This window comes from Ctenopharyngodon idella, chromosome 11 (genome assembly GCF_019924925.1).
Source record: "Ctenopharyngodon idella isolate HZGC_01 chromosome 11, HZGC01, whole genome shotgun sequence".
NCBI classification, from domain to species: Eukaryota; Metazoa; Chordata; class Actinopteri; order Cypriniformes; family Xenocyprididae; genus Ctenopharyngodon; species Ctenopharyngodon idella.
Window position 1 is genome coordinate 17,915,051 of NC_067230.1, and position 131,344 is coordinate 18,046,394.

Genomic DNA, 131,344 nt, shown 5'->3' on the forward strand with positions numbered 1-131,344 from the left:
AGCAGTGTTTTTAATTGCAGGATGTTTCGTCAGAGCAGATTCATTCATTTACTTGATTTATGACTGACTTTTACTATTACTTTTTGTAAGGATTTAAATAATACAGTTTGTTTCAGTTTGATCTGATGCCTAAATTTTAAAGGCTGACTTTTAAGAACATCCCAAAAGATAAAACACCATTAAGGTTTTTCTAAAATCATCATTACAAACATATTTAAATGATCAGTATGTTTTGCTTTTAAATGCAATGGGTCTGAATTGGTGAATTTGATGTTAAATGTAATAAATTATCAATATCCTGGGATGTTTTGCTTTTGCATTTTTCAGAATTTGATCTTAAATGTGTTTTTATGTCACAGTGCCTAAACTCTGGTTTTGAAACAACCAATTTCTTTATGCAGAATATAATTGATTTTTACCTGAGAATGTTCTTGAAAGGCTTTTGAGACTCAACCAATTTTTGCTTTTTAGTTAAATCTTGAAACTTGACGAAACAGACGAACCAAGACATTCCCGAACTGCTCTGAATGTCTTTCTCAGATTCTCTCTGTCCGGCTGAAGGTCACGAGTGTCAGTAATGAGATGCTCTTTCATCTGTCACTCTGATGTCTGAAGACTCGCTGGACTTTCACTCCAGAACTTCACAAGTTTCAGTCTTTGTAGTCGTTACCTGTCCTTTGGTTAACCTGCTGCTTCTTTTCTATCTTGCTATGTACTTTTAATGGAGTTCCTGTTCTATAAGTGGGGATATGAAATCAATAATTGACTTCTGGTACAATTTATGACTGGAGAATTATTCATTCTGGAGGTAATTCCATTTCTGTATCCCACCAGCAGGTGGCGATAAAACAAAGCTGAGGAATCAGATTCTGTAATAGAAGACCTGCATACTACGCAGTACATACTCAAGATTCAAGACTTCATTTGGATTTACTATGAAAAAAATATTTTTCATTTAGAAACTGCTACTAAATTTGACAAAAAATTACAAAGAAATGGCAAGTGAAACTTTCAAGTAGAAACACTGAAATGGTGTTTTCTTGTAAAACATATTCTAGTTATGTTTTGGATAAACATGGAAAAATCATCATTATTATTTTTAAACTTTAAAATTCCTTTATATTTCATGTTTTACATGAACGTGGAACCTTGTAAACTGCATACTATTTGTTAAGTATGTGAAACAGCATGTAGAATATGCCATTTTTAATATTTCAAGCAGTAGTTGGATCATGCTACGTTTTCACATGACGTCATCATTACGTCACACTAATTCACCACGTGGCTTGTTAAAAATAAGTTTGTAATCTAATTTTGTGAGAAATGTAACTTTTTGCTCGTGTCCTCTTGCTGATATCAGTCACAGACTCGCATATATAAAAGTCATTTGGTCAAACCGTCCATTCGTCCTCTGAGATCATGAGGAAATGACTGAATCATGAATGACACGATCATAATTATTGATGTCTGGAGAGGTACATGTGTCCTGACACGCCATCACTGTCCAGAAGAAGACCGTCATCATCTGTGATGGAGGACAGAGATGAGACGCAGCGAAGCTGAAAATGGCGTCTGATGATGATGATTGTATTAGTCCGTGATGTCAGCCGTATTCTCCGGCATCTGCGCTGACAGATCCGTTAACATGGAGAAATTGATTTACTCAGTGTGATTAATCATTAGGGGAATATCACAAGGACTCATTCATGGATCCCACAGTTTCTGTTTTTCTGATTGGTGACGCTAAAAAGTGCTTCAAGAATTCAGAATTTACTTTTAATCCTGGTCTTATTGTGAACGATTTATCCAACTATTTTACGAGGTGGCGATTTCGTATTAATTCGTTTAAGATCCACTCTAAATGTCAGAAGCAGATCAACCCGCCATACCATAAAATAGTTTTGATTTGCCATGAGATTGTTGATTTAACTTTTTTATTGCAAGAAAAAGGATAATAGAAGAAACGTAGGCCTATATCAAACATGTTCATCGCTTCACGTACTTCAGACAAAGAATTGCATCTGAGATGACGTTTCTTTCAGTTGACGTCATCAATGCCGTTTCTTTTTCAGCCACCTTCATATTTAGACGCCATCTCAGTTTCTTTTAAAAATACATCTGATTATGGAGGTCAAGTGGGTTGAGAAGTGTTGATTTGCTAATCGTATACAATTGATTCAAGTTAAAATTGTCCTTTTACTGGTGGGACCACTTATCTAGTCGAATGAACTTCTGGTTATTATATGTGACTTTTTCTCTCTCTGGCCTTGTACAGGTTACCGTCTTTCCAGCGTGATCATGACAGGAACCAAAGTCAGTGATGCCAAACATATTAGGCAGAATCTGGGATATGAAGTGACATATGCACAATTTTCCAAGTCCCAAAGTTACTCGAAGCTCTCAAACTTCATGCACACTTGAATTCGGTCATTTAAATGTATCTTTAGATGAACTGCACCGGCTTTGACGTCAATGCATTGTTTTGAGATCTACAGTATATATGGGGGTCAATATCATATTATTTTAGAAGACCTTAAAGTGATAGTTCACCCAAAAATGAAAATTATCACATGATTTACTCACCCTCAAGCCATCCTAGGTGTATATCTTCTTTCAGATGAACACAATCGGAGTTATATTAAAAAATATCCTGGTTCTTCCAAGCTTTATAATGGTAGTGAATGGGGGGTGAGATTTTGAAGACCAAAAAAGTGCATCCATCCATCATAAAAGTAATCCATACGACTCCAGGGGGATAATAAAGGCCTTCTGAAGTGAAGCGATGGGTTTTTGTAAGAATTGTATCTATATTTATAACTTTATAAACTAAAATAACTAGCTTCCGGCAGAAGCTAGCTTTACGCATACTGTGCAAGTCGACTTGCGCCACAAGAGTAACCCGTGACGCGATGTATGACGCAGGATGTAGGAGTATCATATACTTAGACACTTCCGCTTCAAACAAATAGGGCTGGGCAACAAACTCAAGCTCCTCTTCTCTTATTGAAATCAAACATTTCTCTTAAAAAACTCTTATTTTAGACTTCTAATTTGTGTGATATAAAGTCAGAATTGTGTGATATAAAGTCAGAATTATGTTATAAAGTCAGAATTGTGAGTTATAAAGTCAGAATTGTGAGATATAAAGTCAGAATTGCGAGTTATAAAGTCAGAATTGTGAGATATAAAGTCAGAATTATGTTATAAAGTCAGAATTGTGAATTATAAAGTCAGAACTGCGAGTTATAAAGCCCAAATTGTGTTTTAAAGTCAGAATTGTGAGATATAAAGTCAGAATTGTGTTATATAAAATCAGAATTGCAAGTTATAAAGTCAGAATTGCGAGATATAAAGTCAGAATTGCGAGCTATAAAGTCAGAACTGCGAGTTATAAAGCCCAAATTGTGTTTTAAAGTCAGAATTGTGAATTATAAAGTCAGAATTATGTTATAAAGTCAGAACTGCGAGTTATAAAGTCAGAATTGTGAGTTATAAAGTCAGAACTGCGAGTTATAAAGCCCAAATTGTGTTTTAAAGTCAGAATTGTGAATTATAAAGTCAGAATTGCAAGATATAAAATCACAATTCTGAGAAAAAAAGTATTTTTTCCTCAGATTTGGACTTTATAACTCACCATTGCGAGTTTATATCTCAATTGCAAGGAAAAGAATTGTGAAGAAAAGAAGTCGCAATTACCTTTTTTATTTTTTATTTAATGGCTTCCATACTTTAAATATAGTGTGCAAGTATTGTACTTTTTTTCAGATGAAAAGCAGCATGAAAATCCTGCACAACAAGTCCTACAGGAGGTTTAAACAACATGAGGAGGGAGAGTAAATGATTCCTTTAATGCTCATATGAGATTTAAAAATTTCCCGTTTGTGTCCTAAATCGGTGGATGAGATTCCCCGTACACCTGTAATTGTTTATTTGAAGACGAAAGTCCCGCGGCAGGTATAAATCCGAGCGCCGCGCGCTCATTAGCGGCCGATTCTCTCCGCGGTGGCCTCGTCTCATCTCCGCTGCGCCACCGCGCGCTTTTTCCTCATCAACATTCACCCAGCCGGAGAAAATTAATTCTATTAAAGGGCTCAATTCCCTCCGCCAGACCTCACTGTTTAAACATCTTTTTAGTGTATGATTAGAGCATATTTCCCAAACCTGGCTGGGAGTGGCGGCTGGGTCGGGGAGGTCGAGCGAATGAAAGAGGACGACTTCATTGTGCGATGACTGGACCATAAATCATCGGCCGTTTTCTATAAATCACGGCAGATGGCAGGGAGCGAGCGCGGGCTCGTGGGAGTCCGCCGGCCCCGGTGCATGCAGGGAAGAGCGGACTGCAGCAGACGCGGGTCACGCGCACACGCGCGCGGAAGGAAGGTACGGCAGGCCGCGGTGATGAGATGCAGACCTGGAGGTCCGCGAGACCCACCTCTCCATACTGGCCCGCGTTTAACACGTCTAATCGGCCTGATTAATATGTATGTGCGCCTCGGCTCCCTCGGCCCATGTGAGGCCTGTCAGACTGACATTAGATGTCTCGTGTTCAGGGATTCCGAGGCCGTTCTGTCATCCATTCTGATTATGAAGATGTAATTGAGTCGACTATGAAATTTAATGCAGCAGTGCTGGACTCCGATCAGCCCAATGTCATTATCTCAACACGACCGAACCGACAACCAGACTTTCGCAGATGTGCCTTTGACAAATAATGAGGCGGTATGAAGCGCACGTTTGAACAACTGTTAAAATAAATGCATTCGTCCAAAGCGACTTGCATTGCATTCAATGTATGCATTTGATCATTCCCTGGGAATCGAACCCACGACCTTGGCGTTGCTGGCACTTTTTGAGCTAGAAAGATTCAATTATTCTCTTTCACCCTCAACAATAAACTATTAATCTGCACTAGATCTGCATGTGTAGATTTAAGAATTATGCCTGTAAATTTGTAAGAAGTCTACAACGTCAGAGGTCAAAGGTCATGCATGGAAGAATCTTAATTTGGAATAGCATATATGGCAGAAATAGTACGAGTAGTATGCTATTTTGAGCTGACCATTAGAGTTAAATCTAGTGAAGATACAAACAGTAAATGGGGATTTGTTGATTCAAATAATATGGGATGTGTCCCAATACTAGTGTACAGTTTTAATATACGCTCTAAAGTATGTACTTTATTACCTTCATCAGCAAAGTACATACTTTTAGTACAGAAGAATGGAGTCTGTTTACTTTCTTAATTCATGTTTCTGGACTTATTGTGAATTAGTGCGAGTTATTCTGAAAAAATAACTTTTTCTTTATTGATTTATGTTGAAATATAAATCAAAATTGAGTTTTTAAAATGATATCCTGAAACTTTTGCTTTCAAAAAGATATATACACTAAAAAAGGCTGGGTTAAAAACAACCCAAGTTGGGTTGAAAATGGACAAACCCAGCGATTGGGTTAAATGTTTGCCCAACCTGCTGGGTAGATTTATTTAACTCAACTATTGGTTAAAAATGACTATATGTCTGGCTTAAAATGAACCCAAACTCTGGGTTAAAACTTTCAAACCGCTGGGTTAAAACAGCCCAATCGCTAGGTTAAAACAACCCAATTGCTGGGTTAAAAAAAAAAAAAAAACTCTAGGTTAAAACAACCCAATCGCTGGGTTAAAACTTTCAAACCGCTGGGTTAAAACAACCCAATCGCTGGGTTAAAACTTTCAAACCGCTGGGTTAAAACAACCCAATCGCTGGGTTAAAACTTTCAAACCGCTGGGTTAAAACAACCCATTCGCTGGGTTAAAACAGCCCAATCGCTGGGTTTGTCCATTTTCAACCCAACTTGGGTTGTTTTTAACCCAGCATTTTTTAGAGTGTAACTTGAATTTCAGACATGGGATTTTCCTGTTTGTTTTCCTCTTTTCTCCACTTCCTGTCTCTCTCGTGTTCTTTCTTAAACGTGACCCTCGTGTTTTTGCTTCTGAAGTGTAACCTGCGTCTTGACCTTGATTTTACTCAGTAAACAGTCGTCTCTCACACTCACGCAGACACATTTATGGTTCAGCTGTTTACTGCACGTCTGGATTATTTAAATAGCTCCTGAATTACACCTGAGGCCTGCGTTTATACATCTGTTTATGACACTGCAATGCACAGAACGTTTTTAACTGACATTAAATGTCAGTTACTGATAAAAGAATTCATGCATGATGCATTTTTACCTCCAAGTGCAGAGGAAAACACTTTACAGTGTGTGTGAGAGTCATCAATCATTGCTAAAGTTAATTCAAGTAAATAAATAAATACATCTGAAATATTTACTTCAGCATTTATATATGTAGCAAAGATTAAATTGCACACTAGGTTTCATCCTCCACTAGGGGGCGTGTTGTGCTGAGAATTCACCCTGTGTTTATGACTCTGACAGACTTGTTGCATTCCTCTATATTGTCCCAGTGTAAGTAGGCCTACCATAGTAAACTGGGTCACTGCAGCTTATTACAGACTCCCTTGGGGATAAAAAAGACTTTTTTTTTTATATCATCTTTAAAAGCTGCATTTACACTACCGTTCAAAAGTATGGAGCTAATAAGATTTTTAATTTTTTGGGGGAAAAAAAGTCTAATGCTCAGCAAGGCTTCATTTATTTGATCAAAAATACAGTAAAAATAGTGAAATATTTTTACAATTTAAATAGCTGTTTTCTATGTGAATATATAGTAAAATATAATTTATTCCAGTGATCAAAGCTGAATTTTCAGCATCATTACTCCAGTCTTCAGTGTCACATGATCCTTCAGAAATCATAATAATATGATGATTTGCTGCTCAAGAAACATTTCTGATTATTATCAATGTTGAAAACAGTTAATATTTTTGTGGAAACCGTGATGCATTTGTTTTTTCAGGATTCCTTGATGAATAGAAAGTTCAAAAGAACAGCGTTTATTTGAAATAACAGTAGTGTATATCTCAAGTTAATTAAAACATAATAAATAGCAGAGCTGAATCGCTTTAAACTGAATCGATCTGAATGCATTTACAACAGATCAACCTCATGCAAACATAATTTAGAGATCTTTTGTTTTTAAAAAAGTTATAATTAATGTTTATATGTAGTAACATCTAAATCTAATGCAGAAGATTGAATATAGTTGCATCTGGTCTGTGTGGTGAAAGAGTGATTGTTGTGCTTTAACAGCGGGGTAAAGGATGGCTTCCTCTGAGCCGCTGGATTTATGACGGTGTCCGGGCTCCAGGCCCTCGGCCCCTCTGATCTGCTTTAGCTCAGATGACCTTTGACCCCTGGGGCCATCAGGGACACACGCTCCGCCCTGATTGGCCGAGAGCATTCGCCGTCAGTCGGTCTCTGCATTTAACGCCGACTGGGCCGCGGCCAGAACTCACATCTGTTTGAAATTGCCACCTCTGCTAATTACGTGCGATTTCTTTTGTTTGTTATTGTTTGTTTTGTGATCCATAAACACGGTTTAATGGTCAAAGCCTGTACGGTATCACCGGGGGGCGCGTTGTGCTCCCTTTTATATCTCACAGTAAATTATCTGTTTTTTTGTAATATGAAAACACAGAAATGCTCAGATTAGCATGCATTCACTCATTCAGTGCAGTCGTGTTATTGCTCAATCGATCAGCTTTCAGGAAAGTGAATGACTTTAATCCATGAGTGTGTTTGGATGGTTTTTATCACTACTGATATAGTTTGTAATCTTACTATGAATGTAGTATGTGACCCTGGAGCACAAAAACCGGCATATGGGTATATTTGTAGCAATAGCCAACAATACATTATATGGGTCAAAATTATCGATTTTTCTTTTATGCCAAAAATCATTAGGATATTAAGTAAACATGACATTCCATGAACATATTTTGTAAATTTCCTACCGCAAATATATAAAAAATGTATTTTTGTGAGTGGATATGCATTGCTAAGGATTTCATTTGGACAACTTTAAAGGTGATTTTCTTAATATTTTGATTTTTTTTTTGCACCCTCAGATTCCAGATTTTCAAATAGTTGTATCTCAGCCAAATATTGTCCTAACAAACCATACATCAATGGAAAGATTATTTATTCAGCATGATGTATAAATTTTAAAAAATTTACCCTTATGAATGGTTTTGTGGTCCAGGGTCACATATTAGTATGTTTCTGTTGTGCTTTTAATTGTAAAATGAATGCATTTAAGTTATTATGTATATGTCTTAGTGTGTATATACACACGATATATATATATATATAATATACACACATATTACGTAGTTATTATATTATGTACATATTATGTAGTTGTTTTAAAAACATTTGTTCTTGGTTATATGAACGTTGACTAAACGTTCCATTTTATAATTTTGCAAACATGGGAATGTTACTTAGGAATATTCTCTGAAACAAGTAGTAACATTTAAAAAATGTTAAAAGAATGTCCATTTAAAATGTTTTAGAAAAGAACAAACAACATATAAATGTTTTTGTGCTAACATTTTGAGAACATTTTTAAAGACCAGATAACTTTAAATGAACGTTCTATTAATGTTACTGTAACGTTTGTTCATAACTTTGAGAGAATGCTTCCCTGTCAGCTGGGAATCTGTTAAATAAGGCATGAAGATATTAAGGTATTGCAAACATTTTCAGTAAAACTGCTTTGAAATGATGTATATTGTGAAAAGTTCCATATAAATAAATTTGACTTTGCTTTATTGCATATTTCATTCTCTTAATAGACTATAAAACCGTCCGAATCCCTCTCAAGATAAAGAGTTTCTTGGCAAAGGTTTCCATGGTTTTCAGAGATCTCAGCGCTGCACATTCATGAATTCCTCTGGTAGATCACACTTTAAAGAGGAGCAGCCCCATTAGCCTCTTCTCTCTCTTTTTTCCCTTCCCTCTTTTTTCTCGACCCGTTCCTCGTTCTTGTCCAGCTGGCGGCTCACCAGGGCTTCTCTTTCCCCAGCGAGACCCTTCAAACACTTCGTTAAAAAAGGACAACTGAGGCAAATGTTTCAGCGTGAGTCCTTGGCTGAATAGTAAACTCAGTTCTGCTCGCGGCCAGAAGAAACGAGGCGCTCGTGAGACTCGATCCGTTAGAACTGGATCTGAACTGATGTGATCGTGTCGGATTATCTGAAACAGCGGTTCCTGCTCCTGCAGATGTGGGCTGCATCCCAATCCAGATGCTGTCCATACTACACAGGCTACTGTACATTACTAGTCTAAAGTTTGGGCATGTCTACATCTGCACACAATCTTAAGCAAACAAACAAAAAATCGGATATTTGTGCTGTAAATGTTAGAATAACTGATATTGTTAGTAATATTTCAACTGGACTGAAGCAGGTTTACTTGATTATCCAGACATCATTTATTATAAAAATCATTATGCCAGGCTTTACAGGGCTAAATGATCTTTCCAAGGTTATATTTTAATCATAAAGGAACTGATTAGACATGATCAGGAACATGAATGAAGAGCGAGCGATGTTGATTTCATGTGGACCGTAAGCAGGTTTGTTTGAGCACTAGAGCGCAGATCTCTGAACATCACTGATCTGGAATGTCTCTAAAATCCTCCGTGTGTTCTGTGTTTTCTCACCGGCCGTCTCTTTCATCTCGCTCTGAGGAGTCAACGCTGCTCCTGTCATTGCTTTTCTCTTGTTTATATTTCTGTTTCCGCTCTTTTTGCATGAAGCCTCAACATGAGCAGTTCTGGGTGGATTATTTACAAACTGTAGTTCATTACTGATTACAAATTAATCTATTACATTACACATTATAATCTGATTACTTCTGACCTACCTCATTTAACACATTGATTTGAATAGGACAAGCATATTGATTGAAAGATGCAAAAAGAAACAACATGAAGTGCATTAAACATCACATAACTGAAAAGATTGTTCAAAAATCTCTTAAAGCATTTATGTCTTAAATATACAGTGTATACAATCACTAAAACATTTACTAAAAATATGTAATATTTTGTTTATGCAGTGTGGCCTTTCGATTTTCCATGCAATTATAGCCGGCAGTTTGTGAGCAAATCCACAAAACAGGAAGACTTTCCAAACATATATTTAGCAATAGACTTTTTTAGGAAGGAAAATTTAAAAGATAAGAATTAGGAAGAATCAGCGAATTATTAATAATTTACTGCCATTTTGTGAATATTAAGTAATCATGTAATCAATAAAAAGTAAGTGTAGTCGTCTTATGAATATTTTAAAATGTAATATAACTTAAGTATTTAATTTTTGTAATCTGATTACGTAATCTAGATTACATGTAATCAGTTACTACACGGCAGACAGGAAACGTTCTCACAACATTGAGAAAAAATTCAAAAGTAACGTTCCCTTAATGTTTGCATAACCAAGAAAAAACATTTAAAAAAAATTGGATGTTCATAGCGTTTTCAGAACTTAATGGTAGGGAGCCCCGCACATGACATGCAAGAAAAAAAAAGTAAATTGTGCTCATGATTTACTATTTCGTTCCCTTGATTTGCTAAATTGTGCGATTTACTATTTCGTTCTCTCAATTTGCTAAATCATGTGCACGATTTACTAATTTGTTCCCTCGATTTGCTTAATCGTGTGCACAATTTACCATTTCATTCCCTCGATTTGTTCAATCGCGCGATTTACTATTTCGTTCCCTCGATTTGCTAAATCATGCGCATGATTTACTATTGCGTTCCCTCGATTTGTTCAATCGTGCGCATGATTTACCATTTCATTCCCTCGATTTGCTCAATCGTGCGCACGATTTACTAATTTGTTCCCTCAATTTGCTCAATCGTGCACACGATTTACCATTTCATTCCCTCGATTTGTTCAATTGTGCGATTTACTATTTCGTTCCCTCGATTTGTTCAATCGTGCGCATGATTTACCATTTCATTCCCTCGATTTGCTCAATCGTGCGCACGATTTACTAATTTGTTCCCTCAATTTGCTCAATCGTGCAGACAATTTACCATTTTATTCCCTCGATTTGTTCAATCGTGCGCACAATTTACTAATTTGTTCCCTCGATTTGCTCAATCGTGCACATGATTTACCATTTCATTCCCTCGATTTGTTCAATTGTGCGATTTACTATTTCGTTCCCTCGATTTGTTCAATCGTGCGCATGATTTACCATTTCATTCCCTCGATTTGTTCAATTGTGCGATTTACTATTTCGTTCCCTCGATTTGTTCAATCGTGCGCATGATTTACCATTTCATTCCCTCGATTTGTTCAATTGTGCGATTTACTATTTCGTTCCCTCGATTTGTTCAATCGTGCGCATGATTTACCATTTCATTCCCTCGATTTGCTCAATCGTGCGCACGATTTACTAATTTGTTCCCTCAATTTGCTCAATCGTGCAGACAATTTACCATTTTATTCCCTCGATTTGTTCAATCGTGCGCACAATTTACTAATTTGTTCCCTCAATTTGCTCAATCGTGCACACGATTTACCATTTCATTCCCTCGATTTGTTCAATTGTGCGATTTACTATTTCGTTCCCTCGATTTGTTCAATCGTGCGCATGATTTACCATTTCATTCCCTCGATTTGCTCAATCGTGTGCACGATTTACTAATTTGTTCCCTCAATTTGCTCAATCGTGCAGACAATTTACCATTTCATTCCCTCGATTTGTTCAGTCGTGCACACAATTTACTATTTCGTTCCCTCAATTTGCTAAATCGTGCGCACGATTTAGCCTACTCATTTTTTCCTGCATGTCATGTGCGGAGCTCCATATAATGGAAAGTTAGCACTAATTTTTGTTAGCTGGGTTACCCAGCACTGGACATGACGTATCGTTTCTGGCACCATGCGCAAGATGCATTTTGAGGCGATTGTGCACGTGGATTTGCCAGATACAGCCACTTCAGTTATCTGTCTGGGATCCGTGAGAGGAAAATGAGGAAGAGGAAGGCGTTAGAGGTCAAGGGCAGCAGCTGTGAAGGTGGAACAGTTTCTCCTGCATCCAGCCAGCATCGCAGCCTCCGTGCAATCGCCTGTCAGGAAGCCCCCAAAACACAGACATTAATGCAAATTATAGTTTGATAATTTAATAACTCGGCCGGCTTGATCTGTCCGTTTTATTGTAATTATCATCAGCCAGGGGGTTGCGTTCCATCATGCTAAAATAAACATCATCTATCATCCTTGCTGATGATTAGCCCGTGACAGGCCGGGGAAGCTGGTTTGCATAAATCAGGCCTGATGCCGTCTGCCCGAGTCCGGCTCTATTTTTCACAGGCCCAGATTAGATGGCGTCCGCTGGGCTCGATATAAGGTCATTGCCGTGGCAATAATCAGAGCTGGATCATCAGTGTGTTACATACATCCAACTAGTTATTTAATGGAGTCTAAAGTCACAATGTGTGCTGGTTGACTGCAGGCTGGATGCAAACTTAGTTATATCTCATAAAACAATCAGCAATAAAATGTGCTGCGAATCTCATTCCTACTTACTGTGTATATTCACTTTGCAATTTGTCCTAAACATGCATCTTTTATTTTCCAAGAAAATCATTCAGACTGAAACAAGTGATGACAGAAATAAGGGTTACATATGCACTAAAAATTGCATACATTTCCAGCACAGAAATCTGAAGATCGGATAAAGCCGGGTTCAACGACATATTAGAGGTTTTAAGGTCTTTTTTTTTCTCACCCCATAAATCCGAAAATACGTCCAACAGCCAGAAAACAACTACATTTTCACCATGTTATTAGGAATAAAATGTATAAATCAGGCAATTGATATATGAGCAAATCTTCATACAGCTGTAAAGTCATGTAAAGCTGCTTACGTGAAGATTTCTCACTCAAGCATTTAAACGGGCTATATGCAAGAATTTTCATGTATTAATCGCTTTTTTATTGCCAATGTGTGAACAGCGTGTAATGAAACTTAAAAAACAAGACCTTCACCAACTTCATAGGTTGTCTATGAAAGCCTGTAGGCTGATTTTTATGTGAAGGAGTCGGGACGTTTTTGCCGGGAAAATCAAAAGTTTACGCGCCTCTTCTGTTCTATAACACATAAAATGAACGCTTACAATGTTCAGGATAATGCCAAAATAGCTATTCTGTACCGTAATGTCAATGTGTCATACAAAAAAAGGGATTAATTCAAACTATAGTCTCACATAGCTGGATCTAGTCTCAAATATACTTTATAATCAAACTATCATAACAGTGTAGGCTAATTTTCGTTACCTCATCTGTCGACATGATGCCGGTGAATCTCAGAGCTGGTTCAAACATATCCACATCGCTATGATCAGATGATTTCTCACCGCTGTCATTTATCTTATGTTTATTTTGTTAATGAGAGGAAAGCGCGCGGCACATATTTACATATTCATCTAACTGTCGCTCTCAGTAGTGTGGACGGCGTCGGGATGTCCGCTATATCACTGTAAAGGTATTTCCAACTTATTTTTACTTCTAAGCAAAGAACGAAAAAGAACTTCAGTGTGAGTAAATCGCGGCCTTCAATCACGTTCAGCGAGTGTACGTGTGCACGTGCATGCAGGAGCAGTAAGTTGCTGCTGCAGTTCACTTAACGGCCACCGGTGTCGCTAATAACAAGAGTTTCTGAATTCTACATAAGATATGTATTGTAATTGAAATTTACAGAGACGCACATAGATAAAGTGTAACAAAATAAACATTTAAATGCTTATTTTGGATGTTTTCTTTCCACTACTCTCTCTCTCAAAAAAAAAAAAAAAAGAAAAATAGACCAAAATCTCAAAATTGACCAGTGCATGGAAAAAACATTGCTTGTAGTGTCTTGCATTTATTTAACACAAAAATAAAATCTCGGAAGTCACTCTCATTAACTTTGCGGAAACCATTACAGTACCTTTTATATATGTGTTAGTTTTAGCCCAAAATTTATCTTGATGTATAGTTAGTAGAAAGCAAAAGTATTCCATGCAGTCAAACATGCTCGTTGAATGAAAGAGACAGCATTCATATTTGTTCTGGGGCCTTTAGTGTTTGAACTCTTACATGAGGGAAGAGCTCTGAACCTAAAGCCGCTCTCTCTCTCCCTCTTTCTCTGTTACCACAACAGAAGACGCTCCAAACGGGCAGTCTTTGTGAAGATGTAAGCTGCATTATTTATGTTCAAACCGCCGTTACGTTGTTGACCCGTGTGGCATTGAGATGAAAGCGAGGTGGCCGCTGTGTTTTGGGTTTTGGACTCTGGAGGCCTCCGGCTGTTTGTCTTGTCAGGGTGAGAGGGTTTGTGCAGGGAAGGCTGTTTTTTCCTTTAGTTTAACTCACTCTACATACAGCTTTTTTAGTTCAGAACGATTATTATTTCTAATATATATATATATTCTTGTTTTTTTAATGGAATATTGCAGTATTTATTCAAAATACTTTATCCGTCGCCGTGCACATCATTATTTTTTGTGCCTCGTAATCTTGAATCAGAATAACTTCCTCTTGCAGCATCTCTTCTCTGATGACGAGGGTGGGGCAACCTGTCACTCACATGAGATCCACTAATAGCAAACCACAACCATCCAATCAATTTCCCACGAAGAAAATCAAGCCCCGCCCTACATTTGTTCTTGTTTGAGAAGCCACTGTGGTGAGAAATCGAGTCCCCCCAGGAATCGGGTCTCCTTTACGACCCTTTCACGATCCCATTGGTTCAACAGACTTTAAATGGGTAATATTTTTAGCGCCTGATTATAATTCCGTTGTGATTTATTTTGTTTAAAATGCGTTATTATAACCATTACATGGATTATTTAACCGCTTCCAATATAGTTCCCAATTGCATGTTTCAAATGAATGATGTTTGTGTGTACTTTGCATTTATTTATAATAGTAATATTATATACTATACCACATTGTTATTATTGCGTAAAATTAATACTAAATTACTTTTACAGAACATAGTTTGTTGCAACAATCCTTATCCTTAATTTTTAATCATGGTTGTGTTTCCAGTTTGTTTTATTATGCAATTTCAAGCATGTTGTTTGTGCACTTAATGTAATAAACTTCATACAATAGTGAAATAGGTTATAATCATCACGATAACAACTTTCGATCAGGCATTACCGCCTGGGTCCTAAAGGAGACCCAATTCCTAGGGGGGACTTGATTTCTCATGACACCGCTTCACTTGTATAAACGGCTCTACAGACTAGCGCAACTTCCTTTTCATGACGATTTTAACGATAATACCCCTAGTAGTGTGCACTATGCAGTAAGTGTGTAAGCAGCTCTGCAGGTTCATTAGAGCGTCTGCGAGCGCAACAGCGCCGCTCAGGGTGTCCAACTCAAGGTCTTGACTTGATCTCTGACCTCCTCGTGTCTTTTTCTCTGCGTTTACTCTGACCTGCATGCCAAGGGGATGCTGGGAATGTTTTCCCACCTATAATGTGTGTGTTCAACACCTCGGGTGCTAAAAGCCGCCGGCGTTTCGTGAAGTGAAAATCTGCGCTAAATTTAACTGGAGGACACGCTCTCATTTCCCTCCTTCATAGACGGATGGAGGGAGAAATGAAGAGACGGATGGATGATAAATGAGAGCTTGTCTGTGTACATGAAGAAATAGTCCAGATCAATACACCTGATCAAAGCTTTACAATAAGGTCTCATTTATTAGTGCATTAACTAACATGAAACCTTATTAAAAAGTTATTTGTTTGGCTGTGCTTAAATAGGAAAAGCATCAGACAGTAAATATCTCCACTTGTCTGATGAGCTTTTCATGGAGCGATTAGGATCATCTATTACTGAAACATGGCTCGACATCCAAAAGCGTAACGAAAACATCCGTCTCCTCAGATCAAAATGGATACTGCATATCACAAGAGCTCTTTATCACAATTGTCCCTAAAAGTCCCAAAAACAGATGGTATGTTATTTCAAAACAGATGCTATTTTGCATAGAAACATGGCATGAATATTTATGTGTAATTACTCCATGACACTGACAGACCTGGAGTCCAGAATTCCTCTGGCGGGCCGCTGCAAAAAATCACTGAGAGAATAAGAAGTATAGTTTCAGGGACGCAAAAACTGTCCCACTTACAGATGATGATAACTTACTCCTTTGTAATTGAATTTACAGATAGAAACAAATCACCACATAAGAATTGGTTCATTTTCATTGCGAGCGTGTTCATGTTCATGCAGGATCTATAAACTACTTTCTTTCCACCTTTAGTGTGATTTATCTCTGTCCCGCACCACCACGTGAAACAAACACCTTCTCGTCTTTCTTTCTGCTTCCTGTTCTCATGCTAGCGCCGCTGAACTGACCTCAGACCAGATTCTCAGCGCTGTAGACCAGCGTTTGGTGCAAGAGTCCGTGTCGGCGGTGTATGTTACTCCTGCAGGTACGGGACGGCTGCATGAGGGCTGTCAGCGCCCGCGGGGTTGTGAGGGGGTTACAGCTGCGATTGCTTGCGTCCAGATGGAGCTTGTTTCTGGTAAATCTAAACCACCCTATAACACTTAAGTTAGCATTCCTGGTAAAGCTGTACCATATGCAGAGGAGATGAGTGTGTGCGCACAAACAAATACACACAATTACAATCATGAGGTGGACCTTCCATAAGTCTCTTGTCCTGGAATACAATAGTAGTGTACTGCAAACTTAAAGGCCTTAATAATAATAAAAAAACAAAGATATGACATCCAAACTGTGTAAGGTAGTACAACTAGATCTCTTTCATTGAATCCAAAAGGTTTTAATTATATTTTGCTACATATAAAGGTATTTTAAAGATTTTGTCAAAAGGTCATTCGGTTTAACTGTCCAAAGGCCAATACAGCCATTTCATTTGTGATTAAAATATCTTAAAATGTAATAAATGTATATATTTTTTATTCTGGCATGATTTTATAACATCATATATCAACATAGTGCAAAATGGTGTTGAAATTATGTGTAGAAGTCGCTGCTTTGTTATGGGAAAGAATGTCTGGAAAAATTAATTTAAATGATGTCATTCGGAGTAACCAATATAAGGGGACAATTTTGGATGAAGTCATGTGGTCAATATCATGTGACAGGATGTGACATCATTCAGACACCTGCAAAGGACCACATGGTCATGAAGTAAAGTAACTAACTCTCTTTTAACTATTTAAAAAATTCATGTTTTCGCTTGATCATACACATGTCCCGAAACATCAGGTAATTCGGTACAACCGCTATAAAACATGGAAAATGTTGTAATATTTTATCAACTTGTACTAAATATAAAATGTTTGATTGTCCTTTTGCTAGCTAGCTAGATATCAGCCTGTTAGCATTGTTTGAAAATATCGTCATTCGGTGTAACCAAAAGTGTCATTCGGTAAAACCGAAATTTAAACCGAATTACTTTTTTGGTGACCAATTTTGTCCATCTTGTAAAAAAACGACAAAACCAGCGTTAATTGATTATAAAAACCACATAATCTCGTTGTTAACACTTAATAAAACTTCAAAATTAATTAGATCTTCATTATATTTTTTTGACACTTTTAAAAACCTTATTCGTCAATGACCCATATATATATATATATATATATATATATATATATATATATTTTAAAGGTTACAATTAACAACAGAGCCCAAACTATTAAATTCAGTTGCTATTTATTTTTAGATATAATAATCAACACTCAAAAAACAAAACATGTAAATTGCACATAAGGCAGGTTTTGCATTAACTTCTAAATCTAATTCCAATTAATTTATTACACCAATTCATTTTTTAAAATATAATCATTTACACAGTTACAGTCATAACTTGTTTTCATGACAAATTTATTTAAACATATATTAAATAATTAAGACATTACTAACAGGTAAAGTAAATATAATGAATATATAAGCTAATATAGTGCATATATTTAGTGAAATGCTTCATTTCTCTAGTGAACTAAAATGCTGTGGACACTAAATGACTTGCCTGAGGTAAATGTAATGCTGTGTGAGATATTATTCTCAAACTGTTTTACTGATGTCTTTCTGCGGTTGAAACAATGGTTCTGGGATGGTTCGGGATGAATACATGTACCATTACACCCCTAATATGTGACCCTGGACCACAAAACCAGTCATAAGTAGCACAGGTATATTTGTAGCAATCACCAACAATACATTGTATAGGTCAAAATTATCGATTTTTCTTTTATGCCAAAAATCATTAGTATATTAAGTAAAGATCATGTTCCATGAAGATATTTTGTAAATTTCCTGTCGTAAATATATTAAAAAATTATTTTTCAGAATGGATATGCATTGCTAAGGACTTCATTTGGACAACTTTAAAGGCGATTTCTCAATAATTTGATTTTTTTGCACCCTCAGATTCCAGATTTTCAAATAGCTGTATCTCAGCCAAATATTGTCCTATCCTAACAAACCATACATCAATGGAAAGATTATTTATTCAGCTTTCAGATGATGTATTTGACCCTTATGATGAAAAATTGACCCTTATGACTGGTTTTGTGGTCCAGGGTCACACACACATACTAAGAAATAATATGCATCAGGCGACAAAAAACAAACTTTAGCATGATTCATTTTGGTCACATGACCTCAGTATGTTGCATGTTGCAAGCATTCAAACAGTTAAGCATTGCACTAGCAATGCCAAATTTGTGACTCAAAATCATTGGATTTTGGTGAAAAATTTTTTGCTAAGCTAATGAATAATAATTGCAGCAAAAAATGTACAATTCACTCAGTATTATGTGTGCTATTTGTTTTAATGAATAGATTGAAGAATTTTTTTTTTAGTATTGCATTTTCAAGGCACTCAAAGATGTTTTACAGGAGATAAAAATAACAAAAGCAGTATAAAAACATAATAAGAGCAATATAACAGAACAGTAACATTTGTGTTAATATATACTTGTCAGTGAATATTTTTACTGATCTTTGTGCAATGCATTCTGGGATTTTTGGTGAAGGATACATGTGATGAATGAATAAAAGAAGGTACTTTAGAAGGAAACTTCTGCAGACTTTATGTTAGGAGATTATATGACGGCATATGCTGTCTAGGTAGGGAGCTCACTAGGGTTTAGAACAGAACATTATAAAAGCACACACCAGATGTAGGATACATGTGATGCTTGACTAAAAGAAGGTACTTTAGGAGAATCTAACCTTAAAAAGCTGTCTAGGTAGGGAGCGCACTAGAACATAAAAAAACGCATGTGGTTCGTTCTCGTCTCTGAAGTGGGTTAGACAGTCCTGCCGCAGGGTCCTTCCCCCCGTCGCTGACCTCTGGGCACTATAGAATTATGCAGTTAGAAATATTAATATTCACCAGACCCACCCTCCTGACCCCCAGCATTCACTCCGGTATCAACCGCACACACTGATTGGCTGGGTGGTGGCGTATTATAATGAGGAGGGCAGAAGTCAGTGGGACAGAGCCATGAGATATTAATAAGTCTTAAAAATCGGCCCCTGAGGACCGCCGCTCCTCCGTGATACCACCTTTAAATTTGCAGGATCTTCGTCATTCTCGTGAGCCTTTGCGCTTTCTCTCTCTTTTGCCTCTGGCTTGTGTTTCAGAGTCACTCGACCGACTCGACGGAGGTTCAGACCCACAGGAAAGAGAAATCACAAATGATCTCTTTAATATCTCTATTGTGTCTCCTAGAAATGAAGAGCGAATCTCCTATATTTCTCATACACTACAGAAAATCTCAACTCTTTATATTTTGTTGACTTTTATTTACTTCCCAAGAGTAGAGAGAACTTTTTTTTATTTTTATTTTGTCAATTCAAATACACTGAAGAAATCAATTGGATACAGCAAATTAAGTTTAGTTTTCTAAAATCAAAAATGATTTTTTAAAAAAAATCATGGAATAAACATAATAAAAAGGTAATTACGACTTTTTAATCTCACAATTCTAACTTTATAACTTGCAATTGCGTTCACTATAAAAATAATATGATCAATAAATCACGGCAACATGTTTTCACATTAGCTCATCAAAATAATTTAGCCAATTTCGACTTTTTTAGAAGTTTTAAAGTCAGTTTAACATAATTTAAGTTGAAATGACTGATTTAAGGCAGCAGCTGAACTTAAGATTTTAAGTTGAATTACTGTCTTTATATTTCACAAATAAAGTTAAATTTATGAGATATTTTTTATTCCGTGGCAAAAACAAGCTTTCATACATATGTGTCTCGACAGTTGAAGAAATCAAGTCAGATTTTAATATTATCTCAAATACTGCTATTCACATTCATTTTATAGCTCTGAGATATAAAAGACAAACCTCTTATGAGATACAGTCTGTGTAAAAGTTTCAGGACAAGGTTAGACATGATTCTTGGAGATGTCTTGTTATGTCCGCCCGTCTGTCCTTGTGTTTTGGTGTCTGGTGTTTGACGTGTCTTTACTGGTCTCGTCAGGGTTTGAGTTTCATGTTTCGGCTCATGACAGGAAGGAAGACATCTGAAGACTGTTCAAGAGAGACAGAATCAAAAACATGAAAGGGCAGGTAAAATTTGCCATCAACAAGCATTGTAGAATTTACATATGCAGATTCCGATAATATATATATATATATATATATATATATATATATATATATAGGAATATCAAAAATCACATTTTGTTTTAAATAGTGAATAAGTGTAGCTACCCACTGTATTTCAGAAAAATGCTGCATTTGATCAAAAATACAGTAAAAATAGTGAAACATTTTTACAATGTAAAACAGCTGTTTTCTATGTGAATATATAGTAAAATGTAATTTATATCCAGTGATCAAAGCTGAATTTTCAGCATCATTACTCCAGTCTTCAGTGTCACATGATCCTTCAGAAATCATTCTAATATGATGATTTGCTGCTCAAGAAACATTTATGATTATTATCAATGTTGAAAACAGTTGTGCTGCTTCATAGTTTTTGTGGAAAAAGTAAAAGTATTATTTATATAAAAAAGAAAACCTCACTCACCCCAAACGTTTGAACTGATTTCTATGAACCAATGTTAAAGTGTCAATATATCAGAAAAGTTTTGAAAGAACACCAGCGAAGTTGATTTCATTAACTAAAATTCTTAAATAAAGTTTAAAATCACCATTATGGTGATCAGTGTTCTCTTCGGTTAGGCACCTACACCTTTTTTTTTAACACCAATATAAGCCTAATGGCATTATAAACAATAAAATAAAAAGCATTATGAATGGACTGATTTTTAAAAGTGATTTGGCTTTAATTTTCCAGGTGGACCATTTAAAGAACACGAGACAAACGTCTCCCAGAAATCCTGGTGAATTCAACCGATCACATGATGAAAGTTTCCCATTTTATGCGCCTTCAGTGTTGCTAAGTCTGTGGTTTTAAGTTGTTGCTGCCGGTAAAAATGTTTTCCATCCCTGTACGTGCGATTTCAGCGTTCCAAAACCCCCAAAACACCCCCCAGACATACAAATTCAGTGCTAATTCGGTCTCCCGATGGAGAAAATTGGGTTATTTTTGGGCTACTTTTGTTGCACAGACCTATAAAATAACGCTTTCTAAATTTACTCTCCAAATGCAGACGCTTGCAAAGAATTATGCTGGGAACTACAGATCCACTGCCCAGTTAGTTATGTCAACAAAAATGATTAACGTAGTAAAAAGGATTATGTTAACTTTACAAATTTAAGTGGACTGAACATAATGAGATTAATTTGACAGAATGTTGCATCAGCCCATTTTAACAAAGTAATTTGAACATATTTTTTTGAGTGAATATCACAATAGTTTAATGCGCCACATACAGTTCTTCAGGTGAGAGACGTCAGCGGTCCCCTGAACACCCAGAATGTCTGTACGACACGACTGAGGAGGGCCTCGTCACGCAGGTCTTCGTTTATAGATTAAAGGCTCGGCGCTAATAAAACACGAGGCTCGTGGTCTGGATTCTGAGCTCACGGCGAATGATCAACCTGAGTTTGATGAGGAACCTCTGAGGCTCTCGGCTGCTTTCAAGGCGTCTTTCCCTTTCATCAATAGTCTTTCAGTCAACACGTCATCGTTAATACAGATCAGTAGCGGAGGGTCTCCCTGGGGTTTGCCCGCAGGCGGCTCTCTGAGACCGGCGAGAGAGATCTGAGGGCTTCCTCTCTCCGGCAGGCCACCAACTCATCTTCAGTGTTAAAAGCTGGAGAGTGCTTGAGGAGGCTGATTCTCATTCTCACCTTATTAATTAGCTCCCTCTCGTCAGGGTACGAGTGCTGTCAGAGGTCCACTCGTGATTAGAGCCGTCTGTCTCTCAAGAGAGGGGTGTGCGAGAGCATTCTCAAACCCAAAGAGATCTGCACTGGCAAATGAGGCGTTTAAATGCATTTGTATGTGGATTACAAGGAAACATTAATCAGCTGTACATGACCATGATTTCAGTTTGCAGCTGGATGGATCTCACAAAACAAGAACACATGCAGCTCATAATTCACCCCAAAATTAAAAGGAAAAAAGAGTCTGTTTTAGGACTATTACGATTTTTGCATTGTGATTAATGCAACAAAAAAAAGGCACATCCCTCCTCAATTCTAATGACTGTAATGCAAAAATACATAGTGTAATAATACACTCTAAAAAATGTTGGGTTAAATGTTTGCCCAACCTACTGGGTAGTTTTATTTAACTCAACTATTGTTTAAAAATGACTGTATTTCTTGCTTAAAATGAACCCAAAATAGGTTGGAAATTAAAAATCAGACACATAATTACTAGAGGCAACAATAATAATCAAAAGGTAAACATTTATTAATAAACAATTTAATAAATGTTATTATTATTCATTAACCTTATTAATAAATGTTCATTTATTAAACATATTAATTAATGTTAATTTCCAACATATTTTCATTTTAAGCAAGAAATACAGTAATTTTTAAACAATAGTTGAGTTAAATAAAACTGCCCAGCAGGGTTAAAACAACCCAATCACTGGGTTAAAACAACCCATTCGCTGGGTTAAAACAACCCAATCGCTGGATTAAAACAACCCAATCGCTGGGTTAAAACAACCCATTCGCTGGGTTAAAACAACCCAATCGCTGGATTAAAACAACCCAATCGCTGGGTTAAAACAACCCAATCGCTGGGATAAAACAACTCAATCGCTGGGTTAAAACAACCCATTCGCTGGATTAAAACAACCCAATCGCTGGATTAAAACAACCCAATCGCTGGGTTAAAACAACCCAATCGCTGGGATAAAACAACCCAATCGCTGGGTTAAAACAACCCAATCGCTGGGTTAAAACAACCCATTCGCTGGATTAAAACAACTCAATCGCTGGGTTAAAACAACCCATTCGCTGGATTAAAACAACCCAATCGCTGGATTAAAACAACCCAATCGCTGGGTTAAAACAACCCAATCGCTGGGATAAAACAACTCAATCGCTGGGTTAAAACAACCCATTCGCTGGATTAAAACAACCCAATCGCTGGGTTAAAACAACCCATTCGCTGGGTTAAAACAACCCAATCGCTGGATTAAAACAACACAATCGCTGGGTTAAAACAACTCAATTTCTGGGTTAAAACAACCCATTCGCTGGGTTTGTAAATTTTCAACCCAACTTGGGTTGTTTTTAACCCAGCATTTTTTAGAGTGTAATATTGTATTAAATTATTTACATGTATTCATTTAGCAGAATTACAATAAATCGATTCATCAGAGTACAGGCATGACATTGCAGGGAATATTCATAAGAAATACTGGAAACAGATAAAAAGTGCTTTTTAAGAAAGATGATATAAAAGATTCAACCCAAGCTCATAATTTTGCTCTAAAATGTGTCAGACTGCAATTCATAACACAAGTGCAGTGCATTAAGCATTTGCATACTTGCGTATATTATGTTTCTGGACTTATAATGACTGAATTTTCCCAAACCCAAGCTAGAGTCTGGAGGGGAAATTTACATGTTATTATTGTAGTGAAATGAATGACCTATCAGGGATTCCAGCACATGCTCCATCAAAGAAGATCTGTGGCTGTGGGAGAATAGTCATGTTATAATTATAATAATAATAATGACGTAGAGCAGTGGAACAGAAGATCCAGAAACTGAATGAAGTGAAACCTCTGATTCAGATTGATTAATTAATGATCTGATTTCGAATGTTTAGATTGACAATTTAACTCACATTATAATATAATTTCTGTCATATTTGCACAGATAACAGCACGCAGATTATTCTGGTTTACTTTATGATGATCAACCTCAATGTGTTAAATGCACACACCTCTACAAGAGGGTGAGACCAAAATTACACAATCCCATCATGCTTAGCAGCTTGAACAGCCAATCAGAACTATTTACAGTCTTACGCTGGGAGAATATTTCATTTCATAGATTTAAACATGTTTTGTCAACATAACTGAAATGATCCAAATTGCAAATAAGGCTCTGAAAAGTTTGTTGTGAACATGAAAGTACGATTCCCATCCAACAGCAACTTTAAGTTGTTGTTAGGATGTAATAAGGTAAAAAATAAAGTAAATAAATTAATAAAATAAATAATTATATCCATGTTATGGCTGATAACCCATAAATGGTTGATTATACCATTACAATTTTGAACATTGTGACCATTTTTCACGATGTCACTGGTTAGTGACATCGTGAACCCTAAAATTTACATAAACCCCACCCCCGAGAACATGCAACAAAGGGGGCGTGGCCATGTTGGGCTGCTTTAGAGAAAAGGAAGAGTTGTTTTTTATAAGAATTTAGGCACCACAACTTTACAATGTGCAGCATATTATTTTTGAAATATGAAATGAAAAATAAAACACTTCGCCATATTTTGTTGCTATCCCTTTAAGAAACATGACGAGGCGATAATGACACATCCAATATAACAAATAATGATAAATAAGATATTTATATTATTATATTTTATACATAATATAGATTTATTAACTGTTGTTTATGAAAGAAATTTCAAATATGAAGGGAAAAAATTATTTCTAGAGTTTTGTCATACGACATCAGCGGTAACATGGATATGTCGTCAGATGAAAGGTCTTTGATGTGTTCTGAGTTTCCGGACACTGACAGAAGCCTGAAGTCTCTCGTCAGCTCGTCTGATTCCTCTGGTCAGTGTTTGTGTGTGAGTGTGAGTAAAACGGGTCGGTTACCGGAGGTCAGGAGAAGAAGTCGTCGTGTTGTTTGATTACGCGCGCGCCCGCGGAAGGGCCAGTTCACTGACTAGCGCGGCCCCGCGCGTGTGAAAGTCTCGCCCTGCAGTGTGTTAATTAGCGTCTCTGCCCGCCTTCCTGCCGGGGCTGCCCGCGTCTTTAATTGATTGATCGGTCGGTGTGTGTGTGGAGTTCTCCGGTCTGCTCTCTCTGCTCACCCAATCCGTCACGCCGCTGCTCACGCGGACAGCAGCACTACATTACAGCATCGTTAGCTCAGCGATCTCCTGAGCCCCGCTCTCAACACACACCATTACCAAATCCCACAAGCCCCCTCGAGTCGCTCTTTCTCCTATTATATCTGTCTGTCTTTCTCTGCGTCCCTCGCTGGACTCCGAGGGGAAGTTAATGGATGCTCTTTTCTGTCCCATATAAAGTTTCAAGTGACACTGTTTGGGATACTTTCAAGAGAGACAGTCAATATTTGCGTTCATGTCACTTTGTTAGAGGAATATTTCCTTTGCAGGTTAATGCAGGTTTTTTTTTTTTTTTTTAAGTATGTTTATGCTAATGCATATTGCTCTTACAATTAATGTCTATAGGGCAAGACATTGGATTAATATTAAAAGGGGTGGTTGATTATGATTTCACTTTTTTTTAACTTTAGTTAGCCTAGTGTGTTCTTAGAGCATAAACAACATCTTTCTTCCCGGGTTAGTGACATCGTGAACCCTAAAATTTACATAAACCCCGCCCCCGAGAACATGCAACAAAGGGGGCGGGGCCATGTTGGGCTGCTTTAGAGAAGAGGAAGAGCTGTTGTAGTAGAGTGTTGTTGTCATGCTGTCATTTCACGCCGGACTGCTTCACAAACGAGGGTCAATTCAATGAAAAAAGATTAACATGACGGCACATGCTAGTTGACTACATAAATTTATTCACTAACCATTCAGAAACGTCTAAAAGTTGTAACTTCTTCCTGAGTCTCTCCATCAGTGTCGACTCCGGTTTGAACAATGTAAGGCTGAACACCGTCGTGATTTTGGCTGCGTGAGATTCTCCAGCTTTGTTGTTGTTGTTGAGCGACCGAAGCGCGAGCTGTTAAAGCTCCGCCCTCTTCTGGAAAGGGGGCCGGGAGCAGCAGCTCATTTGCATTTAAAGGGACACGCACAAAAACGGCGTGTTTTTTCTCACACCCAAATAGGGGCAAATTTGACAAGCTATAATAAATGATCTGTGGGGTATTTTGAGCTGAAACTTCACACACACATTCTGGAGACACCTTTCTGAGTCTGTTATCCAGTCTTTTATCCAAATCAAAAACAATACAACAAAGCAATTCTTCCTGAGAGCTTGTTAAAAAGTTATCAGAAAAGTACAAGCTAGTAAAGCTGTAGTTATATAAAAGTTCACCCACACAGAAAAACAGTTTCACTACAAATAACAAATTTAGGCTTTTACTGTACATCCTCTGGTACACTTGCCCATATAAACTGTAAAAGCATTAGTGTAAAGTTTTTACCAACTGAGGGACAAGTCAAAATTATTGTCTCTGGCAATCAACAGCATCAATGGAAATCACAAACCATGCGAATATATGATTGAGATTTTGACTGGCCTTGCATGTGAAATTCAGATCCAGATAGCATGCACATTTTAATTATCTTACATCATTTAGGGCACATGCGGTTCCCTCAGAAGGTCACTAGGGTCGCGCCTTTACACTGACTTTCAAATCAAACCTCTGCACGTGCTCTGGCAATTTCTCTTTTGTCCGCTCTCAGACTTCAACTCCTTTTTCCCCGACGTTTTCTTTTTCATTTTCATCCTCAGGCTATTCCTCCTAAGGCTATTTTCCCTTCTCTTTTATTTCTCAGAGAGAATACGAAATTCCAGCTATCAGAAACAGGAGATCAAACAAGGCCTCGGCTGAATTCACTGTCAGAATAAAACCATTTGTTCCTGAGGCTTTTACTCCGAAGACCTCGTCCCTGGACCGTTCCCTTCTTTATGTGTGTGTTTTATGTGGTTTAGGCAGTCGCTCCTCTGGGTCAGTCTGCCACTGTTCATTTGAGAAAACATGGCGGTTTACTCCAGAACCTGCTCAGTATGCACAAGACGTGCGTTCGCTTCTCTTAGAGTCTCAAATGAAATGAAGAGAAAAACTATTTCTAAACTCATGTGACTGTTGCCTGACTTGTTTTCAAGTGGCCGACACGTGGCACAAGAGAGAGAAATGCATTATTAGCACAGGATAAGAGCAGATTGCATTTATGTTCTTACATCCATCAACACTCAAAACTAGGAAAGTCTAGAACTAGTCAACATGGCTTGTCGCCCCATTTCAACATTACCTTCATGACTGCTGTCAAGCAATGTTCCCATCTTTATTCAAAATCTATTTGTGAGAGGACTATGATAGTTTTGTGCAAAAAAGTGTATAGACAGTCTATTTATTTGTTCAATATTGACAAGTCTGAACTCAAGAACACATTCTGAGTGAACGGATTAAAGGATTAGTTGACTTCAGAATTCAAATTTCCTGATAATTTACTCACCCCCATGTCATCCAAGATGTTCATGTCTTTCTTTCTTCAGTTGAAAAGAAATGAAGATTTTTGAGAAAAACATTGCAGGATTTTTCTCCATATAGTGGACTTCACTGGGGTTCAACGGGTTGAAGGTCCAAATGTCAGTTTCAGTGCAGCTTCAAAGAGCTCTACACGATCCCAGACGAGGAATAAGAGTCTTATCTAGAGAAATGATTGGTCATTCTCTAAAAAAAATAAAAATTATATACTTTTTAACCACAAATGCTCATCTTGCACTGCTGCTACCTTTCTGGGGATTGAAAGTGGTAGTTGTGTAGCTGTTAATGGAGGGACAGAAATCTCAGATTTCATCAAAAAGATCTTCATTTGTGTTCTGAAGATGAACGAAGATCTTACGGGTGTGGAACGACATGAGGGTGAGTAACTAATGACAGAATTTTCATTTTTGGGTGAACTAACCCTTTAAACTTATAGTAGAGTTCTTCACAAATGCCCTCTATGTAGAATGAAGAACCAAACGACACTGTAGTAGAAAAACAACAATATTGTATTTCATTAAAAATGTACAAAAGTTATCTACATGATCCAGCCTTGTAAAAGGAATCTGTGCACAACAGGACAGTTTAAACGTATTTCTGTATATCAAGTTCAAATGTCCAAGATAATCAGTTGTGCGGTTCGCTCTGAGAGACTTGAGGGTCACAATCTCTTTAGAGCGCCGTTACGTTCCTGTGATTCCATTCTGGTCTTCAATCATTCAAAACAAAGCAAGAGGTATTTCTGATTCTGAACCACACTTTCAACTGTCAAGTTTTACATTTCATAATATTTTATCTGCATATTCATTTGAATCCTTTCTTCTGTCTAGTACAAACAAGGATAGGAAGCATAATATTACATTTAATTTACAGAATATACAAAACCTCTTCATATCCATTGAAGAGGACCGAAAAGATACAGTCCCGTTCTGCTAGAGTAATATAATTCCTGCATACGCTTGTGCACAGCGAGGCACTTGTTTCTTGCGTTCGTGTCGTCAATTCAGAAGTCGTATAAAAATACAGGACTGTCGCATATCAAATTCTCTGTCTGTTCATATGTGCTGTACATACACTGGTCTAAGGCAAAGTATGGCTTCTTGAACAAAACAAAAAGATGTTACCAAAGTCTCAACTAATACTATACAGAATAATACACTTTTAAAAAGGATTTAAAAAATGTTTATGTCATATTATGTCACACGGGTCTCTTTTAGTCTTGTGCTTCCTGTTTTTCCTATGACATCATATTGAGGAACTTGCTTTCCTCTGCGAGCGCAGTCAGCATGGAGCTCATGTCTCCGATGGCCATGTTGCCAATTCCCGCAGGCACCGGGGGCAGTGTCACTGAGTTTCTGGGCGTGGTGAGACGGGAGGAATTCTGGGATAGGCTGCGGAGGAGGGTGGGGCTTAAAGTTCCTGACATGAGGCTGGAGTGATCACCGTCATCCAGCATGGCGTCAAAGTCGATCTGCGGGTGCTCTGCTCCATTCGAATCCACTGTGCTGGAGACCTGATTTGTTTCTGGGGAGCCGACAGTGGCCATGGCTGCGCTTTGCACTGCATCCGCCATTCCCAGACTGCTGGACTCGAACATGTGAATCCGTCCCATGTAGAACATGCCGTTGGTATCTGCTTTTTTAGGACTGGCCTCAGAGGTGTCATATGCAGGGCTAAAGTTGGATTGTGGGTAACCAAGTTGCTGCGCTGCAGTTGTCGTTGGCCCTGAGAGCTGCCGGCTGTAGGGTTTGGCTTCTGTGGGCGGCCTTGGCTGTAGCAGTCCATGGTTTCCGTTCAGCGTGGGATTCTGGGCCAGAATGCCATAGCCTTGCTGGTTGATGTTCATCTGGGAATAATTTCCATGATTATTTTGAAAAGTGGCATGGCTTTGACTAGCTCGTACCCTGTTATTCTGGACGCTGCCAGACTGTGCCGTCAGCACTTTACCAGACGGGCTCAGCAAACCTACACTGATGTCATTTGAAGCAGAACCCTCATGCAGAAAGATAGCCTGCTCTGCGTTTGCCTGTCGTAGTGGTTGCCTCTGGTCAAACCTCTGCGAGTTAAACTCGCTATTCCGTTGCACGTGACTCTGTTGGGCAGTGTGAGCGAGGTTCTGACTCATTAGCCCAACTTGTTGGTTGGAGTTGACGTTCTGAAAATTGCTGAGGTTTTGTTTTTGTTGGAGTGTGGTGAGGTTTCCCCGCCCTGATCCCTGCTTGGCTTGGCTGCGAGATGAATCCACTGTCCCTGAACTGACCTCGTTCCACTGCACCGGCATCTGGCTCTTAGTGGCATTGGGGGAACCTGGGAATGTCTGCTGAGAGCTTGGAGCTGCCGTTTGTTGTGTTACGGCATTCATGTTGCCTTCCACCAAGGCCAGGCGTCTCTGGTAATGACACTGCTGCAGGGAACCAAAACCGTGGAGGCCCTGTCCAGGATAGTGGCGGTACACTATCCCCGCATGTTGCGTGGAATCTCCATTCTGAGATGTAAGGTACTGAACGACGTCATCAGGTAACATCATTGCATCATCAAGTCCATTGTTCTGATTGTCCATGTCACTCACCATGGTTTCCATTGCCACATTCTCAGAAATGCTAGGAGGTCGGGGTGGATATTGGTGGCGTTGGTTTACGTTACCCTCGGACAGGCTGTTGATCTGCGAAAAATGTCGGATGGATCCAGGAGGGTGCAACGACGGATATTGGTTGACATTGGTCATGCTATTGTAACGCTGCTGGAGGGAATGCTGCTCAGCACCTACTCTTCTAACTGGGTCGCTTGCTCTGCGAGTGATGTTTCCCATCACCTCATGGGGCAAGATGCTACGGTTGGCGTAGCTGGTGTCACTACACCTTCTGGGAACTGAAGGGGGATGGATGGGGAGTGTGGACATTTCATGGGAATCCCCAAACAGGGCCATCCGAGTCTTCAGGCTCATACAGTCCATATTAGGTAGAGGGGTGGGCGGCGCGCCGCCTGTGGCAGCAGCATATTTGGCTTTGAGTCTGTAGTGTTGGGCAGGAGTCAAACTGAGTACACTGGGGATTCCTCCACAATGGCTGGCCTCACTGGACCTTCTAGACAAATCGGTGGAAATGGGGTCGTAGGAGCCAGCAGAGCTGATGTTAAGGCGCCCACCAGTTTGTGAGGTTTGGCTGGACCGACGGCTTGAATAGCAGGGCGAGATTCCGGAAGAACGACGGCTAAGTGTGTAAGCCGAGCTCACGGTGCTGGCCAGACTGTCCCGACGCTCCACCAGTTGACTTAGAACCGTAGTCTCACCAGGACAAAGATCGCCCAGGCGTGGGCTGGAGATGGAAAGCCCTGGATCGCACAGACCGCCAGAACTTTCCAATAAAGATCCTGCAACAGAAAAGAGCAGAATTTAGATTGGATTTTGGGAGTGCATCAGTGGTCAGAAATGTGATCAAATAAACATTTCCTTTTGGTTTGTTTACTCACTGGTATTGATGGGTGGAAGCTTGGTGCTGGGGGCAGGAGGAGTTGGGTTTGCCCAGGAGCACGAGTCCCTCACCGACTTCAGCTTTTCTTGCTTTAGATGCGTGAGTCTGTGGGCAGGGCTGGCGTTCTTGCGAAGATGGAGGCCCAACATTCCTGTGGAGACGGTGGAATCCACAAGGGGCGCGTCATCCAGGGCGCTCAGATCTCCTATGCTGCCCCCGCTGAGTCCTGTCGGCTCTACTCCACCGTCATGGTGGGCGGCACTGCCAAGTGGTGACGGCTCGCTGCTACATGATGACTGACCACCAGGGCTGGACTGATACATCTGAGAGAGACAGGACAGATGGGAAGTTTGATTACCCAAGAAGCTAAATGGAGAGAATGACCCAGAATGCACACACAGCAACATGCAAACACACACAACCCTTACAATCACTTTCCCAAGTGTAAATTGCAAATAATGAGCATACTGAGTCGAGGTTTGGGAAAACACCCTTCCTCGAGACACATCCCACATCTTTTTTCCACCCCCTCGCGATCTTCTCAGAAAGCTAGGTTAAGTGCCTGACAAATCGTTATTTCCTATGGCAACCTCTTTGTGCATTATGCATGTGGCCTGGCGTGAATACACAAAGGGGAAGGCTCTGAACATAAATAAGGTAAGCCATGTCTTTGTATTCACATCATATGACTGCACATCACTTGAATGAAGCAAATGTATTCTGTCCTCACGTGAACTGTTCTTGATCACTGGCACTATTTGTTCAGGACACAAAAACAGTCCCACTGATATAATATTAATCCACTAATGGCTTTTATCCTTGAGTGGCAGGCGGCAGCGTTAGATCTCGGGATTGTGGGGGGATTGGGCAGGATTGGTAGGGTGAAAGCCCATGGGAAATTAGGAACCCTCTGCGTGTCAACAGATCTCAGAATGTAGGGGGTCCAAATTTTTTGGCGCAGTGGTGAATTTAACACCCAAACGCGTTAGATTGAAAGAAGTGTACTATCATACTGTATCCTGAATTTGATTGTATGTGTGTGAGCTTTTCATGAAATAACCTTTCAGAAAAAAGAAAAGAATGTGTAAAAAAAAAAAAAAAGATTAAGACATTTACCATGCATGCTGTAAAAGGGCAGTTGACATGACATGTAATTCGATTGTCCTTAAATAAAAACCTTTGTTTTACTTTATATTTGGGTCATTGACGAATAAGGTTTTTAAAAGTGTAAAAAAACATAAAGGAGATATAATTAATTTTTATAAAGTGTAAAGTGAAGTTTTATTAAGTGAGATTATGTGGTTTTTATAACCAATTAACACTGCTTTTATTCAGTTTTTACAAGATGGACAAAATTTGTCACCAAAAAAGTCATTAGGTTTAACCAAAATTTCGGTTTTACCGAATGACACTTTTGGTTACACCGAATGACGATATTTTCAAACAATGCTAACAGGCTGATATCTAGCTAACTAGCAAAAGGAAAATCAAACATTTTATATTTAGTACAAGTTTTTAAAATATTACAACATTTTCCATGTTTTATAGCGGTTGTACCGAATGACCTGATGTTTCGGGACATGCGTATGAGCAAGCGAAAACATGAATTTTTCAAATAGTTAAGAGAGAGTTAGTTACTTTGCTTTATGACCATGTGGCCCTTTGCAGGTGTCTGAATGATCCTGTCACATGATATTGACCACATGACTTTATCTAAAATGGTCCCTTTATATTGGTTACTCTGAATGACATCAATGAAATTCACTTTTTCCGGACATTCTTTCTCATAACAAAGCAACGACTTCTACACATAATTTTAATACCATTTTGCACTATGTTGATATATGATGTTATAAAATCATGCCAGAATAAAAAATATATACATTTATTACATTTTAAGATATTTTAATCACTAATGAAATGGCTGTATTGGCCTTTGGACGGTTAAACCGAATGACCTTTTGACCTTTAAAATCCCTTTATATGTAGCAAAATATAATTAAAACCTTTTGGATTCAATAAAAGAGATCTAGTTGTACTACCTTACACACTTTGGATGTCATATCTTTGTTTTTTATTATTATTAAGGCCTTTGGACAAACAAAATGACCCGTCATTGACACATTTTCATAATTTGTCTGGATAGCTGAAAGCACAGATTTTGTCCATGAAACTGGTCATCTTTTATATGTATAAAAAAAAAAAATCAAGTAAAGTAAAAATCCTTAAAAATATTGCTAATTAGGACACCAACAGGAAGTAAATAATTTTCAAAAGTGCAAGTTTGAAAACAGGAAGATAAATTTGTCATGTTTATGTGCAACTGTTTCCATATTCATTTCCTTTACACCAAAATCCATTGGTGTTGGAAAAAAAGGTCAAAATTCATGTCACTTGTCAACTGCCCAATGAAAACAACCGACTGATATTAAGACATTAGAACAGGATCCACGCTCACCTCAGTAACGTCTGTCCTTACGGAAAGTGTATTGGAGAGAAACAGGAAAGAGATAGCAGGAAGCACATGTAGAGAGAGCGGTTAAAGATGGACAGATACAGCAGCGTGCTTTGTTAGTATGTTTGGATTAGCATAACCTCTGACGGACATTTTAATGTATATTTAATCAGCAATGAATAATATATTTGAGAGTTCAGATTATAGCCATGCAACGACTCTTGTAATTTTGTTATGCATTCATAAAGATCATCACATACTTTAAGCAAGTGTGCAAACCTCAACACAACGGTTTCGAGCCTCATTCACACTAGATCTTACCATAGAGTTCTCGGTCTTTATAGACTTGACCTGCAGATAGTCCTCCACTCCTCTAGTTGTGCTGTTGGCTTCGAGTTTCTCCTCCGCCGTTCGACCCGCCAGCTTGGTTCCCGCCTCGTTCTCTCCATTTTCCTTGGGCGGATGGGGTCGCGAAGGCAGGTCGCCGCGTTGTTTCTTGGTGACGTGAGCTTCGGGGCCGTGGACGGTTTTGACGTGTTTCCGGAGCGAGCTGGGATCGGTGTAGCGCTTCGTGCAGCCCGGGATCTTACACACGTAGGGTTTCTGCGGAGATAAATATCTCTCGGTTTCTCATGACCCTTTAACAGTCAAATGTACGACTCTGAATTAGAGTTTTATCTCTTCCTGTTAAGTCAGATTATCTTCAAATGGAGCGGTGGATGAATACACAATTAGAGGAATAAATTACGGCGCGTGCGCTGACATACTGATTGTGCGAATGCTAAGCGTTCGTGATGCATGGCTGTTTACTAATAAAGTTGAGATGAAATGATCTTTCTCCCTCCTTTAGCTCGTGATGGATCAGCCGAGAACGGAAACGGAGCCAGGTTTCATTTTCTATGCGCGGTCTGCAGGTGGTCTGTTTCTCCGTTGGGGACGTGCTTGATTCTCACTAATGTATTGTGGGTTGCCGTACTCATTAGCTTCACTGCTCATTATTCACACACACACATTGTGCACACTTGCTGGTTAATGGGACAGCGTTGGGCGTCCAGGAGCAATCACTACACATGATGAGGGAATGCGTGAACAAATCTAATTTTGGCCTAAATTTGTTAGTGTATGCCGAAAATGGCACATTTACATAGCATTAGGCAGTTAGCAGATCCTTAATGCCACAGTGAAGTAGATTATCTGATCCTCCCTCTGAAGAACAACTACCGGGGCGGCACATGTCTGAAACTCCCGCGTGGATGACGTTAACTGATCTAATGCAGTCGGCCCACGTTTGTAGGAATAGTTCACCCAGAGATGCAAATTTGGTCATAAGATGCTCACCGTCTCGTCGCTAGTTTTTTAATAGCTCTGTGTGAGGAACAAACTGAAATTTAAGTTGTTTTTTGAGGTGAAGCTCGTGTTCATCATCCACTTTCATTGTATGTAGCTTGAATAAAGATGAAGTCCAGTTCACTCCAATATTTAAAAAATAAATTAAAATGTAATGGAAAAATATTAACATTTATATTAAATATATATTTTTCAATTAACAATTTATGTTTATTTAAATAAAAAAAAGATATTACAATATTTTGATTGGCTGTAATACAGTAAATCAAAACCACAATGCAAGAAATTATCAATGCAAAATATTAAAATATTATTTTAATTTATTATTTTTTATTATTATTTATTTGATATATTTTTTAAAGTGTTAAAATGTAAGTTTTCTTAGCTGTAGTTTGGGGACATAAGCAGTTTTTTAATTTATTATTTCCTAATTTTTTTTAATACTTTTTGTAAAGTATAAAAATGCAAGTTTTCTTAGCTGTAGTTTATGAACATTTGCATTATTTGTATTTGTATTATTTAGTACTTGTATATATGTATATGTATATATATATATATATATATATATATATATTAGGGATGCACTGATATGAAAATTTTGGCTGATACTGATAACCGATAATTCTTTATATTTGAAAGCCGATAATAATATATATTTAATATATCGACCAAATTTTTTTATCAGGCCGATAATGATAACATTAAAAATGAACATATATCGGCTGATACCGATATGGTGGCCGATATATTGTGCATCCCTTATATATATATATATATATATATATAAATATAAATGTAAACATATATAGTTTTGATTTGAAATGAGACCTGGATACCCTAATATACATGTTCGAATGACAAGTAAGTAGGTAAATTGTGTGAAAGTTTATCACAGTGTGTATTTGTGTATACATACATGGACGAATGAAGGTGTGTGTCTTTACCTCGTTGGAGTGTGTGCGGTTCTGGTGTTTGGCTCGGTCCGAGGCGTTGGAGAAAGCCTTGTTGCAGCCTTCATGCTCACACACGTATGGTTTCTCTCCGGTGTGTGAGCGCAGGTGAGTTTTCAGATTTTCCAGACGAGAGTACGCCTTAGAGCAGCCCTCGAACTGAAACACACACACACACACTCATAAAGCTCAAATAAAAACACTCCTAGAGTCCATTACTAGAGTTGTGCCAATTCAAATAATCTCCAGTGTTATTCATTTTCCTCTTTGCTGGCGGAAAGAAAAACTCATTGCAGCACGATCAAATCACAGTCACGTATCGTCTCTGCACAAACGCTGTCACTGATTCTGTGCTGATCATCACATTTACATGAATGCATTTGACAGATGCTTTTTTCCAAAGTGACTTGCATTCAAGGTATTTTTATGCACTGCATTCCCTTGGAAACTAACCCTTGACCTTGGCGTTGCTAGAGTCACTGTTTGGAATTATGCTTGATATGAAAACTTTAACATGTTTAATGCATTTGTGTGCTCATTTTATTTACTTCTTAAATATTTTTACAAATATTTTTTAAAGTATAAAAATGCAAGTTCTCTTAGATTTGTATCTGTAGTTGGGGACATTTGCAGTATTTATTTATTTTACCTATTTAAAGTGTAAAAATGCAAGTTTTCTAAGTTGTAGTTTGGGGACTTATATATATATATATATATATATATATATTAAATGTATATTTATAAATATATATTCATAAAGTATAAAAATCCAAGTTCTCTTATTTTTTTATTTGTTGTTGGAGACATTTGCAATTTATTTATTTATGCATTTTTTTAAGTATACAAAAAGCTTTATTTAGCTCTAGTTTGGGGACTTTTTTTAATTGTTAAAATGTTTTAAATATTTTTTTTAAGTATAAAAATCAAAATTCTCTTACATTTCTATCTGTAGTGGGGATATTTGCATTTTTTTAAATGTATTTAATTTTTTAAAATACTTTTTTAAAGTGTTAAAATGTAAGTTTTCTTAGCTGTAGTTTGGGGATATATATATATATATATAGTTGGGGAAAATTTTATTTACTCATTTTATTTATTTATACTTTTTTTAAAGTATACAAAAAGTTTTGTGATATTTTTATTTGAAAAATATTTTTAATATTTTTTTTAAGTATAAAAATCTAAATTTTCTCAGCTGTAATTTGTGAACATTTGGATTTTTGATTTATTATTTCCTAATTTTTTTAATACTTTCTGTAAAGCATAAAAATGCAAGTTTTCTTAGCTGTAGTTTGTGAACATTTGCATTTTTTTGGACTTTATTAAAGTATAAAAATGCAAGTTTTATTTAGGGTTTGGGTTAATCGGCACCAATCATTATAATTTATTTCACATAAGCAACAGAAGGTGTATGGTATGTCCTGATATGAATATCTATAGGCGTGTGTGTGCAGTTGTTCATCATGTGACTCACAGTGCACTTGTGCGGTTTCTCCCCGGTGTGTCTGCGCATATGAACCACCAGCATGTACTGCGCTTTAAAGGGCTTCTGTTCGCGCGAGCACTCCTCCCAGCGGCACACAAACTCCTTCTTCTCCCCGTGGATGTGTTCGTTATTGATGTGCTGTGAACACACAAACACAACAGTTCAGTTTCATTCTGCGTGTCTCGCTCTCACCTCCCTTTGTAATGTCAGCGTCGTGGTTAAGGCCTAATTGGCCTTGCCGTGCACAAAAAACACGGCACAATTGGCGTCATTTGGCCGCGAGGCTGCATCTATCAAGTGCTTGAGAAAATAAAGCAATTTGAACTTCTGAGGAGAACATTTGCCTATTCGCCAATTGAAGAGCAAAGCTATCCATCACGAGCGTCTGCGTTCTCTACGTCTGTCAGACGGGAATAAGAAAATGTGATGGTGTGTGATTGTGAGAGAGTGTGTTTTTAAAAGTGTCTCTGGTGATGGACAAGAACCCTCAGATCTGAGTCAACCACAAATTCGCAATTACGAACAAACTCTCTGTGTGCTCAAATGGCTTTTAAGGGATTCTTGGAAATGTACACTTTGGATTTGTGATTCATTAGATCAAGTGCCTGTATCTGTGCGTCTCGAACGCTGCAGGATCATTTCGCTTCACTAACGCTCACGTTTATATTCATTTTTGAAGCCTCAGTGTCAACTAGTCAAAACACTGAATCAACTGGTGTTCTGGTGAACGTTCCGGTCTGAATGAATCACTCAGAAAAGTGATTCCAGTTTGGCATTTTACGAACACATGTTTACTGCTGACAGTTAGACTCCAAAATAAAGTTCTTAAGTAGTCTGCAAATGCTTTTTGAATCAGTGCAACTGAATCACTAAATAGAATCGGTTCAATAAGAGTTGATTTGAATCAGTCAGGAACTGGAAACAATCCACACACACACATGTGACTCCTCCACAATGAGAGTCATTATGGCCACATCTGTAGACTTTCCATCGTGAACTGCTCCAGATCACTGATAACACACACACACACACACACACACACACACAGACGCTCTCTGTTCCTCTTTAAGCCCATAATGAGCTGTTATCAGAGTGTGTATCGCTTGTGTAAACAGACGATCAAGACTGTCATTCAGTGACTGAACGGACAGTGAGAGTGAATCAGTGTGTGTGTGTGTGTGTGTGTTTCAGTGTGACGGACAGGCTCTTTCTCTATGCTTCACTGGTTCACTGGAATGCCACAGAAAGTTGTGTCACCCCACACAGGACAAAGTGCATGCTGGGATAGATCAACCCGTCTCGGAAAGCACATCAAACCATCACAAAGAAACCAGTCAGTCGTGAAAACACACCATCCAAATTCCTTTGACCCATTTTACTCTCTGAAGAAGTGTGTAACATGTGTTTGTGTATATAATTAAATATATATATATATATATATACACAAACACACAGTATATTATTATATAATTATATATATATATATAACAAAAAATACAATATAATAGTAAATATTATATATAATATAAAAAATTAATATAATTATGTCTAAATTTTTTTAACAATTATATATATATTACAAAAAATACAATATAATAGTAAATATTATATATAATATAAAAAATTAATATAATTATATGTCTAACATTTTTTAACAATTATATATATATTACAGAAAATGCAATATAATAGTAAATCTATATATATAAAATTAATATATATAATATACAATTAATATAATTATATTATATATATATATATATTACAAAAATATAATATAATAGTAAATATTATGTCATATAATAATATATAATGAATATTATGTAGATAATATTAGTTGCATTAAATAAGATAATTCTATAAATGCTACAGATGCAGATACTTGATCTAATACAACATTAGTGTGTCTGTGAGTATATATATATATATGCTTTTAGAAGTGCAGATATCTATAATTGAAATGATTTTAGTTATTATAAATGTACTGAGGACTGATTAATATGATAATGTAAGTCTGTATTTCATGTATTTTGTTAACCTGTGGTATTCTAAAGCTGCTCAGTTCCACATGGACAATTCAGATCATCTGCTGAGACAGATTTATGCTGTGCCCTTTGGGTCACAGGTCAAGAGGTCAAAGGCCAATGACACCTCGTGCCACTCAGCTGCCCAGGCCGAAACTGAGTCAGTAAATTTAGGTAAAGAAGCCTTCGATAACAGTGTACACAAAAACAGTAAGAGCTTTCTCATAACAGTATGCTCAAATCTGATTGGCCGGTTGGCGTGTCTGTTTCCTGTCTAAGTGGGCGGTTCTTGGAAAGAATACAGTTGTAATGTGTGTTTTGAACCCAATAAATTCTTGCTTGTCTTCTTCCTGTTGATTCTGCATCTCTCCTTCACTGCTGGTATTTAGTGACCCTGTTCCAAACCAGCACAGCTCTGAAACGGTCACCTGTGTCCACCCCAGCCGTCTGTCAGACTATCCCATAACCTCACACACACACACACACACACACACTTACATGCACCAGCTGTTCCTGCGTGTCGTACTCTTTGCTGCAGCCCTCCCAGTGGCAGTTGGTCTCGTACACCACCTCCGCCTCCTGCTTGCAGTCGTCCAAGTCTTCCTTCAGGTCCAATGCGCCGCCCAGATGGTCCTGAGGGGGAACAGCAACGTTACAGCATAAACGCTCTTTAGTGGACCGGCTTGTTAGCAAGAGAAAGAAAATGGGTCTCGTTCACTATTAATTGTGTGGATTACTCGTATTTATCAGCCTAATTCACAACACGTGCATATGCACATTAATTTGTTCTTAATATCGTTCTAATCTTAATGAATGTGGAGTATTCTAATGAGCGATCGCATGCCTGATGTTAGTAATTTGCATAAAACACACCCAAACCATCTCCATATAAGGGCTTTCCTGTACAGCCTTTCGTCACTCTCAGAAAACATATGATGCTCTCTTTTTTTACTGTGATTTTTGCATAAGTGTTATTTGGAGTCGATTTTAGAAGGAAAATGACTGATGAATCATGATTTGTTTGTGAAAATGTTTGTATGCAGATTCCATAATCCAATGTTTGACAGGTACATTTGATTTTTACTCAAACATCCTGACTCTGGTCGCATCTATTTATGCAATATGTAAGCAAAATTAAAGCTATTTTAAGCAATATCACACCAGCAAAAGTGCCGCTGCACATTTGCTAGTCATCTTCTCAAACACTTTCTTGTACTATTCAGAACAACAACAGCACGAATGTGAGTGAGACTAAATAAGATGTAAATATAGAGTAACCAACATTTCAGACAAAAGCCAAGCCAGCCATATAGTAATTTTTAACCAATAGTTGGGTTAAATAAAACTACCCAGCGTGTTGGGCAAACATTTAACCCAACTGCTTAAGACACCCAATCACTGGGTTTGTCCATTTTTAACCCAGCATTTTTAGAGTGTATCTTGTTTTATAGTTTTTTTGTAGTAGTATTTTTCTTCAAAAATAGTTCCAAAAGGAGCCAAAGCATCAAGCTTCACATATTGCCAAACAACGTACAAAACTAAAACGCAATGAACACACCCAGCTGACACCGGATGTCGATTTAACGTCAGAAAGACGTCAACCTCCAACATCGAACAGACGTCGAATTTTGTTTGGGAATTAAAATCAAGTTGACATTAAAACCAAGCGTTGGTTTGACATCAACTTCCAATATTGGAAAGACGCTGAATTTTGTCTGGAAATGAAAATTGTGTTGACGTCAAAATTCAGTGTTCGCTTGACATCAACTTCAAACATTGGACAGATTGAATTTTGTTTGGAAATTAAAATCAACCAAGCGTTGACTTGATGTCAACTTTCAACATTGAAAAGACATTGATATTTGGTTACTTAATACCACGACTTAAACCCAACAAAATATTAATATCATTATCAATTTACTGTCAGAAAGACATCAACCTCCAACACTGGACAGATGTCATTTTGGTTGGAAATGAAAATCGTGTTGACGTCAAAATTCAGTGTTCGTTTGACCTCCAACATTGAAAAGACATTGATATTTGGCTAGAAATGAAAATTGAGTTGACGTTAAAATTCAGTGTTTGCTTGATGTCAACCTCCAACATTAGATGGATGTTGAGTTTTGTTTGGAAATGAAAATCGAGTTGACATCAAAACCAAGCGTTGGTTTGACGCCAACCTCCAACATTGAAAAGACGTTGATATTTGGTTACTTAATACCATGACTTAAACCCAACAAAATATTAATATCATTATCAATTTAATGTCAGAAAGACGTCAACCTCCAACATTGGACAGACGCTGAATTTTGGCTGGAAATGAAAATCGAGTTGATGTCAAAATTCAGTGTTCGCTTGATGTCAACCTCCAACATTGAACAGAGATTGAATTTTGTTTGGAAATTAAAATCAAGCTGACATCAAAACCAAGCGTTGGCTTGACGCCAACCTCCAACACTGAAAAGATGTTGATATTTGGCTGGAAATGAAAATTGAGTTGACGTTAAAATTCAGTGTTCGCTTGACATCAACCTCCAACATTGGACAGATGTTGAGTTTTGTTTGGAAATGAAAATCAAGCTGACATCAAAACCAAGCGTTGGTTTGACGCCAACCTCCAACATTGAAAAAACATTGATATTTGGTTACTTAATACCATGACTTAAACCCAACAAAATATTAATATCATTATCAATTTAATGTCAGAAAGACGTCAACCTCCAACATTGGACAGACGCTGAATTTTGGCTGGAAATGAAAATCGGGTTGATGTCAAAATTCAGTGTTCGCTTGATGTCAACCTTCAACATTGAACAGATGTTGAGTTTTGTTTGGAAATGAAAATCAAGCTGACATCAAAACCAAGCGTTGGCTTGACGCCAACCTCCAACATTGAAAAGACGTTGATATTTGGTTACTTAATACCATGACTTAAACCCAACAAAATATTAATATCATTATCATTTTAATGTCAGAAAGACATCAATCTCCAACATTGGACAGATGTTAAGTTTTGTTTGGAAATGAAAATCAAGCTGACATCAAAACCAATCGTTGGCTTGGTTATATGGTTACTTAATACCACGACTTAAACCCAACAAAATATTAACGTCAGCTCTCGTCACTAAATTGACGTTGGCATTAGACATATATTCAACCAAATATCAACGTCTTATGAAGTTGGTGGCCCACCGGACAGACAAATGCTGTGTGAAACGTGCTGTTGTGCTCTATATCACGCTGATATATTATTTACTCGGACAGAATCGTAGTATGAAGACGAAACATTAATTGTGCGCTTGTAGGGACACGTGTGTGGTGTTAAGAGCGATCGGACCGCTGCACTGCTGTGGGTAGCGTTAGACGCTCTCCGATGCAACACACACTCGCGCAGCATGCTGACTGCAGCATGTTTATCTCTGCCCTGTGAGCTATCTTCATCAATTCTGTTGGCCCCAAGACGACGGCAGCCGCCTTATTCCCCATGCATCAAGCACCAACCTGCCTCACCGCCAAGAGCAGCCGCAGATTTGTCAAAAGATGAGCAGCGCGAGAGAGAGAGAGAAAGAGAGAGGGAAAAAACTCTCAGGTGACAATAACGGCCGGCCAATATTTCATTAAAATGAAGTGCTCTGGCACAGTTTACACGGCCGCGAGAGGAACGCGGCGAGTGAGCGAGCCAACGCGTGTAAAGCTCTTATCAGCTGGAGTTTTTCTCGCGCGGTGCGTGTGAAGAAGGGGGTCAGGGGACCGCGGTGGCTCCCGAGGGCCTCCTGGCCTGTCATTGATCAGTACGGAGCGTTTCAGAGAGAAAAATCCACAGTTTTTTCTGAATAACTAACAGGACGAACGGCCGTTCACCGTCTTGTTTCTTTACGTTTTCCGTCAAGTTCTGTTCCATAACCTAGTGAGCTGCATCATAGATGATCTCAAGACAGAGAAAGCAATCCAAGAATGCATTGCTTCGACCTTAGGAAAAAATCTAATATGGCGTCAAGATGCTGATTTTAAATATATTTTATTTAATAATAACAAAAAAAACTGTGATGGAAAAAAATAGTTAGCTTTAATAGTTTAATTTAATTAAAATGTATAATAATATAATTTATTTTAACAACACTTTTTTTTTTACTAAAATACACTGTAAACACAAACATTGGGTGAAATCAATTTTAATATTAATATAAAATATATTTAATTATTTTAATTTTATATATTAATATAAAAAAGTATGTTTTATATTAATATTCACTTATATTATAAATATGTTGTATTACATTAATTTATTAATTTTAGTATTATATCAATCAATTATAGAACGGTTTATTATAGTAATATAATAATATTAATATTAATAAATTACTGTAACACAATATATTATTATATTGATTTTTTATATTAATATTAACACACTAATATAATAAATTCTATTTTATATGAATAATATAATATATTAAAGTTGCAGTGATTATTAAAAATATATTATTATATATTAATATAATAAAATATATATATATTTATATTTATGTTAAAATAATTAATTTTTATGTATAAAAGGTGCCATATAAATATAATAATTAATAATATTAATAATATTAATTAATGTACTACAATATACAATATTGATATAAAATAATGTATTATTATTATTATCATTATTATTATTTGTATAGCACCTTTTATACATAAAAATAAATTGTATAAAAGGTGCCATACAAATATAATAATAATAATAATAATAATAAATTAATGTAATACAATATATTTATTATATTGATTTATTTATATTTATATGAACACACTAATAAAATAAATTCTATTTAATATTAGTATTACAGTATAATATAATAATAAAGTTGCAGTGATTATTTAAAATATAGTTTATTATATTTATATCATATATTAATATAATAAAATCTATTTTATATTAATATTAAAACAAATTTTACCCAATATTTGTGTAGTATGTGTGTGTCTTGTGGAGTTGCTGCCTATGTAGAGAGCTTCAGATCGGTTACATTTAATTTAAGATGTTGACTTCGAAGGAAGCTGTCTTTGTAGACAAGTCAGCCACAGCGTTCCCTTACCGGAGAGCACGGCGACACAGGTCGCGGCCCGTCCAACTCTGTCTTGACCTTTGACCTCTTGTTGTTCAGTGGGTTTACCGTGCTGCTGACTGCAGAGTCGCCATTTGTGTTCTAAAGAAAGAGGGAAGGAGAGAAAGAAATGAAGTTAGCATCGAGACACAAGCATCTGCAGTAGGCGACAGTGAGTGCATGTGACATGTGAACGCAGCGTTTAGCCAACCCCCCTCCTGCAACGCTCGCCTCGACCCACAGTGCTGACAGAGTCGATGTGTGGTTTGGAACTGCTGTGGTCTTCTGCTCGCCTGAACGTGACAGCAGCGCAACCACAGAGAAACCTGCTTCTGATCAACAGAGCTTCTGTCTACATGTGGACTCATGAGGGCTCATGATGTGTGTGGAGCTTCAACTGTCTGCTCTAATAATAATAATCATCGCTGTGTTACCTTTGTGTCCATGTCACTGGCGGTGGGCGTGGGCAGGGCGGAGAGGCTCAGTGGGTGTCTGCTGGAGAACGTGGGTGACGGCTGTATGAGCGGCGGCGTGTGACCGAACGCGCTGAGGCCTCGCTGCTGGGATAACAGCTGCTGATACGCCACTGGATTAATGGAGTGTGGGAACGGGAACGAAGGGCTGGAACAGAAGAGGAAGAGATGAGCATGTGCTGTATGTGCAAATGACACAATCGTATCTAACAGTTTAAATCCAGTTTGTACCTGATGCCTCCGACAGACAGGTGTCCATAGGAGCTGCTGGCGGCCGAACTGGAGCGGGAATTGTTGATGTAGGCCACCAGAGAGTTGGGTGACGTCCGGATCATGGTCTGCAGGTCGATGCTGGCGTCTGAGAGCGGAGAGATGGACAGCGCTCGCTTTCGACTCAACCTGGGCGTCAGACGAGGGCTGGGAAACCGTGACACTGTGGAACATGCAAACACATAACATGTTAAAGCATGTAAAAGCATTCAGTAAATTTGGCAAACATGTACACCAGGACAATTTGAGCACACATGCCAAACTTCAGCAATTTCCACTAATAGATGGCGCTATAAGTTTACTTACTGGATGTGACAATGTCCAAACTTCACAAAATTTATCACACATGTACAACAGGACAATCTGAGATCACGCACCAAATTTCAGCAATTTCCAACAACAGGTGGCGCTATAACTTAAACATTTGTCTCCGTTACACCTTCACCTCAGTGTAAATGAATTTATTAAGGTGATCTCACCACCCCTCAGAGGACAGATCTGCTTTCAGACACACAGCACACATGTCTGAGCATGTACTAAGTCATAAAATTATGTTTCGATGCCATGCACCATATCATTGTGTTTGCATATAGCTAAATTCATATGAACAAATGCGGCTTATTGGATGTCACAATGTCCGAACTTCACAAAATTTGGCACACGTGTACACCAGGACAATCTGAGATCACGCACCAAATTTCACCAATTTCCAACAATAGGTGGCGCTATAACTTAAAAAAACTCAAAACGTTTGCCTCAAAACAACTCTATACGCAACATTCATATGACTTTATGCTGAATGTTGTCAATTATGGTAATGTTCTCTACTTTTCCAATCTGTTTGGAGCTAATGATTGCTGCTAATTGCAATATTTTTGACTGTTACAGTAACTCTGTCTGCTCCATTGTTTATACAGTTACTGTACCCTTGGGTACTTTGGGTTTATCGTGACTAAACGGCATATAACCAATGAAAATAGTGTGTATGTTGATACTGAGATCTGAGAGCGGAGAGATGGACAGTGTAAAATTAAGTAATTTTTAGTAAAATTAATATTACATTCTTATTAAATGTTTATTGCACAATTCATCACTGCAGATTATTACAACTATATATTTTTTGGAAATGCAATCAACAATTCTTTCAATTTATAATGGAATAGCATAGAAATTCCAGTCATTTCAGCAGGTAGTTCCAGCATGCTCTGTAAAACACCAGTTTAGTTCATGTGATCAATACTTCAGTTTGATTCTCTTTCTCTCGCTCAGGAGAATCTCAGTGTGTCATTTCCAGTTTTGTTCACTGCTGAGCTATTTTAGGACCCTTACAAGTGTGTGTGTGTGTGTGTGTGTGTGTGTGTGTGTGTGTGTGTGGAGCACGACTGCATGATCGATGCTCTCACACACCCTCTACGACACACAGCTCCGCAGGATAGAGCCGGACCCCATCAATAAGTGTTCAGGATTGATTTCTGGCCATGGAAAACAGAATATACTGTACTTGGATAACGTGACTTCACTGGGAAACTGGCGTCACTCCAGTTTTACAAAGATAGCGAAGATCTCACAACAACGTTAATGTGAAAAAACAAACTGGCATCAATCTTGGGATAATATATGCTTCCTTCTGTATCTTTGCAAATCACTATTTTGAGCACAGTGATCATTTTTTCATGATTGGCTAGTTAACAGTAAAAAAGAAGGTACCAATAAAATTAAATAATATTTAAAATAGTATTAAAAATTATTTTAATAATATTATTTAAAAATAGTATATTTAAAATATTATATAACATTATATTTATATATTATTATTAAAATAAAATACTTTATTTTTGTTTAATATTTAAAACATACAAACATAATTAAAATATTACTTTAAAAAATATTATTTTGAATGAAATATTTGACTTTCAAAATATTTAAAAATAATAAAAAATACTTAAAATATTACTTAATTATTTTATAATATTATTTAAAAATAAACATTTTATTTTAAATAAAATATTTTATTTTAAAATAGTGTTTCTACAGTTATATTTTTTGGTAATATAGTGTGTAAAAAAAAAAGAAAAATCAAGTCAAAGTATTCTGAAATTCTGAAGTGGGATTAGTGAAAAAATAAACCGGTTAGGTAAACTGTCTTAATCGTCTCCATCTCAAACTCAGCGTGACCTCATTTTGATTTGATTTGGGATAATTAATCCTTCCCAATAAATTACCGTAATTACCCAGATAACAATCAAACGATTGCAGACTTGACTTTGTTTAATGTGGGTAATTTACAGACCCGATTCTGGCTCAAAAAAGAAATGTGTGTGAATAATAAGTGTGTGTTTGTGTGTCTATGGCTCACGATTGACTTGGTAACATCAACTGGGATTCAAAACACTTTCAGAGCAGTACAATTATCATTAAATATGTCTGCACCGTTAAACCGGATGTGTTATCATTAAGGTAGTTAATAACTTGTGTAGAGTATGTTTCAGACTAAAGACGCTCTGAGCGGTTTGCTGTTTCAGTGGAGTTACTGAGACAACTGCAGCTAACTCAACAGGTGCTAAGCATTAGACCCTGTGTGTGTGTGTGTGTGTGTGTGTGTGTGTGATTAGAGGTCGTATCCAGAGACTCTGGCAACCGGACGTCCATAATGATTTCATCACGAGCAGTGCCAACACAAGCAGGATTACACAAATCATTTCTTTGTGTGTGTGTGGACTTGTTCCCTACAGACCACAGCGCTAATAAATAATCCCTCAGCTTTGTTGCCGTGAGGGTCATTACTCTTAGCATGAGCTAATGGTTTGCTGTCATGTTCAGGCGTTTGTCGGAGCTCCTAACACATCTTTAGTGCTAAGAGCCGCCTTAGGACCCAAATCCAGAGAGAACTGACGCTAAAAACACAAAAGACAAAGAAAAACAAACATAAAACTCACAACGTCAATGTCTTACGGTAATCTTTTGGAGCTACTGATCTATGACCGAAAGCAGACGCTGGGCCTGTGTAGTTCTGTGGTGGAATTTGCGTGGTCTTAATGGCAGAACGTGTGAGGAGCGCTCAGAAATGGCAGCGACATTCGTCTCTGTTACACCTTCACCTCAGCGGAAATGAATTTATTAATGTGATCTCGCCACCCCTCAGAGGACAGATCTGCTTTCAGATACATAGCACACACGTTTAAGGATGTACTAAGCCATAAAATTGTATTTTGATGCCATGCACCATATCATGCACTGTTTGTGTTTGCATATAGCAAAATTCATTTGAACAAATGTGGCTTACTGGAGGTGACAATGTCCAAACTTCACAAAATTTGGCACACGTGTACACCAGGACAATCTGAGATCACGCACCAAATTTCAGCAATTATCATCAATAGGTGGCGCTATAACTTAAACATATCTCCGTTACACCTTCATCTCAGTGAAAATGAATTTATTAAGGTGATCTCGCCACCCCTCAGAGGACAGATCTGCTTTCAGACACACAGCACACATTTGAGTATGTACTAAGTCATAAAATTATGTTTTGATGCCATGCACCATATCATGGACAGTTTGTGTTTGCATATAGCCAAATTCATATGATCAAATATGACTTATTGGATGTGACAATATCTGAACTTCACAAAATTTGGCACACATGTACAACAGGACAATCTGAGATCATGCACCAAATTTCAGCAATTTCCAACAATAGGTGGCGCTATAACTTAAAAAAAACTCAAAACTGTAACTGTGATCATGTTTGCCCCAAAATTTACCCAAAAACAACTCTTATGCTGAATGTTGTCAATTATGGTAATGTTCTCTACTTTTCCAATCTGTTTGGAGCTAATGATTGCTGTTAATTGCAATATTTTTGATTGTTACAGTAACCCTGTCTGCTCCATTGTTCATACAGTTACTGTACCTCTGGGTACTTTGGGTTTATTGTGACTAAACGGCATATAACCAAGGAAACTGTGGTGTTTTTAAACTCTGAAGTTGCCTTTACAACTTTATAACTGGCTTTGCTTGACTTGTCATATCTCTCATTCTGTTTCTATCTGTCTTTGTAACTGACTCACGCTGTTTCCCGTCAAAGCGCGGGACACGCTCCACCGTCAGCATCCAAACACATCTGCGTAAAAGCTGTCGGGAGGCATCGACGGCTCCGGACGGGACACAGATCAAAGCCAGATGGAGTTAGCTCAGCTAAATGAGCTATTCATTCATGTTGCTTCAGCAAAGCCCGAGATCTGTGCACACACACGCCTGAACGCCATGCTAAAGAGCGACAGCAGAGTGTTTGTTTTTCAACTCTGATTGTTTGAAGGAGACACAAGAGCAAATGTTTGTTCTATAGAGAGTATACCGTATATCACCATGTGTTTGTTTGAAATAACACCTCTGGAGGATTACTTACATTAGTCTCGTCATGGAATTCTTACACTGACTGATTCGCAGAAATGTGTTAAATACAGTTAAATAAACACGACATAATCCATCTGTTAATAATGTGATGCTTCAGTTACTCTGATTCAGATTCACAGAAATTCCAAAAGCAATAAGTCAATAATTATGATAGCTTGACAAATGTTCTTTTCAAAACCCCAAACTAACAAGGCGAAAAGTGATGAGTAATCGGTCCGCCCACACTGAACATCAAACTGCTGCATGACACGGCATAATATTATCCATTCAGAGCATATCTGTTGTTTAACGTATAGTTAATGAGAAGCCAGATTTTCGACCAATGATTCACAGTGGGCGGAGCTAGCCAGTGCAATCAACTAAATGCCCTGTTGCTTAACACTTGGTTGGTCAAGGCAAAAAACTCAAGTTTATCTTAACGAACTTTCATTAGCTTCCCCATCATGGACTTGACAGATAATTTTACTAAACGAGCAGTTATGGATAATTTGGATCGCTCCATGGAAGCGCTGGATGACAGAACACTTCCCTCGAGCGGAGAAAGAACATAAACATTCCCCAGTGTGAAGCTTCCCGCCAGTGTTTAGAGAGTGTCGGCTGCGTGCGGATGCTGAACATGAGGGACTTTATTTATTTTACTGTCTGCCGGTGTGAGAATCTAAGAGAATTGGGTGTTTGTAAAGTCCTTTAAAGCCGCACACAAGTATTATCCAGTATTATTCAGACGAACATGTGACTGTCTCTCTCTGTAACTCACCGTCCACCGGTGTGAAGTAGTCGGGCAGGTGAGCGGCAGCCGCGGCCGCTCCGGCTCCCTGCATCAGCAGCTCTCCGTACGGGTTCCTGTGGCCCGTCATCAGGTGGTAATAGTCCGCCGGGGTGGCGCCGGGAGGTGGAGGGGGCAGACCGAACAACCCTCGCTCCTTCAGGTGCTCGTGAGCCACTGCCAGAGACAAGACAGAGTTATAGAGAAATCTTCACGATAATCACAACTATGATACTCATTAGCATATGCCCCGCCCACTTTACATTACATCATGATGAAAAACAGTGAATTATACTGGTAGGCACTATTATAGTATTTAATTAGCTTTGATTTTAATTTTTGTTTTTTAAACATTTCTGTTTTGCTTTGATTTTTTATTTTAAATTTAGTAATTTTGTTACCTCAATTTAAACATTATATTTCAGTTAGTTGCTAAGGCAAATTTTTTTTACATTTTCTAATTTACGTTTACATGCATTTTTCATCTAATATTTATATTTTCAGCTTTATTTCAATTAACAAAAATGGTTTTTAATAGCTTTAGTTAACAATAGAGCGCAACAGTGCCCGCCCCCTTTTCAGCGGAAAGTTCCGGAAGTATTTTTTCCCATAGGGATTTAAAAAAACGTCTTTGTTAAAGAGTTATAAGCCATGAACTGAGCCAATCAGCTACGAGGAGAATCACGACACTACAAACTTTGATTTGAAGCAAAAAAAAATTGAAAATTGGACAAAAAGACTTTAGTGAGGGAAAGAACTACAATCCCATGAAGCATTGCGAACAGCATAATCGAATTCAAAATGAAGAAATATAAAACTACTCATTTAAAATGTTGATTATATATAAAAACAATATATTTTAAGTTTATTGCAAAATATGCATATATATACAAACGTTTAAGTATTTTTAGAACGTAGAGAGATCAACTTGATTACTTCATTCACAGTGCTTCATGGGAGTGGGCGGAGCTAAAGAGCTCTTTTGGTGCGTTTTGCTCATTTGTTGATTGGTGGAATTTTTGCACAGCATCATGGGTAATGTAGTTTTTCACCAGGAATTCCACTGTTAAATAAAATATTGAAATAATGTGAACTGACGGCTTCAATAGAAACAAACACCATCGATTTACAATCTCGTAGCTCACAGTAGAGCTGTCTTTAAAGGTTTCGTACAAAATCTTTAAAGTTATCGTACAAAATCAATTACCCTATGGAGAAACTGAATGGAGTTTTTACTTTCGGAACCCGACTATAACAACACTGACGTAGTGGTTATCCAATCAGAACAGATGTCATTTGCATATAATCCTAGTAAATATATGGTGGAAAATTAAGATGCAAGAAACCTTAACCAACATTATAGGTGAAGCTTTTCTAGCGTTACAGACGGGAGGTCAAGGGATCTACAGTAAGAACAGAGTTGACATCTGCACCTAGTAAACTTCTTTTAAAAGTGTCAGCAGCAATCAGAGATAGAGTTTAACATGTTTAATGCTGAAGTCGTTTGCTTCAAGAACAGATTACAAGCCCTTAGGACAGAAATATGGTCCATGCAAGTATGAAAACGAAGATGTGAATGCTGGTCAATGCATTGCAAGCGTGCCATAGTGCTTGAATTGTACTGACATTGTACTGACAAAAATCCAAAAATATATTTATTTGTCTCTCCTTTAACCCTCTGGTGCTGTTGGATAATTTTTAAGTTTTTTTTTTTTTAAGAATTTTTTACTTCATCAGAATGGTACGAAACTTGGTAAAGGTTTTGGCACTTGCAATGTGAACACAAAAAATGGTCTTGAAAAAAAATAGTCACACTTGTATCGTTCGGGCACATTGGAAATGAATGAGAGATGAAATCCATCTAGTGGAAGCGTTTGGTACTGCGCACAAACAAATCCTTACTGAAAGCTAATTTTTTGAGATATCAATCGCACATTTGGAATACAACTTGTTTAGATTTATGGCTTTGATTTGGTCACAGTTTTAAAGTAAAATGTGTTTTGGACAATATAAATTTCATATAAAAATTGGTATTTTTTGTGCATTTTTTCATAACAATAAATATGAACATTTTTCAAGTTCACTTTGTTAAAAAATTTTCACTTCAGCAATAATCTGCCAAGTGTCTTCTTTAAAAAAGAGACAAAACTTCAGTCTGTGCTCCAAAACATCCAAGATTTATGACAGTTTAAGTTGGAAATTTCATTTTCAGGTCTATTCTCAAAAAGTGAATAAATGGATTATAACTACTGCATAAATATAATTTAGTAACATAAAATCCACTAAAAATACAAAATATTAAATAACTTAGTATAATGTAGTACAATAATTTCATTGAAATGATAAAATCAGAAATTTTTGACCGACACAAGAACAGCACCAGAGGGTTAATATAGGAATAAATCAGTCTTCCTCTCCGCCAATGAACACAGTCAAATCAAAAAGTGTCTTGGATTCTATTCCAAAGCCTTTAATGTCCATATATTCCAACTTAAAAAATAAATACGATCTTAAAGTGCGAGCCAACACTAACTCCAGGCCTGAGTTTGGAGAGCTGAGGTCTGTGTGTCGGGCTGAAAGCGGGTCAGATGTGTCTGGAAACCATTCAAGGCCACATCTACCCATCCACACTCGCTTCGGCTCAAATAGCCCCATTTCTCTTTCTCCGCGCTCTTTTATGCCTTTATCGCTGTTGGGATCTCCTGCGTGCTGCTTATTTAAGTTTAAAGGTGCAAACACATTACTGCTGACAGACTGTGAACCGTGATTTATATGTCACTCGATCGGCTCCCGCGACCTGTAATTGTAATTCAGCTCTGAAGAGAGAGGCCTGCCGTCGGGTTCGGCCCAACATTGGGGAATTCTGCCTTGTCGTTAATTTCCAGAACGTCCCCCGAAGGGCAAATCGCAGGACGGGGAAGTTTCACATGTTTGACAATTTGCATGAGCCCAAACTCAAATATACACACATCCTCAGACATGATTGTGAGCAGCATTCAAAACAGAAATAATTAAAACTGAAGTTTTGAAATGCTGAATTTGGAAAACCCTCAAGTAACGCTTCTGCTCAGCAAGGCTGCATTTATTTGATCAAAAATACAGTAAAAATTGTGAAATATTATTCCAATGTAGAATAGCTGTTTTCTATGCGAATATATTGTAAAATGTAATTTATATCCAGTGATCAAAGCTGAATTTTCAGCATCATTACTCCAGTCTTCAGTCACATGTTCCTTCAGAAATCATTCTAATATGATGATTTTTGGCGATTTTTCAGGATTATTTGATGAATAGAAAGTTCAAAAGAACAGCATTTATCAGAAATGGAAATCTTGTGTAACAGTAAAGTGAAAAGTTAAAGCTTCAGTGGACGCGGGTCCGAGTTCTCCTCACCGTCAGCCGGACTCAGTCCTCGGGCCGCTGAGATCATGGACAGGGTCGGGCTGCTGTGTGCCGAGCGCAGGTAATGCTCCATGTGCGGCGAGACGTAGGAGTGAGGAGGGAGGAAGGACTCGCCGGCGCCCCCCGGAGACAGTCGGATCAGAGAGATGTCGGAAATCACCGGGCTTCCCGCTAACCCTGGAGGCCTGGAGAGAAAAACACTGACCATTAACAGCACATTTACAAGATCATTACAGTTTCTCTGCACTTTTCATCAAATGATGAGTCAAAAGAACCGTCATAAACTCCTCTTCTGGAGTGCAAAGTGGTTGTGGGCAATAGAGAAAAAAATTAATTGCGATTTTTCTGATAAAAAATTGTGATTATGATTTGAAATGCGATTTAAAAAATTTTTTTTAGGTTTGCTGTCCTTGTTTGTAGGGCTGTACAATTTGGCCAAAATTTTGTGATTATATATTAATATTATAAAATAATAATAATAATAATAATAATAATAATAATAAATACTATTATTATTATTACGATAATAGCTTAAAATGTATAGTATGAGTATGTAAATGTATAGTATAATTATAGTATAAATGTATAATATAATGTATAAACAGTATGTTTCATAGTAAAAAAAATGTATATTTAAGAAAAATAATATAACATAAAATATAATAATATAAAGTGTTTTACATTATAACTAAAATTACAATATTAATATTTATGTTATTGTTATTATTATTACTAAATAAACAAAATTAACTAAAAATAATAACTATAAATATTTCACAGTAAAAAAAATAGTATTTAAGAAAAATAATAGAATAACAAATTTTGTTTTACATTAAAACTGTAAAATTACAATACAAATTATTATGATTATTATTATTAATAAATAAAAATATAAATTACTAAATAAAAACAAAATATTTCACTGTAAAATAAAAAAACTTCTACAGTACAACAGTAAAATTAAAATATTTGTGTTATTGTTATTACTATTTCTTAATAAACAAAAATGACTAAAAACAAAATAAGAAATATAATTATAAATATTTCACAGTAAAATAAAAAAAGAGTATTTAAGATAAATAATAAAATAATAATTTTTGTTTTCCATTACAACTGTAAAATTACAGTACTAATTATTATGATTACTATTACTAAATAAAATTACTAAAAAAACAAAATTGGTAATTTCATTGTGAAATAAAATAAAAATGGTTTTATATTACAACTGTAAAATTACAATATTAATATTTGTTATTGTTATTGTTATTACTAAATAAACAAAAATTACAAAAAACAAAATAAGAAATATAACTAGAAATATTACACAGTCAAATAAAAAAAAAATAATTAATAATTATTTTGTTTTACATTACAATAAAATGCTGTTTCATTTTCTTCATTTTGAAATGTCAAACCATACATTTTTATTTATTTATTTATTTATGTTTTGATGGAAAATTACAGGGAGTCCTTCTTCTGTTGATACACACTTCTCATTACACGTTTGGGAAGATGGTTTTCCAAACACACGTATTGTTTCCAATAGCCATATCATGATTGCGGTTTTATCCCGATTATCCGTCCATCATCTGGAGATCCATGAACCCTCAGGATCATTTTTGCTGAATCCTCTACTGTTTTCACTCAGCAGCTCTTTAAAACGGGTCTGTCTGTCCCTGTCAAGAACCTGACAACAGAAAACATTCTAGACACACTGATCAGATGATTCAGTGTTTGACACGAGTCCCTCGTTCATGGCTTTCATAGTTATGAGAGTTTGCCATAACTAATATCGGTGTGGTTTGGCGCTGGACTCGGAGAGGCATCAGAGCGTGAGCTCGACTGAGGTGTGATGGGAAAAACGCCAAACGCTCTAACACAAACCAGACCCGCCGCCCTTTCATTTCCCCTCTTTTCCATCCCTCCATCAAACGCTGCAGTTAAGGATCATTTTATTCGTCAGCCACATTTCACTCGAGACTTTCTGATCATTCCCAGACGGGACATTCGTGTTGTTGAAAAGTCCCAATCCATTTCATTTCAGGATTAACTTTGTCTCACATTTTTCTCCTAAAATTCCTTACAATTATACTGATGCATTTGTGTTTCTCTCTCTCTCTCTCACACACACACACACACACACACACACACACACACACACACACACACACACACACACACACACACACACACACACACACCCACCCCTGTACTACAACTAATAAATAATATATAATATTTTTTAAAAAATTCATATTTTTATTTAAAAAAGTGTAAATGTATATAAAATTCCATTTCTGATAAAATGTCTAAATTTCAGTATATAAAACATTTAAATAATATTTAAATAAAATAATAATATTTAATTAATAACGACACACATAAAACATTTAAATATAATAATATTTAATAAAAAATAAAATTAAACACACACCCCATATACAACTAATAAATAATATATAATATTTTAAAACATTTCTTATTTTTATGAAAAAAACGACAACACACATAAAACATTTAAATAATATTATAATATTTAAATGAAATAGTAATATTTAATAAAAAATAAAAATAAACACACACACCATATACTACCACTAAAATAATTTCATATTTTTATGAAATAATATATTCTAAAATATTTTATTTATTTATTCATTATAATATGGTGTCTAAATTTCAGTATATGTTTGTTAAACACATACATAAAACATTTAAATAATATAATAATATTTAATAAAAAATAAAAATAAACACACACCATATACTACTACTAAAAATAAAATATACTATTTTAAAACATTTCATATTTTTATGACATAAAATATTTTATTTTATTTATTTTATTATATTTCTGAAAAATATATATATTTTATTAAGACACAAATTAGTCAATACTTGAGTATAAAGTTAATGAATTTCAGATCATTTTATTAGAAATGTTTGATTACAGACTTTGAAAAATGTGTCTAAGGAGAAACAAATGAGCTATTTTTCTTTCTTTTCCCCCATTTAAGATCATTAAACCTTATTAAATTGCTCCATCTGATCAAATTCCTGATGTTTTCCATGTTTTAAAGCTAAACATGAGAAATGATGGTTTCTCCATGAAGCGTTTCGACGACAGTAAGATCATCTCATTTAAATATCGTCGTTCTTCTCAAAATAAGGCTGAAAAACTCAAAACAACGAGCATGTATGTATTTCAGACACATGCATAGTTAATAGCAGCGTCTCTTTGGAGATCAGATGGACTGTATGTAAAACACTCTCAGATTCAAACAAACCTCCACCATGAAAGAGGAGCGCACACAGCCGGGCGGCACTTAAATAAGTAATGTAATATTCAAATTTAAAATGCTTCGCCTGTGGAGTGATTCTCATTTTCATAGCAAGAACAACACTGAAGCATCGCCTATTCCGCACCAGGGGATTGTGGGACCTTGCAAGCTGCCTCTTTCACACCTATACCCTCCTGAAGAGACGGAGACGGGGCTTAAGGCTCCCAGAATGCATCGGGGTAACAGCGGTGATGGACGACGGGGCCAGAATCCAGTGAATCTCAGCGGCCTGAGGCTCCAGACGCAGCGGGACCGACGGGCCACTCAGAGTCCCTGGCTGAACCCGAAATCAGTCATTCGTTCCTCATTCACTCGTTCACCTCCAGCAGACGATCAGGAGGGAGTTTGATCGCTGATGTAAACACTGTGACCGGAGAAATGGAGTAGACGTCTTTTTTACATAGAGTATTATATAAAGTATTTTATATACGTTTGGTATATATTTTTTAAATAAAAGCTTAAACAAATATGAAGAATATTGTTTCATTTTTTGTTTTTATAAATTATTTTTTATTAATAAATTTTATCAGAAATGTATATATTTTATATAGTTTTTTAATGATATATATATATATATATATATATATAAACACATTTATAATATATATATACACACACACACAAATTAATTCGTTCAATTGTATTAAAATAAGAGAATAAAAAGGTTAATTGTAATTAAAACTGCATATTGAAGCATATTGTTTATTATTTTAACAAACTATTATATTTTATGAATACATTTTATCAGAATTTAATATTTAATATATATTATATAGTTTTTTAATGACAGCTTTTTATATATATATTTATACATATACACAAACAAATATGAAGAATATTATTTTTTAAAATATACTTTTTATTAATAATAATAATTAATAAACTGCAATAAAAATTAATGTTAATATATGATATAATTTATTATACTGTAAGTTTTATTTTTTATAAAAGTATAAATAATTTATTTATAATAATTTATTATAAACTTTAACATGTACACACACACACACACACACACACACACATATATATATATATATAAATACATTTATAAGAGAATAAAAAAGTTAATTATAATAAAAACATTGTACAAAAACAAATATGAAGAATATTGTTTTATTTTTGTTTTTAAACTATTATTTTTTATTAATACATTTTATCAGAAATGTATATATTTTATATAAAGTTTTTTAAAGCTACATGTATGTGTGTGTATATATATATATTATATATATATATATAAAATACAAATTTATTTGTTTTAAATCTATTAAAATAAGAGATTAAATGCAGATTTTTTTAAAAACTATTATATTTTATTAATATGTTTTATCAGATTTTAATATTTAATACATTTTTTAATGACAGCTTTATTTATATATATATATACACACACACACTTGTTCATAACAATTAAAATAATAGGATAATAAAAAAAGGATTATATGATTATCCTTTATATAGGATTATAAATCTAAACTTTCAACAAAAACAAACAAATATGAAGAATATTATTTTTAAAATATACTTTTTATTAATAAAAATAATAATAATAATGAATAAATTGCAATAAAAATGAATGTTACACATTTTAAAAAATACTTATTTTCTATTTTATTTTAGTTTAAATACTTGAAAAATATAATTCGGAGAACACTACGGTAAATAAACTAAATAAAAGTGCACTAAATAAGCAGTCGGGAGTGGTTTTGGACTGTCATCATAATACCGACGGTCCGTTCAGTGTGTGACGTGATTTGATTAGCACCTCTGGATAAAACTGTTAGCAAATGTCTGTTATCTTCCCATCACAACAGTGAGAAAGCGTAATCACAGCACATAAATACACATTCATTTCCTCTATTAATCTGCCATAATATTGTCCTGAGTAATAAAAACACCCCTGGAGTCCAGCGGATCTGCCCGCTTCATTGGTCCGCTGTGGATCGCTGACCGCTGCCTATTGTTCAGGAGGCGAGAGCAGTTTTAGACTCCCGTGACGAGGGCATTGTTTCTGCTGCCCAGCAGATGGTCAGAGCACCTGTTTTCAGCGCGCGCCAGGCCGTCAGGTGCCCACGTGTTGGCATTATCTGGGCACTTTAGGTGATGGAGACGTGTGTGCGTTCGCTGTAAACCCCATTCACATGCGCCGCAGGAGTCCAGAGAAATCACACACACTCACACATGAACCTCTAACATCTCAAACGCTCCTCAGGACTGAATGACAAATGCTGAATGTTCTGCAAAAAAGAGCCTAAAATCTTTCAGAACAATAATGTCTCAAAGCTGCTCTGATACCAGAAGAAGCTGATCAATGTCTTCAGGATTACTAAAGCTTCTTCTGCAGGACAGCAGCTCTCCAGGACCGACGGGGCCTATCCCTGTACTAGAGGCTGTATCTGTGTGTGTGTGTGTGTGTGTGTGTGTGTGTGTGTGCGGTGCTGGTGATGAATTGCTCTATGACAGGAACTCGTCTCTACCTGGGGGCTGATACTCTGATTTAGATAAATCACATTTCTGCCTGAGAGCCATAGAGCACACACTGTAGTAAACACACACACACACACACACACACACGGACAGTCCCCAAACTCTTACAGAACAAACAATACTTTCATACTTCCTCACACAAGCAGAGGACACCGACCTACATACTAATACTGCTCTATATGAGTGATGTTTCACGTCATCCTCAGTGGTGAAAACACCTGATTTAATTCTCCTCAATAGTTTCACTCGTCAGACTCCTGACTATCAGGAAGAGACCTCCCGACTGACATCCAAACAGATCAACCACCGTTTGTGACGTTCAGAGACGGGACAATCTGAAATCAGGCATAGAGCCGAGTCTCCGGTACAGGTGTGCTCAAGGACGTATCTCCTCAGTTTCTGAATCTCTTTTAAAGCTTCAGTAACACTAACATTATCAAAGCCAGCAGCTATTTCTCCTCAGAAGTGCTCTTCGTACCAGTCTGTGAATTTGTAAACAACTTTCTTTCTTGGCGGCCTGTGAAAACTGACTCCTTACAGTACAGAAGCTTCATGTCTACAAGCTTTCAGTCGACTACCACAGAAAATATCTTCAACTCGGCCTTCAGTTAGGAACAAAAAGGGGGTATAAAGTGAGAAATGTCAGCGTTTAAACAGCATTTAAAACTATTTTTGCAGTGCTGGCCTTATGAAATCCATTTTTTCCCAAATTCAGTGTTTTCCCTATTAAAAAAGACAGTCTAATTAATTGAATTCATGAAACGTTAAAATTACTAGATGCAAAAATAATAATCAAAAGGTGAACATTTATTAACAAGCAATTTACTAAATGTTTATTGTTTAATTATTATTCATTGAACTTATTAATAAATGTTCATTTCCAACATATTTTGGGTTAATTTTAAGTAAGAAATAGTCATTTTTAAACAATAGTTGAGTTAAATAAAACTACCCAGCAGGTTGAGCAAACATTTAACCCAATCGCTGGGTTAAAACAATTCAATCGCTGGGTTAAAACAACTCAGTCGCTGGGTTATATTATTTAATTGTTCTTTTATTAATGACTGTTTACTTGTGTTTAATAATCTTTGAAATTTATATCAGTAAAAAACAACAAAAACAAGAACTATTTTATTAATTTATTACTTTTTTTGTGGTGGGGTCAGTGAAAATTGAATCATTGAATCAAACTGAAAATCAAGAATCGAATCAAGATCTTGTGAATCATTACCGTATTGAATCGGGACATCTGTATCGATACCCAGCCCTAAGTGCATTACTGTAAACAGGTTTCCTGATCGCTTTTTTATTAAGTACAAGCAGACATTATTTTCTGTGTTAATCTGCACTAAACAACAGGCGTGAAAAATTCCCTCAAAGCAAAAACTCTTTTTCTCTGCAGCACCGGAGCAGTGGAAGTGTCTTTCTCCAGCCCTGTCGTCTCTCTGGAAGCTTTCTGACACTCGGCCGGACGGAAAAGCGACGCTGACAAGTGGGAGGTTCGTTCGGAAGTCACCAGCGCTCTCTTCCCTCCGCCTGGGAGAATTCCCACGGCGCTCCTGTCCGCTACACAGATGAATCGCACCGTCCGTTGTCATTTCAGCCAGCCCTGGAAAAAAAGGTAGCTTTTCTCCCCCTCGCTTTGTCAAACAGAGGGAAAAAAATGAAGAACGAAAGCAAGATATCCATAGGGGAAGCTTCCTACGGCCGCTCCGCTGACAGCTCTGACAAAATAACCAGCGCCCTCATTATTTTATATGCAAACAATGATAAAACGAACTGTATGGAGATGTCATGTTAGACAATCAGCTCGGAGACCCCTGACATGCCGCCCGGCGACTGTAACAAAGTGTCTCGGCTTGCCACGGGCGACACCGCGCTTAATTTGCTGCACAATGTCCCTGTAATTAGATGAATTTGGCTCAGGCAGAGGAAAAGACAGCCAGATCAAGGTCTTGATGAATTAGGGGTCCACTGTCAAGATCAAATCACATTAATCAAGGCGAGCGAGTGTTGAGACAGCTAGTCTCCCCCCAACGCGGCTCTATGTGTGATGAATAGGCTAGCTGCTAGCGGGCCGACCGAATGTATCACCATCAAAATCTGTGAATTTAAATGTAACAACGCTACTTCGAGAATTCTATCGATTTATTCTGCTCTTTTAAGATAAACCTTCCTTCGAGCCTCCAGACCCCGTTTCAAAAAAGACGAGGAGGGGAAAAAAAAAAACTCCAAGGTGTTGTATTTAAGGAAAAACAACAAAGTGTAACTTCAAAAACTAGCGCGGCCCACTTTATGTTCTGTTTCTATAATACCGCCGCCACCGATCCGCTGGAAAATCCATGTGGGACGCATGAAGCTCTGAAGGTCTAGAGGTTAACCTACATTACTGCAGCGGCTCGACACACCTGAACCGAGCATGCTGGGAAAACCAAGACCTCTGGGCTGGATGGCTCTGTTTGGGAAGCCTAAACTAAACCCATAGGAAAGAAAAATCACAGATCCCTGGAATATCTCAACTGTTTCTCCAAAGAGACCAAGTCTCCTTTCGGGAGAGATCTCAACAATGTGCTCAGATTTTCCAAAGTCTGCAATCAAAAGTCAATAAATTCTCATCAAATTCTCCCAAGATGACCTGAGGTGCTACCCACATGCTTATTTTATAGGTTTGTGCACATAATTTATGTGAACAGTTGTCCCTTTAAAGAATTTAAGGAGAAACATCTGAGCCAAAATTGATGCTTAAACGAAACAAAACCGAAATGAAGTGTTCCGATTTTCACGTTTTCCTCCAGTAATCTCATGTGTATCTCTTCTAGAGTTTAAGAAAAGACCTTAACAATGGAGTCTTTTGCACCAAAGTCTGTTTAAAAGTCAGATATCTCAATATGAGCTCAAACATTTCTCATTAAATTCTTCCAAGATCAAATGATCTGATCTGATCTGAAACAAAACTAAAAGCTTGTCCTGATTCTCACGTTTCTACCCAGTAATCTCACCCACATCTCCTAAGACACCAAAGACTGCATTCAGAAGTCAGATATCTTATATGAACTCAATTTCTAATCAAATTCTTGCAAGATCAAATGATCTGAGGCAACAAAATAGATACTTAGAAATGAAGTTGCATATGCCATAAAGCGACAGGAAGCTCACAAGAAGGAAACTTTACAAAGTGCTCGACTCTTGCATCGTCAATACAAGATCTTGAGCAAAAATTGATGCACTTCTTGATGGAAATAAATGTTGTGATGTTATTTCCATCAAGAGGTGCATCCGTTTTTAGTCAAGACAATGCAAGAGGTAAGTCTCCTCAAGCACATCCCAAAGACTTTCAATGAGTTTAAGGTCTGGACTCAGAGGTGCCAATTCATGTGTGAACGTGATTCTTCATGCTCCCTTTCAACCGTTCTTTCATAATTTGAGCCTGATGAATCTTGGCTTTGTCATTCTGGAATATGGCCATGATGTGTCTTCCTACATGGCTGTTTAACCCTTGTGCATCAAAGTTACACATAGGTCCATAGAGGACAAAAATGTCCATGTCCATGTTGAAGAAGACCCTTGGCAGATTATTGTAAACAAAGTTTAAAAAGTGAAACAAGAAAAAAGTTATAGAGGTTTAAGTTTATGAAAATGATTTATGAACATTAATTTATATTTTATGAAACATGTTGAACTCTAAAACTGCTATAAAATCAAAGCCATACATCTAAATAAGTTGTGTTCCAAATTTAAGGTTGATATCTCAAAAAATGAGCTTTCAGTAAGATTTTGTTTGGGCGCAGTACCAAATTTCTCCCATTAGATGCCAGTGGTTTTATTTGTGATTTGCAGTACAGTAGAGTTTTTCTCTCTGAAATACACACATATAAACCACATTCTGACACCCACACAATTATAGCTGCATAATTTATCCAATTGGCTCTAAAATATGAAGAAGCAGAAAATAGGAATAAAGCGAGTATTTGCTTTATAGGCCAAACCTGAGAAAATGGCACCATCTGATTTTTTTATTTTGAAGCCTTGCCAACAGAATGAAAGTGTATTAACAAAGATTGCATCATTTTATAGTTAAATGGCCCTGGGATTAAAAATCACAGTTTTAATGGGTTTCAATGGGGATCTTTTTGGCCTTCAGGTCCTGAGTGGAACTATTTTGTGTTACTAGTGTAAATTAGATTTATTAAAAGAAATGAGGGTGAAATATTAAAATTCTAATAAAAATACACACTTGTGCCAATATTTATGCCGTTGGCATTAACACAGGCAAAATTATCAAAAAAACAAAACCGAAAAAGACAAAAATGGACACACAACGGTTAAGAAATGGAAAGCTACACACTACATCAATTGTTTTGTTAAAGAATTTGAAGAAAAATCTGCTTTTGTTTCTTTTCAGATATATATTGAATTACACACCAAAACATTTAACATGACAGTCCATACAAAAACATACGCACTAAGTAAGTTGCTCTGGAAAGAGCGTCTGTTCAAGTCTTAAAGGTAAAACATTAAAAGAAAGAAATAAATGGGACGAAGATGAGAGAGGAAAAGTTTATAGTCTCTTTTCCAGATGTTTGATCCCATGAATTGTACTAATCTGTTTCTTGGATTTGAGATTTACCCGGCCTTGAGTTTTCTTGTCTGGCACGGAAACAAGGCGAAGGTTTAAATGTTTTCTAAACGGTTAAATCAAGAATTGAATGACGTAGCTCGAACCTCAAAATAACGTGTCCTTCCGAATGTCAATAAACACACATGCTTTTTATGAATGTTTCCAGCATCAAACACATGCGCCGGTTGGTTTGGGATCACCTGTGATTACACCGCATTTGAATGTTGCATGTCTGTGTGCATTCTGACCGCAGGGATAAACAAAGCAGATGCTTTATTTGCGAGTGCAGAGATTATTTATATTCACTGAGAACCAGAGCCAGAAACGGACAGGGCCGGAGGCTTACCCGTGCAGAGCGTGGAGCGCGTGGGGTTCGTAGTGGTATCTCCCCTCATGGTGACGCACGTCGATGGGGATCGGAGAATGGAAAGTTGGGAAGATGTGATGAGGGCCTGAAAAAGAGAAAGAGAGAGGGAGCTGAAAAAACGAGAAAAGCCAGAGTTTCAAAAAAGAAATTTCAAAGGCACCAGCGCTACAGTAAAGTAACATGAATTTCAGAGCGCGCTGAGCAGTTTCGTGTAAAATATTGGCACTATCACACAAGAGTGGAGGAATAAATAAATAATCAAAGTATCCTAAGAAATCCTACATCCCCAACATAAAAGATATCCAACTGGGCTTTTGACAAAGACCTGCAGCTAGACGCTCTTTGAACTCGCACAGATGATGGACGTTATGAAGGAAAAAACCATCCGGGACGCAAACTGGGGCTGACAGCACAGGGAGAACATTCCTCGGCCTCGGCATCGCTGGGCCGTGCCAACCGGAGCGTCTCCCTACTGAACCGACACCGAGCCGACCGCATCCCCTTCGCTTTACTGGCCCCGAAACGAGCTCAAAACGAAGGTGCCAGGGTGACGTGAAATCAGAGGAGGTTAGGCTTTTGAAATCAAACACTTGGACTAATGAGAGAATAAAAGCTGTTGCTCGTTGCCTCAGCGTTTTACAGTCTGGCTGGCGTTTCTTTTCATCATAACTCCTTTGGCTGGATCGTTTTATTTGAGCCCAAAGAGAATCAGAATCAGCACTTTCCTGTAATAAAGCCTTGGTTGGCTCGGGACATCCCGTTAAAGGTCAACAGCGCTTCATTAGCAGTTATGATAACGGGAAACCACAGTTGATCTTTGGGTGCAGCCACGCTGGCTTTATAGTGCCATATGCCAAGAGCTGTTTGCAATGGTAAAGTCTTAACTAGCTTTTCTTTCTAATTAGTCTTTATTGAGCTCATTGTTTCTGCCTAAATGAATACATGATGTTAGCTACAGTAACTACATGATTTGCATCATCTTGTATCTGGACATTACTTGAACACAATTCACCTCTGAATTGTACACTCTAAAAAAATGCTGGGTTAAAAACAACCCAAGTTGGGTTGAAAATGGACAAACCCAACAATTGGGTTGTTTTAACCCAGCGAATGGGTTGTTTTAACCCAACAATTGGGTTGTTTTAGCCCAACGAATGGGTTGTTTTAACCCAACGAATGAGTTGTTTTAACCCAAGAACTGGGTTGTTTTAGCCCAGCGATTGACTTGTTTTAACCCAACAATTGGGCTGTTTTAACCCAGCGATTGGGCTGTTTTAACCAAACAATTGGGTTGGTTTAACCCAGCGATTGGGTTGTTTTAACCCAACAATTGGGTTGTTTTAACCCAGCGATTGGGCTGTTTTAACCCAAGAACTGGGTTGTTTTATCCCAGCGAATGGGTTGTTTTAACCCAACAATTGGGTTGTTTTAACCCAGCGAATGGGTTGTTTTAACCCAACAATTGGGTTGTTTTAACACAGTGATTGGGCTGTTTTAACCCAAGAACTGGGTTGTTTTAGCCCAGCGATTGACTTGTTTTAACCCAACAATTTGTTTTTTATCCCAGCGATTGGGTTGTTTTAACCCAACAACTGGGTTGTTTTAACCCAGCGATTGGGCTGTTTTAACCCAAGAACTGGGTTGTTTTATCCCAGCGAATGGGTTGTTTTAACCCAACAATTGGGTTGTTTTAACCCAGCGATTGGGCTGTTTTAACCCAAGAACTGGGTTGTTTTAGCCCAGCGAATGGGTTGTTTTAACCCAAGAACTGGGTTGTTTTAGCCCAGCGATTGGGCTGTTTTAACCCAACAATTGGGTTGTTTTAGCCCAGTGAATGGGTTGTTTTAACCCAAGAACTGGGTTGTTTTAGCCCAGCGATTGGGCTGTTTTAACCCAACAATCGGTTTGTTTTAGCCCAGCGAATGGGTTGTTTTAACCTTTAAACCAGTGGTTGGGTTAAATGTTTGCCATATAGTAATTTTTTAACCCAGCATTTTTTAGAGTGTATAATGTAGAAACATGCATTTTCTGTAAAGCTGCTTTGAAACAACATGTATTGTGAAAAGCGTTATATACAAATAAATGTGAATGAATGAAGAGTCTTTCACTCCTGGAGCTCCTTCAATCTTTCATGCCCTGTGGAGAAAAAAAAAACTGATAGAAAAACAAACGAGTTAGATATAAAAACTAGAAGGCTGCAAAAGTGTCCTGACTGTTTGCATCATTAACACTAACTATGAGCACTGGCAGGAATGAGAGGAGGGTGAGTGAATCAGCTGATCTCTGGACTGTATTAACATTCTTTAGGGCGGTAGCAGTGGGAGGGTGAGGGGTGACCCAGGGAGGTCAGGGGTCACGGGTCATTATCTACACCTGGGGTTCTCAGCAGCTCCTCCAGAGGATTCACACACTCAACAGAAGCAGTGTGAGTCAGCAGTCTCGCTCTCTCTGCTTCTCGGTCACTTTGTTCCCCTTCAGAATGGCAGACAAGACCGTCCCAAAGGACAGGAAATGACCCGCTGCTTTTCCTGTCTCCCTCTCTCCCTTCATATTTACATAATGTAAAACTTAAAGGTATAGTACGCCCCAAAATGAAATCACCTTCATGTGTTCCAAACCTTTATGACTTTCTGTTTAGCAGTAAATTTGTTTGTTAAATTTGAGTGAACTCAGCCTGTTTTGCTCTGTTGATCTTAAAGTTTTTCTGCAGAGTCACAAATTTACCATAGGAGACACTGAAACGCTGAGTGACGTGACTTTAAGTGATCTTCACTAATGTCTACAGCACTTGGCCTGTTTTCTTTAAAACAATTTAGCATAATCAAAGCAGCGATGCGTGACAAGCTGAAGTCATGTGCTCTCTTTATAGTAGCTATTTGTCATGGAAAATGCCTCAGGTTGCCTTTAATTGATGAAAAACACCATAAAAACACACCTGACATGTGTAACCGTAATGCCACACAGCTGTTGAAAACACAACTGGAGCATCTAAACACGAGGTCTGACATGCAACGCGCCTCCATTCTGACCTTTAACTAGTAGAAAAAGAAAACTCGACCGAGAACTTGCCGGCGAAAGGCCTGTAAACGGTGTAATTGTGCTGGGTGTGATAAGCACGCTAGCGGCCACATTCATCGCCCGGCCGCAGTTAATGCCCCATTACTAATGCAGCGGGTGAATTATTGTATGGGAAGAGAGGTCGAGGACAAAGAAAAAGAGTGAAGTGGGTCAGCGGAACATGACAGAGCCGCTGCTGGAATTCTCCCGCGCTGAAGTCACGGACCACCGCATGAATCCTAATCACGCGGGTCCGGTTAAGGCGACTTTAATCACGATGTTGCCTGATGCAAAAATAAAACAGAGGAAAGACACAAACTAGGGTAATTGGAAGCATGAAAAATACACAACTTAAACCCAAATACTGCAGAACGTTTGCGGTGGTGTAAACACTCCTGACCGAAATAAGACGGCAGCGAACGTGAACCCGCCCCGGTCCCTGTCATTAAACCGACACGTTACCCCGCAGCCTCATTCATCTGTGCCCGCCCTCAATTATCCACATTACCACTGTTATTTCCAGCCGTCGCATTTTTCATGTCAGCACAAACACCCACCCCGTTTGCGACCCGTTCTCCCCCCTCCGAAGAGGCCGCTGACGTCCAGGCCCCCGTCACCGGAGGAGCGGGCAGGATTATTCGATCATGCCGACAGCTCCATTGTTCCTCCACAACGGGAAGAACAAAAGAGGATCGCTCTGGAGAGTTCAAGAGGCACGTTTACCAGCTTCACTGAGCTCTATCCCCCAGGGCTGTGGCGCGGCTGTGGAGTTTCCGCGAAGCCCCTCGCATCTATTAGTCTTTAGGTGATAACATTTGTTTTCACATCTGGGGGAACGGCGCAGCGGGGTGCCGCACTTTTTCAGTGTCGGGCTGCGTGCTGCTCCGACTTTCTCAGGCACTTCTTAACCTGGACGCTTCTCAATCGTTCAAACACGGAGCATTTCTATACTCGTGAAAATAAAAGTTCCAAAAAGGGGGTTCTAAAGAACCGTTTTCCACTATCTGTGCAATGAAAAGGTTCCATGGATGTTAAAAGTTCTTTATGGAACTAATAAAGAACCTTTATTCAAGAAGATAGTTCACTCAAAAATGAAAATTATCCCATGATTTACTCACCCTCAAGCCGTATATCTTCTTTCAGACGAACACAATCTGAGATATATTTAAAAATATCCTGGCTCTTCCAAGCTTTATAATGGTAGTGAATGGGGGGCGAGATTTTGAAGCCCGAAAAAGTGCATCCATCCATCATAAAAGTAATCCATACGGCTCCAGGGGGTTAATAAAGGCCTTCTGAAGTGAATCGATGGGTTTTTGTGAGAAAAATATCCATATTATAAATTTTTAGACTACTAGCTTCTGGTAACGTCCGTCCACGTGCTTACAAGAGAGTCGAGTTGTCGAGGCGTATGACGTAGGATGTGAGAGTATCGTAAGCTTAGACGCCTCTCGTGGTTCTCAAGCTCAAGCTCCTCCAACATTTCTCTTTAAAAATTATCGATTTAGACTTAATTCGTGACCGGTGTTTTGCTTTATCCTCTGCGCTACCGCGTTCGTCAATACTTCATGCATCGGGTCAGAGGTTACGCTTTCACCCGGAACAAGACTCGCATACGTCTGTTACCGGAAGAAAGTGACTATAGTTTATAAAGTTTTAAATATGGATATTTTTCTTACAAAAACCCATCGCTTCGCTTCAGAAGGCCTTTATTAACCCCCTGGATTACTTTTATGATGGATGGATGCACTTTTTTGGGCTTCAAAATCTCGACCCCCATTCACTCCCATTATAAAGCTTGGAAGAGCCAGGACATTTATTAATATAACTAAGATTGTGTTCGTCTGAAAGAAGATAGTCATATACACCTAGGATGACTTGAGGGTTAGTAAATCATGGGATAATTTTCATATTTGGGTGAACTCTCTCTTTAAGTTTATGTGTACCGCCAAAGAGTCTTGATCAGATAAAAGTCATCCCTCTTAAAGGGTTAGTTCACCCAAAAATGAAAGTTCTGTCATTAATTACTCACCCTCATGCCGTTCCACACCCGTAAGACCTTCGTTAATCTTCAGAACACAAATTAAGATATTTTTGTTGAAATCTGATGGCTCAGTGAGGCCTCCATAGCCAGCAATGACATTTCCTCTCTCAAGATCCATTAATGTACTAAAAACATATTTAAATCAGTTCATGTGAGTACAGTGGTTCAATATTAATATTATAAAGCGGCGAGAATATTTTTGGTGCGGCAAAAAAAACAAAATAACAACTTATATAGTGATGGCTGATTTCAAAACACTGCCTCATGAAGCTTTGGAGCGTTATGAATCTTTTGCGTTGAATCAGCGGTTCGGAGCGCCAAAGTCACGTGATTTCAGCAGTTTGGCGGTTTGACACGCGATCCGAATCATGATTAGATACGCTGATTCATAACGCTCCGAATCTTCATGAAGCAGTGTTTTGAAATCGGCCATCACTAAATAAGTCGTTATTTTGTTTTTTTGGCGCACTAAAAATATTCTCGTCGCTTTATAATATTAATATTGAACCACTGTACTCACATGAACTGATTTAAATATGTTTTTAGTACATTAATGGATCTTGAGAGAGGAAATGTCATTGCTGGCTATGCAGGCCTCACGGAGCCATCGGATTTCATCAAATCTATCTTAATTTGTGTTCCGAAGATTAACGAAGGTCTTACAGGTGTGGAACGGCATGAGCGTGAGTAATAAATGACATTATTTTCATTTTTGGGTGAACTAACCCTTTAACTCTTCCTAAAGTCAATCAGCTGTGAATATTCTCAATTGAATTCTGGCCGGCACACCACTCTGATATCCTACAGTTTTAGAAACATTTGGTTCCATGCAATTAGTTAAATATATATAAAAATAAAACACAGGAGGGTCTTGATCAGATAAATGCTGTCCTTCTTAACTCTAAACGTCATTCATCTTTGAATATTCGGGCCAAACAAACACAACCCCTCTCGTCTTTTGTTGTACCCTAATCCCAGGATCTAAAAGGGGTAAATGGTTTCGTTTTACAGGAAGTACTCAGCAACAATAATGGCCCTTTGAGCGGCCGGGGTCTTAGCAGCGCAATTAAAAAGCTTTGGGCATTACTCACAGAATCAGGAGGGGAAATTAGACAGGAAATTCCTGTAGAATAAGCTGGCCTCAGGCCTAACCAAACATCGCCATGCCATCCACTACACACCAGTGCATTCTGGGATTTGAAGAATAAGGTTCCTTTTAAGTCATGAGTGTGAGTTTGAATCCATCCATCCATCTGGCCTATAAACCTTCATACTTGCTTTCTAAACTTGTTTTTTTTGGTTAAACTTTAGTTTAGGGTCCAATTCTCACTATTAACTGCAACTTTTGCCTCAATAAACTCCTAATTACTGCTTATTAATGGTTAGTAAGGTAGTTTTTAAGCTTAGGTATTGGTATGATTAAGGGATGTAGAATATGATCAAGCAGAATAAGGCATTAATATGTGCTTTATAAGTACTAATAAACAGCCAATATCATAGTAATATGCATGATAATAGATAATTGGACCCTAAACTAAAGTGTTACTGCCTTTTCTTTCTTCAAATTTTCAAAGAAGGATTTGTCAATCCAACATGCAATTTTGGTCTTGACAAACTTCACTTGTCTAGTTAAAAAATAACTGTTGAATTACAATTAATTTTAATTCTACTTCCTGCTTGCATCCTGTTTGTTACCTCAGCTCAAATTCAGGAACTGAATTTGAACGTAATAAGCATTTTTAATTGTAAATGGTGCACAACCCTGACGTCTTACAGTTTTAGGAGCATTATATTGTGTGCAATTAGTTATTTATGAAAATAAAACATAAGCGGAGAGTCTGAAAAAACAGCTTAAACCAGCCTAAGATGGTTTCAACTGGTCAGGCTGGTCTGTTTTGATGGTTTAACCAGCTTCTTAGGCTGATTTAAGCAATTTTTTTTTTCAACAGGCCAAGGAAATGCATCACTTCCAAATCTTGGTTACTTTAGTTTCTAGTAAGCCCAGCATGCTGGAGGTAAAACAGAAGGACAAAGAGACTGAGACATGTGTTGTTAGCATGCTGTTTGTGTAATCTAGGTACTTAAGACCGCAAGAGTCTCTAAGACTGATTACTGCACGTCGTGATCGGCCCGCCACCTCAAGCCCCTGATTTATCACCTCTGCTCGTAATAGTGCTGCTTAACACACAGGTTTGTCCAGATTAAGTAATTACCTTAAAGCTGAAGTTTATTATCTTTAAGACTAGTGCTATGATAAAAAGAGCCCTGTCGGAGAGACAGAGAGAGCAGAGGCGCTGATGGCGAATGAATAAGGGCGATAATTAAAATGCGATGCATTAAAGTGGCGTTTCTGCGGGCGCCGTCAGCATGCTCGGTTTCTTACATTCATATTAGCCCTGCAGAACCCCTCCAAGGGGGCGACGCGGCTAACAGCTGGCCCAGAGCTGCAGCTGAAGGCAGGAATTACTCCTGGTGAACATCTGTAAATTAAACAAGGACGTGGCTCATTTAGAAAAAGAGCACAATCGCACCTGAATCCATCCATTGTGTTTTGTAGGGTCAAGGGTAACTAGACTCTCAACTAGTGCGCAATTTAAGCTGCTTAAAGTCGATATGAAATGGCATTTGAAACACCTTTTACTTCCGTAATTAGTGGTCAACCAATATACTGCCAAGGCAGATATATCGACTGATATTTGGCATTTTTAAAATTATCGTATCGGCCGATAAGTTTTTCTGACTTTTATTTTGACAGCACCTGGACTTTTATTTTGACAGCGCTGAGAAGGCAGATGCACAGGCGCATTTTCCATCTTCATTAGTCTTTGTTTTGTCTAAAAATAGACAAAATTAGATAAAACTTTTCTAGAAAGAAAGCAAATGGTGTACGAATAAAGTATTATAGCGTTTGCCTTTGTATTATTAGCAATAGAAAGGCAAACGCTACAATACATTCTCATACACCGTCACCATTCACACAGCAAAATCCCCAGAGTTAAATCAACTCTGCTCAAATTACATATGGTCCCTCTCTATATAATGTTAAAGTAACACTGAAGCAGAGTTAAAGTTAATGAGATAATTAAGTGATTAATTAAATTATGATTGAGCATTAGTGATGAACACCTGCTGTTAACAAGAATCACTGAAGAGAAACACAATAACTACAAATGACTTCCAGCCACAGCCTTAAATGAAATCAACTGAAGATAAAAGACATTAAATCTCTCAAGATCTGAATAAACAACTCCACAAAAAGTATATTATCTCATTAACTTTAACTCTGCTTCAGTTTTATTTTAACTCTATGTAGAGAGGGACCATATGTTCTCTGAGCAGAGTTTATTTAACTCTGGGGATTTTGCTGTGCAGTAAATACGCATCTATATTATTTAAAGTCAATATGAAACGGCATGCAAAACACCTTTTACTTCCATAATTAGTGGTCAACCAATTTACTGCCAAAGACGATTTATCGGCTAATATTTGGCATTTTTGAATTATCGGCATCAGGCAATACGTTTTTCTGTTTGGACTTTTATTATGACAGCACCTGGACTTTTATTTTGACAGCGATGAGAAGGCAGATGCACAGGCGCATTCTCAGTCTTCTTTAGTCTTTGTTTAACAGTTTTGTCTAAAAAAATGGACACAATTAGATAAAACTCTTATAGAAAGAAAGCACAGAAGTATGAATAAGTGTTTTTTAATTATCAGTATCGGCCGATATGTTTTTCTGTTTGGCCTTTTATTTTGACAGCACTGAGAAGGCAGATGCACAGGCGCTTCTATCCTCCATCTTCATTAGTTTACTGTCTCTGTTTAAGTTTTGTCTAAAAAAAATAGACAAAATTAGATAAAATTCTTATAGAAAGAAAGCAAACGGTGTATTAAAAAATATTATAGCGTTTTCCTTTCTATTATTAGCAATAGAAATGCAAACGCTATAATTCATTCTAATACACTGTCGCCATTCATCAAATACGCATCTATATTATTTAAACAAGTCTTTGAATATCTAATAAACATTTAATTCTACGAACCTTGCAAACTTTCAGCTTTTAGATCTCATATTGTATAATATAAACAATATAATCAAGCAGTTTCCCTCTCTCCCTCTCTAAGATATCGGCATCAGCCATTAAAAAATCCATAATGAAAGTTTTATTTCATGTTGATTTGAAGCAGGATGTCTGGTGTCGTATAACAGCGAGAGGTCAAGACAAGCATCCTTGAGACTCTGATGGATGACTTTACAAGCACAAAATAGCTACCGTCACGTCCTGCTTCACGCTCTCTGACGCTCGTCTCTGGCTCTTGAGGATCACAATTGCGAGAAGAACTAAAATAGAGCATCTGGACGATCAGCACTCGAAAGCGCCGGAGCGGACAGGACACCACGGGACAGGACGCTGGCCAGACGCGGGCCGGTTATCTGCTATCACTGGACAATGTGTTAAGACACGGGAGGACAGGACTGTATGATTGACAGCTGGTGTTCGGTTATGCCTGTTGGAGATCCATCTTAAGATGCTCGTTGTGTTTTGGAACATGTTAGCGTGTCCAACTTAAACTGGTTTGAGTGGCTTGTAACTTGTTTGTTGTAATATTTCACTGTAAAACAAAAAATGTGTATTTAATATAATAATAATAATAATAATAATAATAACAATAACTATAAAATTACAATACTAATATTTTTGGCTGTCTCTAAAACATACAGTGCATATATTAAATTAAATCGCAGCCATATCAAAATTTTGTTTGCATTTTTGATCAATCGTGCAGCACTAATATGCTTCATGTCAACATTCAAATAAGCATTATCAGAATAAACACAATTATTGTCATTTGCTAATTGTTATTTTAACACTGTAAGTAAATGAAATAGCTTAATTTGCAGCTTAATTACAGTGTCCCAACATTTTTAGTAGTAATATTTCTAAAAGTGAGAATGGTGCACAAAACAATCATACGTTTGATGTTTAACACTGCATTGACGAGCAGGATTTTGGACCAATGAGAGATCGCTGTGGGTGGAGCTACTGAATACAAAGAAATAGAAATATACAAAGCACCCGACCTTTTTCTACAAGATGCATTCAATTCAAAACATCTGTACTGAATTGTGCAGACAAATCTGAATCCCTTTCAGAACTTGGGTTTATTTTATAAACCGACTCTTCTCCATTCCGTCTCATGTCTCTCCCATAATCTCACAGCAGAAGCTTTCTCTCTGGCATGTGAGAAGCTGAATGAGAAACATCTGTCGGGCGCAGTCAGTCTCGCTCATGTCGGGCTCTTAGCAGGGGATCGTGGGTAATCAGCACACTTTGCAGGAGGGCCCCACATTTACTGTGAGTTCTGAGTCTTCAGAAAGAGACTCTCCTATCCCTCAGAAAGTGAGGTTTGACTTCCTTTCTTTACTTTATATTGGTTTAATATTTGCGGAGCCATTTTGTGACGTGTTTAGATCTGGCTGAGGGCTGTAAAATCAATGTTTGGATGGTGGACAAGGGTTAAATACTTGAGTATATACTTGTCAAATTCAGCTTCACACGTGTTTCTTGAGCTCTAATCCCTCTAAGCGAAGTGTAAAGTTGATCTAAGTATGCTCATGAACATCTCAAACATCTGCTAACGTGGTTTAGACGCTCTAAACTAAACGGTCTTTTGACCTTTATGACTTCTTACTCAAATTCAACATCTTTGTGCGGTTGTTCGTGCAATACAAATGAGCGTATTAATGAATTGAGCAAACATGAACACCAGAAAAACAATGTTAAACTTATTTATTTCCATCCCAAAATGTACGTAAAAGTAAAAATGATTTAGTCTGCATATATTTTGTGCACTGTTGATTAAAAGTATTGATAACGGTTGCCTGAAAACACGCCGACAGAACTTGTAATGATAAAAAAACCTCACAAAATGTGCTTTCTGATAAACTGCTATATGAATATGCTAAAAAAAGAAAGCAAGAAATGTTAAATTTCCAGACCAAAATCAATTAAACTCACACTGACCCGCTGAACCTCTAGTTTGATCTTCAGGTGAGCGGATCAATTTTATTTTTTTAGATAATTAGATTAAAATTTCTCCCCAGAGAACCAGAGACAGAAAAATAAAAGGTATTAAAGATCACTTTCTCAGTGTCTGTCTCGAGCATCGTGAACGATACAGACGAGCCGTTAATTGAAGCTGTTTAATTGAATAATTAACTCCAGCGCTGACGGTTAACATTGCTTAAGGCAGAACGTGTCGATTAATGAGAGACGAGCCTGTTGACCCTGTTTCTTCGTGGCCTGGTTTGGGACACGCTGTAATTAGCTTTTACGCTCTGGTGTGTCGGGCTGAAGACGAAGCGTGCAGCCGCTGTAATAAACCTCAGAGTGTGTTCAAACTAAACTAACTAGACTTTAGCCGCGCACTTACTGGCTTTATTGTGCTATTTTAAAGCTAGTAATGGTTGGACCTTTTGTTGGCGTGACCAGGTCCAAAATCAGCAAAGACAAATGTAGAATCTTTAAAATGACAAAACTCTTAGTTTTGACTGTCTATAAAACACACTTTATTAAAAAAATATTTAAAAAAATATTTATGCAATTTTGTTTGTAAGGCACAAGTTGGCCAAAACGGTCAATATATTTTAAAATAATTATTACTATTAGTAAATATGTAATATTTCACTATAAAATAAAAAATAGTATTTAAGGAAAGTTATAATATAATAATAATAATTGTATTTTATTTTACAGTTCAGTTACAATAGTAATATTTTGTCTGTTTCTGAAACACACGGTACTTGCATTTATTAAATCATTCGATTTCAGCCATCAGGTTTTATTCTGATTAGTCGTGCAGCCCTAATTGCGAATTTCTTGCATAAAAACACTGCAAATATATAGGAAGCTCTGAATATTAATTTCCAGATTACACAGTGACCCAACAAGACACTAATGAGCTAATTGACAGCTATTTAAAAGCTAATGGTTGGATTTTTTTTAGTTGAAATGACCTGGTCTGAGGCCACATCCACATAAAGCCGGAGCTTTCCCTATTCAATCTTTTTTTTTTCCTCGTTCAACCATAAACACGCCGTCGTCTCAAGAAAAACCTGCGTACACACGAAACCACTGAAACCGACTTAAAAAGATGTAGTGTACATGCCAGACCAGTATGCGGCGCTGTAATTCTGCCACAGAGATACACTAAAAACAGAGAAGAAGACTTGAAGCATGTGCATAAACCTTGCTTTGACATCACTGTTTCACAAAATATACGGATTGGCTGTACGCACGAAAACACAAGGGTGTCGTTTTCAGATTTATCCACTCTGGGTTTCAAAAAATAGCAGTTTTGGGTTCCCAAAATGCTGGATCCGGCTGGACGAAATGCCGATACGATACAAAATTTTTACATGTACAACTAAACTCGTCTCCATGTGGATGGACTGTAAAACAGCATATTAAAACTAGAAGCTAAAGTTCGTAAACAAACTTTTATGTTGGCTTGAGAAAGCCTGAATGTGCAGCCTGAGTCAAAAAAGCCGACGCACACGTCTGTTCGGTGTTCTGGAGCTGGACCCGCCACAAAAAATTAAGACAAATCTTGAATCTACGCTGCGTTTGTCATGCACACATGCAGCAAGTTGCGATCTTTGAGTGGCTTTAATGTGAAGCTGAGAGAGTAAAAATAACTGCTTTATAAATCCATCAAAATAAAAAAGCGTGTTTTCCATCTTGTGTTCCTGTAATTCTAGCTGCTCTCTGGAATTGTACTGATGAAGGGTCCCGCGCTCGCAGGGGTTTGGAGGCGTTACGAGGGTCTGATTATGAAACGAGAGCACAACAACAGGATCCATGAGGTGACCCCCCACATCTCATCCCGACAGGAGCGGCGCGGGACGGGGCCTCATTGGATTTACCTCTGGTTTCCCTCTATGCAGGCGGAGGGTTTGTAATGGATCCACACTAATAACAGAGCAGGAGACTGTCAGGGGTGACGTGACCGCACTCATTACTAACACTGTAATTACACTGGGTAAGACGGACGGTCTCATGTCTGGCATCTCATTTACAACAAATGAGTGAACAGTTTTTGGAAAATTTCTAGGGAGATTGTTTGGTTGTATATATAACAATGTAGAGATGAAAACCTGGCCTAGGCATTATTCTATATCAGAAGATTCAAGAATCATTCATTATTCACGATTCTTTTAATCATACCATAGAAGGATAGAACAGACAGAAAGCTAAAACGATAGACAGAATGCATAGAGAGATAGAATGCAAGAAAATGGATAGAAGGAATGGATAGATAAACAGAACAACAGGACTGATAAGCAGACAGAATGATAGATAGATAGATAGATAGAACACAGAGCCAGAGAGATTCACAAAAAAACATCAATCACAGAACGCTGAGTGACATCACCCCATTGAGCTCCTCGATGGGCTCGTGCCACGGGACATCCTGGCACTTCACTGGAGAGCGGAGCAGCCACTCGAAGCGGCCGGGGTTTGAGGAACCTCACGTCTGAGCACAAAGAGCTTCATTCAAGAGCAGATCTTTTGTCAGCCAAGAGGGTAAAGATTTACTGAAAGCAATCTGAGCTCCCCCTCCGCGCCAGCGTTTGTCAGAGCTGCTGACGTCCGAGAGGAACTCGCTGAGTCTTTATGAGGCCCAGCGGAGCTCTGGATGATTTCAGCTCCTCCGCTTTGAACGCAGATCTGTAACAGTGATGATTTGCATAACGGATCAACACCACACTGACCCAGAGCCCGTTCGTATCAATCTCAGCTTCCTTCCATCACACTTGCTCTAGTTTCTGGGGCTGGATTCAGTCGTAGTTTTAAAAGTAGTTTTAAGAAGTTTGTAAGTGCAATTCTTGAAAAATTCTTAAGACGTTCTCAAATATTGTAATATAATATGTATTATAAAAAACTAAAAAAAAAATGCTGGGTTAAAAACAACCCAAGTTGGGTTGAAAATGAACAAACTCAGAGATTGGGACATTTTAACCCAGTGTTTGGGTTGTTTTAACCCAGCGAATGGGTCGTTTTAGTCCAGCAATTGGGTTGTTTTAACCCAGCAATTGGGTCGTTTTAACCCAACGAATGGGTTGTTTTAGTCCAGCAATTGGGTTGTTTTAACCCAGCAATTGGGTTGTTTTAACCCAGCGATTGGGTTGTTTAAACTTAGCGTCTGGGACATTTTAACCCAGCAGTTGGGTTGTTTTAACCCAGCGAATGGGTCGTTTTAGTCCAGCAATTGGGTTGTTTTAACCCAGCAAATGGGATGCTTTAACCCAGCAGTTGGGTTGTTTTAACCCAGCGATTGGGTTGTTTAAACCCAGCAAATTGGTCGTTTCAACCCAGCGGTTGGATTGTTTTAACGCAGCGATTGGGTTGTTTTAATCCAGAGAATGGGATGTTTTAACCCAGCAGTTGGGTTGTTTTAACCCAGCGATTGGGTTGTTTTAACCCAGCGAATGGGTCGTTTTAGTCCAGCAATTGGGTTGTTTTAACCCAGCAGTTGGGTTGTTTTAACCCAGCAATTGGGTTGTTTTAACCCAGCAAATTGGTCGTTTCAACCCAGCGGTTGGATTGTTTTAACGCAGCGATTGGGTTGTTTTAATCCAGAGAATGGGATGTTTTAACCCAGCAGTTGGGTTGTTTTAACCCAGCGATTGGGTTGTTTTAACCCAGCGAATGGGTCATTTTAGTCCAGCAATTGGGTTGTTTTAACCCAGCAAATGGGATGCTTTAACCCAGCAGTTGGGTTGTTTTAACCCAGCGATTGGGATGTTTTAACCCAGCAATTGGGTTGTTTTAACCCAGCAAATTGGTCGTTTCAACCCAGCGGTTGGATTGTTTTAACGCAGCGATTGGGTTGTTTTAATCCAGAGAATGGGATGTTTTAACCCAGCAGTTGGGTTGTTTTAACCCAGCGATTGGGTTGTTTTAACCCAGCGAATGGGTCGTTTTAGTCCAGCAATTGGGTTGTTTTAACCCAGCAGTTGGGTTGTTTTAACCCAGCAATTGGGTTGTTTTAACCCAGCGATTGGGTTGTTTAAACTTAGCGTCTGGGATATTTTAACCCAGCGATTGGGTTGTTTTAACCCAGCGATTGGGTTGTTTAAACTTAGCGTCTGGGATGTTTTAACCCAGCGATTGGGTTGTTTTAACCCAGCAAACTGGTCGTTTTAACCCAGCGGTTGGATTGTTTTAATGCAGCAATTGGGTTGTTTTAACCCAGCGATTGGGTTGTTTAAACTTAGCGTCTGGGATATTTTAACCCAGCGATTGGGTTGTTTTAACCCAGCGATTGGGTTGTTTAAATTTAGCGTCTGGGATATTTTAACCCAGCGAATTGGTCGTTTCAACCCAGCGATTGGGTTAAATGTTTGCCCAACCTGCTGGGTAGTTTTATTTAACTCAAATATTGTTTAAAAATTACTGTATTTCTTGCTTAAAATGAACCTAAAATATGTTGGAAATTCACATTTATTAATGAACATTTATTAAATTGCTTGTTAATAAATGTTCACCTTTTGATTATTATTGTTGCCTCTAGTAATTATGTGTCTGATTTTTAATTTCCAACATATTTTGGGTTCATTTTAAGCCAGACATACAGTCATTTTAAACAACCCAACCCATACACTTAACCTAATTGCTGTGTTTGTCTATTTTCAACCCAACTTGGGTTGTTCGTAACCCAGCACTTTTTAGAGTGTATTTGAACCCTCTGGTGCTGCTCGCGTGGCAGTCAAAAATTACCAAATTTTTTTCAATGAAATTAATTTTTAGGGAATTTTATGGTACTAAATTATATTTATGGAATAGTTATGATCCATTTATTACTTTTTGAGCATAGACTGTCAGATTATTGCTAAAGTGAAAAAAGTGAAACTAAAAAAAAAAGTTGTACAAGTTAAAGTTTATTATTATGAAAAATGCTACTTTTTAAATTTTAAATGAAATAAATATTTTCCAAAACATGTTTTCTGTGAGAAAATCAAAGCCATAAATCTAAACAAGTTGTGTTCCAAATTTGAGGTTGATATCTCAATAAATGAGCTTTCAGTCAGATTTTGTTTGGGCGCAGTACCAAACGTTTCCACTAGATGAAATTCGCTTCCCATTCGTTTCATAAAGTACAAGTGTGACTACTTTTTCAGGACCATTTAACCTTTTTGAATAATAATCCTAAACGTTCTCTTTAGGAAATCTAATTCTTTAAGTTTTGTCTTTAGAACAATATTAAGAAATAAATATAATAACATTCTTAGGATGTTTCTGGGAATACAAAGTATTCTTAAGTTAGAAAATAAGAAGTTGTTCAGCCCCTGGTCCACAAACCCTCACAAAGTTTCTTTCACACTGAGTTCTCTGAACTCCAAGTTAACACTAATGAGTGCCTATTAGTTAACCCAACACTTTGGTTGGTGTTTCAGTGTTTACAAGGGGAAAAAAGCCACAATAAGTTTCATGTTGAATCAAAAACTCTAAAGCAGCAGCTGCCTCTGTTTAACAGTTTCTGTACGGCTGGTTCGGGTCAGTAAAGATGAGTGCGCGGGTCGCTGTATTAAAAGAGCTCGTAATTTACCACAGCATCTCAAATCTCTCATTAATGGGTTAGGCGTTAGTCAGAGATCACATGACAAACTTTACGATATTAAGAAGCAAAAGTTTGATTAAAGATAATGAACCTCATAGGAACAGTTTTAAAAATGATACAAAACAGATTTTTATGTTTTCTGAACATTATATTGGTGCATGTCAGACGCACAAAATGATTTTCTTACTCATTTTTCATCCTTTTCCAGCACAAATATCTACATTCTTAAATCAAGATACATTTACTTGACATGCAAAATGACAAAAAGGGAAAACAAGTTCGTTTTTCTGACCCCACTGGAAGATATTTCTCTTCTTCTAAACAAAAACACTTAATTTTGGTAGATTTTTCAGTAAACAAGACTTAAAATCTAAACTCATTTTGGTTCTCCAGTAAATGTATCTTGATTTAAGAATGTTTAGATATTTGTTAGTAATATCATTTCATCACAGGATTAGGAAAAGTCCTATGGATTCATCTGGTCTTGGAAATACAGAACGTCCTTGCTGTTCGGGCCGAAGGTGGGACCTAATTTAACAAAATATCAAATATCCACATAATAACCCATTTTACCCACTTCTGCGTGAACGTATGGAGATAAATTACAGCCTTGCGCTCACAGAGAGGAACGTGAAGGGCATCGAGTTGGTCTACAAAATCAGAGGAATGATAAAATCCCAGAGACTTGCATTCGAGACGCATAATGGGTCCTTTTGACTAAAACTTTTCCTGCACTGGTCTTTTGAATATCACTTCATTTTCCCAGCACAGACTCGTTCAGCTTCATTTCTGAGCATAAAAACAAGGATCAAGAAGTAAAGATTTCACAGGCACAGTTTCAACACTAAAACTACAGCTATACACAAATCTAATCCAGTAGGACAGAAATTAAACGGGTCTGTCAGAGTCGTCAGCGTAACCAGGCTAATTGGAACGTTCAAAACAAATAACGAGTACTTTGTCGGTTTACCCAGAGCGTCTGGTTTATTTTTCCTCCACATCTGGCTGACTTGTGGGTAATGTGCGGTCGATGCGGCGCTCATGCCACCCTTAATGTCGCAGTATTTCACAGGCTATACCTAAATCCACTTTAACATCTAGTTTCTGAGCTCAAGTTCTTCATTTTGCAAATTGAGCAACTAAAGTTGAAACTAGAGTAAACATGAAATCAAAATGGATTTTGCTGTCTTAAAGGGACAGTTCATGTTCCAAACATGTATGGCTTTCTTTCTCCTGAGAAGATATTTTCAAGAGTTCAAACTAATTTGGACCCCATTGACTTTCATTGTATGGACCAAAACCCCCCCCCCCCCCCCCCCCCAAAAAAAATATTATCTTTTGTGTTCCACAGATAAAAAAAAGTCAAAATTTTTATTGTGAAAACTTTTTGCAAAACTCTTCTAAAATATAGCTCTTAAGAATATAACGTAAAAACTTAAAACTGCACAGCAAGTTAGGCAAACATTTAACCCAACCGCTGGTTTAAAACAAACCAATCGCTGAGTTAAAACGACCCATTCGCTGGGTTAAAACGACCCAAACAACCCAATCGCTGGGTTAAAACTACCCAATCGCTGGGTTAAAACGACCCAATCGCTGGGTTAAAACGACCCGATCGCTGGGTTAAAACGACCCGATCGCTGGGTTAAAACGACCCGATCGCTGGGTTAAAACGACCCAATCGCTGGGTTAAAACGACCCGATCGCTGGGTTAAAACGACCCATTCACTGGGTTAAAACGACCCAATCGCTGGGTTAAAACAACCCAAACAACCCAATTGCTGGGTTAAAACGACCCATTTACTTGGTTAAAACGACCCATTTACTGGGTTAAAACGACCCGATCGCTGGGTTAAACTGACCCGATCGCTGGGTTAAACTGACCCGATCGCTGGTTTAAAACAACCCAATCGCTGGGTTAAAACAACCCAAACAACCCAATCGCTGGGTTAAAACAACCCAATCGCTGGGTTAAAACGACCCAATCGCTGGGTTAAAACGACCCGATCGCTGGGTTAAACTGACCCGATCGCTGGTTTAAAACAACCCAATCGCTGGGTTAAAACAACCCAAACAACCCAATCGCTGGGTTAAAACAACCCAAACAACCCAATCGCTGGGTTAAAACAACCCAATCGCTGGGTTAAAACGACCCATTCACTGGGTTAAAACGACCCGATCGCTGGGTTAAAACAACCCAAACAACCCATTTGCTGGGTTTGTCCATTTTCAACCCAACTTGGGTTGTTTTTAACCCAGCGTTTTTTTAGAGTGTAATATATAATCTTTAACTTTACACAAAAACATTTTAAAAAATATTCATCAGCATGATTCATCTGTGCACGTCAAATCTTTTTCATGCAATCCTGATTTGAATGCACCATTTCTGATTCATAATTATTTTATTCACCTTCGATTTATGCTACTTACTCTAAACACATGAACAAACTAGCATGAAAACATAGTGTACGATCCACTCGTGTCTGCTGCTTGTAGAGCCACGTTCAGCAGACGTTTGTTTCTTTATGTAATATCTGAAGATGTCATTTTGTTAATTATCTTCACTCATTAACTCTCAGAAAGACACCGTCCCGACATGCAGCAACCGCAAAACCCATCCACCCACCCCACGTCACGCAGGAGGAATGCTCATCTTGGATTGCTCAGCTCCGTTCGCGTTTCCTTAAGGACAGATTATATAGTGTTGAATCCTGGCAGCGCTTCTAAAGCCACCCGAGGCCACACAGAAGAGCGTTCGCACGGGGCCGCGGGCGGGAACGTTAACCCGAACTAACACCAGGCGAGCGAGACGTGAGACATCAATCAGACGCGACCGAGCCGAAGATGACAGGCTAATAACCCGACTGCAGCGGGCAGGTAAATCAGAGCAACACGCCAAAAAACTGCAGGGGGTTTATGGAGACATAACAGATATGATAGAGCCGCGAGCAGAGCTCAGACGACGCTCACGAGATTTAAAGATCTTACTGAAGCACCAGACCTTTCTCAGATGTTTCTCCTAAAACCCCCGAGGAGAAATAAGACACAAACGAGTCAATCGTCTTCATTCAATAAAGATATAGAGGGATAAAATGAATGTGGAGAGCAGTTCAGATCATTTGGTGAGAAATGTTTGAGATCATATTGAGACTTTTGATTGCAGACTCTGGATTTTGGCAAATCTGAGCATTGTTTGATATATATATATATATATATATATATATATATAGATATATAGATAGATAGATAGATATAGATATATACAAAATATAATAAATATATATTAAAACAGTAAATTATAAAATGTAAAACTTTATAAAACATTTAAAATATATTTAAATGTTTCTATCATATATAAAAAATTATAATATAAAATAAAAATATAATATAATATAATATATAAAAAATTCACTAAACTTTACATAAATTTATATTTAAAACTTTATAAAACATGTAAAATATATGTAAATGTTTCTGTCATAATAAACAAATTATATAATATAATAAATAAATAATATAAGAAATAAAATACATATTATTACAATTTAATGTAAAAATGTAAATCATTTTAATTATATATATATATATATAGAGAGAGAGAGAGAGAGAGAAAATATATATAATATAATATTTAAAATGATAAAACATTTTTTCATTAAATTGTAATACTTAAAATTTTATAAAAACATATAAAAATTGATCATTTTAAATTTATATATATTAAATTATCAAATTTAAAACTTTATAAAACATTTAAAAAATGTATGTAAATGTTTCTGTCATTTATAAACAAACTATAATATAATAATAAAAATATATCAAAGCGTTCTAAATTATAAAAAATTATCTGTGAATATCTAATTTATAATGTAAAACTTTATCTAACACACGCACGCATGCACGCACACACACCCACACACACACACGCACGCACGCACTCACACACGCCCACGCGCACATGCACGCACGCACGTGCACGCACTCACACACACACACACACACACACACACACACACACGCTGCTCCTCCACAGATGTTTATTATGGATCTCTGGCTCTGGTGCCGGACAGAAGTTTGGCGGAGAACAAACTCTCCTACAGGAAGTACATGACTCACTTCAGCAGTCATGAAACACAAGAAATGCAAGAAATCCAACAAATCTGGTGCATGTTAAAGGCTCTTTCCTTTCCTCACAGGAGTCCTTGCAAAAATGTACCATGATAACCAATAGTTTCCACCATATTTACAATAGAAATGTCAAAGCAAATGAAAATGAAAGTCTATTCCAGTGTTATTTTAGCATCACTGAGATACTAGTATAATTTTTTGTAGATTTTTGTACATTAGTTTTTATTTTTGAATATTTGTTTTTTTATTTTAATTGTAAAGTTTTAGTAATTTTTCACTTTTATTAGTGATTATTTTTTTAAAAACATGTCTATATAGTTTTAATATTTGTTGTTTTAGTAAATCAAGTTGAACTGAATGAAAATGAGAAATGTTGCTTTAGCAACTAGCTGAAAGAAAAAAGGTTTTATATTGTATTTTAGTTAATGTTTATTATATTTCAAATTACAATTTTTTAAAATGGTTTTAGTTTTAGTTAACGCAAGGACCGCCTCACTCATTTACATAATGCACATTGGAAAATAAACATAAATACATGCATAAATAAATAAAAATAAATTAAAAAATAAGAGAATAAATAAAAGTTAAAATAATAAAAATAAATATAAAAATAAATACAGAAAATAATAAATGAAGGAAAAATGTAATACATTAAATAAATAAAATTCAGGATTAAATTGTATTTTTTATCAAGTCATTTATTTCTTTATTTTTCCTATAATTACATTCATTTATTTATTTAGTTATAATTTCTGAAGGTCCTCTATATGGTCTAATCAACACATTTTTTACCATGTTAAGCCAAGTTAAGTCATGTGACACTGAAGACTGCTGAAAATTCAGCTTTGATCACAGGAATAAATTACACTTTACTATATATTCACATAGAAAACAGCTATTTAAAATTGTAAAAATATTTCACTATTTTTACTGCATTTTTGATCAAATAAATGCAGTCTTGGAGAGCAGAAGAGACTTTTATCTTCTTCTTACCGAACCTAAACTTTTGAACACTAGAGTAAATGGGAGTCGAGTGCAAAATATTTCAATATCTAAAACAAGAAAATCAGCTGGATGCTGTTCTTTAGAAAGACAAAAACAGGCGTTTGGGTTAGAAGTTGCAATATTTCGCCTGTAAACAATGTCATGGCCAAATTCCCACAGAGCAGCTTCTGTTGGGAATACAGGAGGATGAAGGATTGGAGATCTGCTACAGGCTTGTGCCTTTAGGGATGGAAGTCTGTGCTCCGTAAACCCCGTCAAATCCCAGAGGTCGAGGCGTCTCTGAGGAGAGCAGCGCATTTACAGTTGGGAAAACAAGGGATAAACAGATCCATGCTGCGAACACGCTGTTGGAGGAGTTGAAATCCCCTCAAGCGTTCATATATCTCTCCAACACTTGTAAATGGGCAGGAATGGGGCGTGTTGTTTTTGGGCAACTCTTGTCTGGGTGAGACTCCAGACGTCTCCCAAAAGCTCACAATCACTCCGACCGAAGCCTTTGATGCTTGAACCAACCGTTCCAACGCAACAAATAATATCAGATACACTTAATTGCAGTGTTTCATTGAGCACAGCTGGTTTTCGCTCGCATCTTTCTTTATTCTTGGCTGTATCGCATTATTATAATGCAGCCAAACCCTGTGAGGTCATAATAACATCACGCCATGCCTAAACAACATGTGTTAGTGTGTTAGACGGAAAGTGTGTGAAAACTCTTCAATCTCTCTGGCGTTTTAATTATTTCAGTGTATAAAAATGTGGCACGCTCTCTCTTCAGAAACGCCTGATATATAATGTATAAAACCCTCGTGGTTTAAGTGCAGTGTTTGATATAAGGCTTGACTTTTTCCTCTTTTTCTTTCTTGTGATTTCTGGGCTCGACCGAGTCTCTTTTAATGACTGAAACAACCTCTTTCTTTCTCGCTAAAGAAAAAGACGGGAAAAAAGAGAAGCCCTTGTGTATCTGAAGTTGATTTTTATCCGGCAATCAGCACGGCCCTCTATAAATAGACCCAGAAATGTGCGGGCGAGCGGCTTGGAGTGAGTATATCTAATCTTTCTCTCTTTCTGGGCCCCAAATGAAATCTTAGATTAAAGAGACGCGAATCGCACAAAGCCATCAAGCTAAATGTTTACAAAATGTATGTAACCTGCAGAGCCATTACTGCCGTGAACAAAACTGCTTCCATGTGGGCAAAAAATGGAAATAATTGGCATCTTTGTTACAGCGGCGGCGCTCTCATTACGTGCATATGGTGCTGTTCATGAGTCGAGGAAAAACAGCGCTTTATTCTAGATTATCTCTAATGGACACTAATGTACACTTCCAAAAAATATGGTAATACTGTGGTATTTCCATGGTACTTTTTGTAGGGAAAATGTGCACAGCAAATCCAAGTTGGGGACAAGTGCAGGACACAATGAAACAAACAAAAACTTGAATCATCGCATGAGTGACAATGATCTGTGCAATTAATTACAATTAATCCGCTGTAATTAATTAGAAAACTATGTTTAAGTAGAAAAGAAAAGTTTGTCAACACAATCTTTAGAACGATAGAATGATAGATGGATAGATACGATAGATAGAATGACAGATGGAGCGATAGGATAGAACGACAGAACAATAGATGGAGCGATAGATGGAACGGTAGATGGAACGGTAGATAGATAGAATGACAGAATGATAGATAGAATGACAGATAGATAGAACGATAGATGGAGCGATACATAGAACGATAGATGGAGCGATATATGGAACGATGGAACAATAGCATGACAGAACGATAGATAGAACGATAGATGGAGCGATACATAGAACGATAGATGGAGCGATGCATAGAACGATAAAACAATAGATAGATAGATAGATAGATAGATAGAATGACAGAACGATAGATGGAGCGATAGATGGAACGGTAGATAGATAGAATGACAGAATGATAGATAGAACGACAGATAGATAGAATGACAGAACGATAGATAGATAGAACGATAGATGGAGCGATACATAGAACGATAGATGGAGCGATAGATGGAACGATGGAACAATAGCATGACAGAACGATAGATAGAACAATAGATGGAGCGATACATAGAACGATAGATGGAGCGATGCATAGAACGATAGATGGAGCGATGCATAGAACGATAAAACAATAGATAGATAGATAGAATGACAGAGCGATAGATAGAATGACAGAACGATAGAGCGATAGGTAGATAGAACGACAGATAGATAGAATGATAGAAAGAACAACAGAACGATAGATAGAATGATAGATGGAGTGATAGGATAGAATGACACAACAATAGATAGAACGATAGAATGATAGAACGATAAATAGATAGAACGACAGATGGAGCGATAGGATAGAACGACAAAACAATAATAGATAGAACGATAGAAGGAGCGATAGATAGAACGATAGATGGAGCGATAGATGGAGCGATAGATGGAACGATAGAGATAGAATAACAGAATGATAGATAGAATGACAGACAGATAGAACGACAGATAGATAGATAGAATGACAGAACGCCAGATGGAGCGATACATAGAACCTGATGGAGTGATAGACGGAACGATAGATAGCATGACAGAACGATAGAACGATAGAACGATAGATAGATAGATAGATAGATAGATGGAACGGTATATGGAACGATAGATGGATGGATGGATGGATGGATGGACAGAACGATAGATGGAGCAATGGATGGAACGATAGATAGATAGATAGATAGATAGATAGATAGATAGACAGATAGACAGATAGATAGATAGATAGAACGACAGATAGATAGATAGATAGATAGATAGATAGATAGATAGAATGACAGAGCAATAGATAGAACGATAGATGGAATGATAGATAGAATGACAGATTGATAGATAGAGCGATAGATAGAACAACAGATAGATAGAATGATAGATGGATAGAATGATAGAAAGAACAACAGAACGATAGACAGAATGATAGATGGAGTGATAGGATAGAACGACAGAACAATAGATAGAGCGATAGAACGATAGAATGATAGAACGATAGATAGATAGAACGACATAATGTGGATGAAGATGGATGGATGGATGTTTTACCAATGTTGGAAATACACTTAATTTCCCAGAATGCACTGGCTGAGTAACATTTCTTTGAATTGTAATTTGAAACTAGAAGTTAAAGTTCATAAACAAACTTTGATGTTGTCTTGAGAAAGCCTGAATGGGCCAACGGACGTCTGGAGCTGGACCGCCACAAATAAATGTAAAAAATATCTATCTATCCATCTATCTATTCATGTAATTCTAAAAAAATCTTTCCTGTCAATTAATACTCCAATTCAACTTCCTGTGAGTCAGTTCAGACTCGCTCACCACAGCTGGTGTGAACACATGACTCTTCACTTCACACTTCAGCAGAAAACAGAATTAAACCTGCTTTAAAAGCTGCTCTGGGTTTCTGCTGTTCAGTTCTGCATATAAACACAGTAAATCTACACAGTCTGGAAGAGAGAGAGAGAAAAAGAAAAGGAGGGAGAGAGAGAGAGAGAGAGAGAGAGAGAGAGAGAGAGAGAGAGAGAGAGCCTCTGTAGGCCTGTAAAGCCGTCCTGTGAGAGACTCATTTAGAATGAACGAGAGAAGAAAGGAAAAGAAAGAAAGAAAATTCCCTTCTCAGGAAGATTAGTGGACGTTCTTTTGCAGTCGGAGGTGGACGCAGAGCCGTTTCGGACACATTTTTCTCTGCCAGCGCACTGACCCCTGGGGTCTCCTGCGAGCCGCGAGGAGTTACCGTGAGGCCCGCCGCCCGCCGTCGTCAATTATTCACTGTCGCCGCAGCCACTTCATCCAGTTGATAAAGGAAACTGTCCTTATCGGTAACCGGCCTCTCTTAAAAAACTATTTACACGACTCGGCCCGCAACCATCCATCCAGCCCCTCGTTCTCTTATGGTTTTGAATAACGCAGCTGCTCCTCAACATAAAACGCGATGTGGGATGCGTGAAGAGCGTGATTTCAGATAAGGCGTGTTTTTAAATGGTTATATTAATCAAAAAGATGTCATTTTAAGAAGATGAACTACACTGAAATAAAAAACTGGTGTAGAAACCATTTTCACTGGATTACAAAGAGCTGCACATTGAATTAAACATGAAATTTTGAAGTAGAAAAAACTGAATCTTTGTTTTATTTACAATTTATTTACAGTGTATACAAAACCGCTTCCTTCTGCGATCATATCTCAATCACACGCTCAAGTCGCCATAAATCAATCGAGTGATGTTTGCATGCACAAAAATATGTGTTTAAGCTTACTGTATTTGCGTTTGACCCCGTATTGTTTGTGTGCGCGTGTGTGTGGCGCGGCTGTAAAGATGTTAACCATTCTGCCTGCCGGTTCCCTCAGGACTGACCCGACTCAGCAGAAAACACGGCAGCGGCGCTTAGCGTGACCATCAATCACATCGCAACACGACAAACTCACTTTCACCATGATGTATGTCGTGAGTCACCGATTCCAGTTAATCAAGTCATTACCCACAGGCCTCTGAGCCAACCTCAGCTGCTCCGCTCTACAACCAGAGCTCTACGTAGAAACACATTGATTTTTTTCTTCTATATATAGCATAATATTTTGCACCAAACTTTGCAATCTCATGTTTGCAAAAAGAATAATTGCACTATTAAATAAATGAATAATGCCACTGAGAAATCTGCAATTCAGATGAATACAAAACACTAGAAAAGCTGCTCCTTATTGCCATTTTTCAAGATGCATGCATGCATACTTCATTTGAATGCATTAACAAAAGGCAACATGCTGCGGTATGCAAACCGCATTCGGACTCCAACGTTTGCCAAGGTCGCCATGCACGTGTTTTAATGCCGTAACACTTATAAAAATAAGATGTATATATATATATAATTATATAATTACAGAATTGGTTAAAAAAATGTTTTTTCCACAAATTTTGTATGTATGCAAATTGTATAATATCCAAGGTACACATTTCTAGTAATTGTGCAGTTAATTCTCATATTGTATTTTCAGAACGTTTTGGAATATTTTTCCTCTCCCCAAATTTGTCACTACCGAAATACAATAATATATAATTTAATAAGGAGGGTTGACCTGTTAACATTTTGTTTACATCTACCTTGTAAATATATATATTTTAAAGTTTTCACAGGTAAATCAATAACAATTACAATTTTAACAATATTTCAAGTGTAATTTATGAGATTTGTATTTTGAATCCAATCTTTATTTGTAAAATTACAGTTTACTTTGATTTCAAAGTGAAGGATTCATTAGTTTGAATATACACTGAACCAAACACTATAATAACATCTTAGTTGATCATTCAATATACTGTATGTTTTGACAAAACATCCCATGTTTCGGTCGTGACTGCACAGTTTCGGTAGTGACAGTAATGTGTTGGTAGTGACCACATCACATGACAGGATTTTAACTCACATACTAAAACATATTAAAATATAAATGATTTGCATAACTGTACTAAAATTTTGTTTTTTTCCCCAAAATAAATGATTACGTGTTCCCTTTTGTCACTACCAAAACAATGATGACATGTTTCGGTCGTGACTGTTTCGGCAGTGACAATTTTAGATACTTTTGAGTCTAGCTCAAAGATGCTACTCACACATGGTTAGCTAGCACAGTTCTGAAAAGTTGTACACAGAAAAAAAAAAAAATTTATTGAATAACACTCAAAAAACGATGTCACAACCAAAACTTCACCATGTTTTGGTTGTGACTGTTTCGGTAGTGACAATTTTAGTTACTTCTGAGCCTAGCTCAAAGATGCTAATCAGTGCATAGTTAGCTAACAGAGTTCTGAACAGTTGTACACACATAAAAACTACATTTTATCGAATAACACTCTAAAAACCATGATGTCACTACCAAAACTTCACCACGTTTTGGTTGTAACTGTTTTGGTAGTGACAATTTTAGATACTTTTGAGTCTAGCTCAAAGATGCTAATCAGCACATGGTTAGCTAGCACAGTCCTGAACAGTTGTACACAGAAAAAAACTAAATTTTATCGAATAACACTCAAAAAACCATGATGTCACTACCAAAACTTCATGTTTCGGTCGTAACTGTTTCGGTAGTGACAATTTTAGATAATTCTAAGCCTAGCTCAAAGGTGCTAATCAGTACATGGTTAGCTAGCACAGTCCTGAACAGTTGTACACAGAAAAAAACTAAATTTTATCGAATAATACTTAAACAATGATGTCACAACCGAAACTTCACCACGTTTCAGTCGTTACTGTTTCGGTAGTGACAATTCTAGTTACTTCTGAGCCTAGCTCAAAGATGCTAATCAGTGCATAGTTAGCTAACAGAGTTCTGAACAGTTGTACACACATAAAAACTACATTTTATTGAATAACACTCAAAAAACCATGATGTCACTACCAAAACTTCACCACGTTTTGGTTGTGACTGTTTCGGTTAGGGTTAGCTCAAAGATGCTAATCAGCACATGGTTAGCTAGCACAGTTCTGAACAGTTGTACACACATAAAAACTCAATTTTATGGAATAACACTCAAAAAAACGATGTCACAACCGAAACTTCACCACATGTTTCGGTCGTGACCGTTTCGGTAGTGACAATTTTAGATACTTTTGAGCATAGCTCAACAGGATTCAATAGATAATAGAAGGATCTTAGTAAACATCTAAAATTTGAATGCTTAAATGCTTTTTAAATGTGTTTTCTGGCTGTGGGACAGCAGTTTGCACCAGTTCTGTAGAATGGCCCTATATACACACACATACATACATTTACATATACATATTTCAATGCATCTGTTAACATTAGTTAATGCACTGTGCACAAACCCTAGCAATGCATACATTGCTATAAAAAAAAAAAAACATTGCTTATTGTTAGTTCATGTTAACAAATGCATTAACTAATGAGACCTTATTGTAAAGCTTTCCCTCAAATCCTGACTGTATTTGTAACTCCCACACAACAACCGTCCAATAAAACGCAGCGCAGAGGTGCGAGGACACCTGGTCGCATTTTAATTGAATACATGCATTGTTTTCCCTTTTAAATCAGGTGACTCGCGCTCGGGTTCATAATATGCGGTCACATTTCCATAGAGGTCTGTGAGAGCGGGCCCCAGGCCCCTAACATAAAACAAATGACCGGCGCTCGTGATAAATGGTTCTATTAGCAATCCAGATTGTTAAACTCAGATATAACAGAGCCGAGGGGAGCGGCGGCCCATTTATTTTCCCCTCCTCACACAAATAGCTTGTTTTTTTTATGTGTAAATAACATATTAAAAGTCTGCATTAGCCATGTTCTCTGATAGAGAGGAAACTGTTGGGGATAAATAACAGCGGACAGGGGTATAAAACAGAGAGGGGTTTAATAGCGGCGTCTTCGCGGTGGGCATGACTTAGGTGACAACAGCACCGCAGCCGTTGTAAACTCCACATTGACCGTAAAGCCGCCAAACGGGCCCGTATATTAAAAGCGGCCGACACCGGGCTCGAGGGAATGTGATCCCGGGTTCAAGGACCTCGTCTCGCGCTGCATATTCACTTATCAGAGTCTGCGGGCCGGGATAATAAACCGGATTAAAGCGATAAGTAATTGCTCTGTCGCGGAGCGCTAGCAAACAGCTGAGGCTCTTTCCTGAACACAAGCGACTGTACGGCCATTAAACTGGTGTGTGTTTATTTAAAGTTCGGAGAGTAATTCTAAACCAGCCTTGCTGTAAATAAAGACCAGTCTACACATGCAAACCTGCTGGTTTATGGTGGTTTGGTCCAGATCTACCAATCAAAACACTTTGATTTCTGGTCTTTCTGGTGAATCTGGTTGAGGAAGTCATTACTGGCCCTTTAAATGTGGTTTTGAAGTCCTCAGACATTGTTGTTTGCAGTGGTTGTCTGCTAAAAAAAATTAAGTTTTAAGCTCAAATCAAAACTACCTGTTAGCCGTGCTCAATATTTATTGATGTCCCAATTTCATGCCATTCTTTGATTCACAATTAATGACCACTTTAAATAATGGCAGGCCACCAAAGTCTTTCATTAATCAGCAACTAAAATCACCATTTCAAAGGTGGCGCTCGACCAACATCTTAGCGTCGCCGTCCATCCTTTAACTAATTCATAACACTTATACTCTGGAGGTAAGAACAAGCTCTTTCGGCCTCATTACAGACAACTTTTATCACTGTTTTAAACACACTCGCTCTCTTCTACTATTGCGCTCTTTCCTCTCTGGACAGACTTTGTCGACCCCAGAGCAGATACTGAGCTTGTGAAAGTTTGAGAGAGGTAACGTCCAGAACAGATCTGAGAATAATACCATCTTTCAGTACCATGGTATATAATCAAAGTAGAAAAGAGAGTTGGTTCTCGTAAAACAGCGATGAGATTAAATTGACTTAAAAAGTATTTAAAGACCCATGACATGTCTTGACAGTAAAGAAAAAGTCGGGCCAGTGTTATTTTTAGTATTATAGTATTCATTAATATTCTGAATTAACTAAATTCTGAATTAAGTTCACAAAAGTCTCAATATGTGCTTGAGACTAAAATAAAAATCAAATTTTTGACATATTTTAGGTTAACCAGGTTATCAAAGAATAAGAAATAATATTAATATATATAAAAACACATACAAAATAATAAAATATGAAAATGTAAAAAGTGAAATAAAATATAAAAAATAAAATAAAAAATGAAAATCTAAAAAAAATTAAAATATGAAAATCTATAAAAATGAAATAAAATCTAAAAATCTAAAATAAAACAATATATAAAAATGAAATAAAATAACATTTAAAAAATATATAAAAAATAAAATATCTATCTATCTATCTATCTATCTATCATATATATATATATATATATATATATTAAAAACACATGCAAATAAAATAAATAAACTAAAATAAAAATCAAATTTTTGACCTAAGTTATCAAATAATAAGAAATAATATTAATACTGTATATATAAAAACACATACAAAATAATAAAATATGAAAATCTAATAAAATATGAAAATGTAAAAAGTGAAATAAAATGTAAGAAATAAAATAAAAAATGAAAATCTAAAAAAATAAATAAAATATGAAAATATAAAAAATGGAATAAAATATGAAAATGTAAAAAGTGAAAAAAAAAATGAAAATATAAAAAATTGAATAAATATGAAAATCTAAAAAATTGAATAAAATATGAAAATCTAAAAAAATAAAATAAAATAAAATATCAAAAATAAAATAAAATGAAAATCTATAAAAAAAAACAAAAAAAACAAATATATATAAAAATAAAAAAACATACATTTAAAAATATATATATAATAAAATATCAAATAATAATATTAATATATATACTAAAAACACATGCACATAAAATAAACTTTACCACATGAATGAATTAAAATAAAAATCACATTTTTGATTTATATTTTAAGTTAACCAGGTTATCAAATAATAAGAAATGATATTAATATCATTATAGTATCGGATATGGGTCACTTTTTTTTAAAAGAAGATGTAAGCTGGTCGTCAAAAAAAATCGGATATAGTCAACAAATTGGAATTAGGCATCAAGACAAAGAGCAATAAAATTCCCATCTGACTCCATCAATGAAACTTCAATCAAACAAAGTTGGAGCTTCACATCGAGGGATGATCTCAAATTCTACTTTCACTTCAATCTCCGCCATTAAAGTTAAAAATGAATCATATTAATCATGTACCAGTGAAAATCACACTCTATAAATTATGCCATTCAACTGTCTTGTTGCCACTGTGTGGCCTATTTTTCCCTTCCTTTCTTCAACAAATCATGGATTTTCTTTTCTTTACAATGGCAGGCCACCAAATTCCTTCATCAGTCTGTGAAAAAACCCACACAAAATCACAAGAGGTATTTCCATTTCAAAGGTGGCAGCTTTGCCGCTCTCTGAAGGAGCGTGTCGTCCGCGGCTGCCATTTTAACTAATTCATAACACTTATACTCTGGAGGTAAGAACAAGGTCTTTCAGCCTCATTATTCACCGCTTTTATCGGTCTCCTAAAGACATGTTTTAAACATGCTCGCTCTCTTTCTATCTGTCCATCCGTGTGTGTGTGTGTGTGTGTGTGTGTGTAACTTTTGATTAATCTCAGAGCAAACAGAGCGCTAAAAAGCCCTGTAGAATAGATGCTCCGTTCGTCCAATCAGCCGTGAGTACGTGTCATGACGCCTGCAGCGCTTCTGATTGCGCGTGTAAGACGCGTGTACGCGCCGGTCACTTGGTATTAATGAAGGCTGCTGGTGGAACGTGATATTAGGATTCATATCAGGCCTGATGGAGCCTCACCTTTGACTCTTGGGGGGCTTTTGGCCCGGCTTATCAGGGACGACCGGCACCGCGAGCGCCACATTTTATCTTTGAAATGTATATTTCATGGGCATATTCTTTTCCTCAGCCCTGCTGGAGTCTTTAAGCTCTTGGCTGGTGTGATAAATAACCTGAGAAAGACTCAAAACTTCATGTGTCTCGCATTAAACCTCATGCAAAAGCAAGAAATGATGTGTAACTCCTAAATCTCATTTGTGTCACGTGATATACAGAAGCAAAATTTGAATATGTGCATCAGCACTGTAATGAATGAGATTTGAGAGCTAACAACTATCCCCTTCAGATGACTTGGAAGGTAGCAGGAAATCGAGTTGTTTTGGGAAGGACCGGACAGGTTCGTACCTCTGGCCAGGGATGATGGGGAAGGTTTTTTGGGCAGCTCGCTGAAGCCGTTTCCATCCAGAGCGGACGTCTTACAGTCCTTCTTCTCTGCGGCGGTGGGCACACTGGCCTCCATTCTGAACAATTCTGTGAGAGACAGACCAAATATTCATGAAGATGTATTAATATGGCAAAGAAAACGAACAAAAATCTAAATAAAATGTGAAAATCTAATAAAACATATATAAAATATGAAAATCTAAATAACAGAATAAAATATAAAAATTTAAATAAATGACAAAATATAAAAAATACAATAAAAATGAATCTAAAAATGAAATAAAATATACACATCTAAACATACATATACATATATATATATATATATATATACAATAAAATAACATTTAAAAATATGTAAAAAATAAAATATCAAATAATAAGAAATAATATTAATATATATTTATAAAAACACAAAATAAAATAAAACATGGAATAAAATATGAAAAATAAAATAAAAATGAATCTAAAAAATGAAATAAAATATAAAAATTTTAAAAATAAAATGAAATATAAAGTAAAATAAAAAAAAATATTAAAAATGAAATAAAATATACACATCTAAACAAATAAAAATGAAATAAAACATTTAACAATATGTAAAAAATAAAAAATAAAATAATAAGAAATAATATTAATATATATTTATAAAAACACAAAATAATAAAATATAAAAATCTAATAAAAATCTATAAAAATCTAATAAAATATAAAACATGGAAAAAAATATTAAAAAATTAAAATCTAAAAAAAACCAAAAAAAAAAACAAACAAAAAAAACAAATATATATAAAAATTAAACAAAATAAATATTTAAAAAAAATCAAATAATGAAAAGTAATATTAATATATATAACACATGCAAATAAAATAAAATAAATAAATAAATCACATTCTTGACTTATATTTTAGGTTAACCAGTTGAACTATTGAGTCACAGCAGACGCCGAGGTTGTGTTTAAGTCCCATTTTTATGCCCTTCCCTCGCTAACTTCCCTCCGTCTCGTTCACTCGGATGTACGTCATTGCTTACGCTACACAAGCGCCCACTACTGGCCGAACCCTTGCGATGTGTTTAAATGGATCGCCGTCAGCCCTTGATCACTTGGAATCCGCTCATGGAACTGATTTATTATCTGCAGATTGTTTCCTTATGAATTTGTTTTACGCACCATTCTATAGGCCTGTATGTACGCTTGGGCTGCTGGGGAAAAAAGTCAACTCAAGGTAGCTACAAGTATTAAATATGGTCAAAATGATGTGCTTGACTACTAATAAATAAATCTGCGTCCAACTGACCAAACGTTCATGAAACAGCCTGATTATTAAACAGGAATCTGTGAGCTCCATCACAGCACTTTATTGAAATGGCCTGAGTGAGCAGAAGCAGATTTGTTTAGTCACTCAACCGTCTCTCTTCTCTCTTTTTTTAAGTCAAGGTAAGCCGATTAAAGGAGGAACACACTTGTGAGCCTGGATGACATCTGTTTCCGCTTTCCTTCGCCAACAGAGATGCCCCCTATACGGCCACTGGCACCATCCATCACCGACACAACGTTCAGAGAAACTCAAACTTGCTTTCCTAATGCATGTTCCTGGTGTTATGCAGTGCATGCACTGACTTAAAAACATCCTGACGTTCATTTCCAGCTGACGTCATCATCATTTTTCAAGGCTACAAATTTTACAGGCCCACATATCAGGGCGTATCGCAGCCGTCCACGGCCAAAACCAGTCAGGATGACAAAAACGCTCCATAAATCCCATAAGCTGTTATCGTGACCCTACATTCACCTTTACATTTGTCCTGCATTGAAATAACAGCATCAGTCTTTTCAATCGGCCCTGTTGGAGAATCTTGGCTCAAAATATTCCAAATGTTGGCAGCCATTTTAAAATGACGGTATGACCAAAATCTTACATCACATTATGAGTCATTTTATATTCTATTCACATATCAGAATGATTTCTGAAGGATCATGTGACACTGAAGACTGGAGTAATGATGCTGAAAATCCAGCTTTGATCACAGAAATAAATTACACTTTACTATATATTCACATAGAAAACAGCTGTTTTACATTGTAATAATATTTCACAATTTTTACTGTATTTTTGACCAGTATGCAAAAATTTCTACATTTATTTACATCTATAAACCATCATATCGCTCAGCCCTAGTGTGAAGATGTATCAATATGGCAAAGCAAAAAAAATAAAAAAATAAAAATACGAAATAAAAAAATATTAAAATGAAAAAAAATATATAAAATATTATATAAAAAATTAAATATAAAGATGAAAATATAAAATTAAATATAAAACAATTAAACAAAAAAAAAAAAAAAAAAGGTACAAACAAAATAAATGATAAAAAATAAAAGAAAATTAAAAGAATTTTTTTTTAAAAATTAAAATATATAATATTGTGAGTGCTGTTTTCTTTCAGTTCTTCACGACGAAGCTGTTGTTTCCAAACACAAGTCGTGTGTTTGTCCTTGCAGTTTGAGTGAAATAAGTGAAAGACAAACACCTTTCTGAACGTGAAGAGCATTGGAGATGTCAGGGTGGGACGGCGCGGGTCAAAGAGCGTTCCCGGCCCGGCTCTCAGACGCCCCTGCGGAGTTGGGAGCCGCGTGTTCACGGCAGGACCAGTATGACGGGATAATACGGGTGTCAAAGACCAAACAGACAGATGGTCACGAAAGCAAACGCAAACAACAGGCACTCTCGCTGCTCCTGACGGTGGTTTTAATCAGCTCCAGTCACGAGACCGACGAGCGCTTCACTCGCCCCTCGTGTCGCTCTGACCCCGTATTATTTACTGTCCTCGATGAAACACAAAATATGAAGTTACGACGAAAGTGGACAGTGATTTTTACTTACTCTCAAGCTCAGAAAAAGACAGAAAAAGAGATTTGAGAGCTACTATCAGTGCATAACTTAAATTTCAGTCTGTTTCTCACACAAAGCATCATTCACTTCAGAATAATAGTGCTCAAAGATTAATTTTATGATTATAAATATAATATACTTATTTAATAATTTTTCATTACACGCAAAAGGAGATTTTCAGCATTTACAATGAATGCCTGAGCTGCTCTTTTCCATCACAATGAAAGTGGCTTTCTGATCTATACTGATTAGTGATTTATACTGATTTTTCCGCAACATTTTCTGTTTTTATGGAGAAAAAAAAAAATCATACAAAATCCACTTTATTATGAGAGTGAAATTATATTAAAATAAAATAATAATAATATTAAATATATTTATTATTTAATAATTATTAATACAAATTATATTTAATATTTTAATGAATTTAAATTAAGTAATAAATATAATCAGTTATTCATTTAATATTTAATAGTATTTTTAATAATATATATATGTGTGTGTGTGTGTGTGTGTGTATGTATATATATATATATATATATATATATTTATTTTTTTATTTTTTTTAAGGATCATGCATGACTGGGCCTAGTTTCACTTTACTTGTGGAAATTATTACTACAAATTATATTTAATATTTGAATAAATTTAAATAAATCTAAAATATTAAATATAATCAATTATTCATATTATATATTAATAATTCAATAATATTTAATAGTATTTTTAATCATATTTATAAATATATTTTTCTATTTATATATAAATATATAAATAAATAAATAAATAAATATATATATATATATATATATATATATTTTTTTTTTTTTTTTTTTTTTTAAGGATCATGCATGACTGGGCCTATTTTCACTTTACTTGTGGAAATTATTACTACAAATTATATTTAATATTTTGATTAATTTAAATTAATTTAAAATATTAAATATAATCAATTATTCATATTATATATTAATAATTAAATATTTAATAGTATTTTAATAATATTTATACATCTTTTTTATTTATATATTAATTATGTTTATATATATATATATATATATATATATATATATTTATGTTTTTTTTTTTTTTTTTTTTTAGGATTAAACTGCATGGGCCTATTTTCATGTGGAAATGAAATATGGCGAACAATTCCTGGAAAATACATTAAATTGTACCAGTGAATACATAAGTAATATAGAATTTCAAATTGGCTGCACATTTTGAAATCCACATGCGACAAATGAAAACTGGAAAATGATCCAGAACAGGCAAACACTGCCAAATCTCATTTCAATCAATCAGTTCAGCTCAAGTGTTTCTGTTCGATTTCAGCAGTTAACATATTACAGGTCATGAAAGCTGTCACTTTTCACTCTCAAAATAAATTTAAACTTTTTGTTTGAGAATGAATATTTAATTTTGTGTAAATGAGCATAAAACAGACCCAAAAGCTCCATCAATAAACTCCAGCGCCTGCTATTCATCACAGTCCAGTCGACTGCATGAGGAGCCGCAGCTTTTAAATCACCGGCTGGATTCTGTGCGACTCCTGAAAGCGTCTGACGGACGGCCGTGTGTGTTCTTTACGAGCTGCTGGCTGATGGCTCTCTTTGAAGGCCTCTAACAGGTGTGAGGGGCTTTTCTCCGTGAATCCTGGGCAAAGACATTGTGCCATTCAAGACCAGAGACCCTGCGGCATCCGAGAGCTCATTACGACGGATCAGTTGGGAAAAAGAACTCCGGCTTTACAAGCCCACCTCGTTAATTACGGCCACCGGTCGTTCACACGGCTGCGGTCTGACCTGAGATCAGCGCGCTCAATGGCCTGGTGTCTGTCTCTCACTAGACGTGCGGTTAAAAGCTTTTATTTAGTCGATGACGGTAAGTGAGAAAGTTTGTGATCTAAGGATTATCGCTTTAAACGGTGGTGGGAATTTACCACAAACAAAAGTGATTTCACAGTTCATTCACTTCAACTGAAGTCACTCCAAAGCCTTCAATCAATCGATTCAAAACTCTGATTCTATGATTCATAAAATCATGGATGGATGAAAGGATGGGATAGAATGATAGATGATGGATAGAACGATGGATGGAAGGATGGATGGAGGAAACGATAGATAGAACAATGGATGGATGGATGGATGATGGAACGATAGACAGAATGATGGATGGATGGATGATAGAACGATAGATAGAATGATGGATGGATGGATGATAGAACGATAGAATGATGATGGATGGATGATAGAACGATAGATAGAATGATGGATGGATGGATGATAGATAGAATGATGGATAGATGGATGGATGGATGGATGATGGAACGATAGATAGAATGATGGATAGATGGATGGATGATAGAACGATAGACAGAATGATGGATGATGGATGGATGATAGAACGATAGAATGATGGATGGATGGATGATAGAACGATAGACAGAATGATGGATGGATGGATGATAGAACGATAGAGAGAATGATGGATGGATGGATGATAGATAGAATGATGGATAGATGGATGGATGGATGGATGGATGATGGAACGATAGATAGAATGATGGATAGATGGATGGATGATAGAACGATAGACAGAATGATGGATGATGGATGGATGATAGAACGATAGACAGAATGATGGATGATGGATGGATGATAGAACGATAGATAGAATGAATGATGGATGGATGATAGAACGATAGATAGAATGATGGATGAATGGATGGATGGATGATAGAACGATGGAATGATGGATGGATGGATGATAGAACGATAGACAGAATGATGGATGGATGGATGATAGAACGATAGATAGAATGATGATGGATGGATGATGGATGGATGATAGAACGATAGACAGAATGATGGATGGATGGATGATAGAACGATAGATAGAATGATGATGGATGGATGGATGATAGAACAATAGACAGAATGATGGATGGATGGATGATAGAACGATAGATAGAATGATGGATAGATGATGGATGGATGGATGATGGAACGATAGACAGAATGATGGATGAATGGATGGATGATGATAGAACGATAGAATGATGGATAGATGGATGGATGATAGAACGATAGACAGATGGATGGATGGATGATAGAACGATAGAATGATGATAGATGGATGGATGATAGAACGATAGATAGAATGATGGATGGATGGATGGATGATAAAACGATAGAATGATGGATAGATGAATGGATGGATGGATGATAGAACGATAGAATGATGGATGGATGGATGATAGAACGATAGACAGAATGATGGATGGATGGATGGATGATAGAACGATAGAATGATGGATGATAGAACGATAGACTGATGGATGGATGGATGGATGGATGGATGATAGAACGATAGAATGATGGATGGATGGATGGATGGATGATAGAACGATAGAATGATGGATGGATGGATGATAGAACGATAGACAGAATGATGGATGGATGGATGGATGGATGATAGAACGATAGAATGATGGATGGATGGATGATAGAACGATAGACAGAATGATGGATGGATGGATGGATGATAGAACGATAGAATGATGGATGGATGGATGGATGATAGAACGATAGACAGAATGATGGATAGATGAATGGATGGAAGGATAGATGATAGAACGACTGAAGAATGGATGGATGATGGATGGATGGGATAGAACGATAGATAGAATGATGGATAAAATGATAGAACGATATATTGAATAATTATATTATTATATTATTCATATTAAATCTTAATAAAGAAAAGTAATGATTTCCATTATATTATTATTAAATATAATTCATATAAAATAATTCTTATTTGTATTTAATATGGATTATATTTGATATTTAAATGCTGGAAATTCTTTATGCATTTAAAGAAATGACCTATAATTCTATAAATACAGATTTTTACTATATTTAGCTTTTTGCATGAAACATTTCAGAGCAAATAAATTCATCATCATCCTCATCTTCACTCAGCTCTACATCATCCGTCCTGCTGTTCAAATCAAATAAAGCCTTTAAGAGATGTTAATTAGCTATTCTAACGCCAGAGAACAATGATGATTTACATCTAACAGCTCCTGACGCTCCGCAGGATCTCACCGAGCAGATAATCCTGCTCTCCATCCGAGCGGTCAGTGTCTTCAGGAACACAAACAGCCGTTCACAGCCCATCAGAGCCACAATAGAGGCTTTAGGCAGAGATAATTGAGCAGAGCAACAACAACTGAACTTTACATTCCCCCTCAAGACCTCATTGTGCTCAAATCAATGGCATGTTGGTTTTAACAGCTCATTCCAGCTCTGACTCTTCAGTCAAACCACGAGAAGATGAGCCGCAAACAAACATCACAGCCGGAGAGTGTTTGCAGATCTTCTTCAGACCGATTATTTGAAGTTTTTCTGAAAGAGGTCAATGTGTCCAACACGTTTCAGATGATGCAGAGCTGCTCTGCTGTCACGTGACCGTCGTTCACAGGTGGGCAGCTGTTCTAGTGAGGGAACATGTGTCGCAGGTCATTTCCTGTGTGAAAACGGACCATAAATCAGGAGGAAATACAGCTGTTTGTTATCAAAACTGCCTCAGAATCACACGCTTTAAGGGTAAAGCTATGCTGGTGTCGCGTCTGAATTAACATAAACGCGAGATGACGACTTGGAAGTGCGTACGGCAGCGTGACAAGAATCTTTTCCACATGCTTGTTCTTTTTTACTTAAAAAAACTGTACATTTAACAATCTTTTACTGTAAAATGACATGAAACGTCCCATTTGATTTTTCACTGTACACAGTAAGGGAACTCACCGTTAAACAATTATCACAGTTTTACAATCTTTTACTGTTAAAGTAAGTATTATGATGATTTTTATAGCGTTGTGATGTCATGTGAGAACAAAAATAGCCAAAGTTCACAACCTCCACATTTCTGTTTGATGTATTTTATTGTAGTCAGTGTTACCTGGTGTGTTTTCTATGATTTTTGCACAAGAATTAATGAATAATTTTCACTGCAAAAAAATGCTTTTCTTACTTTGTCGTTTCCAGTCTAAATATCTAAAAATTCATAAATCCAGAAGTAAAATAACATAAGATATTTTTTCTTGTTTTCTGGGGGGGGGAATCAAAATGAAGCGAGTTTTTGTTTAAAACAAGCGAAATTATTTGCCAATTGAGTAAGAGAAATAATCGGACAGAAACAAGAAACAAGATTATTTTTCTTACTCAACTGGCAGATCATTTTGCTTGTTTTAAGCAAAAACTCGCTCAATTTATTTATTTATTTTTTTCCCAGAAAACAAGAAAAAATAGCTTATGTCATTTTACTTGTCTAGCATCTGGATTTATGAATTTTTAGATATTTAGACTGGAAACGACAAAGTAAGAAAAGCATTTTTTGCAGCGAAAATTATTAATCTCTGCATTAATTCTTGTGCAAAAATCATAGAAAATGCACCAGGTAACACTGACTACAATAAAATATATCAAACAGAAATGTGGAGGTTGTAAACTTTGGCTATTTTGTTAAAATCTTAGATGTTCTTATCAGTACATTAGGGTTTTATGTTGTTAAATTAATATTTATTGTAGTATTTTATGTTTTGTGCACCTTTTATATATTAGTATTTACTTCGGCTTGTGGAAAATATATCAACTTTGATTCATCATCGTGTCTTTCTGTGTTTTTAAGATGGTTGTCAGTATATTATAAAGGTAAAATAAAAACATTATTTTGGGTTTTTTTGCTGTAAATTTAAGTCAAATTTAAAATGTTGCAATCATATTTTTTTAATGATAAAGTTCTGGCAGTTTTCACAGAATTTTCACAGAACTTTTTAACGAGTTCAACAAAGACGTGAATGTGTTCAACCAGTCATAATCTGTACAGTAATTCAGATCATTAAAACTATAGATCTGCAATCGCAGTGCAATGTGTGTAAGAGCTTTCAGGCTTTTTGCATAAACTTATTAAAAGAAAAAACCTCCACAATAATTCACAAAATTCAAAGAGCACAGACGAACACATCAAACACGCTCGATGTCGAACTTCAGTTTAGAGAAACTACGAGAGGATCTTATTCCAAGAAACGAATCCATCAGGACGGGTGGGGTTGGGAACGAGAGAGACGTCCACAGAAATGAATGTTTCCATATTCCAGGTGCAGCGAGCTTTCAGGAGAGCCGTTTGGCTCATCATGCTGGATTACTCACTGCAACCCCCTACCTCAGCGTCTGAATAATTACAGCACGAGCTGTCGGCCAAACAAATGGCTCTGACAGAACGCTGAAAGGTCACATAGCGAAATCCCTCAGAGGGTCTCGGGATCTCTCGCTCGTTCTCTCTGTAGCGTTCAACTGCTGCAGTTGTTCAAACTTTGGCTTGAAGAGTATTTCTTCAGGTTCATGTATCTTACAAGTGCACAAACACACAGAGGGAAGATTCCTCGAGGGAAAAGCCTAGCGATCGCTCAGGAGAGTTTGCTCTTATGAAGAATCAACTTTGTCTCAGATATTTCTCTTAAAATTCCTTAAGAGACAGAAAAACACATGAATAGAGAACAAACGACAAGAGCGTATAGCAGACCAGACCATTTGGTGAGAATCTGATGTGAAATGTCTGAGATCAAATTTAATCAAAATATGAATTATTGGAAAATCTGAGCACATTTTGAGACATCTCTTTTAAAACTTAGTATAGCTTCATTAGCACAAAAACCCAAATAAATAAATATATCATATATTTTTATCATTATATATATATATATATATATATATATACATATATATAAACAAAAATCTAAACTTAAACATATATATATATATATATATATATATATATATACACATTTTTTTAATCATATATATGTATATACCCAACATTTGACAATAATAAGTATATATATATATATATATATAATTAAAAAATATATAAACATCAGATTAAATATGCATTTTATTTATATATACAAAATTACATATTTATTTTTGGTTTCATTAATTTTAATTTTGTTGTAAACATATATATATATATATTTAATAATATATGAAAAATTATAATGTATGTATTATATATATTTGCTTTATTTATATAAACATTTACCAAGAAACAAACATATATACATTATACATATATATATATATATACCCAACATTTGACAATAATAAGTATATATATATATATATATATATATATATAATTAAAAAATATATAAACATCAGATTAAATATGCATTTTATTTATATATACAAAATTACATATTTATTTTTGGTTTCATTAATTTTAATTTTGTTGTAAATATATTATATATATATATATATATATATATATATATATATATATAATATATACACAAACACACACACACACATATTTTTACATATATATTTAAGTATATAAGTACATAAATATTTTTTGTGTACATTTTTATTTTGATGTTTATGTTTTTGGTTTGTATTTTTATATAATATTTTTTTATAAGTTGAAAGTTAATGATTTCAACTATTTAAAGCTTTCACAGTCACTCACTTCTGACCCAACGTTTGACAAAAATCATTCTGGAGTTTTCTAAAGAAAAAAGGTCAAGTTTGATTTTAAACGAATCACATGACACGTCAGAGCCGCCAATTCAGTGTCGCTTCAACAGACTACTGCATTCCTCGCTGATTTAACAAGCTTGAGTCCATCAGGATAATAATTCTAGCAAATTCCAGGGAATATTACTCATAAGTGAGTGAAGCTCAGTTCAGTCACAGGCGGTGGACAGGAGGAGATATCGCTTGAGTTACAAACAACATGTTAGCAGCTCATGCCTCCCTTAAAAGTCCCAGTGTTTGATATAAGACAGCAGGGAGTCGCACGAATCTGGACGGGACAGAGGTTTCAGCGCTAATGGCGTGTTTCAGTAATGGACGTGTGTGAGTTTAGGTGATAGTGGAGCCCCATGGCTCAGATCACACCCCCCGCTGCTAAGTGCAATATCCTGTGGACGATCTCCATTGGTGAGACCAATGCCGAACAGATGTTGCAGCTCCAGCCCCCACTGGAGTTCAGAGCAGGGTGTCTTACAGGAGGATTCCTCCTGTCTCCCGAAATCAGCCGACAAAGCGATTACATCTCACATGTGCCGAGCGAAGGCTCTTGGCCGGATTCCACCGGAGAGCCACCGCAGCTCAACCCACGGCTTCAGATGAGCCTTTAAAAGCAAAACCCACGACGGGACGAACGGCGACAGGTTTTGTTAACAGCATGCTTTGATCCACCAGCCAAATGGTGTTTTTAGGAGACACTTGCGGTTTGACACCAGGACTGTAATGTAAACTTCCTCTCTGCTCTGTTATTGAGCAGCGAGGAAGCTCTTGTACCGTCTACCCGGGGGTTTTCAAACACTTTACATGGGTAGTTATAACAGCTTTTAGTGTTGAGACTGTTGTTACTCACATTTAAATCTGAGCAAAATAAATTTCACTATGTGGATACAGACATGAAGAACCAGCTAACTCAACCAGGTCTTGACCTTTAACCCCGCTTGATTGCAAAGGCCTAACAATGCCATCCTTCAGACTGTCAGTAAAAAGTGTCGTCGCACGGACCTAATGGTGAGCAAACGTGCTCCAATGCAAAGGCAAATAAGTCACTGTCTGTTTTACAGTAACTGAATCTCAATAATGTAAACATCTGCGCTGCATGTCCGGAGCTGTTAAACACGTCTGAACCGGCGCTAGGCCACGAGCCAGCGCTTGTGAAACCGCCAGGGATTTTCTGCTATCAGGCATTTGTCTGAAACATGTACGATTCCATCAGCAATGAAAGCGATGATGATCCGTCTGTATGACTGCGCATAAACCCACGGCTCTCTGCTGTCAAAAGTTCTTTAGGTATTAAAGGAGTATCATCCGGTTACTGCATCCCTTCAGGAATTCATTAAGTCCCGAATCAAAGCCAGCCAAGAGGCGCTACGGATACCCATCACATTTCATAGCGGGGCGAGCATCTCCTGCTCCCAGCGGCCCGCCGATCTTTGATTTCAAAGCGTCTCGTGGCATGTGATGGCCTTTCAGGAGACAGCGATTCTCTGATTTCATTCTCCGTAATTAGATGGTGCTTGATGCGTGATTGTCTCTGGTTGATGAAGGCCTTTCCAAGAGCACGTCTATGGGATCTTTTTCCCTGGAGCTTCGAGCTGGTTGTTGAAGTAGCCAATTCAATTTCAGTTCTTCAGTAGAACTTAGATGCTTAGATAATAAAATGCTAGAAAAATATTTAAGTAAATGAGTGTACTTACATTATATATGTAACACGAGATTGAACCTCGTTGGTTCTCACCGAAGCTCAAACGTGATGTGTAACACGAGATTGAACCTCATTGGTTCTCACAGAAGCTCAAACGTGCTGCGTAACACGAGAATGAACCTCATTGGTTCTTGCTGAAGCTCAAACGTGCTGCGTAACACGAGAATGAACCTCATTGGTTCTCGCAGAAGCTCAAACGTGCTGCGTAACACGAGAATGAACCTCATTGGTTCTCGCAGAAGTTCAAACGTGCTGCGTAACACGAACATGCTTGTTTCCGTTTATCATAACTGATATGTGAGTTGATGAATGTTATTATATGTGAATAAAAGCCTAAATTCGATCTGTTGATCATATATAGCGATCGTGTCTCTTCAGAAAATTCGGACTAAACCGCTCAATTCATATGTTGATTAGTTTTACGATCTCTTTATGAACTTTTTGAAGCATCAAAGTGGTAGTTGTGTAGACTGTCAATGGAGGGACAGAAATCTCTCAGATTTCATTAGAAATATCTTCATTTGTGTTTCGAAGATGAATGAAAGTCTTACGGGTGTGGAACGACATGAGTAATTAATGACAGAATTTTCATTCTTGGTTGAACTAACCCTTTAACATCTAGTATGGCAAAACGTAGACGCTTAGCTAATAAAATGCTAGGAAACAAGAGGCATGATTTCGTAGCAACTCCCCTCGATGATTCACTAAAGAAAAACCCACAACCCCACCGGCACAGACTGTAAAAACCACAGAGGAACCACAGCACGACGTGTGAGCACAACTCAACAATATCCACACTGATCCCACTGGCCGACTGCGCAGACGGAGAGAACAGAAGCGGGGAATCAAAGGGAACGATGCAGTTTACATGAGCAGCGGATTCACACTGACAGTTCAAAGCTCGTGCTGAAGCTCTCAATGCTCTTCTCCAGGCCGGAGAGGAAAGAAACTTCTCACAACTGTACGGAAACTAGCCTCAGGTTCTCAAACTGCCAGCTTTCTTGGAGATGTATCTCCATTCAGGCCATTAAACATCATCACTGAAATATCATGACATGATATTGTGCAGTGGTTCTCAACTGTCTCAACTCAAAAATGCATCTCTGATAAGATCACAGAGAGCAGAAACAATGCAATGCTAAATGCTAAAACAAAATGCAGCTAAATCATGCATATCTTGAGTAGCAATTTTTTTTTGTATTTTGCCAAGTATAGTGCACACTCACAGGTTCAATAATAGACTGACTGATGAAATCTGTTAAAAGTTCAACTGTTTGTAGTTTGCACTAATGGCACGACGCAACTGCAAACAATCAGCTAGAGGCATTTATTATAAACCATCATCAATTAAAATAAGAGGGAAGAGCTGTTAAGGAAACATATCGTCAGCAAATAGTGTTTTATTGACAGTCGGGCAGGTATAACAATATAAAAAGAAGATAATAAAACTCCAGCAGTATCTTTTGTCCAATCTGCGCTCAGTATAAAACAACACACGTTTTCAGGGGTCAGCGACTCTGTTCATGATCACAATGGAGGGACTTCTGAGGAGCTCGACTTCCCTCGGATTTCTTGACCTATTGACAGTGGACTGACCTTATATACTCCTGTGAGGAAGCCTATTGTGCTCTGGAGTCTTAGCAAGACAAACAAGAGGGGGAAAAAAAAAAAAAAGAGTTCCCTGCGGTCTTAAAGAGCCAAGGAAACGGAACGGGACAACCAAGCAGCTTTTTAACTTTTATGCTCATCGAACTCGCATATTCCAAAACAAAGCACTTTTCCAGAATATTTAGTGTGGAATATTTTAAATCTCGAGAGAAATGTTTAAATGCTTTAATGAAGGAAAATGCCAGCGACTAGAACATAAGTGGCCTTTTTTCTTACTAATGTTTCTCTTCTACATGAATTACCCTAAACCATGATGTTAAATTTGGAAATTGTCCTGAAATTCCTCCACGAATAGCCTGAAACTATGTGCATGATTCCAGACATCTGGCTCATATTTTTCAGTGATTATTTCACGATCATTGGGGGTTTGTTCACCTGGAATCAGTGGCGCTTTATTTCACAAAGCGGGCCGAATCGCTCCGTTAATTGGTAAGGATGTGTTGAGCGCTGAATGCGGACTCTCTCTTGCTCTACTCTTAACTCCTGAATCGCCTCTGCGGGGAGTTTTACTCAGTTTCCATTCAGGCCTTCCATGTGTATTTTCAGCTCTACCATTCGCTTCATTAAATTCTTCTCCAATGAGAAGGATAAGAAAAGGGCTGACGGACACAGAGAGAGCGGGACGTGTGAAAAAGGCTCCGGGGGAGATGAAAGAGGCCCCTGCGGCCCCGGGGCCCCGGTGACCGTCAGCTCGGCTGGACCTGAATAATCCTGAATGGGCCCGTCGTTCTTTCACATCCTTTTCAACCTCTTTATCCTGACTGCTAGAACTCTTCATTGCGCACAATGGCAAATGCACTAAAACTGTTTTCTCATGCTAATGGATGTGAACTCACTCCCACTGAATGCTTTTTGCTTTTCCTCCAGGATTTAAATGGGCCAATTAGAGCTGTTATGGCTCCTCGTCTTCTATATCTCAGAGTTTTTCCTCTTTTTTTTTTCCTAGTGAATTCGCGCACATCACAACACACAACGGCCTAGACGGATCACAGAAATTGATTGCAAGTATTTCAGGAGGAAAAAGCAAACAGTAAACAGAGAAAGAAAAAGACTGTCTGAAGAGCAAACATCAGGTCTTTCGACTCTCAACAGCTTGTGCAGCTCTCTGAACTTCTGTCTGCATTCATTATCCTGTTCGCTCACAATATATAGCCTATTATACTATTTACTTAAGCGGATTTCTACTGTTTTAATGCCAAAAAAGTCTTAGTTTTATATATTTTTGATTCCTCTCACAATAAAATCTACTTAAGGAGGAAATTAAAATGCACTCAGATGACATATTAAATGTGTGAAGGATCTAGTGCATGGAGACTCATGGATGTTTGGGATTGGCGCCTGGCACCTTCTGATCGCATCTTCCCCCATATGGATCAAATTGCAGCAGAATGTTTGGGATTCCAGTGTCAGGAGTCAAACAAGAGTCGAAAAGCAGCTCATGCCATTCTATTCTATATTCTATAGTGCATATCCACAATTTCCCTCCGAAATAACTCCATTTAAAAGAGTTTTGTGCATCAAAAAAAAAAAAGGGAAAAAAGTGCCATGCGACTCAAATACCTAGTAAAAATAATAATAACAACACCACAAATATTTGAAACAGCGATGTGCTCATTAAACACGTTTATAACGCGTTCATATGAATCACTCACCAGCTCTGAAGAGTGAATCAAACCTCCAAACTCGCGATCAAACTCTTTCTTCACTGGAAACTTTCTGGCTCCAGAAAACAGAAGCGCGTCCCACGAACATCCATCAAAACACGAGCGAAGATCTTCACGAGAACCAGCGGGTCTGAGGTGCGAAAGTTCAGCGGACACTAACTTTTACGGTCCATCATCAGTGAGAACGAGCGAATGAAGTTTTCATCTGCCGAATCATCCGATCGCGCAACAACAACAACGACGAGAGCGCGCGCGCGGAATCAGATCAGAGAAGTTTGGGAAATCAAAACAACAGAAGAGTTTGAGAGCGCGACTGTTTGCGGTGAGACCCCCGGGTGATCTGTTTTCAATGCTCTCTCTCTCTCTCTCTCTCTCTCTCTCTCTCTCTCTCTCTCTCTCTCAGATGGGTCGGGCTTCACTCTGAACTCATCGCGTCTGACTAAAGTTGCATCAAGTTTTTCTACAAGGTCAATCAAATTATGCAAGTTTTGCTTTAAACTTTGAAAAATTTGGCTTACTAAATACGTGAGTGCCATTTTAAAATAAAATAGTATTTGTATTTTACTATAGGCTATTATTAGTTCTTTATTTAACTATTAATTGATTTATTTTATATTATTCTTTACCGAAATACGAAAGTGCTGAAAAGAAAACAGACCATCAGTATCGATGCATTTCGTCCCAGATCTCACGCGCTCAAATCAGCCTCATTTATCACTTTTAGCTGACTCTGGGTCTGTATTTCGAATAGAAAATGGAAATGGGGTCAAAACTGCAGATAAAACAACAATTAATTACGCTTAATTAACGCACTTTAGACATGAGCTGCTATAATGCAATAAACTATGCGTAAATCACCATTAAAACCAGGGTTATTTTAGTACACTTCAGTAATTAAACTCTGACATCACATTAATATATAGTACATATTAACATGATGATCCACATTTCAACACTCTAAAAAATGCTGGGTTAAAAACAACCCAAGTTGGGTTGAAAATGGACAAACCCAGCGATTGGGTTGTTTTAACACAGCAGTTGGGTTTTTTTATTTAACTTAATTATTGTTTAAAAATTACTATATATCTGGCTTAAAATGAACCCAAAACAGGTTAGAAAAATTAAAAATAGGACACATAATTACTAGAAGCAACAATAATCATCAAAAGGTGAACATTTATTAATAAGCAATTTAATAAATGTTTATTGTTTAATTATTATTATGCATTAAACATATTAATAAATGTTAATTTCCAACATACTTTGGTTCATTTTAAGCAAGAAATACAGTAATTTTTAAACAATAGTTGAGTTAAATAAAACTACCCAGCAGGTTGGGCAAACATTTAACCCAACCGCTGGGTTAAAGCAACCCAATTGTTGGGTTTTTTCCATTTTCAACCCAACTTGGTTTGTTTTTAACCCCGCATTTTTTAGAGTGAAGGTGCAAAAGGTTGAAAAGCATCTTCATTATCATTTTCAGTCAGTTCTTTACAAGAATAAAGACAAATCTGAAGTGTAATTTGGAAACATGTCTTGTTTCAAACTAACAGAAGCAATATGTGTTTATTGTATTATATTAATGAAGAAACATAAACCTGAACATGTGAATGCAGATCAATTTAAAGTATTTTAAGTTGTTTTCATACATTTTAAATCTGCAGAAACGGCCATTTTTTTTGCAGCCAGGTGTCCTTTAGGCCAGGAATGTTTCAGAGCATGTTTTGCGTTCTGCTCCCGCAGCGCTGGAGAACACGAGAGGAGACGGTGTGTGATAAAGATTCGCCGTACAGCCCTAATAATGACATCACTGCTCCTGCTCTCCATATGATCTCATACACACACAGGCAACGGTCGTGAGAGTGTGTTTAGTGCACTACCTAGTGATCATGCAACTCTGCACAGATTTTTTTATATTGGATACTGTTTAATAATGCATTTCTGAGAATTATTTGTGCATTAAAAGAGACCGGGGCTAGTTGTCACACAGGAAAATTGACTTGTTTACAATTACAAATGACTGTTTTCTCTAGCAGTGGTTTTTGTATGTTGGTTTCGAACAGCTAATTCAAATCTGCCTTAAATTTGGTCATTCTAAAATTCATAATACCATCATATTTCAATTATAAAATGAAGGAATTTAAACTGAAATGTGAAACGAGCATATTTTCCATTAATGTAGGGTCAGAACAAGTGTTTTTAATATTGTAATTTTATACCGTTTATTGATTTCAACATTTGTCAGACATTTATATGTGCTTTATAAATTACTTTAGAATTATTTTATAAACAATGATATGATCAATAAGTCATGGTATAGTATAGTATAATTTTATTTTAATGCCATGTCAGCATCTGAGGCTATTTTCATGGCAAAAACTCACATAAATACAAGCAAACAAACAAACAAACACAGCAAGTAATATTATACAAGATTTTTTTAATAAACATATGATAAAAATCTTACTAAATAAGTCCTTAAGTGAACTTCAATAAATCATGGAAACGTTTTTACATTAAGTTAAGCAATTTCAACTTTTTTTAATAAATTATATGAGATTAAACTCATTTTTAAAAGTCAGTTTAATTTAATTTAAGTTTAAATGACTAATACAGCCAAGTTGATTGTACTTAAAAAAACATTTAAGGTGGCAACTGGACTTATGTTGTTGTTTTTTTAAAAAAAAAAATTGTAATAATTATTTTAAAATTATTTATTTCAGCTATAAAAGGCTGTTTAACAGCAGATTTTGAATGTGACAACATGCCCCGTATAGTCAGCACATGTTAAATGAACATTAACCATTTTTTCCTAAGCAATAATGGTGGAAATTTTTTTAAAAAGAAATTGACTTTCAAAAATAAATGTATTTATGGAGTAAAAAAATTGTGACAACTAGCCCCGGTCTCTGCTACAGCTCATTTTTCTTCATCTATTACTATTAAAACACTTCTTTTTTTTGCACAGAGTAATACATTTCCTTTCTAATAAAGTTCCTAAAAACACAAATTACTTTTCTGAAGATGTATTTGATGAGTTTAAATCATTGCTCACCCACCCAACACTTCTCTTCTGAGATTTCTGTATTGACCTTTTTCTTGTCATCTGCTCAAAACATTTCTGACAGCAAAGAAGATCCTTCAACATCCACAAAACCTTGCGATGACCTTCCTGTCAGAATCAGATTTCACATGAGCGATAGATGGACGAGCTGTTGTGCAATAGCGCCATCTAGTGTTTACAAGGAGCCAGTGTTTGCAAGAGAGATGGTGCAAAAAAAACTTCATCAAATACTAACATGAACAATTAGATTTTTATTAAAGATTAATAAATGCTTTAAAAAAATAAATTGCTCATTGTTAATTCATATTATGTGTGTTATGCAACTTTTTCCATCTTTTTCCGATGCAGCCTCACAGTAACTTTATCTTCGGCCCACATGCTGGATGACATTTGACCTTTAATATCCGCAGTATTCCCAGAGCGGCGTCCCGTTCCAGCGGTGTATTAAATCAGATATGCTGTGCTCATAATGAACGCCTCATCCCGTCGTTGACCTCGGTGACCTCTGGGGTTCATATCTAATTGATTTAGATTCTTGGGTCTAATGGATGACGTCTCTGCCGCACGTGTCCGTCCGGACGGGTGGGGTTTGCCATGACCTCACATCGCAGGCATCGGGATCGACGTGCAGATCGTAGCTTTAATCCGTGCAAAACCACCTGACTGGTGTGGAATCATTACAACCAGATGACATCGATCTCAGAAGATCTTCTCTGGATTTCAGGCGGTGGATTGACTTCCAGGAACACGGACAGGGTGGGATTGTCCTGAGGCCCTGGACACAAAACAATCCATAAATACAATAACATCTCACTGTTAGCATTATTTAAGTGATATTCTGAATTAGCTTTTATTTGTATATATTCAGTTTTCATTTTAAGTTTAGTTTTATCTTTATGAGCGTATTTGTTTTTGTTCTTTTTTATTTCAGTTGTAGTTTTAGTGCTTTAGCTTAAACTTGTTTCAGGTTGTTACCTTAACAACATTTCTAATTTTCATTTAGTTTTTATTTATAATTTATTTCAGTTAACAAAAATGCTTTTAATAATTGTAGTGGTAACACTTTACAACTAATAAATCATTAGTTAACTACTTTAGTTAACATGCGCTACGAATTAAGCATTTATTAATCTTAGTTAATGTTAATTTCAACATTTTACTAATGCGTTTTTTTTAAATCAACATTAGTTAACATTAATGCAACAGAACAACTGTATTTTTATTAACCAAAAAATTAATAAATGCTGTAAATTTCTCACTTTTAATTGTTAGCTAAATTTACTGTTGTTAAAGCTGTTTTGCCTTTTTGTCGCCATCTCTGTTTGAAACCTGCAATTGCAGTTATTTGCGGAATTATCATCTTTGCGTATGTAAACAGACATGATGTAATGCAAAGACGAACTCGAATTTCCCGCGGAAACCTACCAGTACCACCCGAATTAGAAAACATAATTACAAGCTTCCTGTTATGAATCGGGCTAAGGTAAGGAGATAGTTTTGAACACTGGCTGGTTATGGACTTATCCAAAATCATTTTTTTACCAAAAAAGTTATGAACTGCAGCTTTAAGTAATGTTAACAAATAATAATTTTAACAAGTTTCCACTTTCACCATCTAAAACCCTGTAGCACCACAGTAAATACAGATTTCAGTGTAAATTGTAGTTTATAACCTTTAAACCATTGAACAATTTTCTCTGGTTATCCAGATCAATGCAAAAAGCACTTTCAGTTTCTCCCTGACTATACTGTATTTTCTGCCACCTTAAATTATATTATTTCATACTTTTTCGACCTTTTGTTAAAGGTACACTATAGTGGCCCTCTAGCGGTTAAAAAGCAAAACTGCACGCATTTGGCGGAATAACTTTGTTTTGTTTGTGCTTCGGCTCTGCGTGACTGTGCGGATGAATATGATTCTTTCTCATAGCTACAAAAAGACAGAGATTATCCTATTGCTCCTAAAACAATCGATAACCAGTTTAGATGCAAAGGATCTCAGGCTGACTAGCTGAAGACACGCGGCAAAGTAGGCGGAGCAATTTTACTCTATTTACGGATATGACGAGACTCGCACGGGCGAGTGACGTATGTGTGCAATATCCCGCGAAAACCGTCCCGTCAGGTCTAAAATATAAACGCTTATAATAGGCTTACCATAGTGAATCAAGGTAAGATAAAAACACGTTTTGGAAGAAGCCTTGATGATGTATTTAAATTTTGTTCATTTTTGAACAAACAAACAAAAAAACGTATATAGCTACCTTTAAAATTAGTTAATAAAAATACAGCTCATGTCCATTAAAAAGGCTAATATTAACAGATACAACTTTTTTTGCAGATATTAGCAAATGTTGAAATTAACATTAATTGATATTGAATTGAATTAACATAATGATTCTTTGTTGCAATTATTTAAAAAATGTTAATCTATTGTGATGTACATTGGTAATCCAACCCTGAACCAAAATGTAGTGCAACAAATCTACCACAAAATATCCATAACATGTGACTTTAAACCCTAGAAACATCACTGAAGATGAACTCAACAGAATCATTTACATTTCTACTCAATAAAGCGCTTGTTTTGAGGTCATTTTCACTCTTATGAATCTATAGTCTGTACAGACTCGTATAGATCTTCTTCTCTTCTGCTGTTTATTTGAGTGTTTTCAGCTCATGTATTTGTCAGCAGGGACAGCTCTGCTCTTTCGGGTCCCAGCGGGGCAGTGAAACCAGGTGAATGAGGCTTTAAGGACACGGTGTGAGACTGCTGGGACAGAATTAAAGTCCTCTTGTGTCTGGAAGAAATGTGCCTTCATCAGTTCACCTGTCACTGTAGTCTCTGCCTATCCCAGAATGCCATCTGAATCCAATGGAGCCCTCATCAGGAAGTGCTGATTGACAGCTCTGTTGACCCTAAACACTGAGAAGACAGACTTTAGTGAATAACTTTACAAACTGGATCTTTACTCCACACTTACATCACTTTTCTGTAAGCGAAACAACCCATTCGCTGGGTTAAAACAACCAAATCGATGGTTTAAAACAACCCAACCGCTGGGTTAAAACAACCCATTTCCTGGGTTAAGACAACCCAATCGCTGGGTTAAAACAACCTAATTGATGGTTTAAAACAACTCAACCACTGGGTTAAAACAACCCAACCGCTGGGTTAAAACAACCCATTTCCTGGGTTAAGACAACCTAATCGATGGGTTAAAACAACCCATTCGCTGGGTTAAGACAACCTAATTGATGGGTTAAAACAACCCATTCGCTGGGTTAAGACAACCCAATCGCTGGGTTAAAACAACCCATTCGCTGGGTTAAGACAACCCAATCGCTGGGTTAAAACAACCCATTCGCTGGGTTAAGACAACCCAATCGCTGGGTTAAAACAACCCATTCGCTGGGTTAAGACAACCCAATCACTGGGTTAAAGCAACCCATTCGCTGGGTTAAAACAACCTAATCGATGGGTTAAAACAACCCAGTCATGGGATTTGTCCATTTTCAGCACAACTTGGGTTGTTTTTAACCCAGCATTTTTTAGAGTGTAACTGTCTTCATGTTTATGAAATCATGTTTTGCTTGCTTGTGTTTGTGTTTATTTACACTAAATGACACTTGCTTTTGTATCATTTAATGCAATGAAACTCATTTTTAAATGTGACTTAAGAAAGAGTCCAAATACTTTTGTGGTCACTGTATATATTTGGTCAAACAAACGCTGGCTTAACACGAATTCGTCACAGAACATGAGATTGTGAACTAGAGCAAAACCGAAGCGGAGATGATCGTAGTGCTTTTTTCTCCCTCGCAGCTTCATTAAGTCTGTGTTTAATGAGACGCTTCCCTTGGCAGCGCGTCTGAGCCCAGAGTTCCTGTTAGCATGAGTGTCAGGTGAATAGCGCCGCTGCTAATTGAGTCCTGGTTCATTGGGGTCTTGGACGGCTCTCATCCGTTCACCCACAGAGGGCCACAGCGTCACATCCTGACCCTCTCAGCGGCCCGTGGGTAAAAGCCAACTAGATCACTGGGGCAGAACCCTCAAAACGGGCACGAGGGTTTGATTGACAGGTGCTTGAAAAATGTCTGCTTGTTCCAAAATATTTTCTTTGCTTTTTGCATTTTTTTAAATGATTAAATGAATCATTAAATGACCTCAGCTGCATGCATTATTCACATGCATTTTATAGCTCTGCATAAGCAATTTTTGGAGAAACATCTGAGACAAAGTTGATACCTAAAGGAGCCACTAAGGGGCAGCAGTGCTGCTGAAGGGATCTGATGGGGCAAATTTGCTTTTGGGGCATTTGGGCAGAAGGATGGGGCTCAGCAGAGAGAGAGAGAGAGAGAGAGAGAGAGAATGAATGAGTAGAGTGAAGGATTAAAGATCAGTGATAAAGACAAGCTGGGCTTTTGGGCGGCGTTGGGTGGAAGCTGCACAGTCGGGATTGCCGGTACATCTTCCGCCCAACTCATTGTTGGAGCTCAGAGCCCGAGAGAGGCTTCCATGGGAGGGAGTTTAACCCCCGTGACTCCACTCAAGAGCAGCATTGTTCTCCACTCCGCTTCACCCCACCACAAATCCCCACAGCCCAGCCTCCGAGACTCACCCGATATTACAGCTTGAACATCAGAATTTGTCTGAGGTGTTTTTGCAATAGTTTACTTACAAACATATATATCTCCTATTGTGCCTTATTGTGGGCGTTGTTGCCTCTGTGCACGTGTAGGGATGGTGCAGTCCTGTAGGGGGCGACACAACAACACATATTTGTAAGTACAGCTCATGCAGCAGATAATGCAACTTAAATTGCAGGTACAGTTTAAAACAACGAAAAAATATCGAAAACAGAAACTAGCATACTGCATATTCCACATCATATACTGTAAAATAAATAGTACTGCACTGCAAGTTGTAAATAAAAACAAACATTTCAAACGGTACGTACACTGACCTCATTTTACTCACTGAGTGGCGTGGTTATTGTTTTAAAAAACAACAAAAAATCAGTTATTTTGCTATTTTAATCCATTTTGTATTCAATGGTTTTAAACTCTGGCAGTCTGATCAAGTTAAGAAAATGATCACTTTCGCGAAAAATGTGTAGAAAATGCAAACATCTGGCTATTCCATGCATACAGAAAATTATGCACACTATAGACATATATAGATTTATTTTTTTATGTAAAAACGTGTTTTTATTTAATTAGAAAAAAAGTTGCTCCTGCGCGTGTCTGGTGTGGGAGTGGCAGAGGTTAGATGCGAGATGGTGGTGTTTTTAATTACTCAACAGGTGAGTAAGGTGTTTTATTGATAAACTGCCATAGCTCTCTAACAGAATTCACTTTATCTATTGTGAAGATCATTTCTTTATGGTTGTTGTAGTTCTGTGCTGGAATTTATTTTCAAGGAAGCACCATGTCTATTAATGGGTAAAGCTAGTAAGCTTGAGATCCTTTCCATCAAAACTGGTTATATCTCTTAAAGGGGACCTATAATGCCCCTTTTACAAGATGTAATATAAGTCCCCAGAATGTGTCTGTGAAGTTTCAGCTCAAAATCCCCCACAGATCATTTATTATAGCTTGTCAAATTTGCCCCTATTTGGGTGTGAGCAAAAACACGCCGTTTTTGTGTGTGTCCCTTTAAATGCAAATGAGCTGCTGCTCCCGCCCCCTTTCCAGAAGAGGGCGGAGCTTTAACAGCTCGCGCTTAAGTCGCTCAACACCAACGAAGCTGGAGAATCTCACGCAGCCAAAATGAGGATTGTCAGTAACGGTGTTCATCCTTACATTGTTCAAACCGGAGTCGACACTGATGGAGAGACTCAGGAAGAAGTTACAACTTTTAGACGTTTCTGAATGGTTAGTGGATAAATTTATGTAGTTGCTGTGGAGTTGCAACTACATAAATTTGTAGTTATGTAGTTGCAACTCATCGACTAGCATGTGCCGTCATGTTAATGTTTTGTGCAAAAACTATACATAGCTATACATAGCGTACCTGTTTGTCAAAAAGAGCCAGGTTAACATTTATGATTGCTATCAAATGCTGTGAATAGTCTAATATTTTTCCCAAAATATCGCTTGATTGCTTTTTTCGCCAGGGTCAACTTCAGACTATCCAAGCTAACGAGACTCTAAATAGTGTTCAGTGCTCGTCTGTGCAGCCAACGACAGAACAGTTAGCATGCTTTGCTCCAAATTTTGCCATGGCGTTAGTGCTGGTACACTGTTTCACTTGCGAAAACAAAATGGCGGCGCCGCGGGTGGAAATGTGCAGATTAAGAGGTGGTAATATTATAATAAGATCCCCTTCCTACGTCACTAGACTCGTTTTTTCACATGCTTGCAGAGAAAGGCTTACCAAAACAAAGTTTCTGGGTTGTCCTTTTTCACGTTTTCTGGGTTGGTAGACCCGATTATAGCACTTAAACACGGAAAAAGTCTGATTTTAATGATATGTCCCCTTTTAAGTCTAGTAGTGAATGTTTTATGAGCAGTAGGATAATCATATTCATCCGCAAATTTGACCCTATATAAATGAAATGCAAAGAAAATGATGCAACAACTAGAACAATTTTGTCTTTACTGCACACACACATCTTAAATGCAATAAATAAATGCTCTAAAATAATAAAATGCAATAAAATGGTGCAAAATTAAATGATATGAACTACCTACAGTCAAAATCAATGAACAGAATGTTCTAGTTGTGTATGTATTAGTTTCATTCTTAAAATAATGTTAGTGATACGTCCTTATTAGTATTTGATCTCACGGTGTTCTGCAACATGTTTTAATGATCCATAAAGATCTGTTTTTTTATTAGTATCTTTTATTAGTTATTTAAATTTTATTTATAGTTTAGTTTTATTTTAAAAGGTTAAAACCACATCATACGGACAGTAAAGGCGAGATGAAGTTTATGGTGTATACTAACTAACACGACTCATTATTGGACCAATACTTTTTTTAATTTGAAAAGTTGTTACAAAAGTTGTGTAGAATGTTTGAATAGCCGTACACACCATATCAAAACACTAAGGCTGTTTGGACCCGGACTGACCTCTTAAATCTCACCTCGGCATTTCTGTCAAACATTTGTCAGCTCATTCTGACAAAAAGAGCCTCTAAAAGTCTTCCTGTCCATTTTACTGGCTGTGTGTAACAAATAAGGGTCATTGTCACAGGGCGTAAAACTCGCTTGATTTTAATGGGCACTTCAAACGGTTCAAACACGGAGGTCATTTGAGAGAATCTGGGCCGATTCATCATGAGACTGTAAACACACTGATGCCACTTATTACAGCACATTTATAATGATCTCAAAATGCTTCCATGATTAAATGTTATGTAAAATAATACGCAGTGGTTTAACAGAAACTCAAATGTCTTTAGTGAGAGTCTGTTGGTGTTAATGAACACTAGGTGGCGCTGGAGACGCAGGTCCTATTAAAAGTTTGATGCTGAGACAGGCTTTTAGCTTGAATATCTAAAGACAAAACAATCACAAAAAAACTTAGATGTCTGATCCGTGCACAAAAACACCTTTTTTGCTACGAAGATAGAAAAACCTGAAGTAAAAAAAAAACATGATTATGAGTAATTGAAATAAAAAAGACTTTTGTGAGCATGTGTGGATTTGGGAATATAAATATAACAGAGGAAGAGAATTAAACAAAGTAAAATAGAGAGAAAAGTAAACGTGTTTTTGTTCTTGCTTTGATATTTTTACCCACTTCTTCACAGAGAGAGAGAGATCTGAAGCCCGGTCTCTTCCACCTGAGACAAAGAGCTGAGCGACCCGGCTTCATTTCTCACACACACATTATCTAGTTATCCAAATGAAGACACAGCATAGATGTCTATTGTTTTTTATGTAAAGTTGATTTTAAATACTACAGCATTACCAAAAATAAAGGAATATTTAGGCATGAATAGCTTTCTCCAAAGTTAGATATCCTCTAAAAGAGCTTCTGTAAAGTCTACCTAAATTGCAGTGACAATATATATTATATCAACTTTATTTATTCATTTATCAATTATGGATTTATAGACATTTCCAAAAGGGGTTGTATCTGATTTCAGTGAACTTCTGGGAACATTGTTCATCTATTTTATCCTTAAAGTATGGCTTCAGTTAAACACACACACACACACACACACACACACATATATAAACGGGCATCATTGTGGCGCTCTGGAGAGTGTGTTGTTCAAGACCCCTACGACTAAACAAATTGACGCGTGACCTCTTGCTCCGGTGTATTTACCCATGACAGGTGTATGAATCACAGCCGGGTCCATTACAGCTCTCTCGAACACACCATGAGCGAGAGCTGCGACAAAACTTTAATGATCCTGTTCAAACACTGCAAACACGCTGCGAATGAACAGCCATCAAATGACCAAAAAAAAAAAAGCATAGTATGTGAAAATGAAAAGTTAAATGCACAGCAGTGTTATTGTTAACTAAGGGGCCGATTACACCACACAGTTTTCAACAAAAAACAGAACAATTTTTTTATGCGTTTGGCCGTTCATTTACACGAAAATGGCATTTTGGAGGCCTGAAAATGCTAACTTTTGAAAACAGGTTTTCAAAGTTATTGAAAACGATATTTGTGAAAAAATTTGAAACGGTGACGTCATATGTATGTGTTCATTCTATAGGTGCGAAGTGTTTCTTTACAAAGTGACATCGCCATCTACTGGCCTGACAGCAGAATACAGCGATTTTAGTCATTTTCGCGGATCCGTGTGAACGGGAAACGTACGCGAAAAACGCAAAGGTTTTCATCGTTGTCATGTAAATGTACCCTAAAACTACAAAAAAAAAAAAAAAACATTACTTGAAATAAAATAAGCTTTAACTGAACTACAATTAAACGTTTTTTTTTCTTAAAATAAATTGATGTAGTAAAACAAAAATGAATAAAAACTAGACATATATATAAAAAAAAACAAATAAAAATGATGACAAAATTATTAAAACTTTAACTAAAATTAAAATAAAAACCAGAAAATATAAAAATATTAATACTAAAGTAACACTTATGCAAAGTAAAATAACAAAATAATTCTGTTAAAATCAGCGAAACTGTCTGCACTGCAAGTGCAAATAAAAATAATCAATGCAACAAAATAAAAAAATATATAATAATATTAAATAAACGCATACAAACTACCTATCATCAAAATGAATAAATGGAACTTTCTAATGTTAAACTTTGATGAATGTTAGATTTAGGTTGTGTACATGTTAGGTTATGAAACATTCTTGATGCAACGTTCTTTAATGATTTATTATTATTATTACTATTTTTCATTAGTTTTATTTACATTTAGTTACATTACAAAGAAACCATCTTGAATTTGAAAAGTTGTTACATTTCACTAATGTTTAAATAACATTCTACTCATTGTAACATTGTAACATTTCCACAACCGAAACGGAATGTTCAGAAAACACTTCAGTGCAGACCACTTTAACGATTATAAGAGGAACATTCTTTTTGTTTTGTCGTGTTGTTGCGCCGTTCGCTCTCTGCGTATACAGGGTGTGAGGCTCTTTGTGAAGTGTTCTCTGACATGAAGGGCTACGACCTCTGACCCCCCCTCTCATATCTGGCCCCTCTGCACTTCAGGGCCAAGAGCCCCCATCCCGCCCTCCCTCCCTCCCGGATCGGCGTATGATTTATTCACCAGCTCTTGCTGTGGCCTGGCTTTGTGACCCCCTCCCATTGTGTGTTTGGAGAGGGTTGGGGCGGCAGGGGTTCGGGCCCTCAGCCTGAGGGACCGTCAGCGTGAACAAACAGCCGGTCGTGCCGCAGTGTCCGCCGTGTTACACTGACTCACGCTCGCAGCTTTGTTGTCGGTACGGAAGCAGCGCCCATCTGGCCTCGTTCCTCTCCAAAGCTGCAGAAAGACTCAGAATCGAGTCTGATTAGTTTGTGTTTCAATTCTGTCCTTTAGAGCTTCAGCAGAGGAATGACTTTCAGTGCTGTGAAGCGAGATGTGCATGTTTAACCCCTCCTAGTTTATCAGTGTTCAATTCCCTCTTATTTCATTGGATCTGAATCGCGTGCATGTTCACTGTAAGCAGGTTTTTACAGACAAGCTACAAAGAGTATACATGACTCAGAGCATAATTGTTTGACATTGTATATTGTAATGGCAATGTATAGTTAAATATTTGACTTGGGTCATTGACGAATAAGGTTTTTAAAAACATAATGGAGATTGAATTTAAGTTTGAAGATTTATTAAGTGTTAACAATGAGATTATGTGGTTTTTATAATCAATTAACACTGCTTTTGTCATTTTTTACAAGATGGACAATATCTGTCACCAAAAAAGTCGGATTAACCAAAATTTCGGTTTTACCGAATGACGATATTTTCAAACAATGCTAACAGGCTGATATCTAGCTAGCTAGCAAAAGGACAATCAAACATTTTATATTCAGTACAAGTTTTTAAAATATTACAACATTTTCCATGTTTTATAGCGGTTGTACCGAATGACCTGATGTTTCAGGACATGCGTATGAGCAAGTGAAAATATGACGTTTTTTAAATAGTTAAGAGAGATTTAGTTACTTTGTTTCATGACCATATGGTCCTTTGCAGGTGTCTGAATGATGTCACATGATATTGACCACATGACTTAATCCAAAATTGTCCCCTTATATTGGTTACTCCGAATGACATCAATGAAATTCATTTTTCTTTCAGACATTCTTTCTCATAACAAAGCAACGACTTCTACACATAATTTTAATACCATTTTGCACTATGTTGATATATGATGTTATAAAATCATGCCAGATTAAAAAATATATACATTTATTACATTTTAAGATATTTTAATCACTAATGAAATGGCTGTATTGGCCTTTGGACGGTTAAACCAAATGACCTTTTGACACTTAAAAAAAAATCTTTAAAATACCTTTATATGTAGCAAAATATAATTAAAACCTTTTGGATTCAATAAAAGAGATCTAGTTGTACTACCTTACATACTTTGGATGTCATATATAAAGTAGTTCCAAACCTGTATGAATTTCGTTGTTCTGCTGTACACAAAGGAAGATATTTGGAAGAATGTCAGTAACCAAACAGATCTCGCCCCCCATTGACTACAATAGTATTTCTTTTTCCTACTATGGTAGAAAATGGAGGGCGAGATCAGCTTGGTTACTGACATTCTTCCAAATATCTTTCTTTGTGTACAGCAGAACAACGAAAATCATACAGGTTTCATACCAGGTTTCAATGTGCCCCTATTTGGGTGTGAGCAAAAGCACGCCGTTTTTGTGTGTGTCCCTTTAAATGCAAATGAGCTGCTGCTCCCGGCCCCCTTTCCAGAAGAGGGCGGAGCTTTAACAGCTCACGCTTCGGTCGCTCAACAACAACAAAGCTGTAGAATCTCACGCAGACAAAATGACGATGGTGTTCAGCCTTACATTGTTCAAACCGGAGTCGACACTGATGGAGAGACTCAGGAAGAAGTTACAACTTTTAGACGTTTCTGAATGGTTAGTGGATAAATTTATATAGTTTCTGTGGAGTTGATTCAACTCATCCACTAGCATGTGTCGTCATGTTAATCTTTTGTGTTGAATTGACCCTCGTTTGTGAAGCAGTCCGGCGTAAAATGACGGCATGACAACAACACTCTACTACAACAACTCTTCCTCTTCTCTAAAGCAGCCCAACATGGCCACGCCCCCTTTGTTGTGTGTTCTCAGGGGCGGGGTTTATGTAAATTTTAGGGTTAGTGATGTCACCAACCCTGTAAGAAGCTTGTTGTAGTTCTTAAACAGCGAATTCTTTAAAAGAAAATATCTCCCTTTGCACTGAACTTTGAGCGTCGTAACTTTGCAGATGTGATTAAAAAAGTGAAATCATAATCAACCACCATTTTAAATGATCTTTATGCTTACAGGTCTGATCATCTACTGTATGAGAAGGCTAGTTATGAAGGTGTTTCTCTCAACATCCGTCCACTCCCAGGTAAAGATGTTGTTGTTGTTGTTGTTTTATTCAGGCAGATAAGCAGCTCCCAGCTGGACGAGCACACAGTGACTCCCGCAGCGGAGATCGGGTCCTCACAGGACAGCCCGTGAAAGCAGGTGTGACGTTTGGATCGGGAGGAGGAGAGGTGACACAGAGGTTAGCGAGATGAGTCTCGATTAGCCGGAAGGCTTTTTTCAGGCCTGCGGTCTCTGAGGCCTTCCTCGCCGAACAAGAGGAGCACAGAGAACAAAAGGAGGAGCCACGTACGGGACGTCCCAGCGCGCTCACCTTTCTTTCCTTCTCACGTTCCGCAGTCAGTGGTTTCACAGCTCACACAAAAGAGATACGCTGCCATAGACCTCAGTCAGCTGACTCATAATGCGGAGCGTTTACTTTCAGAAAGAGTTACAGGGAATAAGTGACGTCCAACCACACCTTTGAGTCTCCACCAATGAGACGCAGAGGGTTTGTTTGTTTGTTTGAGGTTTGCGTTCCTGCTCTATAGCAATGCCAATGTCACGAACTGGATTCCCAATGCATGTCGCTTTGGATAAAAGCATCTGCTAAATGCATGAATGTAAAGGTGTTTTTGCTGGCATTGCAAACTGCACTTGAGTCCACCTGAAACAGTGGGAATGTTTGCATTTGCAACCCGTTCTAACTTGTAGAAGTGAACCCTTAATTAATGACCAATAATGTGCTTTTGGTCACACAAATTATAGTTTGTGTCACACAAATTACAGCTTGCATTCTTTGCATTTCTTGCAATGCATCCGTGACAGACGGACGTGCACGGTGAATCCAAACCAAATACATCAGTAACACAATGAAACTGAAATCTAGTTACTGTAACACCTGCTACCAGTACTCACCGTGATATTCACATGATGTACATTAGTCAGACAAAAGCAATAATACGTCTTTTTAAAGTGCATTTCCCAGGTTAAAATAAAGTACACTTGAATGCACTAAAAAAATACATAAAATATAGGTAGTACATTCTTTGTGCTAAAAGTTATACACTATTAATACACTAATTGAATATATATTTCTACTTCAGTAGTACTTGAAAAAGTATACTAAATACCACTAATACTTAAATTGATTTTTAGTGCATTGAAATAAAGTCTACACAATAAAAAATGCTGGGTTAAAAATAACCCAAGATGGGTTAAAAATGGACAAACCCAGTGGTTGGGTTAAATGTTTGTCCAACCTGCTTGTTAGTTTTATTTAACCCAACTATTTTTTTAAAAAATTTATTATTTTACATTTAATTCATTTTTAATAAGTGTTTTTTAAAATAATATGTTGTATTTTATTTCATTTGTTTTTGTTGATTTTTTTTTTGTTTTGCAGTGCTTTTTCATGCTCAAACAGCAACATTAAACACTAAAGAAAGATGAATATGGTAAAAAGCAACAGTATTACTTGTACTATTGCTCATATTTACCATTAAATCTAGTCTTAATGTTGAGTAATGTGAGATATGTCATGTTACTTCATCATCTCTTATCAAGTGATGAGATGCAACATTTTCACCTGCTGAATCATAAAACAGGTGGAAAAATCCCACAGATGCACACTGAAGGAGGAACCGGAGACCAGAATATCTCTAGATACCGTCATGAGGATCGTTTCTTCATCCTGGACCTGTTTTTCATCCACAGCGGTTGTTCCTGCCTGATATTTTGATACTGTTGTAACGGAGAAGGTTAACACGGATTTAACACTGATAAAAATCGTTTCCCGTGAGACGAGCAGGATCTCAGCCGAAGGCCAGATCTTAATGATTTCAGTCTGACATCACACTCATCTGCTGCGTCTATAAACGGCTCTCACGTGTGTTTTGTTCGTTCAGGATCGTGATTTTCACAATCCACTTGGCAGGGCGATGGTTACAGACGCAAGCAGACGTCGCGACTGCTGATGAACCCTAGTTAGCTAGACGCTCATGATCCCTCATGAGAACATGTCTAAAATACCTTCAGCGCTATCTGAGGAAATGAGCCTGTGCTGTCCGCAGGCCTTTGAAAATGAGGCCAGCAAACGCTTCGAATTCCTTACATTTCCACAGATACACCGGACCGGAAACACCGCTCATGTCTGGAGGAGAGAGAGAGAGAGACATGGTTGTGCTGAACTTCTCATGTGATTTATAAATATTTACACATTGTGCCTGTAATCCATGAGATCAACTGGGGTCTTTTCATCAGGAGAAACATCTGAAACTTCAGTGAAAGGCATTCAAGATATGAAAGTAGGCTACTTGTATAGTCTAATGTTGGGATATTGCACAAAAATTGCAAGATGAAAACACAGAAACTAAACAAATACAAAATATGCATTTAAAAAAAAAAAAAATTCACTGCACTCCAAAAAAATGCAAGGTTAAAAACAACCCAAGCTGAGTTGAAAATGGACAAACCCAGTGCCTGGGTTGTTTTGACCCAGCGGTTGGGTTAAATGTTTGCCCAAAGTGCTGGTCAGTTTTATTTAACTCAACTATTGTTTAAAAATTACTATATGTCTGGATTAAAATGAACCCAAAATATGTTGGAAATTAAAAATCAGACACATAATTACTAGAGGCAACAATAATAATCAAAAAGCAATTTAATAAATGTTTAATTATTATTCATTAAACTTATGCATAAATGTTCAATTATTAAACATTAATAAATGTTAATTTCCAACAGGTTCATTTTAGGTTCATTTTAAGCAAGAAATACAGTAATTTTTAAACAATAGTTGAGGAAACAACTGCTGTGTTAAAACAACCCAACCCATTCGCTGGGTTAAAACAACCCAATCGCTGGGTTTGTCAATTTTCAACCCAACTTGGTTTGGGTTTTAAGTAAAAAAAAAAAAAAAAAAAACTTTTAACCGAGCATTTTTTGAGTGTACCGTTCAAAAAAATGGGGTTAGTCAGATTCTTTTTGACTACATTCATTTAATACAGTAAAAATAGTGAAACATTTTTACAATGTAAAACAGCTGTTTTCTATATGAATATACAGTAAAATATAATTTATTCCTGTGATCAAAGCTGAATTTTCAGCATCATTACTCCAGTCTTCAGTGTCACATGATGCTTCAGAAATCATTCTAATATGATGATTTGCTGCTCAAGAAACATTTATGATTATTATCAATGTTGAAAACAGCTTAATATTTTTGTGGAAACTGATACTTTTTTTTTTTAAGATTCTTTGACTGTGTGTGTGTGTGTGTGTGTGTGTGTGTATATAAAAACATCAATAAAAAAAAAGCAAAACTAATTGTACTTTTCCCAGGTAGAATGT

The 131,344-nt window shown here is 37.0% G+C and overlaps 1 protein-coding gene across 1 annotated transcript; it reads right to left on the minus strand.

Annotated features, from left to right (window-relative positions):
• Window positions 1–28,267: 28,267 nt before the first annotated feature.
• On the minus strand, window positions 28,268–113,285 carry gli2b (GLI family zinc finger 2b). The gene is made up of 14 exons (XM_051913258.1): window positions 112,925–113,285; window positions 97,374–97,499; window positions 64,727–64,832; window positions 53,923–54,116; window positions 50,521–50,706; window positions 45,309–45,510; window positions 45,039–45,225; window positions 44,596–44,706; window positions 40,007–40,141; window positions 37,473–37,622; window positions 35,993–36,157; window positions 34,023–34,304; window positions 31,245–31,569; window positions 28,268–31,145 (listed from the first exon to the last, which is right to left on the minus strand). The coding sequence occupies exons 2-14, from the start codon at window positions 97,486–97,488 to the stop codon at window positions 29,014–29,016; spliced, it is 4,290 nt and encodes a 1,429-aa protein (XP_051769218.1). The 5' UTR covers window positions 97,489–97,499; window positions 112,925–113,285; the 3' UTR covers window positions 28,268–29,013.
• Window positions 113,286–131,344: the final 18,059 nt, after the last annotated feature.

What these genes read in the sequence shown, in the direction of transcription:
- gli2b (XM_051913258.1), bottom strand. Translation starts at nt 97,488, where the DNA reads ATGGAGGCCAGTGTGCCCACCGCCGCAGAGAAGAAGGACTGTAAGACG. An exon ending in ACCGCACACACTCCAACGAG is followed by an intron (nt 34,305 to 35,992) that starts GTAAAGACACAC and finishes TTATCTCCGCAG; the next exon opens with AAACCCTACGTGTGTAAGAT. An exon ending in GCTTCCACCCATCAATACCA is followed by an intron (nt 31,146 to 31,244) that starts GTGAGTAAACAA and finishes TTTCTGTTGCAG; the next exon opens with GATCTTTATTGGAAAGTTCT.